This window comes from Schistosoma haematobium, chromosome ZW (genome assembly GCF_000699445.3).
Source record: "Schistosoma haematobium chromosome ZW, whole genome shotgun sequence".
NCBI classification, from domain to species: domain Eukaryota; kingdom Metazoa; phylum Platyhelminthes; class Trematoda; order Strigeidida; family Schistosomatidae; genus Schistosoma; species Schistosoma haematobium.
The window spans coordinates 88,112,537-88,256,715 of NC_067195.1; the positions used below are offsets into that span (position 1 = coordinate 88,112,537).

The window sequence follows — 144,179 nt, forward strand, 5'->3', positions numbered from 1 at the left end:
TAGGAAGCCCACTGCCGACATTGAGTATGACAGTCGTATGCTGGAAGGACTATTTAGCTTTACGCGTCTCGGTTTCACTCATATCCTGGTTCTAGGGGATTTCAATCACCCTAGAGTCAACTTCGCGGAACATACTTACATTGGAGATGAAAATTCAACTGAAGCTCGGTTCTTCAACCTCATTGAGGAGTTAGGATTATACGAAAATTTGAAGTCGGCAACTCGTTGGAGAAATAGTCAGACACCATCGCGCTTAGACCGGATATTTACAAACGAAGAGATTCTAGTTGACAACCTCTCAATCCTGGCTCCCCTGGGGAGTTTTGTCAGCGATACTGAGCTAAGATATCCCGCCAACAAAATGCGCTGGAATTGCAAACGGTTGAATGTGTCAGCTCTACAGGACTATCTACAACAGGTGGACTGGGATGTCCACCTTCAACTCGATGCGGATACTCATTACGACTTCTTACTGTACACGCTCTCATGTGCTACAACGCAGTCAGTTCCTCAAACGGTCCACAAAAGCTACAAGCAACTTACAATAATCAAGAACTGCACTCTACGAATGCTGCGTCGAAAAAGGCATTGTTGGGCAGAATACAATCGAGCTGACAACAATGGAGCGTACAAGCAATACAAACATATAAGGAACCCTTATATCTCAAAGGGCCGCAGATTACAGAACAGTGACTTATTGATCGGGTCAAGGGATTCAGAATCTCGATAGGCTGTTCTGATCCGTTGTCCCCGACTCAGCTAACGCGATCAAGAAGCCTGGGTAAGACGTAAAAAGTGTATTCTACAGGCAAACAGCAGATACCAGGTCAGGTCAGGTCAATCAGGCACACAAGTCAAGCGTATTTATAAAAATATTTAAAATCGATATTGTCATAGTAAAATGTTTTTGAACATTAATCATTAAGCTCATCAATCGACAGTCATTAAAATATTTAATCGATAAGTTCGTCAATTGACTTCTGTTTAATCATTTAATCGATATGATAAAATTACAAATATGAGTTTTGGGGATCTGTCGTCCCCAACAGGAACATATGCACGAAGGCTACAAGAGAAGATAGGCTTCATTACCAGACGAAGCTTATGGATAAACTTGTCTCCAACCCGAAAAGTTTACTCCGTTATGAAAGCTCTCTTCGTCAAGCCAAGGCTGGAGTTTCCCAACTGCTAGGTCCTAATCACCCGACCAGTAAAGACGGCGACGCCGCTAACCTTTTGGCTGAATAAGGCTCTCGGACATTTCAACCGACCCACATCAGCTATACTGATGACAGCTTCATTTACAACTGCACAGGACTTTCCGTAGTGAACCTGAGCGCTGACTTGGTGTTCCGGAAACTGCAACACCTAGGAAAAGACACTTCTTCTGGCCCAGATATAGTTCATTCTGCTTTACTTAGGGAAGCAGCTTCAATCCTGGCAACACCGTTTAGCTTGATGTCTTCACACTCGCTGAGCCGAGGCAAACTACCGGAAAATTGGAAGCTTGCTCACATCACACCAGTTTTCAAAGGAGGTCGACGCGGCGATCCTCCTTCTTTCTATACCTTCAAAAATCATAGAGTCTCTGATATGCGATGGTATACATGACTGTTCACTGTCCTTAACTTTCTTCTCACCTCAACAAAATGGTTTCTGGAAGGGTTACTCTTGTATAACCAACCTGCTGACTGCGGTGGACAGGTGGACAAGCATCCTCGATCGCAAGGGGAAGGTCGATATCATTAACCTTGATTTCTCAAAAGCTTTGGTATGATCAACAATATATGTCTTATCAATAAACTTAAACGATTGAGTATCAGACTACTTCTAATTGATTGGCTCATTTCATATCTGAAAAATCGACATTTTTAAGGTCAGAGTTAACTTCATTTTATCTCAGGCTACGGAATGTCCTAGTGGGGTCCCCTCTTGATTTATATAAATGATCTTCCTCAACAGGCAACGTCAGACGTCTCAAAGAAGAAGCACGGACAACTCTGGATAGACCGGAATATTCGACGATTACCAAGACAAAAGATTTGTTAAAACATAACCATCAGCCATGGCACAGCAAGTAAGGCGCTACAGATCGTCACGAAATACATGTATAATTACAATCGAGAAGCTCAAAGAAAATATGAGGTGTAGTTGGCTCAATCTGTAATCTAGCAGCCTAAAAGAATTTCCGTACATAAATTACGGAAAAAGGATGCAGTAGTGGATTCGCAACGTGATCATTGAAGGGAGAGGATCTAAAATGACTGTAAGGTGAACCATTTCAGGACAGTTTTAATAATAATGATAAGTCATTTTCAAATTACTGTATATTACATGAGTCATGTCAGTTTACAGGCCCGATCAAATTGTTACAGAAGATACACTCTTCAATGTAGTGGGTTACTCAGTTCGATGTTTTATAGGGTACACTGATCATAAAGTTATAAAGAATAACACCTCTCACATATGAATATAAATAATACCAGTAAGATTCGTGTTGTCAATATGACAGTTGGCTCGCTCTATGGAGGTTACGTTGCGACGTGCAACTGATAGTCGGGAATAAATTCACGTAAATCTGAGAGCCTCTAGAAACCACGACCTTATATCACACTAGAACATCTGAGCAAAAGCATTCCAATAGATTGACGAAAACAATTGTAAGTATGATATGAATGGACAAAGAACTTCATAAATGGAGATGGTTCAAAAAGAAGTTGAAAGTGTATGGAAATGTGTAGTTTTAAAATTTAGTACTGACAACAGTATTCTGATACACAAATGGCTGTCTTCATTTTTGGCGAACCTATTTCAGCTCATCTTTATTTTTATTGAATTTACGAGGTCATGAGCAGGCTTTGCTTTTAAAGAATTGTCTGATTTGCTTGTAATAGGATTACTCGGTAGGAAGTGAAACCAATTCAACATTACAATCACGATTTAAAGAAGGTGTTTTGCATTAACATTTGCATTAACATCAGTACCTCTGCTTCGTGACACATCACTTGTCCATAAGGAGGCGATTAGAGTTGTCTCCCCACCATCATATTTGTTTGTCAGTTTTCACTCAGGATATTCCTCGAGACGAACAACTAGACCCAAATACAAAGCTAACAAACCGTCTGCTTACTGTGGGCTTCGATCGAGACGACATACTTAAGACCCTAGCACTTAAGACACGGGAAAGTCAACAGGGTCGGATGAACTACATCCTAAAATCTTGAGACCAATCGCACAATATATTTCAGCCCCAACGACTACGATGTTCAATATGCCACTTGGTCAAGGTGGGTTACCGACAAGTTGGAAGCGTGCAGTTGTCACCCCAATGCATAAAATAGGACTAAGACAACTTTTATTAAACTACAGAGCTATCAGCCTCACCAGTGTTATTGTTAAAATACTGGAAAGAATAATCAAAGTGGCCATAACGACATTCGTGGGATCTAACAACTTGTTAGACAGCGAACAACGTGGTTTCGGAAGGGTTTATTCTGCAAAACAAATCTCCTTACAGCAATGGAGAAATAGACAGAGGCTCTAGATTATGGAAAATCAGCAGATGCTGCTTACATAGACTTCAGCAAAGCGCTTGACAACGTGCCAATAAATAGACTACTCTTTCTTCCTTCCCTCCTTATCGTTTTAGTTGTTAGAATTTACATCGGCAAAAACTTGCAAAGGAAGTTTCCGTGGTAAAATAAATGTCAAAAAGGAATTTTAAAATGAAAAGTGCCAATGTTGACAGCATTTTCCATGAGTCATCTGTTGATTGATGTTTTATTTTTCAGATTTTAAACATTTCCTTATGAGGGATGATATTGGTAGTTTAAATATAAGTGTGCTTGTTGAAGTGTAATATATAGCGCCTTAGGACCAAACAGTCAGTACAATCATTCAAAACCTTAAATTCCGCAAAATTAGGCTGACACTAGTCCACACTTACGAATTCAGTTATATTACCACCAAACCTTGTTAACAAAAGTCCCCCAGCAACCAGAATGCACATGTTTAATATGCACTCCCTATCTAGAAGAAATAAATAATACATATTTCTGATCGAGCAGGCACACAACAATTTCATTGATTTATAACATTTGTTTACGGATGAAATGCTTCTCAAGCTGGGTCGTTAAATAGAAAAAAATCAACGAAAATAAATAGCAGCATAGTCGTACAAATGTGTGAGTACTGTACTATGAGTGTAGTCTTTGTGATTTGTTTCAAAAACGGAATGGTATCCAAATCATGACTTTGAGAAACGTACAGAAGGTTCAAAATCGACACTTTTTGTTACAATTGTGGTGCGGCCAATGAAACTGTTTAAGAAGTTTAGATTTTTCTAGAGTGAATATTAAGGACGCTCGGTCAAGGCCGTAAGTTTTAAGGACGTGTACGTCTGGTTTACGTCAGGATTAAAACGTTCCACAACTGTGAGCTGAAAACGTGATGCTGTAAAAAGGGAAAGCAAAAGGAAAGAAGTATATTCAGATATAAACCCTTAACAATGCTCTACGGTTTGCAGTGGTGTTGTGGGATTGATTCTAACCATATGATTCACGAAGCTGAACATTAGATGAACGACAAATTTCATATTCCACATTCAACACGAAGAAAAGGTCAGGAATGGTGAACGCGACACGAATCAATCGGAATGACATGGCCCAGCCCCGCAGGCATGGTCACTACTCCTTCAAAATAAACTTAAACGTTCTAAATCGAGAGGGTGCATATATATTAAAGACAAACGAGTATACGAAGATCCCCAACTTGTTACGGAACTATTTGGTGAACGCTTTTGTTTCCCACTAAGTAACAAAAAACCACTAAATGATTCAGAACCAATCCCAGTACCTCCCTGTGAAATTACTAATGTAGACTTCAATGTACAAAATATCTCCAAGGCAGTTAGTACACTGAAACATTCCCGAACTGATGGGCCAGATGGTATTCCAGCTAGCATTCTAAAACGTGGAGGTGATGATATGCGCGTTTCGCTTCTCAAACTATTTGCGATATCACTCTCTACAGAGTGTTACCCTACTGCCTGGAAAACTATACATTTCATTCTCAGAGTTAAAACAGGACCTGAAGCAACTGTTGACAATTACCCGCCCATAAACATGACTTCAGTGGTATCTAGAGTGATGGAAAAAGTAGTTAAGGCGGCTGTAATCCAACATCTACTAGCTAGTGATCTTATCTCGACCTCCCAGCATGGATTTCCTAGGTCCAGATCATGCGATACATGCCTAGTAGACTACCTGGATGATATAACTCTGAAACGAGACGGCGGACTCCTTATATCAGTCCTATTCTTAGACTTTCAGAAAGCCTTTGATAAGGTCCCACACAAAAGGCTACTCGTCAAACTAAAGTCCTTCGGAATAAATAACACACTGTATTCATGGTTTGCTTCGTTCTTAACAGAACGTAAACAGATGGTAAAGTACAATGACTGTCTCTCGTCACCTAGACCAATCACCAGTGGAGTCATCCAGGGAAACGTATTAGGTCCACTTTTGTTTCTTATGTATATAAACGATATGTGACACCATAGAATTTGGGAAACCATACTTATATGCTGATGATCTCAAAATAGTATACAGCTATAAGCCTGAGACACTAAGCGAAAGTGTATCCCAGATCCAAAAGGATCTCAATAACTTAACCATATGGAGTGAAAAATGGCAACTACCATTTAACCTCAACAAGTGCGGGATCGTGCCTTTTGGAAAGCATCCCTATAAACCGCAACTTCACTTAAATAAAAGTAGAGTCCAAACACTCGAATCAGTACACGATCTAGGAATTAACTCCACAGGAAGCCTGACCTTTGAAGAACATCCCTTCTCTATTATTTCTAAATCTAGAGGGCTAATTGGTTTCATAATGAGTAATTTTTCTCAACAGAGGCTAAGCTTACTCTCTACAAAATATGTGTACAGCCCTCCCTCGAATACTGCTCTTTTGTCTTCTCTAATATGAATATCACAGAGTAGAAGATGTTCAAAGACGTTTCACACGTCAACTACTAGAATGTAACTCGAATCTCGATTACACAGATAGATGTAAGCACCTCTCTTTAGAACCTTTATAGCACCGTAGGCTAAAGAACAATTTAATATTTCTCTACAAAGCGATATATGGGCTCTCCTTTCCAACATCCTGCCCGACTATGACCCACGACTCAGCCTATAGACTTAGAAACAATGCACATACATTACTTGCCGAAAACACCAAAAACAAATGCGTTGTAAGTTTTTTATAGTACGGTATAGTTTATTGTGGAACAGGCTGCCAATGACTATCCGTAATGGTGACACTTTTACCAGATTCAAAAAGCTAATAACCCTGTTTCTAGACTCTAAAGAGCTTCAACCGTCCCTTGAACTCCCGCCCACCAACATAAGGTTGCGATTTCTAGAAACCCCCAACTTTAATGGATTTATTCTCAAACATCAGCTGCACGTCGCAACGCAACCTTCATAAAGCGCGTCAACTGTGATACTGACTAAAATAATCTAAATTCATATCTTATAAAATGTCAACCCAACTGAGTAATTTACTACAGTGAAAAATGTATCATTTTTAGCGATTTGATCTTGCCTGTAAACTGGCATCTCTCATGTAACAAACTGTTATTTGAGAATAAATTATTGTTATGATTATTGTAACCTAATACTATTCACATTAAATATATTACTCTGTCCACAGCCCAAATGTGTGCTGAGGATTATATTCTTGGTTGTCACAACACGATTGGTCACAATAGACAATGACGTGACTTCTACGTAAGATCTTATAGACTTGATAGTCAAATCATGACAAATCTACGATTCTAGGATTTGGTGCATTATTATGGTGATACTAATACCGATTTAGACCGAACTTATACAGTATAATGTCCAAAGTTATGGTGAAGTAGTAGATAAACATCATACTGACTGGTGTTACTGTAGTAAAATCTGGTTAAAAACTTCATGTAAGAGAAGACAGCGATAAAAAACGGCGATTTGTGATGTTGAACAAAGTAGTATAAGTTCAAATATTGGTTTGGTTGCTCGAGTTAAAAGCAGAAATGTCACTCATTAAAATCAAAAGTGCATCCAAAAAGAGTAAAGTTTTCCGAAACGCTAAACATTATATCATTTATTACTTTTCATTGTTGTATCTAATGACATTCATTAAGCCATGATGTAAACCTCGAGTCAAAATATTTTAAGTTATTTTAGGAGAATGGCAAATCCGGCAAAAAACGGAAATACGAGTCTGAGTAGAGAGAGTAGGGGAACAGTTTCGGCATCACTGACTGATTGAAGTGATGTCTCTCATCATCAGTGCTTGCTGGTCAGTGACTCCACCTTCCCTTCTTTCGTGATGTTAGGCTCTTTTAAGGTTACCGTTAGACAAAGTACCATTTCCTACCTGATACCCTATGTTTCACATACTTTTAGAGAACACTGTTTCTATAAGTAGTATTTCACAGTATTGTAGGGCGGTTACAACTTATGTACTGTGGGAGAGCCGTCGATGCAACACTGTAGAATACTATAGTCTAAATTACAGTCTTCCAAACGGAGTCTAATAATAACATATAAATGTCTGCCGAAGCAGGCGGAAAAGAGTGTAAACGTAATAATAATAAATAATAGGCATAGAGATTACACTAATCGTAAGTCAAAAAGTGCTCTTGGAAGTAGTAAACTGGTGAAAAAATATACAATAAGGGACCCACGTTAACTTGGTTTAGACAGTTTCCTGCCATTCTAACCGGGTGATATTTTACAAGCCCTGTGGATGCAAGACCGCTGATCGTAGGCGAGGAATGGTGTGATTCATTTTACAGCTCAGTAGAATAGTAATGAGCGTCAGTTGTGGCCGACTATGGTCGAGCATTACTGATAGGTCCAGTGAATTGTCTGCTTACTTCAAGTAAAAATTAAAGAAAGATACATGACAACGGGGACATGTCTAACGTAACTGCAAGGAAGAAGAAAAAGAGAAATGAAACTTGAAGTTTGGTAGATTTAGAGATGTTGAGGGTCCGTGGTATCCGAGTATAGCGCAAATGTGTTTGTGCGTGATAGCAGGCCAGTTCACTAAAGAACCTCGGCAAATGAAATTCGCTGAATTTCTCTTACCTTTATTATATCGGATAGGTGTGAGTTGAAAACTAAGAAATAACAGTATTCAACGAAAAATTATTAAGTTGAGATTTGTTTAGAGAAGTTAAGACTGTGTGAGTAACGCAACCCAAAGTTATTTACTGATATGAGTTTGCACAGAACGTTCTCGTTCAGTGTTAGTTTTATTTTAAATGATGTGTCTCTAATAAATGGTTTGAATTATCTTTCCTCGTTAGCATTTTTTAGCGAGTTAGTTTTCTACGGGATGGGGTCGCTAGCCTAGTGCTCAACCCTCCTTCTTTACCCGTGCTTGGAACCGGCAGTAACTCTGGAAGAGCTACAGACGGAGTTGGATAGGACATAAATTACGCAAACCATCAAATTGCATCACAATGCAAGCCCTAACTTTGAATTCTCAAGGGAAGCGGTTGAGAGGAAGGTCAAAGAATATATTACGTCGGGAAATAGTAGCAGATATGAATAGGATAAATAACCACCAATAAGAGCTGGAAAGGATTGTCTAGGACGGGGTTGGATAGCTAGTGTTGTTGGGCAGCCTATGCTCCTTCACGAGGAGTAACAGGCGTAAGTAAGTAAGTAAGTCTCTAATACATGCCCAGACTCATTTCTTTATGTTGAGTTCTAATCTCTAGCACCCACACCAGTTATCCACCTTGTTGAATTCATGATGGATTGTCTGCATAGTACTACGTACATCACAAATGTTGGTTTTATAGATGGCTTTTAAGTTATCAGCGTAAAGGTAGGTCTTACCCATGTTGAAGAACCTGCATATATTCTTAATGCAGGCTGTAACATGCAATGGATACAAGACATTACTCTACATAATACCACTGGTTATTGGCTGAGATATAGATGTTGTTGAGTTATTTTTGTTTGCTTGGTATCTATTTGAAAGAAAAGTTTCAGTCCATCGCGATAGAGGGCTAGCAATTCCAAAATTGTTGATTAGGAGTTTATGAGGTGCCTTATCAGGAGCTTTCGTGATGTCGAAAAGTAGTATAACCACTAGTTCTTTGATCAGGTACGTGAGTGACCGCTTTAAAGAAGTCGGCCAGGCATGTGCTACAGAACCTTGTTTTAATGAAGCCGTTCTGCGACGGGATGACTAGACCCTCCTTGGATAGATGGTCAGGTAATTAATTCTGTATCACTTTCTCCATTATGCCTGATGTAATTGGGGTGATATTTATAGTTCTGTAGTTCTTGATCAGGTCTTTCTGTCCTGATTTGTGTTTGGGGAATACTTACGTTACCTTTCAGGTTTCAGGATATGTACCTGCCTCCAAGGATGATATGACTATTTTGAGTTATGGTGTTTGCATGTCAGACCCTGCCATTTTGTCATCTGCACAGAACATGTGATCGACTTCAGTACTTAGATGGCAGCGTGTATACTACGTTGATAGTACTAAGATTATCTGTGCTGATACGCTTGATGTCAATATCTAGGGCGTAAAATTTAGCCCCATTGTGGAAAACTATTCACTTGACAGTTCGCATATGACAGTTTAGCAATAACGTGTCTCGCCAGCGTATAGTATGGGGTGAATGTTGTGATCTACACTCTTTCTTATGTGCGTTTCAAGGAGACGACATAAGTTTTCGGATTTGGATGCGGTAGTGAGCGCATTAGGATACTCTTCTTGTTTGTTTTTTGTGCTGAATTTGCACTCACTAATATACAGAGTATATTTGGCGCAGGACAACTAATTCTTGTGACATAATATACGTCAATTTTAATTCTCGTAGCTTAGTCTTATCTTTTGGTTGACATAAGGAGTTGTTTTTTAAAAGCTATTTTCAGGGAGGATACTAGTGTAAAGTGTGGATTTCGTGAGGATATTGAATATTTCTAGTGTTTCTGAGAGCTTAACTCAATGGAAATCTGCTAAAGTCAGTATATCTTTTTAAAACTTTAAAGTTAACACAGTCAATGTGTGCATAGTTCGTGCGTTGAAAACGGATGGGTACCGTCTTGGATTTGTCGCATGTTGCAAGAAACAGTAGAGAAGCCTAGTACGCCAGATACCTGGATACTTCCGATGAGAAATAACAAGTGATATGTTTAAAGAAGAATTTTCAGCTGAACAAACCGTGCATTTACAGTACTGTTCTCACATACAGACACCTTTTCACCTAACTTGGATTCCTTCTCAACAACTAGCGTCCTTCTAAATGAAACTGCGGTAAGGTGTCATAACCTTTACAATTTAGTACCTAATCTGTCAAACTTTACGTGGAAGTTAATTCATCATAAATATTATTCACACATAGCTTGTTAATACGCAAGCGTTTTGAATAAATCACCACGGGTTTTATCGTACAACTATGCATGAGTTTCAATAATGTTCGCATAATATTCGCCATAGTCAAACAAGTTCTGCAGAATTCAGAAGGACAGTGAATTGGTTTTAAAGGAAAAAAGAAGAAAAGAAAAAGGAATGTGTGAATAATTTAATAAGTATGTTTGTGAAAAAGAAAAAGGATCAACAATAATATATGTATCAAATCACGCACTAAAAAAATTACTTATTAATGTATTAATATTTGATGGTACATCAAGAGTTTATACAGTATGTTGTAGATTCCAGTAAAAGTGGTCATAATCTCTTCCTTGTACTCATCCTCGCTAATGTGTTTGGGTAATAACGTTTTTTGTGTTATATGGTCTTTAGATAAGCCATAGTACCTTGATACGACGAAATAGTGATCCATGCTAGGTGCTAACTGCTAGGTGTGACTTCAAAGTTAGCTGGTTCGTCACACCATTTCTGTCTAATTCAAGTAGGCTGTCGATCATTCGACATAGAATATCTAAGTTGGTTATCCACAGATCTAAAAGATGACAACACTATTACAATCTTCAGTCTCAGGCCGTCGGAATTGGAGTAGAAGAACAGACGACAACATATCGTTAATTTGAATAACAATGGTTGTGTGAGTATTATTCAGCTAATCAATTGTGTCCGTTTTACAAATGATACCGTAGCGGTAAATAAATCCCCAAAATAAATAGCTCTGTAATTTTTTGACATTGGATGCTGACCACATTAGTTTTGATGGACCCACCTAGCTGAAGGCTCTCGGTCATACATCCTCACCAGCTCACGATGGGGAACGCTGTGCTCAACATTCCCTGCAATCGCTAGCCAGATTAGAACAGTCGATCCTCGATATATTGATAGCCTGTCAAACATATCTTCGAGCCTCCTTGCTCCTGACTTTTGATTTCACTTGGTGGATACGATTCATAGTGGAAGGTGTTACTGCTTGAAACGTCGTCAAACTCCAAATACCAATGGCATCTTCAATACAGAGAAACAATAAGTTTGAATACAAACACGATTACATTTTTTCGTAGCAAAACTCATTAAAAACATATGTCAATACAGGTGATAGTTTAGAATTTTGAGTTGAACGTTTTAATTAATTCCAGCCAATGATAGTCATATATCAATTCTCATAGGTCATAAACAAGTAGTGAACTACTTCATCCGATTTTGGTTTTCGTAGCAGACAGAAGGATTATATGTATCTTTTTCTAAACATCATTCTCTCAGTTTCCATTTGTGTCCATTTTTTGAATCATATCCAGTTCTCACTTTTGCCATAAATCCTCAACAAACCCAGTCACAATTTTCTGGTTTGTGAAACCTTGCCCCTGAGTTATCCGTTGTTCGAATTACACGTTCATTTGGACTATGCTTCGTTTAGTCAGTTATGCTCGTGATTACAAGTGGCCTCAGATGAATAACCACTATCTTTGTGCATGCTAGAGAAGACACTTTCGATGTTTTTATAAAGGGGGATCAAAACTTGTTTTATTCCTGAAGACACTGGGCTGTAATGCCTAATACGATATCAAGCCCATATGGGTTATTCTGGCTTCCGGACATACCAATATATCCATTCTTCTTGAGTCATATTTTAACCCTCTTAATTATTCGCCAGTCAACCTTGCCGTTTTCATGTGAGCATATGTGTATGTACCTCTTATCCTACTCATGATGTCTCTGTAATTTGTTTGACTATAAATAATGAATCGCGCTTGATCAAATCGAGTTGGCTCATATGCCTTCCTTGATTCATTTCGCTGTGCTCTGTCCTTTTTGCTCATTTTGCTGCGTTTCCCTGATTGTCTGTTTAGATCACCGCGCTCGTTTCAAAAAGGGCAGTGATTTTTGTACTTGTTGTGATTAAACTTGCTTTGAGTACTTATTGCACTAAAAAGCATTCTTGGTCTACTTTAACTAAAAGTACTTTGGTTAAAGTTTGAAATTTTTTGCTAAATTCTGTCCTGAGTACCTTTTTTTACTCCTTGACTAACACTTGTGTTCACATTGTGATCATTTTGTGTTTTTAAACCTTTTAAATAGAATTACAATGGTTGGTAAGACTCACAAATGTGGGCAACCAAATTGTTTGTTCCCCGTTGAGGAGGGAATGCAATGTGACGATTATAAAAAGTGGTACCACAAAATGTGTACACGCTTAAGTCCGACGGCTTACAAAAGATGCTCGAAGCCTAACTCGCATTGGCTTTGTATGTTCTGCTGTACGGATAAAAAGGTACTAATTCAGGAGGCTATGAGCCTATTGGCTTTGGCCTGCAAGAAAAACGATGGCGGAAGCACTGATAACAAGAGCACTGACGGTGAAGAATGTGTCAGTGTAGTAAGTGCTGCTACTGGACTCGTTAAACACCTGACTGTGGTTGATGGGAACGTGAAGTCTCCGTTAACATTAACGAGGAATGAAGTGTCGCTTGATATTGACATCGGCAGTCATACACCTCTAGTCGAAATAGAAGATTCGGATAAAACTGTCACCGTTCCACATAGTCCAGGTGTGGCTGTTCTGAGTGGTGACAAATGGAATTCAGTAAGGAGAAAAAGAAATGGGAAGAAAAAGGCTGTGGGCAAAACGCAGCTGGTCAGCAAGGCATTGGAAGGGATTTTATCAGAAGAAGAATCCTCACTGCGTGACAAGACAGATCTCTTTGAGAGATCAGTCATTTTTCATAAGATAAGATAATTTTCAGATACAGAACCAAAGGCAAGAGTTGAACACGATCTCAATCATATTAAGACATCATTAAGTAAACTACTCCCATATACAGTTTCGGGAGTTAGTATTTGTAAGTTTTATAGAATACGAAAAAAGGTGGATTCCGGAAGTCCTCAGAAAAACCGCCTCCTAAAGGTTACATTCAACACGGTGGAAGAAAGGAACCTGATTCTAAGTAATTCACGTAAACTGATTGGATTCAGAATATACGTCCATGAGGATCTCAGCCAAGCTGATCGTATTAAGAGACGAGCTTCAGAAGTGTAAATAAATGAGCGTCGCCGAAACGGCGAAAGAAACCTCGTTCTTAAGGGTTTTCAAATTGTAAAAGTTCGGAGCAAAACGATCCCCAAGCCACTCTGGGTGGCAAGGGAAAGTTCTCCACAGACTTAAAGGTATGCTACACAAATGCTCGCAGCCTTCTAAATAAAATGGTGGAGCTCAAGTCAGTGGTCGATAAAGAAAAACCGGATGTTATTGCTGTCTCAGGAACTTGGTTAACGTCAGAAGTATTAGATAGTGAAATGCAGTTGAGTGGTTTTTTAACCAGTAGGGCTGATAGATTAAGCCGAAGAGGAGGCGGGGTTATTCTGAACACGAAAAGTACCCTAACCATAAGATTAGCTGAAACAGTAGCACATGCTTCAGGGACATGTGAACTAGTGAGATGTAAGTTGAAATGCCGACGGCAAGATATTGAAGTAGTTGTAGTTTATCGCAGTCCAGAATGTGTAGCAGATGATTTTCGCCTAAGTAAACTTAAGTCCTGGTGTAACAACGCTAAAAGTCTTGTAGTAGGCGACTTTAATGCACCATATATAGACTGGGTTAACTTAGAAGTAGGGTCAACGATATCGTCGTTCGACTGCAGACTGTTAAAAACCTCGGTTGGACTAGCATTATTCCAACACATTAGAGATCTCACAAGATACGATTTAAGAAACTCTTCTTCTGTTCTAGATTTAGTCTTCACACACGGTGATGACGTTGGTCAAATGGCTTTTCTCCCACCACTTGGGAGAAGTGACCATGCAGTCATTTTATTCAAATTCATGGCTGAGATTACCTGTCAAGCAGTTGCGCCGGCCCGTCCTAATATATGGAAGGCAGATATGCAGGCAATTAACTCCGCAGCATCGGCTGAGAACTGGGAAATTGACTCAAAGGCATCAGTACAAGAGGCATGGACTCTATTCAGGCAGTTATACAATCGGGTAACTCAACCATACATACCCTGGACTGTCCCAAAGAAAAAGAAGCACGGACATCCCTGGATAGGGCGGGATATTAGACGCTTACTAAGACAAGAGAAGAAATGCTGGGATGTTGCCATCCGCCTTGGCACAGCAGGTACGATGGAACGCTACAGATCGATAAGAAACGAGTGTACAACTAAAATTCGGGAAGCTCAAAGAAAATATGAAATGCAGCTGGCACAATCTGCACTCAAGCAGCCCAAGAGAATATTCTCGTACATAAACTACAGAACAAGGATGCATCATTGGATTCCCAGCCTAATTAAAGTAGGAAGTGAATCTGAAATGATAGAGGAAGATCAGGAGAAAGCAGAGGCTTTGGCTGACTATTTTGGGGCAAAGAACCAGACCTAATTACAGAGTCAACAAACCAGCTGCTCACCGTGGACTTCGACCATAACCATGCGCTTAAGGCTCTTAGCACCTTAAACATGGAAAAGTCAACAGGACCAGATGAACTACACCCCAAAATCTTGAGACATATTGCCCAATATATCGCAGCCCCACTGACTGTGATATTCAAAATGTCACTTGACCAAGGTGTGTTACCTATGGACTGGAAGGACGCAATCGTCACTCCCATACATAAAACAGGTCCACGACAAGTTCCATCGAATTACAGACCCGTAAGCCTCACCAGTGTTGTAATTAAAATACTGGAAAGAATAATCAAACGGACCATAACAGCATTTATGGAAACCAATAACTTATTGAACATGGCACAACATGGTTTTAGAAAGGGTCTATCCTGTACAACGAACCTCCTTATAGCTAGGGAGCTCTGGATTAATGCGCTAGACAACGGAAACTCAGTGGATGTTGTCTACATAGACTTCAGTAAGGCTTTTGACAAGGTGCCAACTAATAGACTGCTATTGAGGTTGGAAAACCTTGGTATTTCCGGACCTCTTTTAAAATGGATTAAAGATTTCCTAGTAGGTCGTAGACAAAAAGTAAGAATAAATTCCAAATGCTCCATCTGGAGACCAGTACTTAGTGGAGTACCCCAAGGTTCCGTCCTAGGTCCTTTACTTTTTATAATGTACGTTAATGATCTTACAAGTATAGTACAGTCTCCAATGTTATTATACGCTGACGATGTAAAAATCTGGCGTGTAATAACTGGAGCCACAGATGCATGTGCCCTTCAGGTAGACTTAAATAATATGATAAACTGGTCTAAAGAGTGGCTGATGCCTGTCAACGCGGGAAGGTGTGTCTATATGCACTCTGGGGATTCAAAGATTAATAGGTACAACACAGGGGAAGTGCCATTTCTCGTAGTCCGGTCTCATAAGGATCTAGGGGTGACAGTGAGTAATGATCTTAAGACGACGGCCCATTGCCGGGAGGTCGCAGCTAAGGGGTTTCGAACCCCCTGAGCTTAAAAACGGACATTCACCAAGTTAGATACTACCATATTCACCACAGTATACACATCCCTGGTGAGAAATAAGCTTGAGAACTGCGTCCAGGCTGCAAGCTCCTGGTTAAAAGGTGACTCGGATATCCTAGAGGGAAGCTACCTGTGCAATCCCAGGACTCCGGGGTTTACCATACAAAGAGCGGTTTGAAAAGCTGGACCTCTTTACTCTGTCCTATCGCAGATTAAGGGGGATCTAGTTTTGATGTACAGAATACTGAGAAATGATTTCCGACCTAGCTTACTTTCTCTTTTTCTTCCCGCTAGATCGGGACATCTCAGAGGACATAGCAGGCGATTAGAAAAGCCAAGAACGAACAAAATACCCGTGGCATACAGGATTTTACACCTCTTCATCAATACTTGGAACCTGCTGCCCGAAGCAGTGGTGTCCGCGCCTTCAATTGACTCTTTCAAGAGAAGACTGGACACTCACAGAAGCATACTAGAAAAGAAATAACATAGGCCGTAGGCCTTCTGTCCTTACTACATAAATCTGAAATCTGAATCTGATGTATATATATATATATATTCGAAATCCATTCTCGTAGTTGAGTCATTGGATCCCGTTATTCACTAACACGATTTAAGTTAGTGATTATTTACGAGGAAAGCCTGGATGTATATTTCGTCAACAATCAGCATGCAATGTAGATGGAGTCAGATACAGGGTCACTAAAAGACATAATTTTTTGATCATCTTTTCTCTCAAAAGGTATTTTACTGTCTGAGTAACAGGTTTTTCTTTTAGGTTTCGAGTGGCTGTATTAAAAGTTACTCCTTTCAGTAGTTAAACAATTTATCTTCGTTTGTTTTAGTTGATTTTAAATGTGGTGAAAGGTTCGAATCTTCCAAAATGGGTTCTGAGGATAATGTCAAGAACTTTGAGAAGATTGCAGTGGACCCAGTATGTTTTGCAAATATCCATCATAATAACTATATTCGAAATATGGTCTGCTTTGTGTTTAAAAACTATTATTAGTGGTCCAGTACTTTAATTTTTTAATTTCGGTATCTACACAGAGGCCCGTCCCTTATTTATCTTCGTCAACTTAAAGAGAATCGTTCATAATAAAGACTGACGCTTCATCTAAGTTATCCCAAGTTTTGGAAGATGACAAACCTGCTGTCTTTGCACTTAAGAAAAATTACTTGTAATATAACTTGTTTTCTTATCGGTTGACTTCCATCACGTGTATTACTTAAATTTTCATGTCCTGAATCATTTCTCACAAGCGACCCGATTGTAACGAAAAGTGTGGCCTGACGCATTGTGTTAAGCTTTCTACCTAGAGTGTTTGGTTGCTCTCTGGTCGTCGATATTAGTCTACTTAAATAGGACCTGTCGGAAAAGGTGTTGTTAGCAACCCGTGCTTTCCTATTTCTACATATTAAGAAGCTTCTCTTATTTGAGACTAAGGAAGTCCTGTGTTCTGCAAACCAGGATTAACATACAATATCAGTTCCTGAGTGCTGAAGATAAGCAATACAAAATATGTAGGGTAAACTCAGAAAAGAACTGAGTTAGTTCCGTTCACAGATTCTGGTCTTCATGTACGGTTCAGGCATGGTTCTTCCTGACAAAGTACCCGCCTCCCAACCAAGAGGCGAGTTTACCGCACAGCTGTTTGCTCCCTTCTACTTTATGGGTATGAGACCTGGCTATTAAGAAGAGGATATTCCTAGGCTACTAGTATATAAGAAGTACTGTTCTTGTATTTTGAGACCACAGAATAAACAATGCCTCTATAAGGAATGAAGTGCTAAGTAAAGATGGTGAATTTGTTAATACAGGACATGTTACGTATACCCGTCGACCGCTCACCTTCACTGACGATGTTTTCAGGTGTAGGCTGGAAGAAATATAAAAGCGGCTAAACCAAAACACGGCATCACTCCGTGAAGTCAGTGACAATTGGACTTATCCATGTTAATTGGTATAGACTACCTGGTTGGGTCCGCGTGATTGTCGTCACCAGTGATTAGGTACTTGGAATGGCATGGCTTAAAGTCACTTGTTAACGTCGTAGGTCCATCCTTTCTTTGTCTTCTTCCGAATTCTGAGATTCTAAGTCCCTCATGACATTTTTAGTTTTTATTTCACTAGATTATTTTCTAACTATGTGTTCTATGCTTAGACTATCCCATTACCACATACTGTTACTACCTCTACTATTCTGGGAATTGACCCAACAACCGTTTCTGTGCTAATGGGGTATGGCAACTTTGACCGACGTAAATACTAATCAGGTTCTATGTTGTGACTGACCGTCAAATTTAGTATATTAATATTAGGTCATCAATCAACTGCAGTCGGGATGATTACGTATGACTAAATTAACAGAGTTTAGATTTACCCTAAACTTCATAAGAAATATTAAACTGAGGAAATATAGTGACAGCGTTAGATAAATTTCATTAACAGGGCAATATGCATGAGCTGTATATAGTAGTATAAGTACTGATGTTTAATTCTCCATTTTTCGGACGTTAGCTTTCAATTATTTGTCTTTAATTTTCTTGTCTAGTTCGTTTCATAATGCTGATGCTATTATTTGCTTACTTATTTGAATACAACATTTGTACGAGGTGGCACCAAATACATATGCGCCACACAATTACAGTGAGGCCAGTAGCGGTTGTCATTGATTTGTGTGAGGTCTGTGATACTGTCCGGGTGCAAAAACCAAAGCAGGTGGTTTTCTTAGGGGGACATACCCCATTGCACCGATTGTCATGTGTAATGTCCTTGAATTGTCGACTTTGTCTAGTGTTAGAACCATTCCCAGAATTAATAGACATACGTACTTTCCAAATATTTCATATTGCGTAATTAAACTTGTGGACAAGCACTTCGCGAATACAAAACAATGGATGTTTTACACCAAAGAGTCGTTCTTGGATTTACTCTGCTTCTGGGACAAAGTTGTAAATAGTGATTACACAGTTATCACCATCCGATTTTTCGTTGAACTTTCTTCAAAAGGTTCTTTGATATGTTTATGGTTTTTATCAGTAATAGCACCCTTGATTTTTCTTGAATTTAGCTGGAACCTCTTGTTCTTCGTCCACCTGTTGGGTCGGAAGTTTATGGATCACCTCCATCAAGACGTACTAGTCGTAGCCGTCCTTTCATATTGGGTTCATTATTCGTCTTGTTCACATTGTTAATGATTGCTAGTGTATTTCTGCTGCTATACATCCTTGGTTATAGACCGTTAACTTCACTTAATCATAAAGCAAATGCACACAGATCAATTTGTCGCATTCGTATTCCATTTTTAAAAATAGATCCTGTAGAATCTATTACGACAGATGATAATTTCCTCAATGTTACACTATCTGAAGTACCTTACTACAATGTGATTCGTATTTTGCATCTGTTCTCTGAGGGCTTGACAGTGATTAGAACAAATAAGCATTGCTACATTAGACCGTTGAGAGCTGAATTAAGAGGATCTGGAATTGAAGATTATCTGCGTCGACTAAATGTAAGTTTCTTCTAATTTTTGTGAAGTTGAAACCATTTTGTTTGTACCTTTTCTATCGACCCAACTACTGTTTAACATTGCTACTCATCCGCTTAGACTACGGTAGACGAATTACATTTCAGGCCCTGACGAGCCAATACTTATGCTACTTACCCATCCAACTTCCTATCTGTTTATGTAAGAGTATAAGTTCAACATTCGCCAAAATATAACAACAAGACTTCGAAACAATCATAATATACTGGGACTAATAAATTTCCTCGGTATGACCTATAATACATTACAGACTACGGTGGAATATAGCGATTAAAAACTTCAAATGTTTATTTTTACGTTACGAAATTCTGAAATTCAACTTAGGTAAAGGCTGACGTCCAGTTTGATACGTTAGTGCGCTAAGCTAGTAATTCGCTACTCCGACCAGTACTATGGACAAAACTATTTCGATTCTCTTCTTTTGCCTGCTCCCATTAACTCGAGTACAAACACCAGTTTGGTAGATCAAGCTTATTGGTGTTTGTCACCCTAATTAATCTAAGTACATTAAGCTTATCGACTGTATATCAATAAAAATGATTGAGGGAGATTGATTATGAATACAGTGGTCTTGATGGCGGTTACCACTTCACGGCTACCCACACCGTGGAAGGGTTCTTCTAAAGGTACTTGAAAAGGAAATAGGATTAAAGGTGGTCTTAGTGACCGCAGTGCCCAAGAGACATCTGCTTGAGGTCGGTCACACACAACCTTTTTATGAGTAGTTTTTGTGTTAGCTCCGTCCTTGTTGAGACCTTACTGCCGGAGACGGATATCCGTGGGATAAGGCGAGTTGTGCATTTTAGGGTCGACATATTCTAACCCCACCCCTCCTTGTGGGAAGGCAGCATCGCTGTCATGCTGGTTGTCTGAAGGAAACACCTTACTGCTGTCGCACCTCTGTACAGTCAGCAGTACGACTTCGGACCTTGGGTTTGTTGCTTTTAGTCTTACGGCTCTTCAACCGACCTGTCTGACATGGTAGGACCTTGAGGAACAGTTGTTCCAGCCAGTATATCCCTATTGGTTTATCGCAATAGGCAAGCCCGACCACTAAGTCAAGGTAGCAACACGGGATAAAAAATGGTTTGAATATTTAGACTGAGTATTTGTCATCAACAAAAGTCATCGTAAAAATAAATTGGGATTTCATGAAGTGTTCGCACTGAATTGTTTACTGTAACAGAATTTCGACCTATTCCATTTAGATTTCTTGTCAGTTGTCATTTGAGGTTGCTCATCCCTAATTCAGTTATTAGAGAAAAAAACATTCAAACCTATACGACTACGGTTCTATGTAAATACTAGAATTGTTTATTTATGAAAAATAAGTCAATGATCGTACATTCTCTAAAACAGTTCCACAGATCTCCAATAAATTATTAGAAACATGGAGAATAATTTACTGTCTCATTACACAGTAGGGACGGAATGTAGGCCTAAACTCGAAACAGACTACTACAACAATCAATCGGTTATTCGTTACGACATATCTTCCGTTACTTCAAAGTATAGTTATCAAGACAGAAAAATCACCCCTGTCTTTGAAGGTTTTTGAAGCTTGCAGATCGTCGGGTATTATTTGTTATCGAGTATTATCATTGTCATTATTATTATTATTATTATTATTATTATTATTATTATCGTTATCATTTTTTATCATTATTATCATCTAGTCTCTAACCGGAATGGTTACTCTTGTCTAAGTTACTGTTTTACGCAAGATGATAATGTAGCAAGAGGAAGTAACCAATTGTTTAACTTATTGTTGTTGTTGCTTTGTTGATCATGATCCCAGTAGAATCGAAAATTCACTTACATTAATCTGTTACATATTGGTTACATTGATTCGGATTTACAAACTGATTAGTTGTCACTTGACATATCTTAGTAAAAATAAATTGATAGTTCACAAAGTATTGCAACGAGATGCGTTGAAAGTTGACCTCATATCTATCTTAATTCGATATTGATTTCATTTCTCGTAAGTTGTATTTGAGGATTTCACACCCCCAACAATTGCAGAGAATCTTAAACACTACTGGTAGGTGTAGACCACCTGGTTGGGACCCGCGAGACGATAGCAACCGATGGTTAGAGACCTTGAATGACATGGTTCAAAATCGTTTGCAATAGCGCAGGTGCATCCACTCATTGTGTTCTCCCAAATTCTTCTGAATTCTTCACGTCCTTTATTTTCTTTCTAAATTTATTTCACTGGATTATACTCCTCGAATAACACCTTCAAACCCTAATGTTTCCGATTACTTATACTTTGACTACCTCTACCACAATGGGATTTGAATCGACAATTGTATCTGTGTGCTAATGTGGTATGGCAACTGGAACTGATGTACGTACGTACGAAGTTCCACGTTGTTACTGACTGACTGACTGGGTAACTCATCGAGATTGATAACACCAAATGATGTTCGTTAGGGCTATCCACTTTACTTATTTTTATTTAGCTTTGTCATGGACATTGTCCACCGAGTTAGTAGTCCTGAGGTTAGTTAGACGCAAGGATGACAAATCAGTTGATAATGTTGCAAATCATTATCCACCAAGGTGGTTGGAATGTGTGTTAAGTTATGCCCAACAGCCGTATACCTCGATGTGGGATATAGGATGGTGTAGAAGTAGATTAGAAAAAGGCTAGAGTTGTCCAAGATATACACGGTGTAAGCCCGTGAGACCATCGAAGTTGAATTGAGCTATGTAGATAGGTATAGCCTACACAGTTGGTGTACACACGATTATCTTCAATTGCTAGAAAATTTGGATGACGTGGCTCAGAGTTTGTCACAATGCATTCATTCACTCCTTACCTTTTCTTAGGTCCTAAGTTTCGGAGTTTTTTCGTGCTCTTTTATTTCGTGAATTCATATCTCTCTTGAATGATATGGTCTACATTTAATATTTTTCACCACTGATATTATTACTACTTCTATTCTAGCACCTCACTGTACCGATGTGGTATAGCAAATTGAACAGATGCTAAAATATGCCAGGTCCAACGCCGGACGTGACTTAATAAATCAACATACATACAGGTATAAATTTAATGTGCAGATTAATAATAAAAGCTCCAAACAACTTCGAAATTATAAATGGGAAGATTAGAGCAACGATTTACAATGTATATGCATCCAATAGTAGGACAGCTGCTAATAAAAGGTTGATAATCGTTAAAACTAATTTCTCTTAAAAGTTTGTAAATATAATGCCTGGAACTGATTTATATCAAGCTACCATATAGTATAATTATTACACAATGAAGAGTTCTGCCTACTTTATTGGTCATTTGTTTTCAAAGAAAAAACCACCACCCAGTGTTAACAGACGATATAACACAACAGTGTTTTTCCTGAGTTACACATGGTTGGTAATTACGATATTCTTTACTAATTTGAGAAAGGATGACAAATATTATTCGTCATAAGTTACTCTCTCTGTTTTTAATGTGTCTCATCTCGCTTAGCTAACAGCAGTTTGATTGAATATCGGTAATAAAACGTGTGATTTTAATCCAGTTTATCATTATACATAACACCTATCTTCTCTCAACTTCAAATTTGTGAAATTAGGATGGAAATGACTTAAAAGATTCGGTGGAGGGTTATCCTGTTACAGAGCCTTGGTATATAGATAGAGATCCATATAATACTATTCATAATTCATTGATTATGTCATGGTGTGCTGGTGTACCAGCCTTTCGTCTAGTCTCAACAAGACCTCCAATAAGTGAATATAAAGGAGATATAATGCCTGCTGTAAGTTTTTTTCTAAATTAAAAATGTTCGTTGTATGTAGATTATTATTATTATTATTATTATTATTATTATTATTATTATTATTATTATTATCATTATTATCTGAGACCATTCTATGCAAATGCGAAGTTTTGAGTTAGCTAGGAAAGAAAGAAAACAAAGAATTATGTGTCGTACATATTTTTGAATCCACCTACTGTTCATATGAAACACGGAAAGCTTGGATATGGTAATGACTTTTGCATTCTGATTTTTAGTAATATAGAGGAATGTTTTAGATCATTTACGCGTTTACAGCTCTTAATCCCACCTAGAAATTTGTAACTCAAAAACGAATTCATATACAAAAAGTATACACATAAACAGCAACCAGACTAAAGTAATCTTTAAAACGATGTCTCCATTGGATGCGATCATAAAAAAATTCATGACCAAACGTCACAACAGGCACCATATCAAACTTACCGAGAATTATGGATTTAGAGTATGTTCCCTTCAAAACCAAGGGGTTGGACAACCCCAATCTTTGTAAACCAAATGTAAGTGCTGTTATGTAACGTGGATTGCACTATTTGGTAGGTTGCGTTGTGAATTCCAATTTATGCAACTTGGTCGGTCCCACGCAACTTCCACCAATGCTCGAGCGTATGTCTAGACACTCAGCCATGCTGTACCTCCAAAAAATTATTAGTACAGATATGTATTTCAGTTACAGTTCCTTCTCAGGTTCTCAAAAAGTTCCATGCATGCTTATAATACTTCTGAACACATCGGTGGCATACTATGTGCTATTTTAGCAACCTATATATTATAATACAAAAACATGTTAATCTCTTTAGAGTCACAGCGTCTCTTCGAGGTCATTTCTATGATATCATCTACGGTAAGTAGAAAAAGTGGTTGACGATTACCCATGTACTTAGCTATTTTATTCGATAAGTTGCTCACTTGATGGGAAAATGTAGACCAAATGTCACCAATCACAGAAGGTCGACAGAGGTATATCGCTTCTTCTAAAGCTTACATTTTAGCTGTGATCATGCTTCAGTGTGCGGATTAGTGTATGTTAGCGCCTCGGTAAAAGCAAGGAAATCGCAGCAGGAAAATCTCTCCAAACATAGCTGGAAAAATCGTCAGGTGCTTGAAGTATATTCAAAAGTAACTTATTGTGATGTCTAGTCTGCTTCAAAAGCAACAATGATAAAACTCCAAAAGATGGTTAATAAAGGACAAGAGAAAAACTATGCCTGCATTTTGTAATTGTTGAAATCTCGTAAACCGACAACTTACAAGTCCTTATATAACTCCCAAGACATCAACGCTCAACTACTTACTCCTGTATAGTCAGACTAGGCACTGACATACATCAGTTCGAAAACAACATTTTACGTTTATATATGGATAATCCAGCCAACTACCAGAAGAAAGAGAAAGGGTGAGAGTAAACAAATTTATCTGACACCGGTTCCTACTTGGAATGTATCTGTCAGATATCCTCCATCCATAACTTTGCAGCGTAGTCGACCGTATGAATTCCGAATTGTGTTACTGATCTTCTCAGCTACTCACTTTATGGTTTTGAAAAAGGTTCAATAAGGTTCACCCGTCCACATAGTGAAACGCCTCATAATCACGGAAGTGGATGTATAGTGTCGAGTTCTATTCAATTGATTGTTCAACGATGATCCGTAGTGTGGCGACCGATCCTTACGACATCCGACCTGTTGATTTGAGGCGGGACGTCTACTAAATGTTTCATCCGGTTCAGCAACACTGTTGAAAATCTTTCCTGGTACCGATAGTAATGTGGTGCCTCTGTAGTTGTTCCATATTTCCACTTGCAAGTTTTTCCACTGTCGTTGCTAGGTCTTCCACACTTTTCTGCTTGTCAGCTCTAATGCTCCTCTTCACTTGTTTGTTTGCTTTTGTGTATTCAGTTTGTGCCTTGACATTCTCTATTCTTGTTCGACTGCTGTTGACTGCTGTCTTCTTGTTCTGCCTTTCTTGAACCATGATAAGGGTTTTCATAGAGATCCACTCCTTATAATTATACTTGTTGCGGTCCAGAACCTCCTGACACGTTGAATTTAATGCTTCTTTGGTCCCTTTCAAGTTGTCCTCCATAGCAGTTTCTTCTTTCAGTAGATCTTCTAAAACTTGGAATCTGTTGTTGAGAGTTATCTTTGATTGTTTGAGTTTGTCACTGTGTCGAAGGAAGGGTGTATTGAACTTTTGTAATGCTGTTTGTCTAGTTGTCTAATGCTTCTTCAGCTTCAGTTTCATCTTGACAACCACCAGTTGATGGTGACCTGCAGCTATATACGATCCCCTCCTGGTTCTCACGTCCTCCATTGACCTTCTTTATCGTCTTCATTGCTATCATTGGTGGGTTTATAACATTGGATAACATTCATTGTGATTCCCTCATTTTTTGTTTTGAAAGATGCTTTGATGATTCTGGGTCTATGAGATTCCCATCCAATGAGTACTTTTCGTGCTTCTTCGGACAGCATCAGAGCAACTCACAGAGTGTGTGGAGCACTTTCTTCGTGACCAGACAGCATCAGTACAGCAGCATCTCTCCCTAATCTATCTTTTTCTGTCCAGCTTGGTCCAATGTGTTTAACTTATTCTGGGAACCACCGGGTAGTTTTTTCATTTCGGCAGCTATTTGTTTGGTCCTCCCGGTCCCCTACATTGTCTAAACATTCTATGTACCCATATTAATTGTTGCTCTGGTTGTTAGGAGACATCGGCCTTGTGGCTTCCGAGGAATATCAGCTTTCAAAATGAGGCGTCATAATTCTTCCTTCAACTTGTAGGGCAGAGTTTAATTGTTTTAATTTGTTTATTTTGGTTAGCGTGTTTTAGCAAGGTTATTTTCTATGGGGTGGGGATGCTGACTCCACACCCAACCCTCCTCCTTTACCCGGTCTTAAGCCTGGGTAACAGGAGTAATTAATGAGTGAGAAGCCGTTATCAGTTGAGCTAATCTGTCTCGGGTGTGAGGCAGTTACCCACTGAAGACTATTTAAGATAGTCGCTCAATGTCGTAGACTGACAGATGTTAAACATTAACATCGTTGGAAGCTAGCTCAGTGGTCTAGAGGTCAAGCGTTCGCTCGCTAAACCGAATATCCCGAGCTCGATTTATGCGGGCGGGGCTGTGGTTGCACACTGCTAAGGAGCTTCTAAAACTCAATGCCGTCCAGTGTTTTCAGGTTTTCGATGGTTGTTAAACTTAGGGTTGTTCACGATTTCAATGAAATTGAATAATTTCCACAATCTCATCCTAAAATTCCTATTAGTGTTGTTATAATATCTCTGCCTCGATAGTTGGAGCATTTTCGTTCCATCAACCTTCCGTACGGTGAAACATTTTCCGACATTGCGGTCATATGTAAAAACCAGAAAAGTGATCAATCTATGACAGTGGTGTGGAATATCAAACGGCCCGATCTGGGCATCCGGGCAGTATCACAGCCCTCACACAAATCGAATGATTTATGTGGCGCATATCTATTTGGTAGTCCATCATGACCCTTTTTGCAGGGTGTTAAAGATTGTGCAATTTGCCAGTCATGGTTCAAAATTAAATTTGCCGGTAATCCCTGGATTAGGTTTTTGTTATATCTCGTGAATGAGAACACGGACGGTCTTTATCAAACAAAATCTACCTCTATTGTTTTCTTTTGCATTTTTCCTCAATTTTATTATATTTTACTATTTAGATGCCAGATGAATCAATGAAACCGGGCAATCCAGATCCATTCGTAGGTGATTATGATAACAGTGATCAGGCAGATATTCTGCGTATCCTTCTACCTGGTTAGTCTTTGAATATAAAGTCTTCATTATTTTTTCCTGAATTAGTATTTCTTGATTCTTATATTAATCCTTCATTTCTGTAAACTAGATTAAATTGACAAATGTCCACTTTCATCTCTCCTTTTTCGTAAACACCACCACATAAAAGCAGTGGGTAGAACTTCTCTAGAAGAGGCTATAAACCCTCAGCCATACGATAACTTTGGGAGAAAGAGAGAAAATTGGATTTGTATCGAATATCGTACCAGGGTACTTGGGGTCAAGAACCAGATAAAGAATCTATAAATGCAGTGCTTGTTTTATTCAACTTTTGTAACTCATTTCCATGCACAGATTCTTGTACTTTGTCTCTAAGACACTTTTACTACGACACTCAGTAATACCACCCATCTAAAACCTGATATATCAACAGTTGAAACCCTAAGTATCTTAATCACTTAGTTACTGTGCTAACCGAAAAAGAACAATAATAATAACAACAATTTACCAATACTCCACAATAGAAACAAATAACAATTCTATCTATCCATTTCCCGATTGTCTAATTGATGTTAGGCATTGTCAAATCATTTTGTATAATTAATTTATAAAATAGTGTACAAACATTAGAGATTATTAAAATCCAACATGATGTATGATAAATATTGATATTTTATGTTTATACCCTATTTCTATTTAGTTACTATGTTTTGTAACGTGTCGACTGCAGATTAGATGCGCAGCGTATTTATCGACCGGATCAATGACACGTAAAACACGCACGAACGACCTAAAGTCCCGATTGGCCCTGTTTCGCTGTCTAGCCCAACCAGTTGAGCCCAGAACACAAGTCACAGCCTCTGAGTTATGAATCACTATATTTCAGACATACTCTGTTTATATACCAAGCAAACAGACCATATCGTACCATAAAAATAGAAAACAACATTTGTACAATATTTAACAAGTGAAATAAATATTGACCAATAGGGAATGTCCATTTAAAGTCCAAGGGGGCACTATTAGACTTAACATGATAATGATTGGTGTATTTTTCCGAGTATCCCAACACTATGTAATCTATTGACTATTTAATGTCATTACATATTAATTTGTGTAAATATTTTCAAATTATACATTATTGTTCATTATTCAATATTAATAATCATCATGAATTAATGATTTGATTATAATATAAGGAGTATAAAAATTTAATTAATTTTATATATAACATAGAGACAATTTATAATGATGAATCATTCTAAATCAGCATAATGGGCAAAATACTGAATTTTCCAATTTGATTTCTATTTAATATTGAATATGTACCATGATGCACAATACTGACTAGTTTTGGAGATGGTTGGAAGAAAGTTAGGGGCGGCCAAACCAAAATGTGGAATCAGTGTTTGAAGTCACTCACTTCTAGTCTAAGCCATGTTGGTAGATACAGATTATTTGGTTGGGGTCCGCGTGACTATCGTAATCAATGGTTTGAGACTATGGGTGACATGGTTCGGAATCGATCACAATGACGTAGATGTATACACTCTGTCTTCCTTTAAACTATGAGATTAAAATCGATTCATATCTTTCTTTCTAGGAACTAATTCTTTTTTCCTGTACTATATCCTTATACACAATCTTTCTTTTATATATTACACCATTGAGTTAACTACTTCTATGAATTCGGTGTTCATTTTGTTGTGCTAATGCGGTATGGCAACTTGGACCGATGCATATATGTGCCTGGTCTTACGTTGTAGCTGACTGACCTGACACATCTCTTTCAGTATTGAAAAAAGGATATATAATAGCTACAATTAATAGTGTTAGAAACAACTTATGGAAGAATGAAACTACGTTAGCACAACTTTTGTATTGGTTTAACATTTAACTACTTATTTTCTAACTTATGTTTCATACTCTTCAATAGTGAAGTCATGACATGAAGTAGGCCTAAGACAGCGATATTATTTCATGACTGAAGTGTGATTTATGCACCGTTTTGGTTGATGAGATTTTATACGATCTCATTTTACGAATTAAGTTAGTTTTCCTACTTCATTGTAATTTGTGTCTTCTTTCTATAACGCTAGATCGTGAAAATATTCGTCGAGTACGTAGTGTGGACTTGACCCCGGAGATGTCAGATAAATCAAGAAAACTAACGAAATCAGGTAAGCGATCTCTTTATTCTTACAATTTTTTAAGATTAGATATTAATTCATGCTGGTTTTTACTAATGTAGGCATTTGGTCCCATTTGAGAGCATTGTTTTTTTTTTCCAAGGTATTCCAAAGTAATAATGACGTGATAACAATACTCTAAGCTCAACCAAAAATGGTTATTTTTTTGTTTTGTTAAATATACGCTAGGTAGACTGTTTTTTTGGTGTTTCAGCACTCGGGATTCTTTTCATGCACATGGAATCCAATGAGAACTCGATAGATCGAGTGACTAATACAACACTTCGGTAATAATCTTCAATATGATGGAAGACAGGAGAAAGTGATAAGGTCAGGAAAACTTAAAGGAACAAGCTTGAACTAGAATAACTCTCGATATTTATTTGCAAGACGTGACCTTATGACAAGTAAAACTAATAAACTAGAAATAAGTAACCAATCAAATGACAACGAAGGTCAATGGGAAATCATATAGTTTATTTCGGTTGTGTCATATAATTTCATGGATTCTGTATCTGTTTTTCATTTTGTTTATTACCATTTTAGACAGTTCCAAATGTGAAATTGTAGATGTTCTTCTAGAAGATGCCACAATCACATCAACACGTGATAATCATCCTGTGTCAGTACTACGTGATGTAATCATGTCTTGTTCTTAAATTCTAATCAAGACAAAGAAGTCATGCTCTAAGTTTTGGAAATCAATCTGCTTATTACATTTTTCTTGTTCTCTCTTCGTATAACATGAATTGCTTATCTTTTTGATTTGGAAACTTACTCATTTGATGACATTGACATGAACACAGTTGATTTTGATTACTGAACTATTGTAATCAATCATGAATTGCATTTCTACTGGCGATAATAATAATAATGATGATTGATTTCTTGAATACATTATTGGATTGATCATTTATTGTTTGTCGTTTATATTCGTATAATAATAATAATCATATATTCATTAGTAACATTATTATTGTTGTTTTTTTCGATTATACTACTTATAATGTTATAATAGTAGACATACATACCTACGTATGAACATTTGCATTTCTAATCATTATTATTATTATCATTTCTTTAATGGTATTTCTTAATAATCATTCATATATACACCTAATCATGGTAGTAAACAACGACGATGATTATATGATTTATTAATAAAGTACAATAAGAATTCAATCCATAATTGTGTAATAATTAACATTCAATATAACATTATTCATAGTATAATTATGTAGAATTTTCATTTCGTAGTTATTCGAATTTCTATCATTAACATTCATTGGTGAAAGTTGTATCGATATATATATATATATATATATATATATATATATATATATATATATATATATATATATATATATATAATATACAACCACATATTTACGTAATTCATCGCATAGAAACATTTACTTCAATGGTATGGTATGAAGTTGTCTTCATTTTACATTCCTATATTATGACAATTTGCTCAACAACAGTAACTTCGCCTGTAGCTCTTCCAGAGTTACTGCCGGTCCCAAGCCCAAGTAAAGGAGGAGGGTTGGGCAAGGGCTTAGCCACCCCATCCCGTAGAAAACTAGCTCGTTAAAAAAACGCTTACCAGGAGAAATAATTCAAACCACTTAACCTCTACCCTGGGAGTTAGAAGGTCTTCATTTAGAAGAACTATGACGCCTCATGGTGAAAGCCGAATTCCTTCGGAAGCCACGAGGCCGATGCCCCTCCTAACAACCAGGGCAACAATTTTTATAGGTACATGGAACGTACGAACAATCTGGGAGACCGGAAAGACCAGTCAAATAGCAACGGAAATGAGGAGATACAACTTGGCAGTACTGGGAATCAGCGAAACCCATCGGACCTATGCTGGACAACAAAGGCTAAATACGGGAGAGATGCTACTATACTCCGGTCATGAAGAGGAAAATGCTCCACACACTCAGGGAGTTGCTCTAATGCTGTCCAAAGTAGCAAGAAATGCACTTGTAGGATGGAAATCTCACGGATCCAGAATCATCAAAGCATCATTCAAGACAAAGAAGGAGGGGATCACAATGAATATTATCCAATGTTATGTACCCACCAATAATAGCAACGACGACATTAAAGATCGATTCTATGAGAGGCTGCAATCAATCATCGAGAAGTGCCCAACAAAGGACCTCACCATTCTGATGGGAGATCTAAATGCCAAGGTCGGAATAGACAACACCGGATATGAAGATATCAAAAGACGACATGGACTGGGTGAGAGAAACGAAAATGGAAAAAGATTTGCAAATCTATGTGCATTCAACTAATTGGTCATAGGAGGCACAATATTTCCACACAAGCGTATACACAAGGCTACATGGATCTCACCGGACCACACTACAGAGAACCAGATAGATCATAATTGCATCAATAAAAAATTCCGAAGGACAATGGAAGGTGTGAGAAGCAGGAGAGGAGCTGACATAGCTTCAGATCACCACCTTGTGGCCAATTTAAAACTAAAGCTAAAGAAGAACTGTACAAACAGCACTACAAAGGTTCAATACAGCCTTCCTTCGAGATACTGACAAACTCAATGAATTCAAGATAGCTCTCAACAACAGGTTCCAAGCCTTACAAGATCTGAAAGAAGAAGAAACTAGTATGGAGGACAACTGGAAAGGCATCAAGGAAGCATTAACTTCAACGTGTCAAGAGGTTCTGGGTCTAAAGAAATACCATCATAAGGAAACACTGGACAAGATCAAAGAAAGGAAGAACAAGAAGATAGCAATAAACAACAGCCGAACACGAGCAGAGAAGGTCCAAGCACAAGCTGAATACACAGAAGCAAACAGGCAAGTGAAGAGGAGCATTAGAACCGACAAGAAGAAATACGTGGAAGAACTGGCAACGACAGCGGAAAAAACTGCAAGAGTAGGAAATATGAAACAGCTTTACGATACAACGAAGAAACTAGCAGGGAAATATAGTAAACCAGAGAGACTTATCAAGGACAAAGAAGGCAGGTCAATCACTGAAATTCAAGAACAGAGGAACAGATAGGTAGAGTACTTCGAGGAACTCCTGAATAGGCCGGCTCCAATGAATCACCGGACATCGGAGCAGCACACACAGATCTCCCTATAGATGTCAATGCACCAACGACGGAAGAAATCAAAATGGCCATCAGACAAATCAAGAGCGGTAAAGCAGCAAGACCCGACAACATACCAGCTGAAGCACTGTGGTCAGGCATCGAAGTAACTACAAACATGCTTTGCCTTCTGATTTGGGAAGAGGAACAAGTGCCGATGGACTGGAAAGAAGGACACTTCATCAGGATTCCAAAGAAAGGAGATCTGAGCAAATGTGAAAACTATGGAGGCTTTACACTACTTTCAATACCAGGGAAAGTCTTTTACAGAATGAAAGTGCACTTTTGTCTGTTAGTTCGCAGGTAAATTTATCAATGTAATCAGTAATTGCAAATAATCGAAATTTTAGCTATTAGATAACTTGGGCGAGACTAATTTATGGGAAAACCAATCAGGTATAAGATACCAGGTCTTTTGGGATTATAGATGATGTCAGTTTTTGATGAGAACCCTAAATCCAATCCCTAACCTTAACCATCAACTGCAAGCCGTAATTCTGATTCCTCACACTGGTTTATAAACCTCATTTGGTCCTAGTTACTAGGCAGGTACTCAAGTGTCGCTCAGAGGTCGTCCATAAATTATTGACTCATTGAAGATTCTTCGTCAACGAGATAAGCGTATAGAATACAGTAAGTCTCACCGTAACTTGTACTTATTCTTCGAGTAATGACTTTCCGAGTCTCTACGTTTTGTTAGTTGATATAGACAGTGAATAAGTCAAAATCACGATTTCCACGTTTCGAAATCTTACGAAGATATCCTTACTCGTATCATAAAACTAAATTATCGGTCCAACTGTGGTTCGCACGTTACTCATTATCCATTCATGAGTCGAACTTTGGGAATTATCATTAAACAAATTACGTATAACGAAAATAGGATACATGGTGCGGCTAAGAATCATCAATCGATTGAAATAACCGACCATAGATCAGTTCACTACAAAAGATTGTTAAATACACTAAGATACAATCCATACTTATGATTTAGTAGTTCAAATACACAAAAGGAAAAACAAAATTCTACGATACAACACAGCATTTCACAATCGAATCACACTTGATGGAGCAGATTTGGAAGATGTAAAAACCTTTACACATCTGAGCAGCATCACTGATGGACACGGAGGGTCTGATGCAGACGTGAAGGCGCGGATCGGCAAAGCAAGAGCAGCATATTTACAAATGAAGAACATCTGGAACTCAAAACAGCTGTCAACTAACACAAAGGCCAGGATTTTCAATACAAATGTCAACACAGTTCTACTGTATGTGGCGGAAACCTGGAGAACTACGAAAGCCATCATCCAGAAGATACAGGTGTTTATTAACAACTGTCTACATAAAATACTTTGGATCCGTTGGTCAGACACTATTAGCAACAACCTACTAGAAGTTAGTGACTTCAAGCACTGATGCCATGTTTTGGTTTGGCCGCCCCTTTCTTCCAACCATCCCGAACACCGGTTAGCATTGTACGTCGTGGTAATCGGTGTTCAGGCATACGAAGCACGTGGCCCAACCATCTCAGTCGATGAAGATTCACAACCTCATCAACTGATTTACCACGCCAGCAATATTTCTAAGACATCTGTGATCAAATACTAATAGCTTACAAGTATCTTCAACTCTTAATGACCATGTTTCGCTGCCGTAGATTAAAACAGAACGGACTGCCGCGCAGTATACTCGTCCTTTTATTGGTAGACAGATATGTCACCTTCACCATAGGTGACGTAAGTGAGCAAAAGCCAAGCGAGCTTTTCGAATCCGTAATGAGATTTCGTGAGACGCCAATCCATTGGGGCTGATCAGACTTCCAAGATAAGTGAAGTTGTCAACGCGTTCGATTACTTCACTCCCTATCGTTAGTTCAGGTATTGAAGCAGATAAGTCCTAAAACTACAACTAAAATCTATAATAATACAAACAATACAATGATCAATTTACATAGTGGTTATTTACTCTTTTCAATTTATTCATTCACAACACATAAATGCACAACGAAATAAAGCGGTGGAATTTTGAAAATAAAATATACAAATTAAAATAATATAAACAAAAGAAAAACAAAGAGAAAACATAAACAAAAAAGTAAAATAAAACTGTTTTTATATATGGAAAGTAAATCGATTCGAATACATTGGATTCATTTGCATTGTTGAACAAAGTGTTACTCTTTACACACACACACACATGAACAAACAAACAAACTAATTGAATCTAATAATGATAAGCAATAATATCTTGTTGTAATGGATTTGGTGCAGGTAATGCTACTAATGGTTCTTGATTTTCTATAATATTGTCATCATCGTCATCATCATCAACAACTTCATCAATAATCATTTCAGGGAATTGATTACCTAATATTTCTGCATTCATATCTGGTATTGAATCAATGATTGTACAATATGGAAATAAATATCTTAATTTAATTAAATGAATTGAATGAATTTCTGAACAAAATGATACATCTAATAATTTCAATTTTTCACATTGATTAAGCATAGAAACAATAGCAGAAGTTGTAATATTTGTTGAACCATGTATATCTAATTGTTCTAAAGTTTCATTTAAATATTGACTAATTAACAGAAGTTCTTCCGAATTGAGAAGGCTAAAAGAGGATAAGAATAAGATGAGAAGAAGAAATTATAAAATAATATAAGGCTAGATTGAACAGATTCTAACAAACTAGAACCATAGACTGGAAATGCTATTTTGAATGATTGGGGATCGATATTGTAGCTTCCCAAACGACTTGATTGATTACTGATAACTTTGATAGTGTGACAGCGTTACGTAATTCCTATCTACTTTTTATTGATTGTTTTGTTTTGAACGATATACCATATAATGCTGACAACATATCTAATTGTCTTGCCTTAGGAACCATAAACGTTTAGTTTAATGTCACCAATTACTCCCTATCGCTCTTCTTATTTATTACGAGCAATTGTTATTGTTAAAGTGTTGATCAGACAATTCAGTAGTATTGATTCACTTTGTATTATTACAGGGTATTTCCGATTCTGATTACTTCGGTTTCAATAAACAATATTTACTACCTAATAATAATTTTTGTCGTCGTTTTGATTGAACGATGTTGTCAAAAGGGCTCTCCACTTTAGTGGCCCGTGGATCTGACACCAAAAAGATTGTATGAATGTTTGTTATCGCGTTAGTCAATAACGGATTTAGATAAGTCAAATAGCGAGAATGAACTTGTGAATACATATATTATTTTGTATATAAGGCGAATGGAATAGAGAGAAGAGAAACGACGCAGAGTGGATACGGCTGGTAAGCCAAGCGTTAATCAATCAATATTTATAGTTACACAAAAGTAAGTTACAGACATGTGATGAGTAATGGGATAAGAAATGTACACACACCTACGCGCTCATATGAAAACAGTCAAGATTGATGAGCGAATAAATAACAAGGTCAGAACGTGACTCAAGTAGAATGAACAGAATGGGCTGTCCGAAAGCTGGAATAAGGTATATGGGCTTAACATAATAACCGACACCACAAATTTAATAGATGACCACTACAACAAGATAATACTTTGTATTTGAGATGTGATATACAGTATAATCGAACAGGGACACGATACTCAATTTAAGACTAAAATAAGCGATAAGTCTTGCTACTTGAACGCTGGATTAGTTTCTAACCTCCTAGTAAATGCCAGGCTAAAATTAAACAGCAACTTAAACACGAGAGAAAAGGTGCGAAATACATAAGAAACACTTCTCCGAAAATTCGTTTTTGTACAGGAAATATAGAGTTTCTATAATGTTTTAGATGACCTTGGATTTCATGAAAATTCTGGAGTGCTACTAAACATAGTAGCCGTATGAGCAATCATCCAGTTAGAAAACCGACATGTGACATTCTGGCAAATCTGTGTTTGCGCAACATTAGTTGGCTTTTTTTCGAGGAGTTTTCTGAATCTCTCCAACAAAGTCATACGATACACATATATACAATATCCGACTGACAACTGAACATCAGACAATAGATCATAACTACAGTTTATTAACACAAAATATATACAGTGTGAGGTCTGAAGAGTTACATTGAAATTATTGTTTAAGATATAACACTAAACAGTACAGTGAGCTTAGATACAGAGGCTCGTTTACCTTTGCTTAGTAGTTGAACATACCATACTCTCATACAACACATCAAAATCATAAAAACAATGTCATACAATATTACCGATACATGAACAGAGATTTATAATTACAATAGTCAATTAAAGCTAGACCACCATGGAAAACCTGGAAGCACTGGACGGCCGTCTCGTCATATCATGGGACTCCTCAGCAGTGCACATCCACAACATGACCCGCGAGATTTGAACCCAGTACCTATCAGTCTCGCGCGCCAGCGCTTAACCACTATACCACTGAGTCGGCATCCACCATTGTTTTTACTATCTCACAACTGACCCAGTTGAACTCCACTGGTCATTGCTTCTCACTAGAACTCCAGGATATACATCTTGAAGCCAGTCACTAGTGAACATATGTTTGAAAGTACGAAAAAAAAATCAAACTCACTTTGTTCCGGTTAAGAATAATTTTTTTAAATGTCGAACACGACTAGTTAATTGTACAATACAATTTGATTCTTGTGTTAGAACTACATTACGACACCAACCGATGTCTAATTCTTCTAATTGTAAACAATGTTCTGATATAGATGATAGTCCTGTAGCAGTCAAACTGTTGGATCGCCATAAGTTTAATGAACGTAAATTTCTAGAAAACAATATAATTAAAAAGAGAATACAACAAACTATGTGAACAACATGAAGCAAGATATCTTACAGAAAACTCAAATCTAGTAATCCAAAGTTTCTCATAAATTAAACAAAAGCTCAGTTGGCTTTGGAAACTTGCATCACTTGTGACATAGACGAGATGTTTGTCTACCAACAACAAGATGAGTTTATTGAGCGGTAATCCCTTTTGTTTTACTGTGTGGTTGTAAAACATGGCCATTATGACAGGACATTCATAGGTTACCAGTATTCTATTATAGGTGTCTTGTTCGTGTACTTTCATTCCATCAAGTGAACAATGCTGAGGTTAGGGATAGGGTAACTGATAAAGATGATAAATCGGCTGATGAAGTAATTAATCTCTATCAACTGAAGCGGTTGTGATATGCACTGCGTATGCAACAGAACCGCCTAATTTGATGAGTGATGTTGGTTGATATAAAAGTTGTAAGAAAGCCAGGATAGATCAAATCAAGACGTGATGATATTCCATGTTGCGAGTGTTAGACTGAGCTGTGTAGATAAAGGAATACCTAGTAGGGATCGAGGCGATTATTATAGCCAATGGCTAAAGATTTTAGGTGGTCTCAGAACCAAACGCAGTGACGCAGATGTATTCACCCTTAAGACCCGACATGTTCTTATGCTGTTCTACTTTTTCTACAAAATCTTTTCTACTACTGTCGTTACTAATACTACTGGGATTTCGTATATGCATATAAATACATTACTGTATATTAGAGTAAATCCTGATGAGGATCTAATTGAAAACAATATTGTTCGCTTATATATATAAATATATGATCTGAAAACAGTATTCTTCGTTAAAATGTCTTATGTTAAATTTAAGTAACATGCAAATATTGACAATTACTACTTACTAGTTGAAATCATGAGTCAATTGAAGCTAGATCACCATGGAAAACGTGAAAGCACTGGATGGCCGTTTCGTCCTAGTATGGGACTCCTCAACAGTGTGCACCCACGATCCCGCCCCCCGTGAGATCTGAACACAGGACCTATCAGTCTCGCGCTTAACCATTAGACCACTGAGCCGATATCCAACGGTGTTAATTTCTAACTTCAACCAATTGACTCATGATTTCAACTAGTGAAATTTTCAAAATCCCCACAAAACCTCTTCTGATAATTATTATTTACTTACGGATTATTTCTTGTCAGATCATGCAATATATGATCCATGTCATTAACATATATGCATGAACCAAGATTCACATGCTTTAAATATTGACATAATTCAGCTAATATCGCTAAACCATTATCAGTAATATGTGTTCGATATAGTGATATCCATTGTAAGTGAATTAATCGACCCAATGTTAAGAAACCATATGATGTAATACCAAGACATGATGATAAATCAAGTTCTACACACACACACACACACACATACCAAACAAACAAAAGAAAGAAAGAAAAAGTAAACAAAGTAATTACAGAATTCTATAAACAGCTTTATTTAGTCATTTTGTAAATGCATCTACTGAGTATTAGTTTAGGGGATTCTAAAATAAATATTTGTTATTTGAACTTGGATTATTCTGTTGATGATATTTTTGACTGAAATCCGATTAGGTTTGGTTAGGCATTTGGGCACTTTATAAGGATTCCCTTGATATAACCAATATGATATAAGTCAATATAGAATAGATGAAATGTGGTTAGTAGTGGAATCCATAAAGCGTGTTTTTGTTCTGTTTAGGAATCAATCATCAACTGAGAAGTATTATCATCAGTATCATTAAAGATTAACACACACGATATAGGAACTTAGTCACAAACATGACTATAAGTGACAGGCAAATAGTTATAACACTCAACCCTTCTCTAATTACTTCAGATCGATATAATACCCTTCACATTAAAACATATGATTGAAAGTTGAGTGCAATAATCAGTGTTTAGTTGCTAAGCTTGAACATTATGATAGAACAAGTATGAATTATAATTTTACTACTCACCTTTTATATATGGACAAGTATTGACAATATGTAACAAGCAGTCATCGTTAAGAAATTTACAACTAGACAAACGTAATGTAGTTAAATAACGACAAGCATCAGTGAGGAAATGACCAAATGCTGTTGGTGATATCTATTAACAAAAAAAAAGCCGAAAAAATCGATTAATTTTTTTTCAAAATTAATATAATCACGACTGAACTAACTACTACAACCATCATCAAGAAGGTAAAAGTATTTGTAAAGAGTTGTCTACACAAGATACTCCACATCCATTGGCCAGATATCATCAGTAACAACCTTTTCTGGGAGAGAACAAACCAGCTTCCAGTTGAAGAGGAAATTAGGAAAAGACGTTGGAAGTGGATAGGACATACATTACGGAAATCATCAAACTGCATCATGAGGCAAACTCTAACTTAGAATCCTGAAGGGAAGCGGAAAAGAGGAAGGTCAAAGACCATATTACGTCGGGAAATAAAAGCAGATATGAAAAGGATGGATAACAACTGGAAAGAGCTGAAAAGGATTGCCTAGGACAGGGTTAGATGGAGAGTGCTGGTGGACGGCCTATGTTCCTACACGAGGAGTAACAGTAAGTAATACTGTTAGGAGGATCAAATTGAATTTGAATCAAATCAATTTCTTAGGTCTATTAATCACTACGTTTTCTAGAAAAAAATCAATACTTGTGAACTTTTTCATACAATGAAAAACCATCTTATTAAATAGAACATCCCTATTTATGATGTGTATGCACTTTTACCTATGTACTATTATTTTGACAAACATTATTTTGTAATCTATAATGTTCCGATTATTTCCTGTTTTCAGTTGTTTCAAACAAATTAAAGTAGAGATTGTTTGAAGATGTATCTATAGAGAAGGATATGATATATAATCCTTATAATTACGTCATTGAATAGTGTATTACAGGTTAATTGAAGAATCATCCGATTCGTTGAAACATACACATCGATTGTTTATAGTGTGTTTTAATTTAATTCTGATTAACTAATCTTAACGATAACTCCGCCTGGAGTCCCTCTGGGGGCTACTGCCGGTCCCAAGCCTGGATAAAGGAGGAGGGTTGGGCATGGGGTTAGTGACCGCATCCCGTAGAAAAGTAACTCGCTAAAAAAACGCTAACCAGAAAAAATATTATTCGAACTTAATCTTAAGGTTAATTTTTCTCTTTAGTGATGCATAAATGAAACACGAACACTTTATAATTTGAAGTTCGTAAATCTATAGTGAATATGTGGTTTTCTATATTAGTATTACATTTTTAGACAAAGCTAATGTTTGGTTTCGGAATTTTACGCTAAACTTGACCATTATGTAGGAATATGTTGTTGATACGCGGTGTTATAAAGCTGATATTGATACGTACTGTTGTCAAATACATGCCTGATTACTTGAAAGAAAGAGTGAAGAGTGAAGAAGGAAATTGATTTGAATAACGTATATAGATATCTTTTGAGAAATGAAGCCTGTCAGTATCTCGCCCTTTACAAAATAAACTCATTCATTAGGCAATTATATGCATGTATAATTTTAACGATATCCGGTTAGAGGTAACTTTATTAGAATACTTGGATAGATGTTATAATGATAATAGATGATAAAATCCCTAATCATTCATGGCTCCAAATGCCCTGGTACGGCCGAGAGTTAGGAGAGTCCGCTCTCCCTCTCCAAATGCTCTCATATGGCCACGCGTATATAGCCTCTGCCAGGGAAGTTCTACTCATTGCTTTCTCGTGGCATTACTGTTGGTTACGAAATTGAGAGGACGAAAAGCATATGTCCGGCGCTTTAACCAGGTTGGTGGATATGGAGAGTCTACCTAAGGGAGTTGGAAAACCCTGATTTCAAACCAATGGTGCACATGGGCTCGAGTATCCTGCGCGAAGAAATGGCGTATGAACCAATCGTTGGTCACCGGCTACCATGGAACTACATCTCCTTACGATGCTCCAGTGCCTTGTGGGTCAGACCTTTAGGTCAAAAGCTCCGGGTGTGGCCTCGTAAGAAAACCACGTGCTTCGGTTTGGGCACCCAGGCAGTATCACAGCCCTCACACATAACAAATGAGATTTGTGTGGTGCATATGTAATTGGTGCTCCTTGTACCAGTATTTATGTGTTCAAATAAATAATAAATGCAAGTTGAAATAGCATTAAAAATCAAGACTAATTTCATATTGATAGATACGGCTTAATTGAATTGGATGAACTATTTTCCATAAAACGTGTCTAGTTTCAAAATGATTACATAACCCCCTTTTGGATAAATAAGTTTGTATCCATGATAGTTTATTCAATTAAAATGTTAATTGATATAAGTCAACAAAAGTTATTCTCTTTGACATTCAATAAGGTAATTATAATATTTAGTTCAATTATATATGAATAGTATTTTTAAAGCCTATACCAATAACATAAACTAGTTCGTTAATATGATGTTTGAATTTCATTGTAAGCACATACACACCCAAAAAATAGGGCAAATACTATTGACATTTTATTATTTAATAGTTGAATTCATGAGTCGATTAAAGCTAGACCATCACGGAAAGCCTGGAAGTACTGGAGTCGAGTTCAACCGTGTCTGTTGTGAGGCAATGACTCACTAAAGACACTGGTGGGCGGTGGCACAATTTTGTGGATTGGTTGAAGTTAGACATTAACACCGTTGGATGCCGGCCTGTTCAGTGGTCTATAGGTTAAGCATGCGCGTGCGAAACCGATAGTTCTTGGTTTGAGTCCGGCTAGAGAGATCGTGGTTGCGCACTACTGAGGAGTCCCATACTAGAACGAGACGGCTGTCTAGTGCTTCCATCAGGTTTTCTGATAACATTTTAAGAGTTTTAAAACAGGAATAAACATGTATACACACGAATACATATCTACTTAACAAGCATTTAAACTCACCATAGAATAGTTTCCACACCACGACATATCTAAACGTCGTAAATGAGAATTTGGCAATTCAAAATAATCACCTTGATTTAATTCATCTGTTTGTACTTGTAATGCTTCTACTGAACTATCGGATATTTTAACATTCAAATTTTGATTTACAGTATCATTTTCATTTTCAGAAAAATCTTTATTATTATACACTAATATATTTTGTATATTGGAAGAAATGGAATCCAATAACCTAGTATGATTACGTAAACGTGCAGCAGCATTCGAACTATAACTACGTACTCGTGCAGCAAATGGTGTATGTACATATGTTTTAGTACGGTAATTGAAACGTGTACTTAAATTGTGCTGTTGATTAGCTACATATTGATTTTCAATCTCATCATTATTCACTTCTTCTTGTTCTTCTTCTCTACATTGACGACGTAATAAAGTAATTGGTGCAACTAACGATTGACCCGTTGTATAATATTCAACAACTGCTCTTGCAGTCAAATTAACTTGACCAAGACGTTTACCTAAACTAATTAATGTTGAATCATTTAATATTGGCCAAAATGATTGAAGATCTATACTAGTCATATTGGCCAGTGTATCTTTAACTAGACAACGGAATTGACTGTATGTAATAAAACAAGAAAAAGAATGAAATAAAAGAAGAAAAAAATGTTTGTATTTTATTTTATGAAGAAATTCATCAACTAATAAACGAACATAAGAATACAATTCCATGTTCAAAGGTGTTGATTGTTACACCGATATAAATTTGAATTCATTAATTTCAACTAGAATAGTTGGTAAGATGAGAATTCTATGGACGACCTTTGAGTGACGCTAAAGTGACCTTGAGGATGTCCACCTAACGACTAGGGCTAAATGAAGGTCTTAAACCTGTGTGAAGGATAAGGATAGTGATTTACAGTTGATGGATAGGGATAGCAATTAGATTTAGGGATTTTTTTATCACGAACTGATATCAGTTAGAATGTTAAGACGCTATTTAACCAAATGGATGAGTGAATTTTGCGCCGAAATCCAAGAACTGTTATCGTAAATCTGATTGGTTCGTCAATACATTATAATCTCGCCGAAAAGTTGATTATATGTGCTTAAACTTTAAAGCTAAGTTCATACTCATTTGGTGTTGTTTTATTCATATCTTTCCATTGTTATTTAGGATTGCAATTGGTCAGTCTTTTGTTGGTATATATGCATCGTGTGCGGATTGCCTCGATATAGCCATAAGTCATAAGCTTTTTAAGCAGAGATGGACAGTGGCTAGCAGTGGAATCCAGGACGCACGTTTCTCCCTATTTGAGACTCGTCCACATGAGACTGATCAATTGCAGTCTTAAATAACAATGGGAAGATTCAAACAAACAATACCAACTGAATTTAAACTCCAACCCATTGCAAAAGCAAGTGGCTATCAGGACTTAGTAGCTAAGTGGATAACTCGATAACGTTTAAAGCGAACGGTACTGCGTTCGAGTTCCAGAGTGAACATCAACTCTAAGATACAGGTACATCTAGCTGACAAGTCCCAAATAGGACGAAACGCGCGTCAGACTGGATTCCACTGCTATCCAATATTAGTGCATTATACTTAAACGTTAATACTATCAATCTATAATTCTTCATAAGGTTAATTCCCTTTTTTTCAAATGAATTTCAATGGAACAATGACAACAATTGATTTAGAATAATATTCATTCATTCTTACTTTATAATCTTATTTATATTCAATTGTATAATAAGTTTAAATAAACAACAATGGTCAGTGCATAATTGAAGTGATGAAGATTATCAGTACGATGTAGTAAGGTCATTGAAAAAGGTATAATCAAGGTGAAACAGTAATTATTCAGAAATTGATTAAAATGAATGATGTAATTATAATAAAAAATAAATTAAATAAGGTCCTAGGTTCGAATTCTGCGGGGCAGGATTGTGGATGCCCACTGCTGAAGAGTCCCATATTAGGATGGGATAGTTGTCTAGTGCTTCCAGGTTTTCCATAGTAGTCTAGCTTTAATTGATTCATGAAATCAACTATTAAAATACTATAATATTCACGAAAACCCTTTTCTGTGAAATTAAATAAGTATCTATACACAACTGAAGTAAATGATTTCTTTGAAAAAGAAAATTCTCTTCAGTGAATTCTCTTTGTTTTTTATTGAATGAGCCAATAGGTTATTAAAATAGACAACTGATTTATTTTAAGTGTATACATTTGATTGAAGATTATTATTTGAATGTTAAATACTTTATTCAAGTGTAATACAGTTCTATTCTTTTGTCTATGAATCAATTCATTGTTGAACTTCGTCCAACATTAAAGTTCAAGCCCAGGCGGAAGCAGGTGGTGGCCACACTCGGAGCCTTCGACATAAAAATCTGACCTACAAGACAGTGGAATAACGTAAAGGAGATGCAGTCCCATGGTAGCCAGTGGTCAACAATTGGTTCATATGCCATTTGCTCCCTCAGAATCATGCAGTTTATGTGTACTATTGGTTTGGATTCAGGGTTTACCAATCCCTTAGGTGAATCCTCTGTATCCACAAACATAGTTAAAGCACCAGACATTCACTTTTCGTTCACTCAATTTTGTAAACAACATCCCCGCCCCGAGTAAGACTTCTCTGGCAGTGGTTGTATACACGTGGCCATGTGAGAGCATTTCGAGAAGGTGATCAAACTCTCCCCACTCACCCCACACAGAATAACTTGTATATTTACTTATATTTTCATGTTGATTAGAATGAAAACTCTTAAAAGATATGATATAACTCATATATATACAAGACAAAGGTCCCCAAATGCCCTGGTACGGCCGAGAGTTAGGAGAGTCCGCTCTCCCTCTCCAAATGCTCTCATATGGCCACGCGTATATAGCTTCTGCCAGGGAAGTCCTACTCACTGCCTTCTCGTGGCATGGGTGTTGTTTACGAAAATGAGAGGACGAAAAGCGAATGTCCGGAGCTTTAACAGGATTCCAAACCAATGGTGCACATGGGCTCCAGTATCCTACGGGAACAAATGGCGTATGAACCATAAGACTGCATCTCCTTACGATGCCCCACTGCCTTATGGATCAGACCTTCATGTCGAAGGCTCCGGGTGTGACCCCCTAAGAAAACCACCTGCTTCGGTTTGGGCACCCGGGCAATATCACAGCCCTCACACATATCGAATGAGATTTGTGTGGCGCATATGTATTTGGTGCCTCCTTGTACCAATATCTATGTGTTAAAATAATAATAATAATAATACAAGACAAAAATACAAAAAAATTGTATAAATCACACAACTACTATAACATTCACTTACCGAGATACACATGCACAACGAAGTAAACTTCTTAAACCCAAATAAGAGAAAATATGAAGTAGAATTTCATACTTGATGTTATTGTAGATGTTGTTGTCAAGAGAAAAATTCATAAAATAAAATTTTTAATAATTTATAATTATGTAACCAAAAAAAAACCCCACGATTATAGAAGATTGTCACAGCCTCGGAGGTATGAATCCCTATATTTCAAACATACTTTGTTTATATACCAGTCAAGCAGACCACAACGTACCACAAAATAGAAAATAACATTGTACAATAATGGCCAACAGGAAAATAACACGTTAAATAAATATTGACCAATAAGATGATACCATTTCATGTCCAAGGATACCATTAGGCTTAACAGGATAATTTTCGGGATATTTTCCTGAATATCCCAACAAAGATAATAATAATAATAACAACTTTTAACTAATACAACATCTTACAATGGAATGAATAGTTTGTACTTAGATAGAATAATACTTTCCAGTATGTTTTTTGCAAGATATTAAATGTTTACGCATAATGATGTAAAAGTATTTAGTGCTTACTTTTTAGACTGAATTGAATTCAAATACTCTATGGAATACAAGTTATTTTTTTCATATAAGTCCAAACGAAATAACAGAGAAAGAGAATGGTACAGGAATCTACAATCCATAAAGAGTAAGGTTGCCAAGTCATGTCAAAATATAATGTAATCTCATTTATATAATAAATTGAATGAAAATCTTTTCATTGATCTTAATAAAATGTGGAAAGATTAATAGAGATCAGAAGTAAACCTAATACTATGATAAATGATATTTGAAATAGTACAAAAGTCATGCGACCTCCTCCCCATGTGGATATTCAGGTACTATCTCATATCTTAGGTGAAAGTTAACAACATGACATTCAAAGGGATTGAGTGGTTATCCAGCTCCCTGTGTTTACACATTAGCAAACTTTCTTAATATCAGATATTTTAGAATGGAACAAGAGGTGAAAGTATAATCTAGAAGACTGCGTGTGACACACCTCACTATATCATGATGCAAGACAACATTACTATCAAAAGTAATCTTTCAGAGCAAACTGATGTAAGACAAAATATTCTTTTAATGAATCCTAAAGTGTGATCAGTTGTTTGTTTATCATTTCAAGGAAAGATGTTTCATAATAATTCGATGAATGTCGATACTTCGTTGGCATTTAGCCATATTCTGTTAGAGCTCAATATCTAAGTTCCAACAAGCTTGATAACAAGATGTCCAGTGGTTTGAAACCTGTTTGTGAATAAAAGCATAGCAGGATTTATCTAAGTACCTTATTTGTTTCATTAGTGGTCAACATCATTTGTATGTGAATGCTGTGATACTTTTCTGTCTCCCAAACCAAAGAAAATAGTTTTCTTATGAAGGTTAAAGCCAAAACCTTTTACTTAAAGGTATTAACCACAAGGTAACAAAGTTACATCAGAAGATGAAATCCCAAGATATCCAATGACTAAATTGGGCTTGTACACATTGACTTACCTAAGATCTCAGCGTCGATAAGCATTATTGATTAAGAGTTACGGTTTTACTACTCCCCTAGGTGAACTCTCTGTGTACATTAGCCGAAAGATCTGAAGATTCTGGGTGAAACTTATGTCTAGATTGTGAATGTGAGCTGTTGAGCATTAAATACTGTGTTGAATAGTCAAACAAATCAATTTCAAACAATTAGTTCCTTTGTTAAATTCCGATAGTGTAATAAGAAGATGAAGATTATCAGAACCATGTTATATATCAACGCAATACATTTCGAACAATCCATAGTGATGGGGTTTCGAATTGTCTTTACATTAGTTTCTTTATTATCCTTACCTGCTCTTACCCTCCATTTCCAGTCTAGTTGACCGTTTATATCTTTATATATAAATGTTCTCAACAAGTAGATGTGTGTGATCAGATAGTTCGAAATGTATTGCGCTAATCTATCATCAGATAGTTCTGATCATCTTCGTTTTTTTATTACACTATCGAAACAAACCGATTCTTGATTTATCTTAAAAGTTATATTAATCTAAGTAAAATTAAGTGCTTAATCAGTCGTGTTTAATGTAAACAGTATGACAAATGACTTTTACAAACAGCTGCTATGCAACTCATGTATACGTATACCACTTACCGGTAAACGAGTTAATGGTCCATGACGCCATAATGCATCCTCATTTAAATAAGTCAAACCAAATAATGAAGACTGACAAATTGTACCTGGTGGCAATGCAACTAAATTTCTACTTTGTAATAATAATAAATTCATTCCAACTGGTGGTATCTGAATCAAACCAGAAGATTTACGACGAATACAGATTGGTAATAATGCTGATGAAGAAGATTTATCCTCATCAATATTCTTATCATCTAATCGATCTGGTGATAATCCAGGTAACGTAGCATCTGACAACGACATATCCATCGATTCATCAGTTAGCTAAAAAAAAATCAAAGAGTAAATCACACAGATTGATGGAGATTTATAGTTAGGTAACAATAGATATGAACTGAGAAACAGTTGAAAGATGATAATGAATTTGTAAACCGGTAGGGTTAGATGAAAATCAAGTGCATGTAATCGATATATATATGTTAGGTGGTTACTATGTTGATTATGACATTAAATGAATGAAGCATACTGGGAAAATACATTTGCCAGCTGTAATATGTATGTGCACATTTACATAAAAGACAAATTTATAATAGCATTTTTGATGGGACTATAATTCATGAACGACCTTGAGAGTGTCCACTTAATAACCAGAACCAAATGAAGGTTATAAACCTGTGTGAGGAATTAGAATTAGAATTTACAGTTGATGATTAAGGTTAGGAATTAAATTTCGGGTTTTCATCACGAACTGATATCAGTTATAATGCCCAAACTTTATTTACCCAAATAGAGACCTGTTATCTTATATCTGATTGGTTTCGTTCATAAATTATAGTCTCGCCGCATTTCTATTTAAAAGATTAAGAAACAAAACTTTCATATAATCATTATTACATTTTTTAGAATTTAAATGAAAAAAGAAAGATTATTTTAAAGGTACAACTGAATACTATGAAATCTTCAATGGGGTATTATTTTTAACAGCTAACACTTAAAATGCCATGTGTTATGGGTGAGAGATTTGTCTAATAATCAAAGGATAAATTTACGATACAGTAGTCTACTTTGTTTTATCTTATAGCTGTGAAATGTAAACACTAAATATAGTGTCTTAGAAACATTACCCGTGTGTGTGTGTGTGCGTGAGAACCACCTACTGATCAAGGTTAGGGTTGGATCTAGGGTATTAGAAAAAGATGGCACATTAGAAAAGACTATGGATTGCAATTTTCTGACTGGGGTTCGAAAGTGTACTAAACATCAGCTACCTCAAAGGATAATATCAGTCAGTCACCAACAACAACGTAGAAGTTCATACGTACGTATATCAATTCGAGTTGCCATACCACATTAACATAGAGATGCAGTTGTCGATTCAAATCCCATTGTGGTAGAGGTAGTCAAAGTATATCAGTAATCGGAAACATAGTTTGAAGACGCTATACACGGGACATAATCCAGTGAAATAAATTTGGAAAGAGAGAAAAGAAAGGGATATGAAGAGTCCAGAAGATTAGAATTTGGGAGAACACAAAGAGTGGATGCACCTGCGCCATTGCAAACGATTTTGACCCATGTCATTCAGGGTCTCTAACCATCGGTTGCTTTCATCTCTCGGATCCCAACCACGTAGTCTACACCTACCAACATGACTCAGTCCACTTATCAGTGACTCTATGGATTTGTGCCATGTTTTAGTCTGGTCGCTTCTAGCTCTCTTCCAACCTACTCCTACACCATAAAACATCGCACGTCGGGGCAGTCGGTGGTTGGGCATACGTAACACGTATCCCAGCCATCTCATCTGATGAAGTTTGATTAATTCATTAATCGATTTGCCATCGTTACCTAGTACCCATTTCCTAACAACTGCATGACTTACTCGATGGTCCCAGGATAAACGAGAATGCTTCGAAGACACCTATGACCGAATACTAGTAACCTACGAATATCCTTTACTCTTATCAGCCATGTTTCACTGCCATAAAGTAGGGTGGAATGAACTGCCGCACAGTAAACCCGTCCTTTTGTTACTAGACGGATATCTCGCCTACGCCATAAATGACGCAAGTTGGCAAAAGCTAGTCGAGCCTTCTGTATCCGTGCTGAGATTCCGTCACACACTGGACCACAAGGGCTGATGGGACCCCCAAAGCATAATATTCACTGTAGTAGGTTAGAAAAAAAGTTAAACGAGGTCAAGCCAAGATATGGCTTGACAATTTAAACAGAACCACATATGCCCTAGGTTCTATACTGTTTACGGCTGACTGATTTTGATCAAGAGCATTTAAGTGAATGACACTACATTATTAAGTATAACATAACCTGGTTTCGAATTTCAAATTTGTGTACGTCCCGATATATCGTAACAGTGTCACTAGAAATTTGAAGACAATAGAATAGAATTTCTATTATTCAACACCTGATGAACAAGTGAATATATCACCAGAAACACAAATGACTTATTGAATGTTAATCCATCTATCTAAGTCTATACACACATATATAGGAAACAATCAATAAACAGGTCACACACAACATTGTTACATTTACATGTACAAAAACGAATTGGCTTTACAGTAAAAGCCACTTTCAAAGTAATAATTTATGTAAAATTACATAGTATATCTAAAATGTTTAAAAATTACCATAGAATAAGTAATGAACCACTTGGAAACAACAACTTCCCTATGAACTTGTAACAATTCCTGCAACTTAATTAAACTGATACTTTAAAATCTTTGATAAAATATTTTAGATAAATTGATTAATAAAATAAAGAGACTGATGTAAATTACACTTAAATATAAAGCTAGAACGTCTAACATAGTTTGAGATTCAAGGAAAGAAACACCACTTTGCCCCCAAATGCCCTGGTACGGCCGTGAGTGGGGAGAGTCAGCTCTCTCTCTCTCTCTCTCTAAATCCTCCGAGTGTGACCCCCTAAGAAAACCACGTGCTTCGGCTTGGGAACCCGAGAAGTATCTCAATCCTCACACAAATCGAATGATTTATGTGGCGCATATCTATTTGGTGCCTCCTTGTACCAATGTTTATGTGTTTAGATAAAAATAATAAAACCGATCAGTACTTTGATAGTAAAACTGAATTCTTTTCTAATTTGGTTTTATGCTAACATAAAAGTAATTGATTTCTATTTGATAGAAAAATACACAATGATTGTAACCGAAAATACCAACAGAATTACACTTACATCATATGATGATGCTCTTAAGCGTGGTGTACATGGTCTTAATAAATCAGAAAAGAATGATAAAGTATTTTGTGAACGATTATTTGATTGTTCTGCACTATCTGAATTGACACCAATTAACAATGATGATGATGATGATGGGGCTTCAAGTTGTCCAGACCATCGTGATATAGTAGTATCCGTTAATTCAGCCCAACCAGATAAACGTACAGCATCAATTTGTGTATAATATCTACATCGTCTACTATCAAATTCAATTCGTAATAAATCTGTTGGATATGGTCGAATATTGGACTAAAAGTAAAATAAAAAAATATGCAAGCACTTTTTCAGAATATATAAATTTATTTGAGTTGATTACTTGGATCTCCCCACTGATGTCAAGGACTCGAATTGACAAGTCTCAGGCATATGTGGATCGTATGCTGATTGCCTTGATATTGCCATTAAGTTACACGCATTATAAGCAGAGATGGTTGGTGGCTAGTATTGAAATCTATGATGAGTGTTTTGTCCTATTTGGGAATTGTCATTTAGATCTACCTGCATCCCAGAGTTGTTCACCCCGGGACTCGGACCCAGTACCATTCTCTTCAAACGCCATCGCGTTATCCACTTAACTACTGAGTTCAGATAAACAAAACCAATAAAAATGAATTTAACCTCATCCTACTGCACAATCCAGTGGCTATCTAGACTCAGTGAATAAGGCGATGGTGTTTGAGGAGAATAGTAATGGGTCCGAGTCCCGAAGTGAGTAACTCTTGGAGATAGGTACGTGGAGTTGACGAGTCCCAAATGGGAAGAACATCTCACTGCTAGCCACCATCCATCTCCGCTTAGAACACATAAATTTAATTATTCCTTTATCAGATGAAGAGTCAGTGGAAAAAAACTCATTGAAAAGCCAGAATGACCTTCGTACCTATTAGAATATTAAGGTAAGGGCATGTGATTAATAATAACCAGATGAGATAAATTAGTTATCCAATTACCTGAAGATTTACGTTTACTAAAGCCAATAAGAAAAACATTACTTATAAGTAAGTTATGTATGAAATTTGAGAATTATCATATAAGGATAGATCTTATAAAGTTAATTCATCCTTTCAGTGAAACTTAGGTAGTAAGTTATGTAAAATACACATTATTAATTATTACCCTTAAAGCTGGTTACTCCACTTTTTTAGTTGGATGGAGATTATATTTGAAAATGTATAATTCAACTGACCGACACATGATTCAAATAGGAAAAAGTGAAGAACACATCATAAATGAGAAAATATAAACAAGGTATGAACAGGGTCAATGTTAAATAAGTGGGATATCTACAATGTTAGATTCAGACTGTAATTCTCATTACATGTTTAAATCAGTTTCAGAGATATGGAATAACAAGAGATAGTGACTTGGTAGTTTAAAGTCGGGAGCTCTGACCTAGCTCATTAACAAGTACATATTTATGCACTAGGGTTTAATACTAACTAGTTACCCAAACTACCGTAGATGGAGTGGGGTTCGAACATGCAATCTGATGCTTCAGGGTTATATGTTTTAGTAAAAACTACTTCTCCATAACTTCCTAAATATAATGTGAGTGAGAGCTGTACCCATGGCAATATTATATGATAGTGTAAACTGGAGCGGGTGAAGTACGTCCCGAACACTCTAGCGCGCCTAATTCTTTTTTAGTCAGAAGTTAATCAATTCACATCAATAAATCATGAAAAACGAGAAAATGTAGATAGGAAAAAATCATACCAATTTTGGTTGAAAAATACGTGATTGAGGGAGATATTCTGAATATTGAACTGTAAATGCATTTTCATCATCATATGGTAATGCAGGTAGACATCTGTCAGGATACATATTAGATATTGATCGTGTCCTACAATTAACAACATCTGGACAAGCTAAAGTAGTGCATACATTATTAGAATGATAAGTTAACTGAAGTGGTGGTTGTTGTTGTTGCCGTGTACGGTAATGATCGTCGTCATCGGTGTGCTGAAGTTGAACTAATTGATTTTTGTCTTGATTAGAATAATTTATTTTCCATAAAGTAGTCCATTGAAGTTTACGCATATTAACTGGACTATTTTCTGGTTGACGTCTATAACAAGCTGAAATGCGTACAATAGCACCTGGATTATAAGTTTCATAAATTTGTAAACACACTGGTATTACTGGTACATCAAAGTATAAATCAACATAATCTTCACTAGTATAATTATCATTATCATCAGGCGTTAAATTGATCGGTTTTAAACTACTTGGACTATTACGCCACCATTTACCGTAAGTTCGCTATAAATATAGAAAATACGTATATAAAATAACGAATTTTCAATATATACCTTTAACTCATGAAATAATAGGATCAAATAATTGGATATATGCATTAATAGAGAAACTCATTTACCGGGTATATATTTAGTGTACTCGTCATCAAGCAAAACAATTTGACGGCTATAATACCACCTAGTGGCTCAAACTAAAAAGGTAGGAGATATTTTGGACTTGCAACCAATTATTTAGAAATCAAAATGCGTTAACTATTGATCCCTAAAATGGATATGCACCAAAAAACTCAGTTTAGCTTACTATGACTATAGTAGATAAGATCAGAAAAAGATTTTTCTCAATCAGTTAGTTAGCTGTAATCAATTTAAGCAATGGTTAAGTATGAGTAATATATTTTTAACTATCTTGATAGATGAATGTTCATGGTCATATCAATCGACTTTCATATCGGTTTAAAACCCTATACCTAACCATAGAGTTACTCACTTGGAGGTCACACCATTTGCCAAGAATGTTTTGCAGGTACCGGGGATCGAGTAATTGAGACCTAGATATGTCTTTTATTTTCACAAGTAGCGCTTTACAGCTGTGGGGCGATACACAGCATACTGTTGTAAAGTACACTTGCCTTTTGATTCGCGTACGGACTTCTCACCAATGCCACAAGTAGAGCAAGTTTTCAAAAGTCAGGTGAGCATTTTATATCCGTGTTGAGATTTTGTATTCCACCAATCCACCAGGGTTGATGAGACTTCTGAAATAATTAAAGTTGCCAACAAATTTGAATATCACATTTCTTAATGTTAGACTAGGCACCAATGCTGATCGGTCCTGAGGCAGCTTCTTGCATTTATAAGGAGAGAAACAGATTATAAGCATTCTTAAGTTATTGTACCTGAAAAAATCTCAGTTATTGAAATTAAAACAAATCCAACGTTCTGTTTAAGTGTATGGTTCAAGCCTCTCAAGGGAAGTGATCAAAAATCACTATTTTAAAAGTGTTTCCTTTGACTTCTATAGATTGTGACTATTTTTTTCAGTAGAATTGCTATGAGAATGAAATGACCCCGAAGAACTACATTAGCACAGGCCACTAAAATTGTTAACTTCTGGCAATAGAAACGTATTTACAATAATAAAATATATGGTATCAAATAATGAGCAAATTACTAGGTCATAACTGTAGTGCTAAAATATACGAGTACGATTTGACAGTACACCCCCCATATATACTTTTCTGATGATAAACTCCAGAAAATCTAAAACTTTTATTTGGATTTATTATCCAAAAACAAAGACAATGTGCCGCATTTAATTACATTTATAATTTTTTTTTCAAGATCAAATAATTATTAAAACACGTCTAATCAATTTGGTACTAGCTTACTATTTGATACATAAATAGAGTCAGCATAAAGAACTCCTAGGCAAAATGGAATACAGTTATAAACCATTTGAACTAGCATTATGACTAGATTTGTAATAAAAAGTAAAGGCTAGTAAATTACATTAGATTTTTTCTATTATCTAACCTTAGTAAGGGAAAAAAATACGAAATAACACGTTCACATACAATTTCTTAGTTTTTTTGTAGTCACTAGTATTACAATTATTGGTTCGTAGAAGAATACAAGAAACTACTCCTCATGAAAAATGACTGACATGAACTGGTACAAGCATCAACTTTTTGAGATCACTAGGTAACTATCTTAAACCACATCACATAGTAAATCCTTATCAACTAAGGTAACCAGGGTGCTTTACGTATCTCCAACCACCGGTCAGGAGAAACATGGTGGACACCAAAAAATATGGTATGACACCATCAGCTAGTCAACTGCTGATCTGAACCACCGCCAGTAAATGAAGATGTTAGTTATGTCCATAACTAACCAATCAAATAGTTGTTTAGGCGTCCACCACGTCAATCTGGTCTGATGTGTCCGTAGACTATCCCTGTTGCATGTAACCTGCCAATTGAAGAGCATTATTATCTTGTTATATTAGTGTAACTCATAATTTTTATTTATTTTGATAAGACACGCAATAGCGGTCAGTATGTTTGTGCGTTCCACTTATTGACTATAATTCCTTTAATTAATGTAGTAATCAGATTCCTATTTTTATATTTAGAAACAGATGAAGTTTGAAGCCAAGTTGTTCTTGTTCTGACTACAGCTTTCACATAGACTCTGAGATCGCCAGTATGGCGTTTACAGTTCTAGTAGAATGTCTGTAGGACAAATTAAGTACTACAGAACCCGTTGGGTAACATGGCTCACAGTTAGTCGAAATGGTTCAAATATACTTACTCTTTACTTTCCCGTATATCCTAAGTTTCAAAATTATTTTGTGTATTTCTATCCACTTGTTTGTTCATCCTTTAATCATACTCAGTATTTATAATCTGTTCTAATACCTCTAGTACTATTACATTGGTACTTGAAACAGATAGTCTGTTTGGCTAGTTTAGATAATTCAACAAGAATTCTCATCTCGCATCAGTTTGTTTTTATTTCCCAAAAAGTGTTAAGGTTATATTAACTGAAAATACTTTTGGTATTTAAGTTAATTTAGATTTGTACAACCTAGAAATTAAGGCTAATAGCTTTTATTAACTGAACAATATCTAAGAAACCTTACACTACATTTGTGTCAAACATCTACAACTTTAAGGACAAGCATTACATTTAGTCACCCTCAAGATTTTTAAGCCTATTCTCTAATCACGTAGCACTGTAAGACTACATAGTTACTTCATTTATTGACAAGTTTATGCACTCGCATTTCGATTATGGAAAATAATAGGGTTATCACATTTTGAAAGACGCAAAACTGCTGATTAAAGAAATAATCTGCTGAAAATTGATGTTTTATAGTGTGAAAAATGTGTTTACATTTAACAAGTGATGAGAACCTGCTTATCTAGAACTAAATGCAGAACAAAATGTAACAGAATTAAGACCAAATTCCGTTTAGAAAGAGCATAACTAATACTCTAAGGGAAAACATACACAGAATACTAAACAGTAGAAGTGATTTGAAACATGCTTTATTTTTCTTCCGACTAGGAAATAGCGCTATTTAATAAAAAAACGAAGATATTTTTCCTCGCTGATTTAATTTTGTTGTTTCGACCGTTTATTACACATCAAAACTACTGTTTTCGCTTTCATTGAACTTAAAGTAATTAGTCCCTTTTATAAATTTCGATAGAACAATGAGAAGACGGGGTCGACCTGAAAAATGTGATGTATTCGCGCTATACATTTCGAACAATCTGACCACACATATACTTGTCAGGGAATTTTATATGTAAATTAATAAAGGTACATAAGCTTTCAAAAAAGAAAACCGGATCGCCTGAGTGACCACCATTGCCTAGAATAACACAAGGCATTTATAATCTTTTCCATACTGAAACTGAAACAGTTCGGACACTATTAATCAACCTTAAATTGGTAAGTTGTCTCAACTCAGATACTCAAAGCCTCGTACCCAAAATCCTGGTGAGTGGTTTATACACCATTAAGTAAGTTACTGCAAGCTACTGTCTTCGTAATTTATGCCATATTCGCTTAGTAAGGAGGCTCTAATTGACAAATCAAATATATATCGTAAGGCAAATGTATGGACCTTATGCCAGATAGCCACGAAATGAAAACAGAGATTCAAAATGATATAACATTATGAATTAACTTACAAAAGCCGCTGTTGCGTTGGAATCACAATAATTTGGATACACTTGACACGGACCAACAATATTTGCCGCTGTAAATCCAGTTCCACTTTCTGATCCATACTGAGAACTGAAGTCAACGACTTCATGAACAAATTGATGAACTAGTTCCCACTTTGTTCGTTTTCGAGCCATCAGTCAGCTGGTAAATATTTTTGGTACAGGGACACTGGTATTTGAACTCAACCGCGCTTTCCGTTGTGGCCTTGAACGACCTTCAAATGGTTCAAATGATTGTGGACGGAATAGAAGATTTCGCTTAACGAGCTTCCGTATCTAGTAGCAGTGGACCACCAATACCTTCAGGCAGGAAACTAGGTATATTGACAATAATAGAGGAAAAAGAAATTGGTAAACATTTAGTCTACAGTCCGTTCTGTTGTGTTGTGTCTGCAGGTTCTGGCTGTTATCCCTGAGGTTTGTGTTGAAACTAAACTTAAGTAAGTGTCTAGGGGGATGTACAGAAGTATCAAGGATAACGGAAGCCATTAGAAGGCCACCTGTAAGACGCCTGTACTCCGATGGGTAAAGGTTCAGTAATTGGAGGCTCTCTTCATAGAGCTTGAACTTGAGTCCCGGAAATGATTTCGTGGCTCACCGTTGGATTCGTTCCAGAGTTTCCTTATCCTTTGAAGTTATGAAGGTAATGCTATGTTCCCGTGCTCTAAAGGGGGACGAATGAAACTGTCGAAGGTTATGTGGAAAGTTCTTCCATCAAACTGGCCAGGAATGCGCTCCAATGTTACCAGTGCAAGGTTTGCTCGAAAGGCATTTTTGTCACAGTTAGCGTAAGACTTCAAATCATAGGTTGCAAGCAATCCCAAATCTTTTTCAACCTGGGATATTTCTATAGAGTAGTTTTCTAACTTGTAACTGTAGACCACAGCATGTCGCAGATGGACTACTTTACACTTTGAGGTGTCATAGTTGAGTCCGTTGTCATCTGCCCATTTTCGAAGTCGAGTCAGATCCTCCTGAAGTGCCTGTATATCGTCTTGGTTGCGTATCTCTCAACAAAGTTTCACATCGCCAGCAAAAAGTAATAAGTCCGACGATACCTGTTGCGGAAGATCCTTTATATAAGTCAAGAAGAATAGTTCCTGGTACTGAACCCTGGGGAACCCCGTTGCGACATTCCATAGCCCGAGATAATTTGAAGTTAACCCTGACCTTAAAATGAAGCAAGCTAGTCGATTGGAAGTGACTTGATACCTAACCGTCTGAGCTTATTGATAAGATATATATGGTCGACCCTATCAGAGACATTTGAGGAGTCAAGGTTAATGATGTCAGCCTTCCCCTTGCGATCAAAGATAGCTGTCCATCTATCCGCAGCAGTCAGCAGGTTGGTTATACAAGAATAACCCTTCCTGAAACCATGCTGTTGGGGTGAAAAGTAGTTTAGGGATAATATATACTTATGTATACCGTTGCATATCAAGGACACTAATTTTTGGGGTAAAGAGGGAAGTGACACCGGTTGGTGGCTTGAAGGTTCGCTGTGTCGACATCCTTTGAAAATTGGTGTGGTGTGAGCTAGCTTCCAAATTTCCAATAATGTGCCTCGGCTTAGCGAGTGTGAGAACATAACGCTAAATGGTGTTGCCAGGATTGAATTTGCTTCCCTCACTATGGCAGAATGAACTATATCTGGGCCAGGTGAAGTGTCTTTTCTTAGGTGCTGCAGTTTCCAGTGCACTAAGTCAGCCCTCAGGTCCACTTCGGAAAGTCCCGTGCATTTGCAAATGAAGCTGTCATCAGTATATTTGATGTATCGGTGAAATGTCCGAGGGTGTTGTTCAGCTAAAAGGTTAGCGGCATCGCCGCCGTTACTGGTCGGACCATTAGGACCTAGCTTGACGAAGAGAGGCTGCATAACGGAAGAAGCTTTTCGGATTGGAGACAAACTCATCGATAAGCTTTATCTGATACTGAAGTCTGTTTTCTATTATCGCCTTTGTGCATATGTCCCTTGCTCGTTTGAATTACCTGTATCCGTCGTTGTTACCGGTTCGTTTGTATTTCGCCCAGTAGTGCCTTTTGCGGCATAGCAAACGAAGAGTGCGGTTCTTGATGACTACAGGTTACTTGTAGATTTTAAAAACTGTTTGAGGAACGGAGTGCCATATAGCATATAAGATCGTGTGCAGAAAGAAATCCGAATGAGCATCTACATCAATTTGAAGGTGAACATCCCTATCCACCTGCTGTAGATTGTCCTGTGAAGCTGACACATCCAACACCTGCTTTTGGTAGGATGTCTTAGCTCAGTTCTGCTGACAAAACTGAAGGCTATGACGACGTGATCACTTTTTCCTAGGGGAACAATGATTGAGTGCTTATCAATTATGGGTTCGTCGTTTGTAAATATGCAGCATAAGCGCGATGGCGTCTGACTCTTTCTCCAACGAGTTGCCGACTTCACATTTTCGAATAATCACAGATCTTCAATGAGGTTTCAGAACCGAGTGTCAGTAGAATTTTCAACTTCATTTACGTATGTTCAGCGTGCTTGACTTTAAGAAGATTGAAATCCCCGAGAATCAGGATATGAGTGAATCCGAGACGAGTAGAGCGGGATAGTCCTCCCAACATATGATTGTCAAATTCGATGTCAGCGGTGCGCTTCCTGAAGATGACTCCAACTGGGCATCTTAAGGTGGTAGACAATCTTACTGAACACCATACAGATTCATCAAGCTTGATAAACTCTTGGTTGTGCACTCGATGTGCCTCCAGGCAATTCCTGTTTTTCTGTCATTGCGGAACAGAAACATCCCGGATATTGATAGCTCTTGGTCTGTAAACTGAGAAGATATCCGAATTTCAGATATTCTTATCAGATGAGCGTTGTTTGCATTATTGAGTTTACGCAGCTCATTCATTTTAGTCGGTAAACTCGCGTCGTTCATGTATAAGCAGTTTATACTTTCAATTTCCTGTTTATCTGTATGAGCTTTATGTGAATGGACAGGCGAACTACCTACACATGGTCTTCCGAGTTGGTAGCCCTTGTCCTTTCCACTTGTTTTTTATGGTCTAGACAGTTCACAAGTGGAGTGATCAGCTCTAAGTTGCGTTTGTGTATATTGTGGCCTATGCGAATGCATATGGATTCTATATGAAAAACGGTGTCTGATGGCACGAAATAATTCTAGAGTTTCAGCCGCCACATGGGAGGAGAGTAAGCTTAACTTCACTAGCCAGTGTCTTGGATCCCCTTCCTTATTGGCTAATCTCACCACTTGTTGAGTAACTGTGCTTTTGAGCTTCAAGGACTGGTTGATGAATTTCCACTCCCAAGCATCAGGGTCTGTGTTGTCAGGGTCCGTGTTTTCCTGTACACCTTCTACAATGATATCTCTTTGGCGGAAAGACTTCTCACGAGATCCCTTAGGGATGTTTCTGATGAGATTGCGCTCAGAATACGGCATATCAGGCAGTATTCTTACATTCCTATCTGGTTTCAGTGAGTGACTAGTCAGTAGGATACCTTCTACGTCGAAAGCGTTAGCGACTGTTACACGAAGTAGTTTTGGGTGATTTTGATGCTTAACGTTCTATCCCTGAGTGAGCTGTGTGACCGTCAAAGGCTCTATTTTGGGAAGTTCGAGCTTCTCGTTTAACTTTCACCAGAGCATTCTGTCGTTTCTACGCTGAAAACTGAGAGGAAGGTCAGAGCTGTTATTAAGATTCAAGATTATGAGAGAATCATCATGAACCGTGATTGCTTTCCAGGGTTTTCCGGTACGTTTCGATTGAGGCCCTTGTTGTTTGGTGGTTGAAGCGCGTTCCAGATTACCGTGCTCTACGCTGACCGGTTGGATATTTTGTGGGTAGACTGTCGTCCGAATCATCAGTTGATCTGACCACAATACTTGGGATGTTCAGCTTTTAATACGGTGACACTCAATCCATGTTAGCTTTGTTGACTAGTGTCCAACTATCTACACAGTTTTTGGGAACCACCATTGCGTTCAGGGATTGAGTGCTAGTAAACCACAGTTTGCTGAGGGAGTCTAGTACCTTAAATTTTATGACGGCGCTGTGCTTCAGCATGTCCACACTAGTGTCGTTACATGCTCCGTCAATAACAGCGTTGTCGAGATCCCTCTTCTTGTATTCACTGTTCGTCTTTGTTTGTTTACCCGTCTTAGTACTACCTTTTTTCAAGTCTGCTAACAGGTTTTTCCGTGGATCCGTCAAAAATGATGATGTTGCTCAGCAAAACCTCAGCATTCATGTTGCACGTGCCACATACACATCTACAATCCGACTAACTATGTCTGTTTTGATTACTGTAAAATATGTGCACGCTTCGTTGAAACAACTTTTGCAATTGTCCCACTGTATGCCAGAGGTAATAGCAAAATTGCGTCCGGGTGGCCTGTATGGATTCTTCATGACTATGGTGTCGAAAATTGTTTTATAGATCTCAGCAAATGTCTACAACCGTAAAATAAAGAACGGTGCACTAAAAACGGATAGTAATGGGTAAAAATGGGTGGCACAGAAGGTTAAGCCTTGATGTCAGAAACTGAAAAAGCCGAATATTAAGCTGATTTCGTAAGTAAGACATGTTTCCACTCAAATCGCTATTAAAAATAAGAAATGCTAATAAAAGGTCATCTCTCGTTTTGCGATGCGATCAGAGGAAAAGGTTCATGCATTTTAAGTGCTCATCGAAAGGGATTTTGGGAGACTCTTCATCGACTTTGTTCTCACAAACTGAACACGATCGAGTTTGTTAGTATCCTTAAAAAGATATAGACCGGCTGTTTGAATACAGTACTCTATGTGTGGTCTTATGTATGTAGTGCATAAAATTTGAAACGTCTCATCAAACCATTTTAATACTCGGGGAAGTGACCACAACGCTCGAAAACCTTTGGTGGCTTCTGCGTTGTAATCCGTAATCCCAATTCGTGACTCATCATTATCCCTCAGTCTTTGTGTTCCTACACTCATGGAAGCGATCTACTGTTGACAGTATACTGGTAACTATTACAATACCCGGTGTTCATGAGCACAATCTAGAATTAACTTCAATGCCTGAACTCTAGGACCATCTAACCAATTCGTCTAAGGCAGCTTGGAGATCAAACGATCAACCGCAATTCTTATTGTTCTTCAGATTCTGACATCATCTGTAGACAATAATGTCGACGATTCAAGCAGTCGTGTTAACATGGGCGTAGAGAAATGAAAGGTAGGGGACCCTAGTTAGTGCCTTCGAGTACACGGCTTTCGACCGGTTTCCATTCAGATATTGTTCCATTTACGCTCACTCTCTGTCTTTCGCCACGGAGGGAGTTTATTATTCATTCCTGTACAACTGTTGTCCCGAAACTCGAGATCTCCTACATGAGACCTAATTAGTAAGCCTTATCAAATACTTTACTTAAATCTATGGATACCACACCGACAGAGAGACCGTTATGTTGGGCTGTTATCCAATCCTCTCGCAATGAGTTGGTCAAGCATGAACGCTTATTTTGAAATCCGTGTTGCTCGGGAGTTAACAGGTGGTAGGATTCTGTGTGACTTTGTAACTTTGCCCGAATTATTTTTTCAGGTAACTTAACTACTGTGCCGGGTACAACGACGGGTCTGTAATAAGACACGATCTGTCTCTTTTTGTATTTAAAAATCGAGATAACTTTAGCATTTTCACATTCCTTAAGGAGTTGGGTTCGGGAAACAGAAATGTTCAATAGCACCGTGAGGGGTCCTGAAATAATGTTCTCGGGAGATGATTGCAACCTTGGGTATAAACCACCAGGAGCCGGTATCTTAACAGGTCTGGTGTTAATGATCAATTGGAGAACAGTTTCCTCAGCCAGATGTACAGGTCATATAGCTGGTATCTCCGTGGTGTACTTTTGAGAAGTATTGTTAACAAAACCAGTAGAGTGGATGTTTCCGAAATGCTTTGAGAGAGTCTGACTTTTGCTCAAATATGATCCAGCTAGTGTATCTGAGTTTTCATGCAACAGTAATGAAGAAATCCCATCTTCGTTTAATGTCGGTCTTAGGCAAGTACGGATATCATATGCCAACTGTCTTTCGTAAATGGTGTGGAATCAACTATTGTCTTTTTACATATAGTCCGGATTTTTGGGTATTCTAACTCAAGTAATTCGTGGCCTGCTGACAAGAGCAAGTCCTAGAAGTATTTCCTGCGCCTCGGAAGCTTTAGAATTCTCTTATAAATCCATGGAGAACGATGTGATAGCCTGCATGTTAACCATGGGATGAACGGTAATGTTACGGACTCGAATGTGGCTTTAAACCCATTCCGTTCGTCTTCGGCCGACCCATCACCATTGGCTGACTAAGCTTTAGAGATATCACAAACTCTGACTGCCGGAATGTTAGTCTACAGATATTGAAACAAGGTGGAACAGATACATACCGAAGTCTTACAGGACCACTTATTTTGGTGTCTTATTTACCCCTACAACTCAACCTTAGTCAAATCAAAAGACGATACAACAAAGAAAAACATGATTAACATCATCTACGAAATAAAGTGACCCGACTCTAGGAAATATTATATCTGTCAATGAGATATCAAATATTTATCTCCGTCCAAATGCACATTAGCTGTCAAATATCAGTCCATATTCAACTATATCAATACATGTAGATAACTGCATATATACATTCGACTGAAAAAAAATTTGTGTAGAAACAACATAAAAAAGACTATAGAATTTATAGAATCTAGTCACTCAAGTCAGTCAAAAACGAGTGAATTTTTTGCTTGTTTGGATAGCATCAGTGCAACTCCTTGTGTATGTGGAGTATTTTCATCTTCATGGCCGGAGTAATATCAGCAGCTCCACTGAAGCTAATCTTTGTTGTCCAACCAGCGTCCAATGTGTTTCACAGATTCCAAGCACCTCCAGGTTTCATCTTTTCATTTCTACAGCAATTTGGATGACTATCCCAGTCTTTCACATTGTACAAACATCCCATGTACCTAAATGCATGGTTGCTCTAGTTGTCAGAAGGGGCATCATCCTTGTGGCTTCCGAAGGAACTCGACTTTCACCATGAGGCGTGATAACTCTTCTAAATGGAGACTTTTTAACTCTTAGGGCAGAGTTTAAATGGTTTGAATAATTTTTTCTGGTTAGAGTTTTTTAGCGATTTAGTTTTCTACGGGATAGGGTCTCTAACCCCATGGCCAATCCTACTCTTTTATTCAGGTTTGGGACCGGTAGTAGTCTTTGAGGGGCTTCAGGCGGTGTTCAACAACGACTAAACATATAGAAATAGACCCAGTTTATGAAACATTTGAGAAAGTTGAACATATATAAAACCAAAATTTATTTCAAGCGGAATGACAGCTAAAATGAACATGAAAAAGATAATAGGACAGGTATCACTAGCAACCAACCATTTCTGAAGGTAATCATTTTGTAATTTATTATTGAGAACAGCTTTTTTTAATTTCTTAATAAAATCTAAGTGTTTTCACCTGGAAGTTGATCAATCATCAGTTATTCTTTTTTTATTTTCATAGTTTCTTATCAAAAAACATGCATAAACGCATTATACACAAATTGAAGGGATATATAGATCAATTTGACGTTAGTGTTCCATAACTATCTTTGACCATAAAACAGTAAAACGATTTCAATAGTTGAGATCATGAGTCAGTTGAAGCTAGACCACCATGAAAAACCTGGAAGCACTGGATGGCCATTTCGTCCTTTTGTGGGATTCCTCATTAGTGGGCATCCATGATCTCGCCTGGCAGGTTTTAAACCCTGGAGCTATCAGTTTCGCGCGAACACTTAACCTCTAGGCGATTGAGTCAGCCTGCATTCATGAAATTCCATGAAACTGAGCAATGAAACGGCCTTCCAGTGCTTCCAGGTTTTTCATGGTGGTCTAGCTTCAGTTGATTCATGATCACAACTTTTGAAATTACCCATAATAATTAAGAATTAAATAACTAAACAGATACTCACTTTATTCAATAATAATAGCATCAGAAGAATGAATAGATAGAAGAGAGTGAAATGTTAAGCGGGAAAAAAACCCAACAAATTAATAGAATCCTATCAAACTAACTCATCTAATAACCCTATCGTTGTTTGTTTGTTTTTTTATAATAAAAAAAGGGAATGATTATATCATTCTGTGAAGAAAGCGATTGAGAATATAGAGAGAAGGTCAAAATAGGATTTAAGTAAAAACGGAGCTATAGATAAAGAGAAAGAGAGGGAGAGAGGGAGTTAGGGAGGGAAGGAGGTGGGAGTAAAGCACCCAAAGACAAGTGTATCGGAAAACATTTTTTGTTCAGTTGTTTGCTTGTTTGTTTGTTTTTTGCCTTTTCATTTATTTTTGAATAAAAGGACTATACATACAACAACATACAACAACAACAAAAGTAAGTGTCATGACTGATATTCTAATGATGATGATTATTTCTTTTCAATAATTATTATTCTATTCTTCTCTAATGGTCTCTTAATTAATATTGGTGATGTTAGTAATCTATTCACTAATTGTAGTAATGGTATTACGACTACTACTACTACTACTACTACTACTACTACTACTACTACTACTACTATTAATAGTACTACTGAAATAGGATGACAAAAGCTTTTATTATCAATTATATTGAATGAAATACTGGAATATAATGCGATATTATGAATGAATAACAATGTAATATGAAGGAATCTTGATTCACTTTTATTCTCTACTGCTTTCATTACCATTACCAGTACCATTACCATTATTGTTACCATTATTATTATTATTATTATTATTATTATTATTATTATCATTATTATTATTATTATTATTATTATTATTATTATTATTATTATTATTATTCAGTATGCTTTTTCATATGATAATTCAATATAACAATAAAACTATTAATACTACTACTACTACTACTACTACTATATAGTAACAATAACTAGTCACACTTTATGAATAACATAAATATCCTTAATAAAATAGGGAATTATTATGTTTGTTTGTTTGTTTGTTTTTAATTCTGTCGAGGCAGTGAATGGATGGAGAAGGAGGGGTGGGGGGTGTGGAAGCATGAGATATAATGTAATGAATAGGTTAAAATACTCTACCCTATTTAGTGGAATAATGAAAACTATTAACTATGAATGTCATTATGCTCATTAGGAACTATTATTATTATTATTACCAATACAATAGACAAAGATAAATGTAAACTTGAAGGAATACATACACTCGCACATACATTCACACACACACATACATGCACACATACATGCACACATAAACACACACACAGTAATAAACAGTTAAAATCTATTCATGATCTATATCACTTTTATTTTACATTCCATTGAAAATACCAATTTAATAATAATAATCATAATCATAATGATTATATGGTCATTAATGTTCCATAAAAAGTGACTTTATTCAAACAAATCAAATGGATCTTATAAATATTGGGAACAACACAACCACCACCACCAACAACAACAACAACAGCGACAGCAACAACGATAACAGCAATCAAAATGCAAAAAGAAAAAAAAAACAAGACTAATATAAACAAATGATGAGGATAATAATAAGTAAAAAAAAAGAAGTGAAATGTCCTTAATCAGAGATTGTTGTTTTCCCTTTTCTTTTTTTTTTGTATAGAATTTGTAAAATAAATGGATAAGCAATTGATTTAGTTTAATGGAATAAATGTACAAGTGTCTGATTAATAAGAATGATCATCAGAAACGAGAAGAAACGAGAAGAAAAGAAAAGAGAATAGGAAAATTCAATTCATTTGAATGGAAGATTTAGAGAAATGCTACGTTTACTTTTTGTTTTGAGAAGAGTTTACAGTGAGATTATAATTTGTAGATGAACCATTTAGATATAAAATAACAGATTTTTGAATTTTGGCACGAAATTCACTTGTTCATTTGGATAAATAGAGTGTTGACATTATTGCTGATGTTACAGTTCTTGATTGAAAAAAAAACCCTAAATCGAATTCATTAACCGTAAATGATAATTGTAATTCCTCACATAGATTTATAACCCCTTATTTAGTCCTGGGTATTAAGTGGACACTTTCAAGGTTAGTTCTGGGTCACTCAAAGATTGTCCACTAATTATAGTCTCACCGAGTTTACAATACAGAGATTGATCATTGAAACAGGATTTCCAATTTTATATGTGATGACATAGAAGTGTATTCACGTGAGTTCTCTCAGTAATTAAATCTAGAACATTCAAAATGTATGCAGATTGAGTTAACTATGAATTACTGCATTGGGATAAAATGATCTATACCATAGCTTTAATTATTTCTTAATCAGACTCTGCTCACAGTATACATATATATTGGATTTAAAAACTAGTTTCATTTTGAGTTAACATTTATATGAACTGCTATATTCTTAGGCCTTATTAATTATCATATGACTAAGTCACCAATTACAACACCGACTTATACGACTATGGCAATGTGTCAAACCGATAATGCGTTAATCGGTACGAGCAGCCTAGAATTAACTTTGAGTTCTTATTGGTCTTTCTTGCCTAGCCTTATCTGTTTAATGTCAGAACATAATCTCAACTTACACTGTATGAGTTATGTATTTCAGACAAACTCAGTTTATATACAAGAAAACTCAGCGTCATCACAGCATAAAATAGAAAGTAATAATTATAGACAAGATCAGGCAAAAAGTGGCTGTGATTGTGAGATACTGTAACTACTTGATTGGGTATAACTTAAGGATGGTAGTTTGTATTACAGTAAACAATAGGTCAAATGAAAGCTTATGATAAAAGTAATAAGAATATATATATGTTCGGGAGCTCAAGTTTGTGATCATATCAAGGCTTACAAACTGTTCATCGGATCATCAATAGAAACTTGATGAATATGAACTGGTAATGAAAAATTTCTCATTCAGACACGTGGTTTTAGGAAGAAATAAATATTGAAATTCATGGTTTGTAGGAAATATGTCATATTTTAGAGACTCGCCTAATCACATGCTCCATAGAGCTCAATGGTTTTTGATTTTATTCAGTGACAAAGATATCATTAAGCTCAGTCAGTCAGCTACAACGTAGGACCAGGCACATATATGCTCAAGTATAACTAAACAATCAGATAACAAGTTAGACATTAACACTATTGGATGCCGACTCAGCGATCTTGAGGTCAAACATCAACGCGGTATACCGAAAGTCCTGTATTCGAATCCCGAGAGCGGGATCGTAGGTCCTTACTGCAGATGAGTCGCGTACTAGGACGAAACTGAATAAAATAGTTTTCTCATTGATTTATAATTTATATTGAAAAAGAAATTTAACAATTGTATTAAAGACTTCATAATTCAAGTTAGTGACATCTTAGTTAACCATCTTAATGTTCAACGAAACAAGATAAGGGTTAAAATAGTTGTGTTAATGCACTATATTTTACTCACACATTTATGTAGATATCGGTTAGTGACTGGAATTAATCCGATAACTATTTTACATCTTAATGTAATACTATTCACCAGTTGTGTACGCCGTTCACCACATAAAGGATAAAGTTTTCGAAATTCATATCTGATGGTCCAAGTAAAATCCATGGAATTATAATTCAATGATTCATCTGTTTTTATAGAGTCAAGTTAATTTCTGAGAAGGAATCTGAGTATTATTGATAAAATAACAATAATCTCATTGAAACTACGATACAATCGTAATTAGACAATGTTGAAAACGTGGCTGGTACTAAATATCCATTTCCCTTTAGCATGGGACTCCTCAACAGTGGACATCCACGACCCCACAACAGAGAATTGCTTTATTATTTCAATGACATTCAACAATCACCACAAGGCATACTGAAAGTAGCAATTATTTACTGAATGATGTTTTTGGAATTATCTGTTGCTCATAATACGCCTATAATTTATACGCTTTGCAATATATAGAATAATATGAATTATACAGTATTATATTTTATTGTTGATATAAGTAGTATGTATCATCAGTTGAAAGTGAAATGCGTATCATCAGAATGTCAAGACGATCGAAGTGAAGAGAATGAGAGAAAAACAGTGATTGGTGTAGAAACAAAAGAACAATCAAATCTGAGACATTTTTCAAATGAAGGATTTACGAGGTAAATCATATCGATACGGGCATCCCATGAGAAAACCTAAATCGTCAGACATTAGATCTAGTACCGACCTTTGATCAGGAACTTAGACGTTTCATATCAAACCTAGTTAACTGCTTCCATCAGTTTAAGAATAGTAGATATAACTATAGAAGTATTTTAACTAAAAAAATGAAGGGCTTACTGTATGATTCTCACATTTTACTAAGTGATTCTGTGTCCGAATACGTTTGTTTGTCCCTACTAATTTTCTCATTCACTACAATATACTATTAAAGCTAATTGAACATAAATATCAAGTGAATATTTTCACTACTCAATACAAGATTATGGTTAGGAGAAGTTCTAAACATAAATTCTTGTCAGACATATCAAGCAGGATAGCTATATCGTGAACTATCGTTATATACTACTTATATGGATATAAGTAGCCCACACCGCAACTATATCATTTAAGCAGTCTCATTTAGAAGAGAATATTGTATGGTGAAGATTTTCAACCATAGAAATCATTTTATCATCATTTATATTCTGTTTCTATGTCAACGACCAAAATTTATTTATTTTTTAAACACAAGTTGTTTATATTTCATTATTATATCAATCGAATAAGTAAATAAAACAATATTTCTACATATCACATGACTTTTGGGATTCGAATACTGAACTCATAATAATGAACCATAGAATATTGTATGTTGTTTCAATAGTCCATGTACATTTAAGAACAAGCGAGAATGATCAACTTTTCCATATTATTATTATTTGCAGAGGTCCCTCGTTTCGAGTATAAATGATAAGCGTTTCCGACACAACAATCAGCCACGAACAAATATAAAAAGAAGCACTAAACGACAAGACATGTCAGTGGCGATGGGGTGGAAAAAAGAGGCAAGACAATCAGTATACAGAATTCTCGTCGGTGTCCTTGAACGACATTGATTATTAATTAGTCATGCAGTATATTTCATTACCGTGCTGATTCAGAAAATGGCGATCTCTTCCGTTCAATTACAGCGACGACCAGATATAAGAAGAAGCATTAAACGACAAGACATATTATTGTTATTGCTACTATTGTTACTAACCATATTCAATAATAATAATAATAATAATAATAATAATAATATCTCTTGCATAAACAAATGGAAAGGATTTAACATATAAAGAGAATTTTGGCTTTCTTTTTATTCTTCCGTATATATCTGCATATACAATCATAACAATGTATTTATTGTATTTACAGTACCGTTAACTTTTACTCGTTACAACCATATACTACTAGATGATTGGAATTGTTCAGTTAGCATTATATTGTAAACAATATAAGTGATATAAGTAATATAATCAGAAATGATCATTTAAATGAATAATTTTTTTTCTTTAAAAAGGTTATTATAAAAAGGAAATATGATTGATTTCAGCAACAAATGAAATTGTAGATAATCTTTGCTTTACTGATGAAAATGTTAATCAAGATGATGATGGTGATGATGATGACGATGATGACGAGGATGACGAAGAAGAAGAAGAAGGAGGAGGAGGAGGAGGAGGAGGAGGACGAGGGGGAGGAGGTTTGAAAACATGAAATAGAAAACATACAACAGGAAACTAGAAATGATGTCTATAAGACTGCATCATAAAATTTCTATCCATTAGTAACTAACACTGTTTAATTGAACAATGAATTATTCATCCAATGTTTGTTTGTTTGTTTTCAATGAATTAAATCAATGTATTAATGGTATTATTCATAGTTGATGTGGATGTTGTCATCACTTCTCTAATTGAATCATTATTCTCTATATTATTACTTATTTTATCTAATAAACGTGAAAGCATAAATGTTGGTTTGTTTAATTCTAATGAATTTGTCTTATTTAATATTAATTGTTGTTGTTGTTGTTGGTGGTGGTGGTGTTGTCGGTGATGGTGGTGGTGTTGTTGTTGTTCACAATTGTAACTATAGTTACCATGATTTGTATCCATTACATTAGTAGGTTTTGAAATTGTCATACATGAATTACTTTTTATACTTTTAAATGTATTCAATCCATCAGCAGCATGTTCAATATAATGATCCGTGAATATACTACTTAAATTATTCAATAAATGAATTGTTTTTTGATCATCACATATTGGAAATGAAGGTAATAGAGATTGATTAATTAATGATCCATTTAATAAAGAATAATGTGATAATCCATGGGTTGTACCATAAAGTTGATAAGTCATGTCTAAATTTGTAAAGAGAGAGAGAGAGAGAGAAAAAAAGAGAAAGAAGTAGAAACATAATTGATATCAATATCAAGGTTTGACTAGATAATTTAAAATAAACTAATCAATAGGTATTCACTTGGTGTTGTTTACTTGTATCTTCCGATTGTTATTTAGGACTGCATCAGTACTGGGTTCGAGTCCCAGAGTGAACATCAAGTACGAGATGTAGGTACATCCAGTTAAGGAGTCCCAAATAGGATGAGACGCGCGTCCAGGATTCCACTGCTAGATATAATCCATCTTTGTTTATTAAGCTTGTGACTTAAAGCAATATCGAGGCAATCCGCATAGGATGCACATATGCCAACAACAGACTGATCAATCTTAGTTCTAAACATCAATAGAAAGATACAAGTAAACATCACAAAGTGCATATAACTTCATCCCATTGCACAAGCAGGTGGTTATTAGAACTCAGTAGTTAAGTGGATAACGTGATGGCATTTGAAGCGAATGATACTGGGTTCGAGTCCCAGAGTGAACATCAACTCTGAGATGCAGGTACATCCAGTTGACGAGTCCCAAATAGGATGAAACGTGCATCGTGAATTTCACTACTAACTACTATCCATCTTTACTTATTAATCACTAGGTAGATTGTTTATTTATTCTTTGAATAACTGGCTTATACAAATATAATAATTTTTTTTATTACTCAGAGTATTTTGTTGCCAAGCCTACAAACAACAATAATAATCAATATTGATAATTTTATGGAAAATTATAAACTATATTGAACGATTCAAATTAGTTCAAAGTTAGATCTTATCTTACTTAGTCAAGGAAAATTATTTAGCTGACCACACACACAAATATGATTTCTTTTCGCAATCCAAATAAGTAGTACATCTCCCAAACTGTTAAGTGTACATGCCTATACAACATACATACTAGAAATAATTGGGGAATTCTTCTTTGTCTGATTACTTCTGTAAGATCTAGTAATATTGATGTTGAATGAAAGTCAGAGTGTTGTAAGTCACTTTTGAGATTATCTATGGTTTATATGATTGTTAATTTAACTGTAAATGATTGAATATACAATGTGTTTATGAGAGTAATTCAATTTTACACTTGTGAAATCTGATGTCTTCCAATAGATGTTATAACCTGATACATAGTTGTATTTAAAAATTCATATATGAATCTATCCAGTTCAATAGCTTGGTTCATAATAAACTTTCAATGATATTCTCATCATCATGGTATTGAATGAAGTGACTAGTATAACCATTATTTATTATTATTATTATTAGTAGTAGTGGTATTGGGAATAAACTGTCAGATCTTAGGAAGACTACAATACCATTAGACAGTTGAGCTTCAACTCAATAGTTTATATGTTTAACTTCAGTTAATTTATTTTATTCCTCGACCATTGTCGATTATCGTCGTTGATAGATGTACCACTTAGGACATGGTTGTACTTTATTATTTATGGCTTCCCACTATAATTGTCTATTAGAGTCAGTCTGAGATGCAAAATATCCTCAAATTGAATAATCACTTCAAATCTCTCAACCGTTTGAAATACAAAATATTTTAATCAATCCAATGTGCATGGTTGTTAGGTTTACTTTGTAAAACAAAGTAATGAGGAGCAGTTATGTTGCTTAAGGGGTTGCACTCATAAAATTCGTTATTTTATAGCAGTTATATAACATACCCTTGTGGGCCAGGGTAATTTTACATTGGTTTTCAGGAGAACCAAACATCATCCAGACTTTCATGTGACAACCCAAACAGTACAGCTCAATCCCGTTTAACAAGAGAGCCAGACACCGTCCAGGCTTAAACTTCATAACCCGAGCAGCACAGCTCAATCCCGATTCATAGGAGAACCAGACACCGTATAGGCTTTTACGCTACAATCTGAATAGTACAGCTCAATCCTGTGGCGCAACCACATAGGTACCAAGCACCCTGGTGGACCATAGTTTATAGCACGTGAAATTATAAAGGTTAGTATGATCAATTCGGTCTTTTGAATGCTGAAGTACGGTAATGTGATGGCAATATATTTTTTTTAAAAACAGTGTCTGTTTCTCCAAGGTTACAAAGTAATTTTCAAGGCTGTACAAAACAGTATCAAGCTTACATCCTAAGGTTGCTATTGATTGCTTTCAAAAAACTCCATTGCCATGTCATCAATTCACTTAGATTTGTGACTAAATTGCAAACGTTATCGTTATAATTTTGCCACTACTTAAAAACTGATCGCTGATCGTTGACTTTTGATCCAGATCATGAACTGATCAACCACAACCCTATAGTGGCAATTATCATTTGCTCACTAGTAACTAGGTGTAAGAGATAATTCTAGTGAGAAGTTGTGAGAAGCGAAGCTAATCCGTGCCGGGTGTGAAGCAGTTACTAACTGAAGACAGTGAAACATGGTCGTGCGATGTCGTAGATTGACTGATGTTAAACATTAACACCGTTGGATGCTGACCCAGTGGTTTAGAGGTCAAGAGTTTGCGTGCCAAACTGAATGTCCTGGGTTCGAATCTCTCTTGACGGGCCGTGGATGGGTACTGCTGAGGAGCCTCTTGCGGAACGAAAAGGCAGTTCAGCGCTTCCAGGTTTTCAATGGTGGTTTGACTTATATCAGTTCACAATTTCAATGAAATTCAACAATCTCCACAACCCTATACAGACGTATGTTACTGTATTTGATAACTCCTAGTAGAACTAAAAATACCACGATTCTTAAAATTTTCAACTTCTCTTTGGATCTTTTTAGTTAGAGATATTGGGTTACCTGCAATTTAACCTTAGTTTTTAGATGTTTGTCGATATGGCAAAAAACTGTTCTATGTTGACATCATCTGGACAAATAATAAAGACAAAAGAGGATTAAACGACTACCTTATTCAAGTCTATAAGTTTGCTACTGTACAAAAACATTTACAGCTTGTTCATTACAACATGATATTATTAGATCTTACAGTTAACTACAGATTTTGATTAAAAATACTTTCAGATAACAGGAGATTGTATAATTTATATAATGAACTAGTTTTATTTAGATAACCATTGAAAACAAGGAAGCCATGGATAACTGTTTCATCATAGTATGAGATTCTTGAGCAATTCTCAAGCACTACTCAATGGAGCATTAAAGGTAGGATCTTCAGGTCTTACGATAAGCTGATCACCTTTAGACCAATGAGTTGGTATCCAATGGTTGACATGTTTAACTTCAATTAGTTCATTCAGGTGGGGTCATGGATACTCATTGATAAGGAGTTTCATACCCGGACAAAACAGATGCCTAATGCTTACTGATCTTCAATGGCTCTCTAACTAAGATTAATTCATCATGTAAATAATAACATCCATTAAATTAATATGAAATCTCATTCGAAGTTATCTAAATTAAAGATGAACATCAATGAACTTGAATCGTTTAGAAAGTTAACAATCATCTGAGGGGAAATCACTTGTTTTAATCCTAATATAAAGAATTCCAATAATCAAATTATACTAACCTAAATAAAATTCATTTAAGCAATGAAAGTATAATCGGTTTCGCGAGAGGTCTATCCTCCTCCGAAACGGATAACGGATGTAAGCAAGTAAATATGTAATTAATACAGAATCAGAGGAGTAATATTATAATTAATAATTAGGCGAGTTATTATATCAAATGATAAATACAAAATTCAACACTCTGAAACCAAACAACACTAAAAAACATCATGTCATTACTGTGGATTAATTCCGAAGGGCGATTCTCCGAGTCCTAATAATATGATGTGATTAGTGGAGATACTGCACATCAGTACTGAAGGAGTTGTTCACCAACAACATCGGATGACAGTTGAGAAGTATAGTGAGTTGACCAGAGTTAAATGCATCAACCTTTTCATGGAAACATACTTATCTCAAGACCATGGTGTCAAACTATATTTTGAGATCATGGGTTCGATACCTAATGATATTGTGGATGAACAATTCCAAGCACTTCTATGCCAAGACAAAATGACAGAGTGTTCTTCATCTGTATTCAATGTTAGTCTTGTTGTTATCAGTCCATGATACAATTTGCGAAATCCAATAAAATTTCCACAACATACAGTTTAATGAAAGTGAATTTCAACTACCCCTATAGAACCATTTCTATTAGCCAACGTTCTATTCATTCACATCCATTGTAGTAAACACTTTCTAGTATGGTTCAGTAATTGTGGAGTTAAGTCGATGGACAGATCAAGTTTAGATCATTTTATTCCAAAAACTCAACATTATTCAACCATTTCCAATGGTCATTATAGTCAGTAATTTTTCAACAGCATTCAAAATCAAAATAACAAAAGTCATGAAAATTCAGAAACCAAAGTTCTTCATTTCAAACGAAGTTGATTCCGAATATTTTTCTCTTAATCTTAACCAACTTCCTTCACAACATGAATTAAACGAATGAATGTTGTATATACGCTGCTCTGTATTCTCATGAAATTACCAAATTCAATTCGTTATTAGTTTACTAGTTTGTATTAAGTAAATGTTTTCCCAACTACATACATAATACACAAGATTGATGTTCAATTCGGGACTCGAACACACTATTGTTCACTTCAAACACCATCATGTTATCACTTACATATTAAGTTGTGATAGTCAACTGCTTGTGCATGCAGTTGTGGATGAAGTTGAAATTCATTTGATATCGTTTGCTTGTATCTTCTCATTGTTGTTTAGCAGTGTAATTGATCAGTCTCTTATTGGTTATATATGCATTCTATGTAGACTGTCTCGAAATCACTCTCATTCACAAGCATTATAAATAAAAAGATGGATGGTGGCTAGCAGTGGAATCCACGACACACATTTCATCTCAGAAAGCTTGTGACTTAAATTAATATTGAGGCAACACGCATAGTATGCAAATATGCCAATAACACACTGATCAATCGCAATCCCAAACATCAATACAATGATTCAAACAAACAATACGAAGTGAATGTGAGCAATAACACTTCAATAATTAAATCATTCAAATGAATACCATTGATCGATCGTCAATAGTGAGATCATCTACATAATTATTATCAGTAATGATCAATGGTAAAACTATATATCACATTAGTGAATCAGTTCGAATCAAGACGGAAGATTAGTTTTCTGTGGATAACTAAAACAATACGATCTGTAATGTTTTCAGTGTTCAATAAATCGGTTGTATCCAACATTACTGAATGTATTTTCTTCTTGTTCATTCAATGGTTGAGTACAACATCAAGTTGTCATTTCAATTTTATACTATGAATCCCACTCATATCTGTGATATTCATTCAGTATGTTAGATTATGTAACAGTAATTTAGTCATATCTGACAGGTGAAAATAACTACAGACACTTGAAATGTCACTCTTCAATATCCAATAAATACTCGCTAAATGAACAAAATCAATAGTCGATTATTCAAGATGTAAAACATTGATTGAATGTTGTAGATAATGTCACTCCACTACGTGTACACTTTGTGAAGAACTTCATGTAAGTGATCGTGATTCAGGATTTTGTTCTCTGAACTGAATGGTTTGTTCGTGGAGCTTTCGTTGTACATCATTAGCACATACTTCAGATAGGAGTCTACCACAACAACAATAACGATGAAAGCTCTATGAACAAACAAACCATCCAGTCCAGAGAACAAAACTCCATCAAAATCACCCACTTCAAGAAGCATAATTGTTATATCATGACTTCATTAAAATGACATCGGATGGTAATGAGATAGCACTCACTCATCACTCTCCTTGTTCAATCTTCTTTTAAATTATATCTTCAATAAAATGACATCAATATTGATACAGTGAAACGAGAAAAGCACATTCTATAACTTACATGTTCTTGAAATGATCACAATTGTGATGCACATAAAACATTTCTAGATGTTTAGATTATTGTTTTCTGTGATCACATAATCGACGCTTAATCTTTTCCTTTCTACTCCTTCTTTCCTAACATTTATGTAGAAAATTTCTTCAGACTATGGATACAATACAGTAAACTTGAACTGATTCATTTCTCTATGAATGTTCTACATTACCTTATAACTGACTACTTGATTAATATAATATCATTTCATTGATTCATGTTAGAAGGCGTTTTGTGGATATTATGGTGACTTTTCAATGGGTGAGATTGTGAGTTAATTAAAGCTAGATTACCGTGGAAAACCTGGAAGCACTAAACGGCACTGCTGTCCCACAGTATAACGAAACGTTCGTTCAATACTCCCAGGTTTGTCATGGTGATCTAGCTTCAATTGACACATGATCTCAACTATTAAAAAATCTCGTTGATTATTAAATGAATTTAATGAATTCACATAGAAATATTGTAAGGATCATAAAAGATCCAATTCAATTGGTATTGTTTTTCTGAATCTTCCCATTGATGATTAGGACTGTAATTGATCAGTCTGTTATTGGCATATGTGCATACTGTGCGTATTGCCTCGATATGGCATTAATTCACGAGCATTCACAAGGATTCCACTTATAACCACTATCCATCAATGCATATAACTTCACAAATACATTTACTTAACAACTGATAACAAGACCATTTCACTTTGTATTTTTTACTTGAATCCACCAAGTGAATTTAAACCTTACTCCATTTCACAAACAAGTAGCTATCAGTACTCAGTAGGTAAGTGTATAACGTGTTGGAATTTGGAGCGAACGTTATTGGGTTCGATTCCCAGAGTAAACATCAACTCTGAGATGCAGTTACATCTAACTGACGAGTCCTAACTAGAATGAAAATGTGCATCAAACTAGTTTCCACTTCTATCCACTATCAATCATTCCATATCTTAAAAGATCATTTGTATTACTTATTTATAACTTATATAACGCTGTTTGTACAAAAACTGACCTATTTTATAATTAATACGAGTTGATACACTGAATATACCCTTAATTTACTAGCCAAAAGATAAACAAGATGGATAGTGGCTAACAGTGGAATCAAAGATGCGTGTTTCGTCCTATTTTGGGACTCGTCAGCTGAATGTACCTGGAAAGATACAAGCAAACAACATCAAACAAAAAATAAATGATAAAACATTAAAAGTTTCTCTTTGACGTGAACATAACACCCATTCATCATGATTAATTAAAGTTTATGTTCATATTCTACAGTAAGAATGAACTAATTTTTTCGCGGTAATATTGAAAGTATTGTCATATGGATACAATTCAGATTTAATCTTTATCATCATCATCATCATCATCATCATCAATGGCTTATCTATTACAAATAGAATATCAAATAGGTTTGTAGATTCTGTTATTTCATTCACATACAAAATGTTTATTCCAAAAAGGTACTTACTTACATTTACTATACTCTATATAGATTTAATTAGATACTACTATAAAGGTATATGTACTATTAACCAAGCATTCATATTATGTATGTATACAGATATGAATAGATGAGTCCAGAGATTTGCTTATAGATGGCGCTTACTGATTATTCATAAAAACACATAATCTATGTACATATTACACAGAAATTACATAACAATAATGAATGAGTTAAAATAGAAAGCTTAATCATACAATTCATCTGATAAGGAGTAATAACAATGACATTCAACTATTCATCTATGCTTAATCAGACATTTCGATAATTATTTACTGATTATCTATTATGTAATATATTCCCCTTTTATAGTTTCAATTCAGTAGATCCCTTATTATAACAACAACAACAACAATAATAATAATGATAATAATCTTCATTTCATGAATATTTCAATGTTATATATTGGACAATATAATCAGTGTATCTTCGAAAAAGGCTTATTATCTAACAAGTTCTTAAATGATAAATCATTAAAACCTCATACTAATTTTGTCATAATATTCCCTGGTACTATGGTGTGTGTATGTGTCTATGTGTGTTACTGATGTCGACAAATATAAGTAGTATATACTATCAATTGAAAAATGAAATGTTTGGTGATAGAATATTAAGAAGATCGAAGAAAAGAAAACAAGGTCAGAGAATGATTGGTGTAGAAATGAAGGAATGATAAAGTCTGAGACAAGTGACTAACATTATGCAGATGAAGTATTCATTGTATGGTTCTCATTTAGTCAGTCAGTCAGCAACAACAACGTTGTACTTCGTACGTACGTACATCAGTTCAAGTTACCATATTACATTACCACACAGATACAACTGTCGATTCAAATCCCATTGTGGTAGAGGTAGTCAAAGTATAATCAGTAATCGGAAATATTAGGGTTTGAAGATGTTATTCAAGAACTACAATCCAGTGAAATAAATTTGGAAAGAGCAAAAAAAAAGAAAAAGGGACATGAAGAATTCAGAAGATTAGAATTTGGGAGAACACAAAGAGTGGATGCACCTAGGCCATTGCAAACGATTTTGACCCATGTCATTCAAGGTCTTTAACCATCGGTTGCTATCATCTCGCGATCCCCAATCAAGTAGTCTACACCTACCAGCATGACTCAGTCCACTTATCAGTGACTTTATGGATTTGTGCCATGTTTTATTCTGGTCACTTCTAGCTTTCTTTCAACCTACTCCTACACCATAAAACATCGCACGTCGGGGCAGTCGGTGGTTGGGCATACGTAACACGTATCCCAGCCGTCTCATTTGATGAAGTTTCATTAATTCATTAATCGATTTGCCATCCTCACCTATTACCTGTTTGCTAACAACTGCATGACTTACTCGATGATTCCAGGATATACGAGGAATGCTCCGAAGACACCTATGACCGAATACTAGTAACCTACGAATATCCTTTACTCTTATCAGCCATGTTTCACTGCCATTAAGTAGGATGGAACGAGCTGCTGCACACTGAACCCGTCCTTTTGTTGCTACACGGATATCTCGCCTACGCCATAAATGACGCAAGATGGCAAAAGCTAGTCGAGCCTTCTGTAACCGTGCTGTGATTTCGTCACACACCAGACCACTGTATTGCATCCATAGTCTGAAGAAATTTTCTACATAAATGTTAGGAAAGAAGGAGTAGAAAGGAAAAGATTAGGCGTCGATTATGTGATCACAGAAAACAATAATCTAAACATCTAGAAATGTTTTATGTGCATCACAATTGTGATCATTTCAAGAACATGTAAGTTATAGAATGTGCTTTTCTCGTTTCACTGTATCAATATTGATGTCATTTTATTGAAGATATAATTTAAAAGAAGATTGAACAAGGAGAGTGATGAGTGAGTGCTATCTCATTACCATCCGATGTCATTTTAATGAAGTCATGATATAACAATTATGCTTCTTGAAGTGGGTGATTTTGATGGAGTTTTGTTCTCTGGACTGGATGGTTTGTTTGTTCATAGAGCTTTCATCGTTATTGTTGTTGTGGTAGACTCCTATCTGAAGTATGTGCTAATGATGTACAACGAAAGCTCCACGAACAAACCATTCAGTTCAGAGAACAAAATCCTGAATCACGATCACTTACATGAAGTTCTTCACAAAGTGTACACGTAGTGGAGTGACATTATCTACAACATTCAATCAATGTTTTACATCTTGAATAATCGACTATTGATTTTGTTCATTTAGCGAGTATTTATTGGATATTGAAGAGTGACATTTCAAGTGTCTGTAGTTATTTTCACCTGTCAGATATGACTAAATTACTGTTACATAATCTAACATACTGAATGAATATCACAGATATGAGTGGGATTCATAGTATAAAATTGAAATGACAACTTGATGTTGTACTCAACCATTGAATGAACAAGAAGAAAATACATTCAGTAATGTTGGATACAACCGATTTATTGAACACTGAAAACATTACAGATCGTATTGTTTTAGTTATCCACAGAAAACTAATCTTCCGTCTTGATTCGAACTGATTCACTAATGTGATATATAGTTTTACCATTGATCATTACTGATAATAATTATGTAGATGATCTCACTATTGACGATCGATCAATGGTATTCATTTGAATGATTTAATTATTGAAGTGTTATTGCTCACATTCACTTCGTATTGTTTGTTTGAATCATTGTATTGATGTTTGGGATTGCGATTGATCAGTGTGTTATTGGCATATTTGCATACTATGCGTGTTGCCTCAATATTAATTTAAGTCACAAGCTTTCTGAGATGAAATGTGTGTCGTGGATTCCACTGCTAGCCACCATCCATCTTTTTATTTATAATGCTTGTGAATGAGAGTGATTTCGAGACAGTCTACATAGAATGCATATATAACCAATAAGAGACTGATCAATTACACTGCTAAACAACAATGAGAAGATACAAGCAAACGATATCAAATGAATTTCAACTTCATCCACAACTTTTTGTTCTGTAGATGTCTATCTTGTGAGAAAACAGTTTCTTTGAATAATAAGATGTCTATTAGTTTTTCTTGAATTCAATATACTACTTATGAAGTATGTATATAATATGTTAGGTCTTCAAGAGATATGAACAAATTAACATAAACTGAACATATTCAATTACGAATATTCTCAACATCAGAATACAATAGATCGAGGAATATGCTAAGATGAAATGATCATCTTATAATTTAAGATTTTTAATGATGGTTCAACTTTGTGCTCATTTCATGATCTTAATTAAAACTCGACCATCTTCATAATCCTATTCTTAACACTGATATCTCTGATAAATGAGAAAAGATCAAATACCAAGGTTGAACTTGATAATTTCATCTAAGTTGACCATTGGTTAGAAAGTTAATAATAAATACATTTTTAAAAATTATATCTCTATGAGTACAAAAATTGTATTTTTGACGATGTTTCGTCATTTAATTTAAGGTGCTTCTTCAGAGTAAATAGATAACCGGGAGAGAAATATATTTTTTACTGATTAGGATATTACAAAAGACATATCTACTATTTAAAAAAGGATCGTAGTTAACATAGAGATTCTTTATATTCTTACAGTAAGGATGATACCATTAGATTGATAATTTAGAAGTTAACCACTGATATTTTTAACAATATTCAATATATGATCTATTCTGACATTTACATAATTCCATCATTAAGTTATTGGCTAAATATAAACCAGAGGTAATCTCATTTTACAGATGAGCGATATTACCACTTTTCTATTTCTTTTACCCATAACATTCAACAATTCAAAAGTCATTTAACTCCACCAACACATAACATTAATATGGAAGACGAAATCAATTTTCGTAAATTATTTCATTATGGTGAATACTTGCTTACTTTTTGGTGGAGTTTTGTTCTCTTAGCTGGATGGTTTGGTCGTGGAGCTTTCATCGTTCTTCTAAACGACATCATCAGCACAAACTTCAGATAGAAGTGAAGTGTTTGAATTTCTCCATATGTGTCTCAAAGCTTGTTCTGTGCACCTCGACGTTGATTGGTTCTTATTGACCTTAAATTTGTCGTTGTTTACTTGCTTACTTTATTTTGCTTACTTACTTAATTTACTTTTCTTACTTAACAACTTTGCTTTACTTATGTACTTAATTATTTGCTAATTTTGCCTACTTACTTACTTACTTACTTTGCTTTACTTTACTTTACTTACGCCTGTTGCAGTGAGTACAGATATGAAATCAAAATGAAATTCAAACCCCAAGGAAATATACATATATGATAAAATGTACAATGGTTCACATTTATGTAAGAATTGACTCCGGAAAACGATGAATTTTATTGTGCAGTCGAAAAAAAAGAATGCTGTTTACATCACTACTAATCGATACTTTAAGAAAATGTCTAAATAATGCATTCCTAACGAATAATCAGAAAGAGGTCATTGATATATTCTGCTGAGGAGTCTCATACTAAGGGGAAATAGATATTTAGTACCATTCACGTATTCAACATTGTCTAATTACGATTGTATCGTAGTTTCAATGAGATTATTATTATTTTATCAATAATACTCAGATTCCTTCTCAGAAATTAACTTGACTCTATAAAAACAGATGAATCATTGAATTATAATTCCATGGATTTTACTTGGACCATCAGATATGAATTTCGAAAACTTTATCCTTTATGTGGTGAACGGCGTACACAACTGGTGAATAGTATTACATTAAGATGTAAAATAGTTATCGGATTAATTCCAGTCACTAACCGATATCTACATAAATGTGTGAGTAAAATATAGTGCATTAACACAACTATTTTAACCCTTATCTTGTTTCGTTGAACATTAAGATGGTTAACTAAGATGTCACTAACTTGAATTATGAAGTCTTTAAAACACAAGTCCAAAGATAACACTTTAGTTCATTTCAGTAGTATATCAAATTTGATAGTTTTATAATCTGTTTTAGGTCAACAATCAGTCTTTTTGAAAAACAATGTTATTCTTAAACAGATTTCATCAGTCGAAAGACTGCAGAATTCAAGACTTTCGTTAAAGTTCTATATAATGATTACATCACTAGATTTTAAACCGTCACAGAACAGCTTGGAATTCATTCTTGTTTTCTGAAGTTTTCATACATAAATGAGGACTTAGAGTTAATGATTTAACACACTGTGTCAAATTCAGTTTTCATGGCTTTTTTGTTTAAAACGTTTAAATCATCTAATTTTCTTGGAATGCTCAAATAACTTTTGACAAACGAGATAACTCACAATAGTTTAGCTTAATCGAACTACACAGATGTTATTTTCTTTTAATCATTTAGTTTATTGCTCACATCGGATTGTCATGTGCTCAATGACAATATTGACGTTAATTGATGACGAATTAAAAGAAGGAGGTTTTATAGAGATTTTAGTAATTTAATAGTTGAATTCATGAATCGATTGAAGCTAGACCACCATGAAAAATCTGGAAGCACTAGAGGGCCGATTCATCCTAGTATGAATTTTCACAAAACCCTATTATGATAATAATCATAATCTGATCACTCGTGACTGGTTTTAAGAGGTATTTCCTAGAGTTCTGGTGAGAAGGCATAATCAGTTATGTTCAACGAGGTCTTTTGTGAGATAGTAACCCACTAAAGGCAATGATGGACGGTGTCGCAATTTCGTGAGTTCGTTAAAGTTAAACATTAACACCATTGAATGCCGGGTCAATGGTCTAGAGGTTAAGTGTCCGCGCGCAAAGCCGACAGGTCTTGGGTTCGACTCCCACGTACAGAGTCGTGAATACACACTTCAGTATTGTCCCGTATTAGGACGAGACAGTCATTCAGTGCTTCTAGGTTTTTCCATGGTGGTCTAGCTCTAATTGACTCATAAATTCAACTATAAAACTGTAATGACTATGTTATTTTGATATGTAGACTGCTGAATGCTAAGTACCTTCATCAGAATGACGTGTGTTTGCTGTTGGGGAGAATTATACTGAGACATTACTCCTATTCAGTGCTCCATGGTTTTAAATGACTGTCATGCTAAAGTTAATGAGTGAAGTAAGCTATATATTACCTGAAATGTTCAATACTTACAGTCCAAAGAGTGAGTGAATAAAATGAATAAAGCCCTATGGATAGCGAATAGCTTTCAAGTGAACAATAAAAGTCAATGAATTTCATTTGGTTAATTTACTTAAATATATAACAGACTTCAGTGTTGATGTGGTCAATAAGAGCAAGACAAGTTTTTCAACTAGACTGTAATCAGACAAAGTAATAGGTTCGGAAACTGACATGTAATTCACATCTCTGATACACAATGGTAAATATATTTAGCTTAGGAAGTTTGTGAACGCTCTATGCTCATTTAATCATGAAGCTTTCATGGTCCATTTAAACGACTTTATTAACGAACTTCGGAAATAATTAAGCATAAGTGATTAGCAGCTTATTTTGCGGAGACTGAATTTGATTTGTAGTTCTCTCTGGTTGTATTGTTACTATTATTATGTTTAGCGCAGTAAATTATTAAAGTATTTTTCAAATAATAACCTAAAATCCTGCTCGCATGAATTGAATCCCTCGTGCAGGATCATGAATGAGCACTGCCGAAGAGTCCCACAATAGGATGAAACGGCCATTCAGTGTTTCCAGGTTTATAATGGTAGTCTCACATTAATCGGTTCATGATCTCAAACAAAAACTCAATAATCTTCACAGCCACATACTGATAAGTAACCAAAAACAACTTTCTAGTATTTCTTAATATTGAATGATTTCACTAACGGATATTATTCATTTGAGTATGGAGTTGATCAATATGATAGTTTCATTGATATTAGTAACCACTACTTTTGTAAACAACATTATCATTATCAATATCATTAGTATTATTGATTTACATTACTTACCTTGAATAGGTGGTGGTGGTGGTAGTAGTGATGGTTGTGATTGTGTAAATTTTTCTTGTTTTCTTGAATGTTTTAGTTTTCTTCTTGGTCTATATTTATAATCTGGATATGCTTTCATATGATTCACTCTTAAACGTTTAGCTTCATCAATAAATGGACGTTTTTCATTATCTGTTAATAATTTCCATTCAATACCTAAACGTTTACTTATTTCAGAATTATGCATTTTTGGATTAGCTTGAGCCATTTTACGTCGTTGACCACGTGACCATACCATAAATGCATTCATTGGACGTTTAACATGTAAATGATTATGATTATGATGATAACGATGTTGATGATGAAGTGATGGAAGAGGAGAAAGAGGTGAAGAAGATGAAGATGTTTGATGATAATACTGATGATGATGATAAACTGAAGTCGTTGGTGACAATGATGAAGATGTTGTATTCGTTGTGATTGGTGATGATGCAAGTGAAGTTAATAGTTGATTATTATTATTATTATTATTATTATTATTATTATTATTCACAGTATTTTGTTTTGTATTAGACATTGACATCATCAACTCTGAATTCATAATCATTGTCATCATAGTTGCAGTATTCATTTGTTCTTTATTATTTACATAATCATAATCAGTTGATGATAACGAATCTTTTGATATAATTCCTATTGAATTCATAGATGGATAATAAGAACGATTAAGTATATTTGTATCCACATGATCATTATTGATGGTTTGTTGTTGTTTATGATTTGTGATATAATGCATTAATTGATTCCATATAAATGGATTAGTAGTGGTAGTAGTAGTAGTAGTAGTAATAGTAGTAGTATTCATTCTGTTCATATGATAAATCAGTTTCTTTGCCTTGACGACTATTTACCTAGCATAGATACACGTATATATATATATATATTCAGTTCATTGTTATTCAATGACTTTGTTGTTACATCAGTATCAGGATTTTGTTATTGACTTACATTTTTTTTCTTTTATTTATTTACTTTTCAATTACTGAATAGACATGAGTAGACTTGTTGTTGTTGTTGTCATTGTTATTATTATCATCATTATTGTTAGTATTCACAATACTGAAAGTGATAATACTTTCATCACAGTTTCTTCAAATCTTCAATAATAAAGATAGTAGGATTGATGAATGTTTGTTCATTCTGACAGATTACCTTCTTCTGTTCCCTTTTCTTCTTCTTCTTTCTTTTTGTTGTTGGTTCTTTTCTGTTCTAGTGAATCCTCTCCACCCTAGTCTTTTTTCTCCTATTAGATAGAGAGTAGTAATAGTTGGAAACATATTTTTTTCTTTCTTTCTTTTATTATTATTATTCTTCTTTCATTCATTTTCTATTGGTTTAACATGATAAATTGCCTTTCTTTTTTTATTTATTCTCATCGCTTATTTTTCTTGTTGTTAATAGTCTTTCATCCCTGTGGTTATTTATCGTTGGACTAGATTTCCTCGGTAAATATGTATATATGAGTGTGTATGTGTGTGTGTGTGTGGTTTTACCTACTGTTAGTTTTATTCTGATTGTAACTGTGGTTTTTGGTAGGTAGTCAACTAGTAGTATTATCACTCTTGTAGATATTGTCTCCACATAATTTGTTATCTATCTGTTCCTCTAATTTATGAGAGGATAGAAATAACTTTAAGTATGTATGATTGTATATAAATTCCATTGTATTACAATATACAAGTGTAATGAGTTAGTGTCTAGTGTATGAATGTGAACGCACATTCATTATAGTGACCATTCAGAATAAAGAATTAAGTATAGAGATGTTTATCTAACTATTGTATTTCATATCAACTGCTACTTAACATTTGATAAAAAGAAAGATTGTAATCTACACTACTGCAAAGAATAATAATGATATTACCATTACTACTACTACTACTACTACTACTACTACTACTACTACTACTACTACTACTACTACTACTACTACTACTACTACTATTACTATTACTACTACTACTATTACTAATAATAATAATAATAATAATAATTCGTGGATTCGTTGGAGTAAGACATTAACATTATTGGACACCGCCTCAATGGTCTAGAGGTTAAGCATTCACGCTCGAGACTAATAGGTTCTGGGTTCGAATCCCTTGTGTAGGATCGTGGATGAGCACTGCTGAGGAGTCCCATACTAGGACGAAACGGCCGTCCAGTACTTCCAGGTCTTTCATCGTGGTCTAGCTTTGACTGACTCATGGATTCAACTATAAAATTCTTATAACATTAACAACAATCAGAATGATGACTATAAATTGACTATTGACTATTATGTGGTAACATTAAATAAAAGCAATGATTCTACTAGTGTCTCATTCCAAACTGTTTAAGTCATCCATTTCCCAATGATATGAATATATTGCAACAAATGTTCCAGTTGTAGATTTTGTTTACACTGAATAAATACGACTTTCAATGGTGTGCAGTTATACAGTTTTAATAGAATCTTATAACTTATCAAGATATTATATATTGAAAAACTCTTGTAGAGGCACTGCACTTATTAGGAAATTTTCCTGTTTTTATACTAAGTGATTCATTGAGAGGTGACTACACTTATTTATCCAATGTAAAATGAATTAGTCAGTCAGTCAGTCAGTCAGTTAGCTACAATGTAGGAGCAGGCACATATGTGCATCGGTCCAGGTTGCCATACCGCACTAACACAACAATATGAACACCGGATTCATAAAAGTAGTTAATTCAGAGGTGGTAATATATAAAAGAAAGATTGCATATAAGGATATAGTACAGAAAGAAAGAATTAGTTGGTAGAAAGAAAGATATGAAGCGATTTTAATCTCTTAGTTTAATGGAAGATAGAGAGTGTATACACCTACGCCATTGTGATTGATTCTGAGCCATGTCACCCAGAGTCTCCAAACATTGGTTACGATATTCACGCGGACCCCAACCAAGTAGTCTGCATCTACCAACATGGCTCAGACTAGAAGTTAGTGACTTCAAGCACTGATGCCACGTTTTGTTTTGACTGCCCCTAACTTTCTCCCAACCATCCCCAACACTAGTAGGCAATACGCTCCGTGATAGTCGGTGTGAAGAAAATAGTTGTAACATCTGAACTGGTTGGAAAGTTTAGCAGTTGAAGTTCAATGACCATTGGAAAATAACTAAAAGGGATGGATTTTTTTGGATTTTTTTTAACAGTCAAAGTATTTACAAAAAAGGGTTATTGTAGAATAGGATGGTTAGTGCCGAAAATTTCTAAGAATAAAAACGTTTCTAGTTTGAAATAAAGTGATTATTATTATTATTATTACTACTGATATCAATGTGAATTACAATTCCATTTGGGTACTGTCGTTCAGCAATGATCAATTTTGTTAACAGATTATAAATAAATTAATTCATGCACTAAATTCACTTGGTATTGTTTATTTAAATCTTCCCATTGATGTTTAAGACTGTGATTGATCAGTTTCTTATTGGCATATGTGCATACTGTACGGTTTGCCTCGAAATTCACAAGCATTTAAAGCATAGATCGATAGTGGCTAGAAGTGGAATCCAGTTTGACGCACGTTTCGTCCTCTTTGAGACTCGTCATACCGAGTGAATTTAAACTTCATCCGATTGCACAAGCAGGTAGCTATCAGCATTCAGTAGCTAAGTAGATAACGCGATGACATTTGAAGCGAAAGGTACTTGGTTCGGGTCACAGGGTGAATATCAACTCTATGATGCAGGTACATCCAGCTGACAAGTCCAAAATAGGACGAGACGTGCATCAAACTGAATTCCACCACTGCTATCCACTATCTATCTTTCCTTAGAGTACTTTATACACCGTTTCCTTATATATAATTTCATTTCTTTCAAGTTCAAAAGGGATGCTTTTTATTTCAATTATATAGATTGTTTGAAATGTATAACAGATCTGAGAAATCAAAATATGTATTAACAACTAATCTTGTTAGACAAATTGATCATTTCTTAAACTTGACTGTTGGTACATTACCCTTTGAACCACTACATTTGATCCAGATCATTAGCATTTTTGGTAATATTTTTGATAACTATATTAGATGTGTGGATTGTTACCAACATATGAAGATTTCTTGTGTGTATATGTATGGGGTTATAATTCAGAAGGTCGAATATTCGCTTAATTAGTTTGAAATTTGATTGCTTTACTAGTGATTTGCTAAGAAAACTATGGTTACTCTGTCATTACCATTGAATTGGAATCAATCAATCAAGTTGTAGTATGATCACTAGTTTACGTGCCTAGAGATCAGTTAAACTATTTTAATGTTTGATGGTTACAAATAATCATAAGAAAACTGTGATCATAGATTCCCTACTAGATACCATGCATCATTGATGAGTATCTCTTGATAAACTCTGTGATATTCCAATTATAGTCATTATTAGAGTTGAGGGTTAGATACCTGAGTAATAAAGTGTCAGCTTGTGAAGATAAGTGTCTCTCAGAAAGCATCAATTTCCTCAAGGTTGGAGGTAATTCATTCTGTCAAATGCCATATAACATGAAACCTAGTTCCACAATTTTCTCTTGACTACCTCCAACCATCTAACATCGATTATATTACTTATATTTTATTCAAAATAAAAGTCAGTTTTGATAGATGCCGTTGAAAATATAAATCTAGGCTGAAATATATATATTGAACAAATTCCAAATATAATAGATTTGTTGGCGGTAACATATAATTAACTAAGGTACTGAACATCCCATATTATCACTACATCCTTTTAAGAGGAAGTAAGGGTTGCTGAACCAGCGCTTGGACCACAGGTTTCCACGAATTTTAGTGAGAAGCAGGGACCACTGAAGTTCAGTCGGGCCCGTTGTGAGATAGTGACTCACTGATGACAATGGTGGACGGTGGTGCAACTTCGTGGATTGGTTGAAGTTAGATATTAACACCGTTGGATGCTGACTCAATGGTTTAGAGGTTAAACGCTGATAGGTACTGGGTTCGAACCTCGCGAGCCGGGATCGTGGATACGCATTTCTGAGGAGTCCTATACTAGAACGAAATGGCCGTTCAGTGCTTCCAAGTTTTCCATGGTGGTCTATCTTCAACTGACTCATGAAATCAACTACTAAAATAATAATGAATTATGGAATAACTCAACAGAAAGTAACGAGTTTCATTTAAAAAATTCATTGAATAGATGCAAAATGTGAGAATATATAGAAGACTGGTGTCTATAAATGATATTTAAATCAACAATAAGACCAGAATAATATTATGTATTTATCATTGAATTATGAAACTTTTCCGGCGTCTGTTACCTCCAGTGGATAATAGGCTGCCGACCATTATTCTCCAACCCACTCTGTCCTTAGCCTTCCTCTGTAGTTCGATCCATTCGTTGTTCATTCTTCTCATGTCTGTCCCCATTCCCCGGAGTAATGTGTTCTTTGGTGTTCCTCTTTTCTTTTATTTGGCCTTGAGGATTTCAAATGAGGACTTGTCTTGTGATGCAGTTGAGTGCTTTCCTCAATATATATCCTATCCACTTCTATCGTTTCTTCCTGATTTGTTCCTCCGCTGAAATCTGGTCTGTTCTCCCTCGCAGTAAGTTATTGCCCTGCTTGGAGCTCCTCTGGGGCTACTGCCGGTCTTTAAGCCCGGATAAAGGAGGAGAGTTGGGCATAGGGTTAACGACCTCATCCTGTAGAAAACTAACTCGCTAAAAGAAACGTTAACCAGAATTCATCAACTAATGTTAATTAATAATTAAAAAAGGTATGTTTAAACTTACGGTGATAAGAATAAGAATAAGAAGTATAAAACACAAATGTTTTTCTCTTCTACATCTTTTTTCCTTTATACAAATCAACCTCTAATTTGACTGAGTGACTACTGATATAGACAAATGTGAAAAGTAGCAACAATAAAAAAAGCACATAAACATTTCACATATCATCACCGCCCCCCTTTTTTCTCCACTTTCATGTACCACTTTAGACTCTCATCATTATAAAGTCGAGGTATATGTATGTAATAATAATACTAATCATAAAATGCATCATTCTCTCGTTACTTTATTTTCTCATTCAAGCGACTTAACAACAACAACAACAACGACAATGATAATAATAATAATAATAATACTGGTGGGGGGAACAAAGTTATCACTTCATATAATCATTACCTCTAATTGGATATACTTCTAAATTATGTTACCCATGAGAGTAATTCATTGGATATACATATCTATGTGAATTAATAAATGGTAGACGGAATGTTAGTACACAGATGTAGTTACGTTGCCAACGAAACGAATTACAGGATAAAGTACTTCTTTTTTTTTTCTCTAAATTCATGAATACATAATGAGTTCCCAATATGATGATGATGATGATGATGAGAATAGGTCATAAAATTTGATGAATATCAAAAATGTGTACTATTGAAATGTTCAACTAAGAAAATTTCTTTAGGGTTATTTTATTGTCAAGAATAAATTACAATTAAGGAATCATTGAAAACAATAAAGCAATATAGGTCTGTTTCATTTTAGTATATGAGTTCCAGAATTATTTTTTCTGATTAGTGTCTTGTTTTAGTGAGTTTGTTTTCTACGGAATGGAGTCGCTAGCCCCATGCGTAGTACTTCGTACGTACGTACATCAGTTCCAGTTGCCATATTTCATTACCACACAGATACAATTGTCGATTGAAATCCCATTGTGGTAGAGGTAGTCAAAGTATAATCAGTAATCGGAAACACTAGGGTTTGAAGATGTTATTCAAGAAGTACAATCCAGTGAAATAAATTTGGAAAGAGCAAAAAAAGAGAAAAAGGGACATGAAGAATTCAGAAGATTAGAATTTGGGAGAACACAAAGAGTGGATGCACCTAGGCCATTGCAAACGATTTTGACCCATGTCATTCAAGGTCTTTAACCATCGGTTGCTATCATCTCGCGATCCCCAATCAAGTAGTCTACACCTACCAGCATGACTCAGTCCACTTGTCAGTGACTTTATGGATTTGTGCCATGTTTTATTCTGGTCGCTCCTAGCTTTCTTCCAACCTACTCCTACACCATAAAACATCGCACGTCGGGGCAGTCGGTGGTTGGGCATACGTAACACGTGTCCCAGTCATCTCAACTGATGAAGTTTCATTAATTCATTATACGTTTTACCATCCTTATTTAGTACCCGTGTCCTCACAACTGCATTACTTACTCAGTGACCTCAGGATATACGAGAATGCTTCGGAGACACCTATTTGACAAAGAGCTTTAGATCTAGTTTTCATACAAGTTAATACTTATCAGCAAACATAACCATAATCTTGATTTACTAGTTCTCACCATGGAATTTTATTCTGTATCACATAGTATCATAATCAGAGATATTGTCCTTGAGCTATTCCGTTCCACTTTGACTCCACAGGATTTAAAGTACGTTTTAGATAAATTTGATAGGAAAACTGTCACTGGTTGCCAGTCTTAACTTATTGGAGATAAACTATTGTTAGATAAATTATTCAGTGAGGAATGTGCATACCTTTCACTTTTTTAGATGGAGTTTAGTTCTCTGAGTTGAATGGTTTGGTCGTGGAGCTTTCATCGTTCTTCTGAACAACATCAGCACAGTCTTCTACCTGAAGTTTGTACTGATGATGTCGTTCAGAGAAGTTCTAGATGAAAATCTCTACTTTAGTCTCTTCGTTCTTTAAATCTTAGATTACTGAATTGTGAAAGAAATCATATGATTGTTTAAGATAACTAAACGTATGTTGTTTAACAATCTAATCCGTTAAAACTGAGCTATCCGGCTCATGCACAGACTGGGGTGAGTTTTCATTTGATTAAGTACCATGGAAACCAAATTTAGATGAAATGATCATTTCTATAATAGGAATATGTAAATAAGCAAGAGATTATCATTCTGTTACATTTATAATGCAAATACAAAACGAATACTACACTTGTTTAAGAATAAAGAATAACATGAACTTTATTTTTGATTGAGATCATGAACCGATTAATGTTAGACCACCATTGAAAACCTGAAAGTACTGAACGGCTGTTTTGTCCTATCGTGGGACTCCTCAGCAGTGCTCATCCATGATTCCACTCTCGAGATTTGCGAAATTTCGTGGAATAGTTCAAGTTAGATATTAACACCGTTGGATACCGGCTAAGTCGTCTATAGGTTAAGCGTTCGCTCTCGAGACCGAAGGCCCTGAGTTCGAATCCGTCCTATGGAATCGTGGATGTGCACTGCTGAGGAGTCTCACAATAGGACGAAACGGTCGTCCAGTGCTTCAAGGTTTTCAATAGTGGTCTAACATCAATCGGTTTATGATCTTAATGAAAAAATTAATAATCTCCACAATCCCATAATGAAATTTATTCTTTAAAATTCAATTTTTATAATGAAATAAGGAAGATTTGTGATTTTGAAAATTGAAATCGGTTTTTGACGACGAATAAAGCAAAGAAAATCATGAAACTATGGACAGTTATTTTATGATGGTGGAGAAGATTTGTAGCTCAGGTGGATTATTTTGGTGGAGTTTTGTTCTCTGAGCTCCAGCTCTAGCTCAGAGAACAAAACTCCACCAACAGTTATTTTATCGTAGTTATTAGAATTCATAATGGTATCATGGTATCCTGTCTTGAGTAAGATAGAAGGTCTTCAGATTCTATTCATAATATAGTTGTTGAAGGATCTAGAATTATTGTGAAATAACTATTTCAATGTCTTTTAACTTTCATTGAGTTTATTAGATAATATAAACCAATCACATTTTATTATTTGTCTTAAAATTGCAAATTTAACCAATACATAATAACATTGTTTCGTTGAAATATTCAACGGATACCAACTTGATCTTTGTACAAGATAATTCATAATGAAATTTGATTTCAACCTTAACGTTGATCTTATTCATTTCTTTATTAACAATAATATAAACTTATATTTTGCTTAAGCAAAGATGAATAGTGGCTAGTAGTGGAATCCAGTTTGACATGTGTCTTATCCTACCTAGGACGGCTATTGATCAGTCTCTTGTTAATATGCGAATTGCTTCGATATAGCGTTAAGTCACAAACTTTTTGTAAGCAATGATGTTTAGTGTCTAGCACTGAAATCCAGGATGGGCGTTTCATCCTATTTGGTATTTTTCAACAGGATATACCTGCACCACATAGTTGATTTTCACTCTGGGATTCGAACGCAATCGCATTACAGTGCTAAATATCAATAAAAAGATTCAAGTAAACAACAATACCAAGTGAATGTATGTTCTATTTGATTATTGACTGATGACTTCTTTCATATCGATCTGAATCGAGCTTTGTTATAAATAAATAAAAAAAGAAGAAACATTATCCATTCACAATAGTTTTATTATCTTCTCAATGATCATATTACCCATATTGTTTATTGCATGAATTCACCTTCACTTCTTTTTCTTCATTTATTTTATTCTAATAAATTCAAGTTCAATTATACTTCATTGAAATAGTGTTTCATTTATGTTAAATGTGTCAATTTTTTTATTGTTTTCTAATTTTGTTTGTTTGTTTTTCTTTTCTTTTCTTTTGTTGTTGTTGTTGTTTTCTTTTCTTTCTTTTTTTGTTTGTTTTTGGCTTCATTATTATCATATTGGTACACTATATACACATAGTTATACAAACAATAAACACAAACAATATGAATTTAACAAAACTAATTTTTATCTCTCTTTTCTTCTTTTTTTTCTTTTCTTCTAGAAAAAACAGAAAAAGAAAAACAAGAAGAAAAAGAAGAAGAAGAGAAAAAGAGTAGCTATGATCTGTTGTTTTAACCTTATCATCAATTGTTTATAATACAAACATACAAAATAAACATACCATTTATTAACATTTAAATTTAATTTAAACTTTCATTATTTGTATCCATTTTTTTTTAAATAGGCCACCTACTGTGAAGGTCACAGTATAAATATAATATAATATAGTAAAAGAAAAAGAAAAAAGAAAGAAAATATTTAAATGAACAAAACACGAATGATTTAACTTGTATAGACTAAATTACTTAATGCCTTTAGGCTAAATCTTATTTAAATATACATTAATTATATATATATATATATATATATATATAATCACAATATATAAACAATATGTATTATAGATTTGAATATAGAAATGAAATAGACGATGAAAGAATCTTCAATGTGAAGATAGTTGAAGTAAATGTTGAATGAAATAGGCTTCTTTTCTTTTCTTTTCTCTTCTTTCTTTCCTTTCTTTCTTTCTCTCTCTATCTTTATCATAAACAATAGATTATTATAAGTGGAAATGCTTATAAAAGATACAATTAAATGAATATTCTCTATTTATATATTGTATGATGAATGAAAAACAAAACAAAAAGATGATTGCGTCATTGAAAATTAGAAACTACTAGTCTATTTAAGTAGTTTAATGAAATGAGATCACTTTAAACTGTTTCTTTATCTCTCTCTCTCTCTTTTTGAATGCAAGACTTACTATTCTCCTCAATGAATATAATACTTATTCAGTCATATTACATGACTAATAATTATCATGTTTAATTATATCTTAGCAGTATATCTAATTGATTGTTATAGTGTTCACTGTGACAGTTGTCTAGACAAAATACTTCGAATCCGTTGGCCAGGCACTATCAGCAACAATCTACTAAGGGAGAGAACAAACCAGATCCCAGTGGAGGAAGAAATTAGGAAGAAGCGATAGAAGTGGCACAGGATACACATTGAGAAAAACAATCAACTGCATCACAACGCAAGTCTTCACAATAAATCTATAGAGAAACTGTTTCAATCCCTTTATTTCATGTAAATTGAAAAGCTATTTTATAAGTTCTATTCATCAAAGATTAATCTTGTTTGGAGTACTATTAAAAACTAAGGTACTCTGTATAGTTGTTACATTCTAGTATAGGTCTTCTTAGTACTGTATACCCACAACCCCACTAAGGATCGAACTCACGACATTTTTTTAGAGAACACTTATCTATTCATGACTAACGTGACCAATGGTTGGAAACTCTTGGTGACATGTCTCAGAATCGATCACAATGGTGTTGGTGTATACACTCTCTGTCTTCCCTTAAACTAAGAGACTAAAATCGCTTCATATCTTTCTTTCTACCAACTAATTCTTTCTTCCTGTTCTATGTCCTTATATGCAATCTTTCTTTTATATATTACCACCTCTGAATTAACTACTTTTATGAATCCGGTGTTCATTTTGTTGTGCTAATGCGGTATGGCAACCTGGACCGATGCATATATGTGCCTTGTCCTACATTGTAGTTGATTGACTGATCTATTCAAACCACTAGGTCAGTCAGTATACACTGATACAATTCCAATTTAAGTCTGTATGAAGATAATTGAATGTTATTATTAGTGATAAATATTACACTTCTAACATGTTCGAACTTCGAGATGATGTAAAAGATTTGTAGCTCAAGTGAATGATTTTAATAGAGTTTTGATCTTTGAGCTAAATGGTTTGGTTGCGGAGCTTTCATCATCATTTAAAAGAACGATAAGTTGTTCAGTTCTATCTGAAGCTTATACTGATAATGTTGTTTAGAAGAATAATAAAAGCCAAATCATTGAACTCAGAAAAAGAATATATTTGAACTTCACAAAACGGCCGTCCAGTGCTTCCACGTTTTCCATGGTGATCTAGCTTCAATTGACTCATGATTTCAACCTGTGAAATTTCTAAAACTCTCCACAAAACCCATTCTGATAATAATCACCTGCTCACTAGTAACTAACTTCAGGAGATACTCCTGGAGTTCTAGTGAGAAGCCGTTACCAGTGGTGTTCAACCAGGTCTGTTGTGAGATATCAACTCAGTGAAGACAATTGTGTACGGTGGTGCAACTTCGTGGATTGGTTGAAGTTAGACATTAACACCGTCGGCTCAGTGGTCTAATTGTTTAAGCGCCTAACTTGAGACTGACAGGTCCTGGGTTCGAATCTCGCGGGGTGCGGGATCGTGGATACGCACTGCTGAGGAGTCCTATACTAGGACGAAACGGTCGTCCAATGCTTTGAGATTCTCCATAGTGATCTAGCTTCAATTGACTGATGATTTCAACCAGTGAAATTTCTATAAAAAAAATCTCCACAAAACCCAATCTGATAATAATAGTTTATACTTGAAATGAAATGAATTCTTATACATAAATGATATATGAATTTCTTATTTAATAATAAATATCAAAATAATTGAAATATGAGTGTTAGTAAATTAGATTTCAATAATATAAATTATATCCACTTATTATTTGCCTTCTTCTTTCTTCTTTCTTCTTTCTTCTTCTTCTACGTTCTGTACAAATAGTTTTATTTCTTTATTAACAAGAATACAACCTTCCCCCCTACCCCCCCCGCACACACAAAAAAGTGTTTTTATGAGATTTATAAAAGTCAAAAAAAAAAGAGAGAGAAGAGAAAATGTGTAGAAAATAAATTCATTTTAATATTATATAAAGAAATAAGTTAAGGTAGATACAGGGAGGGAGAGAAGGGGGAGGAGGAGGAAGGGAACACACAAAAATAAGCATGACAACAATACCAACAATAAATTGTATCTATTACAGTAATCTTACTTTGTAAATTCTTGTAATTAATTAGTATTTATCTCTTATATTCTGATTGATAAAAATTCAATTATTCAATTTGCTTTACTTTACATTACATAAACATAATACAGGTAAATATATATACCTCTTCTTTTTTTTAATGTAAATATACCCTTGTGAAATTTTAACGTAAAAAAACAGTAATTAGATTTCATTATATAAACCTTAAATGATATTATTTGGGAATCTTATGAATAAATCTCTGTAGATTATGGGGAGGAGTAGTAGTAGTAGTAGTAATGTGATGTGTGCTACTGATATCGACAGATATAAGTAGTATGTATCATCAGTCGAAAGTGAAATGTCTGGTAGCAGAAGGTTAAGAAGATCGAAGAAAAGAGAATGAGAACAGAGAATGATTGATGTGAAAACGGGAGAACAATGAATTCTGAGATAATTGACTGACATTTTGCAGAATGAAGTCTTTACTGTATGGTTCTCAGATTTTACTAAGCTGTTTTATAACTTTGTACTGAAATATATTCGATTGTGAGATGGTGGAGAAGGTTTATAGCTCAAGTGGATGATTTTGATGGAGTTTTGTTATCTGAGCTCCATAACTAAACCATCCAGCTTAGAGAACAAAACTCCATCAAAAACATTCGATTATCCCAACTTGTGTTCTCGTTCACTACAGTAGTAGGATCCAATTCCCTGCGTCTTTTCCTATTTAAGACTTATCAATTAGACTTACCCAGGTCATAGTGAGAATATTCATAATAAGACTTAAACTCAATGCCTACTGCTTAAAAACACCCATAGATTTATTTTAAAATATACTAAAAATTATAATTAAACAAGGTTATACTGCGACAATCCGCTGATGATCTACATATTGCCAACACAGATGGAATATAAACAATATGAAATTGGTAACTCTTACAAATAACCACGAATATTCAAACAGAAATTTATTAGAGTCAGGTTTTTGAAGATGAAAAACAAAAGTAAATTCACTTGTTGTTGTTCTACTTGTATCTTCCCATTGTTATTTAGGATTGCAATTGATCAGTCTCATTTTGGCATATATGCATCCTATGCAGATTGTCTCGATATAACCATCAGTCACAGGCTGTTTAAACAAAGATGGATGGTACCTAGTAATAGTATATCCAGTTGATGAGTCCAAAATAGGACGAAACGCACGTCGAACTGAATTGCACTACTAGTCACTATCCATCCTTGGTTTTTTTTAAAAAAAAAGTAACTTCTGGGAATACAGAATTATTTCAAAACGATCTATCAACTTCACTTAATGATAAACCCTTCATTACACAAATTGAGTACTATTATGAATAAACTTAGTGTATCTCAAAGATAACAATAAAAAAGATATTGATTTTTTCGTGTATATCAAGGAAAAAGTTTGTTACAATTGATTGATCACTGGGTGGGTATCAAGTCCTTATTTAGTGCAGATCGAATGCTATCGATCATGTTGCAATGTGGCCACGAGTCTAGGTGACTCAACATTGCGTGCACTATATATTGAGATTAGATGGTGGTCGGAGGTAGTCGACATGAAACCCTAGACCCGGGTTTCGTGGGTGACACGGGATCGAATCCGCCAGGGAGCACCAGTTCCCTCAGGTTTACAGGTACAGTTTCAGTTGTGTTAATTCCATTGAGTATACAGTTAGTTACTTGAATTTATCAGTAAGGGATTATGGATTTCGCTCATTTTTGTTGTTGTTGTTGTTGTGTTTTTTTTATTTGTTAAAACCATGAATCGATTGATGTTAGATTACCATAGAAACACTTGAATGCACTGAATGGATATTTCATCCTAATAGAGGATTACTCCACAGTTCACATTCACAATCTCATTGGTAGAATTTGAACCTTTCATACAAATACCTAACCTTTAAACCATTGAATCAGTATCGAATAGTCTCCATGTCTAACTTCTATCGATTCATAAATAGTTGTCAAATTATATTTTTATTTAAAGAATATAGAACAATTAAATATTGTTGTACAATAGAATTGAACATTATCTGATTTGTTTAAATGGTCTATTATTATTATTTTAATAGGATACACGTGTTTAAGGGATGGATACATCATTAACATGATGAATATAGTTACTCATACCTATTGAATTGTATATTCATTAGTTAAATAATAAGTCCATTATATACAAGTGATCATTTATATATCAATAAAATGTATATTAATCCCATGTATCATATAGTTTGAATGATGTATCTATTAGTGTATTGTTCAATTATATAGTTCATTATTATTTGGCATAGAATATTAATAAGAATAAATGAATATTATTCTTATTAGTATTCATACTCATATTCATTCTCATTCTCCTTTTTCTTCACCTTCACCACCGTCTCTTCATCCCTATCCTCCTTTCCGTCCTCCTTCCTCCTCCCTATCCTCCTTCCCCCCTCCCTCCTCCCTCCCTCCTCCTCCTCCTCCTCCTCCTCCTCCTACTACTACTACTACTACTACTAATAATAATAATAATAATAATAATAATAAGGTCAATCAAAACAATCATTCAATTATATTAATTAATATATAAATGAATAATAATAGTTAATTATTATTAAAAATGTCATTAGTCAATTAAATAAAATCCATTTCATCAATTAATTGACTTAATTGACTCATACTTTATGAATAATGATATGCACTAGTCAGTCAGTCAGCCAGCCAGCCAGCCAACCAACCAACCAAGATCATTCTGGGCATCGAATTGACGAATCTTCATTCCTTTTTTAAATGATGATTTCTAAGAGATAAAAGAATAATCAACTAGTTGTTATCATCTATATCAGTGAATTGAGTAGATGAATCACATAGAACTAATCATCTTCATTGTAAAAAAGAAAAGAGATCACTAGATTAAGGATAAAGTAAAGTAATTTTATAAATTTCATAGATGGAGAGAAGTTTGATGTAAAGAAGAAATAGAAAATAATAATAATAGATCCTGATTCTCAGTAATTGTCCAACTTGTCATTAATTTCAATGGTTAAGATTATGATTTAATTGAAGTAAAACCACCATGAAAAACTTGGAAGTACTGGACGGCCGTTTCGTTGTATTGTGGGACACCTCAGCAGTGCACATTCACGATCTCGCTTCACGAGATTCGAACACAGGACTTATCAGTCTCGCGCGTGAACACTTAAACTCTAGATCACTAAGTCGGCATCCAGTGGTGTTAACATCTAAATTTAGCCATTCCACGAAATTGATCAACACATTCATCATTATGATCAGTGAGTTATTATCTCACAACAGACCTGGTTGAACTCCACTGGTCACTAATTCTTCCTAGAACTCCAGGAATTATCTATCGAAGCCATTCACTAGTGAGCATATGCTAGGTAGTCTAGCTTCAGTTGACTCATGATCTCAACCATTAAAATTACTATAATTTCCACAAAAACCTCTTCTGATGTAAATTGTCATTCATTGAAAATTAGCTTTGAAAAACATTTATAGTGGTAAATGCTTAGATTAAAATCAATGTCTCACACGTCACTGTTTCTTCATTTCCATACCAATTGCTTTCTGTTCCCATATTTTCCTCGTTGATCTTCTCAACTTTCTGCTGCCAGACATTCTATTTCCTGACTGGCGTTATATACTACTTGTATCGATATAAGTAGCACATATCACAATGGCAGGTAAGCAATGACTTAACCCCTTCTCCTAGTTTGTTAATACATTGACTAATTCTATTAGATAATCTATTTTGTTGTTAAATAAATGTGATAGTTAACAGTATTTGAATTAGAGTACAGACTACGAATCATAGAAATAATGCAATGAATGTATTGTATATGGAATTTGCTCGTAATAATAATCATATATTTGGTTATATAATCTCTTACAGAATCCTGTAATCGTATCAAGAAGTTAATAATTCAGTAAATAAGGCACAAAATAGGTTAAGCGTTCGCACGCGAGACCAAAGGCTCTGAATTCGTATCCCGCCAGCGAGATTCCGGATGCACACTGCTGACGAGTCCCACAATAGAACGAAATAATCTTTTAGTGCTTCCAGGTTTTCAGCGGTGGTCTAACATACATTGTTTCATAATATTAATTAAAAACAAGTATTTTTTGTGGTCCTATATCTGATTCCAGTTAAATTGTATGATTGATTGTTACTGAGATATATATGTCACCAATCCTCGTATATAATCGTCAACTTGAATTACGTTAGTGAATAATGGAATTAAATAAGTCAAACATGAGAATGGATTTTCGTATACATAGATTTTGAACAATCATTGATACAAGCAGACGGTCAAATGAACGAAGCGAAATGATCTGTGAGTCAACTTGATTTCAGATTCAGATTCAGATTTGTATAGTAAGGAGAGAAGGCCTATGGACTATGTTATTCCTTTTCTAGTATGCTTCTGTGAGTGTTCAGTCTTATCTTGAAAGACTCAATTGAAGGTGCGGACACCACTACTTTGGGAAGCAGGTTCCAAGTTTTGATGACTCGGTGTAAAAACCTGTATGCCACGGGTATTTTGTTCGTTCTTGGCTTTTCTACTCGCCTGCTACGTCCACTGAGATGTTCCGATCTAGTGGGAAGAAAGAGAGAGAATAGGTTAGGTCCGAAATCATTTCTGAGTATTCTGTACATGAAAATTAGATCTCCCCTTAGTCTGCGATAGGACAGAGTAAAGAGGTCCAGCTTTTCAAGCCTCTCTTTGTATGGTAATAATGGATATCATGTTTACTATGACACAATAATAAATATTTATTAGCTATGATTAAGGATGAGTTATAGTTAAAAGGTTTCATGTTAGGACGAAAAAGTTGTTTATTCCTTCCAGGTTTTACATTTCCCCTGTTATGATACCAACCTGAATAATTCTTTCAACAGTTTTCAACTTTGAATACGATTCTGGGAAAATGATTTTTTGCATTAGAAACAACTTCTTAGTTTATTTACATAAACCTATGATTACTAGATTATTAAATTCATATGAATTCCATATTAAGCCGTGTATTTTTTTTTAGGTTCACATATTTTATATTAACCAACTTAACTACTTATAAGTAGTTAAAAATAACAAACAAACAAACAAACTTTTGTCGCTGACATGATATGTAACTATGATAATTGAATTGTTCGGTAAACTCTTAATGTTTATATCCATAAATGATTTCTAAATCTTTTTTTTTATTATGTTACAGTCAACTCAAGATTTAGTTTAAGAAATAGATTCTATTTAATAGACATGAATACATCATTAGTGTTAACATTTGAAAATGATACTTCTAAACAAAGGATATTAACCCTCCCCCTTAGTATTTTTGAAGCATAACAATACACTATAATGATAATACATAGTTATTGTGACTGTTGTAAAGATTCTTTACGTGTATGTTTGGCGGGTGGATTGGGGGTAGGTGGATTTGTTTATCTGTATGCCTTCACTTATTCCATTACCTAATTATTTAAAATTGGAGTGTGTCTATAAACATTATCCAATGAATTAGTTACATATGCATAATCTCATACAGAATCTTATTTATTAAAGCAAAAGCAAAAGCAATAGCAAGAACTGAATGTTGTAAGGATGAATAAGTTGGGGGAAAAAAAAAGGGGGAAGTATGTATAAACTTCTTTCAATGGTAACAATAAATACAAAAGAAAATAACTGAATAGTATCTAAAACTAAATCAACTAACATTGAAATTACCTGAAAATTTACGCTTGAATTATAAAAGAAGAGTAATAGATACATTATCTATAATAGTTATAATTCTAATGATTCTTATGTGAATATTGATGACAATATTCATATTAATGTGGTGGTGGTGGTGGTGTTGGTGTTGGTAATGGTGGGCGATAGCAACCTAACAAGAGTAGGGAATGAAGCATATAATGAATGAATCTTCCTTTCTTTATCATCTAAACAATGAATTAAATCTATCCATATATATATACAAAGAGTTAGGATAAAGGAATAAGGTAGTTTGCCACTTGATTATGTGTATATATATATATATATATATATATATATATATATATATGTGTGTGTTGAATGACACTAAGAGAAAAAGACATTGACAACAGAATCTACAGTCTATTTATCTATAATGGTTGATGAAATTTTCTAAAAGAAACACTACCATTGAAACATTGTTCATTGTAATGAATGATGGTAGATTTATTCATGTGTGTATGTATGTATGTATGTATGTATGTGTGTGTGTGTAAATGGTTCAATGTTCAAGTGTATACACACTTGAGATAAGGAATTTAAACATCTTTTATATAATACAATAAAGTGATTTCAAGTACTGAAATAATCATACTTTATTGTTATTATTATTACTATTGTTTGGCAATATTCACAAATTGATTTTTAGTTAAAATACGAAATTAATATTTCATATTGGATGTTGGCTTAATAGTAGTCTAGAGGTTAAGCGTTCGAGTGCGAGATTGATAGGTTTAGGGTTCGAGACTCGCGAGGCAAGATCGTGGATGTACACTGCTGAGGAATCTCATAATAGGACGAAATGGCTGTTAAACAGTGCTCCAAGGTTTTCCATGATGGTTTAGCTTCAATTGACTCATGATCTCAACTAGTGAAATTAATATTTAACGGGTCAATATTTTAACAAACTTCAAAATGACGATTTTTTTTAACAAATATAAGGTATTTAGTAGTAGATGAAGGAAACGTGATGAGTTTAATGGTTGAATTTATGAGTTGATCTAAGCTAGACCACTATTCAAAACCAAGAAGGACTGAAAGACTGTTTTGTCCTAGTATGGAACTCCACAGTAATATACATCCATCATCTCACAAGCAAGACTCGAACTCAGGGCACTCGGTATTGTGTAAGATTACTTAACCTCTAGACCACTTCAATAATAACTAAATTATTATGATTTCAAATTTGATTAGTTTAATCTAATTGATGAAATTTCAATTTTGTAAAAAATTAGTTTGATACAACATCATTACAGTCATATTGTTTTAAAAGCCTTAAATTGAACTTGAAATTATATTAAGGGAAAGTATCTAAATATTGAACTATTTAATCATTTCCTAGATCACAATAAGAAGGTTCAAAATCTGTGATCTAATAGAATCAACGTAAGGTTCTGTTTTCTCTTATCAAATGGTCAATGACTGAAACTCTTTACCCAAACATATGGTATCAACATCATTCGTGAACATTCTCAAGGAGAAGCTTGATCTTCATTAGAAAACAAACTGTAAGAATTAACACCGATCTACTAATCCTTATTACTAATAACTGACATTTTTGTTACAGTTTTATTTTATACCCATATATATATATATGAACTAGAATAATATTCACGGTTGTAAGCTTATATGAGTGCCTGATTTCTTTGATCCATTAAGTCGTTAATTAGCAATAGTTTCAACAATAGTTTCCAGATGTTGAAAAGTTGGATCATTCACAATCAATGATTTTAAATATTGCTTTCCATTTGAGATTTGAATGCTCCATATTGAACTCTTAATGAACTTGATGATATGTACTAGTAAGAAGCAATTGCTATCCACTTCTTACTATCACAATTGATTGATCACTGGGTGATGATCAATGTCATGCTTGTCTAGTCCTTATTAGTGCAGATCGAATGCTATCGATCATGTTGCAATGTGGCCACCAGTCTAGGTGACTCGACGCTGCGGGCACTATGTATTGAGATTAGATGGTGGTTGGAGGACTAAACAAGCATGACATTGATCACCACCCAGTGATCAATCAATTGTGATTACATCTCAGTCCTACAGGAGTTAGTCACGGCTCGGATAGCTCAGTGGTAACGTCTCTGACTGTGGAACTGGATGACACGAGATCGAATCCGCCAGGGGGCACCAGTTCTCTCAAGATTACAGGTACACCTTGCTGACGAGTGCCAAGTAGCACGAAACCCGGGTCCAGGGTTTCCTGTTGACTACCTCCAACCACCATCTTAACTTCTTACTATATTTATGTAACTAACATAAAAACAACAAAAAAATCCAAGAAAATTTAAGTTGATTCAACTCATAAATTAAAATGTATACATCCATTCATTACTTACAATTCAGAAAGATCGTTTGGCTTTTGTCAAGTTACGTCATCTATATAAAGAATGTAAGATATCCGTCTATCAATTAAGGGGTGAGTATACTGTGTAGCAGTTCATTTTGTTCTACTTTACGGCTGCAAAACAGAACCATTAATGGTAGAAGATATACGTAAGTTACTAGTATTTGATGATAGATGTCCTAGAAATATTACTCGCATGTGCTGGGATTACCGGGTAAGCAATAGTGAGGTTAGACGCAAGGTATTAGGGAATGATGATGGTAAATCAGTTGATGAGGTTGTTAATCTTCATCGACTGAGATGCTTGGGTCACATGTTACGTACGTCTGAACTCCGATTACCACGACAGTTAATGATAATTAGTTTTGGGGATGGTTAGAAAAAAGTTAAGGGCGGCCAAACCAAAACGTGGCATCAGTACTTGAAGTCATTAACTCCTTGTCTTAGCCATGTTGATAGATGCAGACTACTTGGTTGGGTTCCGCGTGACTATCGTAACCAATGGTTGAAGACTCTTGGTGACATGTCTCAGAATCGATCACAATGGCGTCGGTGTATACACTCTCTGTCTTCCCTTAAACTAAGAGATTAAAATCGCTTCATATCTTTCTTTCTACGAACTAATTCTTTCTTCCTGTACTATATCTTTATATGAAATCTTTCTTTTATATATTACTAGTTGTGTTCATCTTGTGTCATTGAGATATGGCAATTTGTAGCAATGTATATATGTGATTTGGTTCTACGGTATAGCTCACTGACTGACTGACTGACTTATGATATTTATGTTATATTGAAGAAAGTTATTAGTAGAAAGCCATTTTTCATTGTATATTACATGAATGAACAAAAAACAATTAAATCCTTCATTGTATATAAATATCTTTCATCAATCTAAAGTGTTGAATGAAAAATACTCACACTCACACTCACACCAACACCCACACACTCGCACACACACACATGCACATATACACAAAGTAGTTTTGATAATTGACTTGAAATAGCAAGTTATTGAAGTGTTTAATTTTAATTTTCCACCTTATTCCTTTTTTATGTATACAGTTTAACTCTTAATCCAACCGATTGGAATATGTACGCGTGTTTGTTTATAATGATGTGCATTTGTGTATGTGTGTGTGAATGTGTGTGTGTGTACATGTGTATAATTGTTGGGATTTCATTTAATCTACTCCATTGTAATTGAGTTTCCAAAATGGATATTTTAATGGTTACATAATAATAATCATCATCATTGGAAAGAGATAAATGGTATAGAAATATTAAAAGAAAAAAAAAACAAAAAAAACAGGATTATCTTTTATAAACAATCTTCAATGTCAATGGGAAGATACAAGTCAAACAATAACAAGTGAATGTTGAACATCAATGATTTCAGATCATTTCAGGTCATTGATTGATAGAATGTGATTAGATTATTAATTTAATCTATTAAACATGTGCTAATACTACTTAATACCTTCATATAAGTAGATTTAATATTATTTGTAATTATTTTATTACAGATAAATGATTCAATTGAACAGTAGGGGGGTTTTATATACATGTTAGAATGGGTTTTGTGATAGATATTATATAGTAAATTTAATAATTGAGATCATGATTTCATTGAAGGTAGACTATTATGGAAAACTTGGAAAGGTTGAACAACTGTTTCATCTTATTCTGGGACTCTTTAGCAATACGCATCTACGATGCCGCCTCGTTAAATTCAAACCCAGAACCTATCACCCTCGCCACTAGATCACTGAACTGACCGGCATCCAACGGTATTAATGTCTAACTTTAACTAATCCACGAAATTGAGCAACACATTCACCATATAGGTAATGTTAACAAGAATACTTTAATTACAGTATGATTTGATCTTCATTTGACAAAACTATACTATAGTTTTTCCTATTATCCTAATGATATATATATATATATATATATATATATATATATATATATATATACGTAGGAGTCACACCAAGGTCAGGATTTTCAATACAAATTTCAAGACAGTTCTACTATTGTATGGGGCGGAAACCTGAAGAACTACAAAAGCCATCATCCAGAAGATACAAGTATTTATTGACAGTTGTCTACGCAAAATACTTCGAATTCGTTGGCCGGACACTATTAGCAATAACGTACTGTGGGAGTGAACAAACCAGATCCCAGCGGAGGAAGAAATCAGGAAGAAACACTGTAAGTGCATAGGACACACATTGAACAAAGCACCCAACTGCATCACAAGACAAGTCCTCATACGGAATCCCCAAGGCCAAAGGAAAGGAGGAAGACGAAAGAACACATTACGCCGAAAAATGGAGATAGACATGAGAAAAATAAACAAGAATTCGATGGAACTAGAAAAGAAGGCCTAGGACAGAGTGAGTTGGAGTATACTGGTCGGCAGCCTATGCTCCATTAGGAGTAACAGGCGTAAGTATGTAAGTAAGTACGTAGGATCCCTAATTACAAAGAACAAAAGACAATTAACTTCCATGTTGATCAATAAATCAATCAATCAATAAATAATTAAGAATAAAAAAAACTTTCAAAAGTTTGTCATTATACCCAACTCAATTAGAAGAAAATATCAACCAACAACAAAGAATATTGCGTGAATAGAATGAACAAGAATAAAAAGAAGAATAAAAAGAAGAAGAATGACTGAAAATGAAGGTAACTATTTCTTTCCACTTTGTTTTTCTTTTTCTCAATATCCCTTAGGATTTATGAATTTATTCATAGAATCATACTGTTTTTTTTTTATTTATTAAGACTATGTTACTATTATTATTAATTACAAATAAAAGTTAATTCAATCATTTGCATGTGTATTTCACGTATAGTTCATTATTATCACCATCTTAATTAGTGTATACAGTTTTCAATCCTTCTTATTAATATATATATATATATATATATATATATATATATATATATATATATGATATACTTGTGTGTGTGTTTCGATGGGTAGGTGGGTTGATAGGTGGGTGGATGGGTGGTTCGATACATGAGTGGATGGATACATGTTTCAAATGGATATAAATTAGGAACTAATTGAGACAGTCCATAATTTCTTTTATTCATTATGATATAGATATAGATATATATTACATATATATATATCTTTCTCTTAGTGAATCTATTGAATAAAATAGTCGTGATTTTTTTCTCTTTTTTTCTTTCTCTTTCTCTCTCTTTTTCTTTTCTTTGTTTTTCTCTCTTTTTCTTTTTCTAATTCATTCATCATAAAATTCACTTCATTATAAATTTGCGTGTTTTTCTTTTCAACTATTGAAATGATAAAATTTAAAAACAAACAAACAAACAACAATAATAGTAGTAGTAGTAGTAGTAGTAGTATATGTCTCTGTTGAAATGATTCTTTCTTTCTTTCTTTCTTTCTTTCTCTCTGTTTCTCCGTATTCTCTAAATGAATTCGTTTATATTCATAAGTAAATATAAATGAACTGAAAAATGAAATAGAAATGAATCTCACACACTCACTCTTTCTCTATAGATATATGTATAGTCCATAACAGAAGGGTTTTTTTGTGGATACTATAGTAATTTCAATGGTTGACATCATAAGTCAATTGAAGCTAGAGCACCATGAAAAACCTGGAAGTATTGGATGAGACGGATAAGTTTCGTGGTTCGAATCTTTCGAATCAGGATCGTGGGTGCGCACTGCTAAGGAGTCCAATAATAGGATGATTTAGCCGTCTAGTGCTTTCAGATTTTCCATAATAGTCTAGCTTCAATTGACTCATGGTCTCAATCATTAAAATATATGTATTGTGTCAAATTAAAGTTTTGAGAGATATACACTGAACCGAAAAAATACAAACTCTCGCCAATCTAAAGATTATGTGCATGAATTGAATAGAATCTCCTGAGCTCAATGGTTAAATTCTCAGAATGGGATAACTATTTTTCTTATGTAATAGTCTTGTGGATGCTATTTGATCATTAACACTTGTCTAGATTCTTGTAAACCCCTTAGAATGTACAGGTTTAATAAACCTTACGAATTATTATATACCAGTTAAATATCGTAATTAATTAAGATGCATATAGAAATGTTATTTTAAATAAAACTGTAGTGAACATGAACACAAGTGTGTGTGCTGGGCAATCGAATGTATGTCTCAAACTTAACTGCTCCTTTCGAAAATATCAGTCAATCGTTTAAGACTTCACTGTTCCTTCATTTCCATACCGATTACTTTCTATTCCCATTCTTCCCTTCTTGATGTCCGCAATCTTCTACTGCCAGACGTTATATTCCTAACTCGCGTCGTATACTATATATGTCGATATAAGTAACATACACACACACACACACACACCACAAAACGACTTCAAAGCAGTTGCACAAATAACAGTAATTTTTAACCAAATTAAAGAGAAGTACAGGTTGCAATCCATTAATAAGAAGCTTTTAGCACTTAATTCTAGCTCAAAAGTACAAAACTTAATTCTCTTTTTTAATAAACGCGATAAAGCAACTCAAAATGTTGATATACTATACATCTTGCATAATATCACTTTTATATACGACTCTAAAACTATATTAGACCTGTTCAGTGGTATTTTTGCGGATGATAAAGAAGTCCTAAATGGTACTGTTTCAAGATTGATGTGCGTGACTAGTAACTTAATAAAATCTATCTCCTTTACATGCTTAAATATTAGTAAGGCTATAAATACCTTTAAGGTATTGAGTGACCACGGAGTAGACGGGATTTCATCCTTTCTCTACAAATGTGGTCGTTCATATATTCCAATTCTTCTTCTTCTTCTTCTTCTTCTTCTTCTAAAGGTGTTTACTCTCTCTATGGAATTAGGTACTAACACTTAATATTTGACAGTCTCGTATATCATACCACGTTACATATCTAGAGATAAGAGTGACATAGACAATTAGTAACCCATAAATATTAATCAAGTTATCTTCAAGATTATGGTAACGTTTGGTTTGTTTGTGGAGCTCTCATCGTTCTTCTGAACGATATCATCATCAGCACAAACTTCAGGTAGAAGTGAATTGTTCGAATTCCTCCACATATGGCTCACAACTTATCCTGTAGACCTCGATGTTGATTGACTCTTATTGACCTTAAACTTGTCATTGTTTACTTCTTTATTTTGGTTGTATCCCCACGACCAAACCATCCAGCTCAGAGAACAAAACTCCATCAAAATCATCCATCTGAGCTACAAATATTCTTCACCATCTCAAACTTTCTTAAAACATCTATCTTTTGTATAAAAAACTTGATTGTACAAACTCTATGGAAGGTTTCGTTGGCTTGATGACACCTGCTTAATCGTGTTAGGGTATTTTGGCATTTTCTGTTTTCATGATTATATATATCTTCTGATTTATACTACATTCCACATCAACGAATGCAAAGAATTCACGTAAATGACCTAAATCTTCAACAAAGACTCCTACATAAACTGTTAACCTATGTAATCAGAAATTATAGAGCGAGATAGCAGAAATGTAAGGAAATGATGATCAATTTCACTATGAAATGGCAACCATAACATCCATATCAACAAGTTCTACATATGGAACTTACTACTTTTGTTATAGATCTAACCTGCCAGTCGATTTCTCTATTAGACATTCTGTCACTCATATCAATACGTTTTGGTCGCTATTTTTGTATATTATGATCCCGGAGTACCTAACTAATCATAACATGATCCGTCTTCATTATGACACCTCAATTTTTAAATACGTTAAATATATTATATTACTTAAAATTTTGTAAGTAGGCTGAATATCCATAGAAATAATGCTTTAACCAAAAACAACGAAATTTCACAGGTTGAAATCATGAATCGGTTGAAGCTAGACTACCATGGAAAACCTGGAAGCACTGGACGATCGTCTCGTCTTAGTATGGGACTCCTCAGCAGTGCGCATCCACGATGTCTAACTTCAACCAATCCACGAAGTTGCGCCACCGTACACCATTGTCTTCACTGAGTTGTTATCTCACAACAGACCTGGTTGAACTCCACTGGTAACGGCTTCTCACTAGAACTTCAGGAGTATTTCCCTGAAGTTAGTTACTAGTGAGCAGTTGATTATTATCAGAATGGGGTTTGTGGAAATTTTAGAAATTTCACAGGTTGAAATCATGAGTCGATTGAAGCTAGATAACACAATTATTTTCATTTTGTGTTGCCAACGTTTTAGGCAATAGAACGGAAGCAAACTATTCAAAATTACCCTTTTGGATTAACTAAATAATGGAGTTAAGAATTCGTTTCTAACCACAAAAATGTGACAAACTTGAAAATATACAGGTTAATATGAACGAACAACTGCTTTGATACTAATTATTGATAGATCTTTTACATTTATTTACGTTGATACGGAGATGATTTGTGTATGGTATAAATGTATGTTCGGATTGAGGAAAATATCCTCATGCGATGTAGTACTCAACTAGGGAGATGTTGAAGAATCATATAAAGTGAAACAGGTAGCAACTAACATGTTGACAACAAAATAAAGCATCTATGTGATGTAATGCAAAATACATATAACTAGAAATCATTGTATCCATAATAAGTTGTCTTCTTTTTAAATGGAATCATGATCTCAACTATTAAAATTATCATAGTATCCACAAAAAATACCTTCTGATATTAATTAACATATGCTCACTAGTGACTGGCTTCAAGAGGTATTTCCTGGAGTTCTAGTGAGAAGCAATGACCAATGGAGGTCAACCGGGTCTGTTATGAAATATTAAATCACTAAGGACAATGGTGGATGTGTCGCTCAGTTTCGTGGGCTGGTAGAAATTATACATTAACACCATCGGATGCCGACTCAGTGATCTAGAGTTTAAGTGTTCACGCACGAGACTGATAGGTCCTGTGTTCGAATCTTGCGAGGCGGAGTCGTGGATGTGCACTGCTGAGGTATCCCACAATAGGACGAAACGGCCGTCCAGTGTTTCCAGGTTTTCAATAGTGGTCTAGCTTCAATTGACTCATGATTTCAACTACTAAAATTACTATAATGTTGGACTGGTAATTCGATTTTACTAAAGTATGAATGTTTTGTTCTTATTTGTATTAAATTATTAAAGTGAACAATGTCATCTATTTTCACTTTGTAATTCTTTTGTTTAAACTAATGTATTGCGTTCTAATTTAACTTAGATAACTCAAATTTCATGTTCGTTAGACTTGAGAACATTAAGATAATGTATTCAAGTAGTGTAGTGTACAAGAACACTAGTGGGGACAATCGAATGTATTTCAACATAAAATTACAGAATCACTTAGCTAAATCTGAGAACCATACTGTAGATAATTCATTTGTAAAATGTCAATCGATTGTCTTAAACTTGATTGTTCCTTTTGCAAATGTCAATCAATCGTCTCAGACTTCAATGTTCCTTCGTTTCCACACCAATCATCCACTGTTTTCGTTCTCTTTTCTTCTAGCTTCTTAACCTTCTGTCACCAGGTATTTCACTTTCTATTGATGTTGCATACTACTTATATCTGTCGACATCAATAGCACACACTACAGTAGCTCTACAACGTCAGTCAGCTACAACGTAGGACCAGGCACATATGTGCATCGGTCCAGGTTGCCATACCGCATCAGCACAACAAGATGAACACCGGATTCATAGCAGCGGTTAGGTCAAAGGTAGTAATATATAAGAGAAAGGTTGCATATAGAGATATAGTACAAGAAGAAAGAATTGGTTCGTAGAAAGAAAGATATGAAGCGACTTTAATCTCTTAGTTTAAGGGAAGACAGAGAGTGTATACACCGACGCCATTGTGATCGATTCTGAGACATGTCACCAAGAGTCTCCAACCATTGGTTACGATAGTCACGAGGACTCCAACCAAGTAGTCTGCATCTACCAACATGGCTCGGACTACAAGTTAGTGACTTCAAGCACTGATGCCACGTTTTGGTTTGGCCGCCCCTAACTTTCTTCCAACCATTTCCAATACCGGATAGCATTGCACGTCGTGGTAATCGGTGTTCAGGGATACGTAACACGTGGCCCAACCATCTCAGTCGATGAAGATTCATAACCTCATCAACTGATTTACCATCATTTCCTAATACAGTAGCTCTAGAAGGGTCAGGATCATACTTTCTTAACGAAAATATAAAGAATATTTAAAATACATTATACCTGATGCTTATTTAGAAATTTGATGATATACTACTTTATCGTTTGATTGCTATGACCGGTGATGTGACACACGTAACTTTATTGCAAACCTGTATTTTCTTCCAATGAAAAAAAAATGCTGTAGTTACACGCGGACAATATTCATATAACATGCCTGAAAATGCCTGAGGTGAAAGGTTAGTTTCCAGTACAAATGGAAAAATCAAGATTTTGTTTGCTAAATTTTGATTCAAACAGCCGAATTTTTCATTATAGATTTTCCTAAATGTTCAAATGCTGGTTATCCTATTAAAAAACGAGGCATTTTCACAATTGACCCATGTACTGCTCTCCACCAAAAGACAGCATACTCTTATCTGTTTATTGAGATAGGTAAACTGTTTCCCTTGACAACTGAAAATGGTATGTCTGAGGTTAAGATCGTCTTCATAGCAGCCCTATCAAACCCAGGAAACCTGTTACAATTATCTAAATCAACAACTCAATGTTCCAATTAGGCGTGATGAAAGGTTGCTTTTAGATGTCCACGTGCGTATGTGTGTATTTAAAAATCCCTCCATCCACACATTTGGTGTGACAGTGGTTTTTTGTCCCTCCCAACATATAACGTTATTTCATTAGCTCTTTTCATTCATGTGGATTATGTTAATTTTTTGGTTCAAGTGAGATTATGATAATTGTTCTGTGTGATGTTTTGGTCATGTAGTGACTTATTTTTATCACGAGAACACTACTGGTTTAATGAGAACAATTATTATTATAACCAATTGTACCAGTGCTTAATTTAATGTGCTCTTTGTTTAACTGTGCTAATGACAGCTGTATTGTGCTTCCATTTTTATTCGTACACTTCGATTGGGACCTCGCGCGAATCCGATTACGCTCGGTAACCAAGCTTGTATCCTGGCACGATCTCGGTATCCTTTCGATACCACGAGATCGCCAGCAAATATATCTCGACTTGGTCCATTAACTGCCTCCTGATATTTGGCTTCCGGGGGATTTAATGGATATCCTGGCACGCGTTCCTTTGTAGTGGTGTTCATAGTCAGTTTCGACTCGACTCCACGCTACAGTCTAACGACCATCTTTTTCGTTATGTGCTTTTGCTATCGATGAATCCTGTTTTACTTGACGTTTATCCTTGGCTGCTACTCATCTTAAATCCTCGTTTTTAATTGTTCACTCTCGGATTGACTGATTCGATCTGAACATCGTGGATTAAATTATGTCCTCGGTTTGTCAGCAACGTTCTGTTTTTATTTTAACAAACAGTCAGTATTGCGTTTCTTAACAAGTTGTCCACTTATTATTATTTTAGTTTGATGATACTAACATTTAAAGTACAGGAAAACGTTCTCTGCTTGTCAGAAAACGTATACTCCTCAACTATTCGATTGTGCTGAATCGTGTTACATAACTGTGACACGAATGTTGGGGCACATGCGTGACTTCATGCTCATCTCCACGTCAAAATAGTACAGCTGTTGTAGCCGAAGCTTTGAATTTTGATTTATTACCAGTAGTTTGGTGCGTCACCATGTAAGTGTAGATCTAGATCGGGATTTAAAAAATCAGGATCTTAAGCATGGTTATTTTCAGTTATGACTACAGATAAAATATTTGTAGCTAAATGAATATGATGTTAAGAATGGAAGTGAGTCATGTCTTTTTTACCTTTATTGCCAATCCGCTTTTTGCTAATTCTGCTGTCTAATTGGACGATAGTGATGCATGAGGATTTTAGTTTCACGACTATGTACTAACTCTAATGGTTTCTTAACCAATGTCAGGTAACGTTTTGATATAATCAATTCAACTATCTGTCCCATGGCCTGGTCAGGATTCATCTGTTTCTTTACACTGACTGTTTTACAAACATGACTGACTCGTTAAGTCTAAATTTAATTTGAATGAGCGTCATAGAATCCGGATTAATAGTCATTTAATCATCTTGTGAAGAAACTACCGGAATTATTCATACTTAAGTTTGTCTCTATGTGCAAGTCATTTAAGTTAATTTAGTGTTTGAACGTATTAGTTTTCAACCTAGAGTTAAATGCTAGGTTTGTAGACATAAATAAATCACCAAAATACATAGTTCTGTGTGTTTCTAAAATTGATGCTGACCCCACCCTATCTAAAAGCGCTCAGTCACCGATTGGCAAGTGATCACGAGCAGGTACACTGTGCTACACATCCCTCTCATCTGCTAGCCAGCTCAGACCAAACTATTTTTGACATATCGACAGTTTTCCAAAGATACTTTCTAACCACTGTGGTGTTTGAATGAACTAATGATTCCTTTGTACTTGTTGAATGCTTGATTTTGAATTCCAAATTCAGTACATTCGTTAGTGCTTATCTAGTAATTCTTGATCCAAGTGCGTTATTTCTGAGATTCTTAGTTTATATTATAATTCAAATACTTCTAATCATCATAACCACTTCATTTCTGACTTCTTATTTGACTTGTTTAATATGCTTTTTTTATAAAGATGTTACATGTGAAGTTGTTGTTGAACTCCGAATACCTGTGGAAACTTTAGTGATGGGCTCAGTGTGATCTGGTACACCAAACAATCAACTGTTTGTCTGTTCCCTGTCGTAACATTATATGTCACTCTTTGATTTTTATTTTTACACACGATGATACTGTTTTCGTATTTTCGAATACTTTTTCCGTATACTTGTTGATCTTATCTTTATTATAACGGAACAGACATCTAAGCTGTTTAGGATTAAGACTCATTAGCCTTCCACCTTTCAACTTGTGAAATTCTAACCCGATAATACCTAAGCATGGTTCTGCCACGCAGAATCTGACTCCCACGAGTACGACGTGATAGACATATGTACACAATTCCCCACAGTAGTCAAGACACAACGATGCGATTTCAACAGGCGATTCACACCATGTTTACTAGTGACGTTCCTAAACCTAATGATACTTTAAAGAAGGTTGTCCTTAGACGTGGAGATAGCTTTCCTCAAGAGGTGCAGGCGATCCTTGTCTCATCTCGAAATAACGCCGTGAACAAACTGGCTGCATCCGCTGACCAGATTCTGGAGACCACCAGAACCGTCAGTCCTAAGGTTGATTCTGTCAGAGAAAAGACTCAAACCTCACAAAATAACGTCACGGACATCTGTTACACCCTAACGAGTTATCTTAATATGTTATAACCGTAGACTCTCGAAAACTCGGAGTTCATCAAGAAAAAGAACTGTCCCTCGAACATAACAGGATGATGATCTCAATTAATGCTAGTGCCACAAAAACATGGCAAGTATTCTCGAGATCGCAGAAACCCCTGCAGGTTCTCATGCCTCAAGGGGTCCGACATGAAGGGCTCTTCGGAAGCGCTGAAGTGCATTACAAGACAAGTCCTCACATGGAATCCTGAAGGCCAAAGGAAAAGAGGAAGACGAAAGAACACATTACGCCGGGAAACGAAAATATAAATGAGAAAAATGAACAAGAATTGGATGGAACTAAAAAAGAAGGCCGAGGACAGAGTGGGTTGGAGAATGCTGGTCGGCGGCCTATTCTCCATTAGGTGTAACAGGAGTAAGTAAGTAAGTAATCTATCTAAAAATAGTTTATCTTCAATAGGTTAAAACTGGCGACCAGTGACAGTTTTCCTATCAACTTTATCCAAAACGTACTTTTAAATCCTATGGTTGGAAGCAAAGTGTGTTAGGTCCCGATAAACATAATGAATGGTAACTTTGGGATCTATTGATGGACTAATGATAAACGTATATTTTTTATCGTATAATTGTTTTATAACTAAACTATGCTCGCACATTGAAGCACCCTTTGGTATCCCAGTATACGCATTCGAATAGGCAACCGAAGGAGTCTTACAACAATGAATAAACAACACCTGAAAACCCTTGGGATTATTCTTCAGATTGTTGCAAGTCTATGAGTCATGGCACAGCACTTTCGACCATATAACTATCCTCTTCTTTCTAAGCCGTCTTTAGACAAGCACTTCTTTCGAGAGTCTCGACAACTAGACCACATTTCACAGTTTACTTCATCTGTACAACGTATTTTTGGAGTAAACAGTGTAGTTACCAACGCTTTGTTCCGTACAACGTCCTTGAACTGTTTCTAAGCAATTGGCACTCTTAAATTCGTCCAGCAACTAATAGAGGACACTGATCTTCAGCACGATATGAATATTTGACGGATTCTCAACCTGAAACCAATCGAAGTCAAAATCATGTTGATTGAGCAACGAAACAGGAATTTGTTAACTATAATCATATGTCTAGCAGATATTGATTTACATCACAATTGTAGGAACACATTCATTATAAATATTCACTAAGATTTCCCGAAGTCCGATGACGAACAATAACATCAAAACTTGGATTATACCAAAAGATTAAGTTCGAAATTGTAAAAAACTCAGATTCAGGGCTTGTGTAAAATAGATATTTAAAAAGGGACAATATTTACAATACTAGTTCTTATTTATTTAATTACCTCAACGTTCTCCTGTAAACTTGTGCATATTAGGTTTGCTTCTTTAGAGCAACAATAGATATCTATGTAGTCACTTTTTGTGGCTAGGTTATTTCACCCTAATCAGAATAACACAACTCGGGTCTGCCCCAAATTGTCGTAATAGTGAACTATGAAGAATGGACTTATGAACACTTCTTTTTTATTGACAACTTACCAAATGTCCCCCGCTTGGTCTCTGTGGCATACAGACAATCCAACGGTTTGCAAGGAAACATAAAGCTCCACGAGAGCCTCCAGATGACCTGAGTAGAACAAAGAAACAGGCCATTAAGAAGCTGCTCATTCTCATGATGAATAAAAGCTAAGAGTTCACGGCGAACGACGACAGTATACCTGGATGATCACCTCGTGATGGGTTTAATAGGTAGCCGCGTGAGGCAGGCGAAATTTTGCAACACTTAATAGCACTGGCAGTGACCGCTATACAACTAATCAATAAAAATATCGATCTCGTTTCATCCAATATTTTATCTCCTTACAGCAACACTTAAAATTCTATCACGAAATTAGAGTAGTGTTTTGGATCTTCACCCAAAATGCCATGGCAAGCAAAGGTATGAAAGTTCTATAATACCTTACCTAGCAAATATGTTCTGTGACGAACAGGTTGTCAGAGTTGTCTTGGCCACTAACCTGTATTCGTAAACATGTCTCTAAATGAAAAGTTGTACAGATTCAGATTTTTTAACCTTTCTCTTTTCCTTTCCATTGCTCGAGTTTGTTTCTTAGAAGAAACTTGTTGAAATACCTCATTCTTAGAACTCTATATTGTACGCAAAATATTATTGAAAAAAGCCATTAATAATAATGAGAAATAAGCGCTGACCCATTGCAATAAATTGTGGTGAACTTCTTAGTTCCTACATCACATTTATCAGACAACATATTGCAGACGATTGGTATTCCTGACGTTACCATTTTTCACCAAGCTAGCAGCCATACTTCTGCGTCCATTCTCAGTCACAGGTATAATCGGCTAAGAAAAACAGCCCAAATGAAAGTTTATTTCAAACAACAGAAATTTCGAGGGTGAAATTCCAGAAAGCAGAACTAAAGTAAAAAATTGTAGCTGAACTAGACCAGGAACTTTGATCAGACTAAAAATTGGATCCAGTATTAAAAAATAAAGATATATAAAGACTGTCGGAATGATTTACTAACGACAAATATTCAATGTTTCAAACAAGATTCAGTCTTCAGTATTAAGGATAGGAGGTCTATCGACCTACATTGTTTCTTGTAGTCCGTAACACTGTGAAGGTTCAATCTCGTTTTGAATATATCAACAGAAGGTGCTGATATTACGTGTTCTGGTAGAGAACCCCAATACTTCACTACACGGTGCGAAAAACGAAACTCTACACGTAAACGATTTGGTCTCGGCTTTTGAACTTTCTTCGAATGTCCTCTCGAATGATCAGTCCTGGACGGAAGCAAAAGATAAGACATGTTAATACCAAGGTCATCGTTCAGTATACGATAGGCCAATATCAGATCAACCCGTACTCTACAGTAAGATAACGGAAATAAGTTAAGGTGTCTCAGTCTGTCTTCATAAGATAGGCCAAACAGACCTTGTACCGACTTAGTACCTCGTCGTTGAACTCTTTCCAGCATATCTGCTTCATACTTGAAACAAGGACTCGCTGTTTGAATTCCACATTCTAAATGTGGTCGCACATAAATCGGGTAGATTCATACAATCCTTTTGTCCACTACGAAGACCAAAATCAAAGAAACCATTAAAAATACGAATTTTTTAAACATAAATGTAAACGTTGATCTTTTGAACAAATAAAAACTTTTTTGAGCAATTAGAGATTATACAAAACAGTCTGAAAATCAGTAATAACAATACGTTACAACAACATTTTTGTCCTTCTACCTACAGCCTTTGAATGACACTATAAACGACTACACCAGACAAAAGAACTTGGCACCACTAGATTCAAATAAAATGATTTTACGGGCGTCAGAAAACGAACTTTCCGTACAAACATGCGAGGCCAATGGAGTTTGATTTCTAAGAGGCGCTGATCTTTGTCACTTATGAACAATCACCAGCCTGGACTCTATCTTAAGTAATATGATTATCTAGCTTATTGTAAATGAAGCACAGTTCTCAATTATAGTTTTATCATGAAAAATAAGCTGTCTCAATTCTCTCTTTGAAACCTGTCAGTGGCTATGACCAAAACTATTTCCTATCAAATCTTCCGTTAGTTAATGAGGTGATTTTGTCAGATAGCGAAAGTTTATATCGAAGTTACAATAGTTTACTCCTGCCCACCATATCATGGAGCAGACGAGTTTCCTCAACTTTACGAACATGAGTCTCCATGTAGAAATACTAGTTAGTCGCTGCTACTGGCTGTGGAAGCATCATAATCGAGAGCTCCCTGTATTGGGTCCACAATAATGTGGAACTATTTATTTTCTAGAGTGATCTTGTTTACATGGTAACTACAAAACTTGAATAGGTTTACTCTTAACATCACCTCTGGAGGAAATACTTGCAAATTTGTGATCTGACGTGTGAAGTTTAGTTGTTGTGGTGTCTTATACTTTTGAAGAAAATGTACATTTTTTTATTCAATACTCTGAGTTACTATAGACAACTCTTCTCATAGCCATTCAAGTGACAACTCAATATTTTTGAAGAATTAGATGCATTAGTTAACACTGGCTAGCTAAAATACCTTCTTGACTTAACGTACATAGAATGTTATCACATGGCATCAAACATCAAACATGGAAGGACAATAAGGTTGACCATCTAGTTTTTGAAAGCTGGCTCCGGGCTGAACAAGTTGGCCCTCAAAAGTGTAAAAAACACTATCTTTGTATTAGACAAAACATTAGGCACCACTAAAATTGGTGATTTTCCATAAACGATCAAGGCGATTCCCATTAATACAGATAAGTCAAAACAAGTGTCAAATGGACGTTACAGGATTTTTAGGTTCTCATCACAATAATATTATTTACTTTTATAAGCGCATCCTGGTGTTTTATCAGATTTTTTCTTAGGTATAATTCAGTAGTGAGACGCACTGGTACTCTGTTATGGTGAAATACATTACGTGTTACATGACCCACAATGGCCATATCGCCCCTTATTCCTTCCTACTAGACAGGTATAAAGTTAAGCACCGCTGGCAGAACGAAGATTTAATTCCCCGTTCCAGTGTGTTTTCGGTCCACCTAATTTTGATTCGTTCCACAAGAGCAATGTTGTTGAAGCATGCAAACCTGACAGGAAATATTTATCTGAATTTTCAGTTGGGTCTCAAACACAACACCAAATAATCTAAAGTTCATAAAGCCAAGAGTTTTAAAAAGGAAACCACTCGTGTAACATATCTCGTAAGCTGCAAAATATCGGCTTAAGGAATAGCAGACCACCTGAAAAACACCTCCACCATTCTTCTACAGTAGAGAGTGGAATGTCAGATCCATGTATGACATGAGGTTTTCTACCGACCACCACTAACATATTTCAGTCACATGTGGTTGGAATAAGCTGGATTTTTGCAATCAAGTCAGTATTTGTATTCTTATTACTTTCCTCCCTCACTGCAAAGGGACAAGAATACACTGGAACGTATCCAAAGGCGAGTCTTGAAATCAGTTTGGGGAATTAAATCCAAACCTTATGAGTTAGTCAGTCAGTCAGTAACAACGTAGAACTTCGTACGTACGTACATCAGTTCGAGTTGCCATATCACATTAGCACAGAGATGCAGTTGTCGATTCAAATCCCGTAGTGGTAGAGGTAGTAAGAGTATAAGCAGTAATTGGGGAGACGAATTCAATCCACCCATGTCTGTAGGGCAGAACAATTTGTTTAATTACGGCTCCCTATGGTTTAGTGGGATTTCACGAACTTATGGTATTGATGCTGATTTATCACGCAAAATACCTCTTTAAATCGTGTTACGAACGTTGAATTGGTTTCACTTCCTACCCAGAAATCTTATTACAAGCAAACTAGACAATTCGCTAATATACGAAACCTACTCAAGACCCTATAATACCTGAAAAAATAATACAAAAAAAAACGAAAGGCGCTGCAATAGCTTCGATAATAAAAGGAAGATAGCTATCTGTATATCACAATACTGTTTCTAGCACTATATTTTATTTTATAACCACACATAATCCCATACTCTCAGCTCCTTTCCGAATCACCCCCATTTGTCAGTTGTATGTCCACTCACACCTTGTTAACACTTATTTTCTTTAACCTATTAAAGTGCTCTTTCTTAACAAATACCTTAATAAAAGAAAATTAAACTGAGTAATCATACCTTAAACATTCCTTCATGAATATTGGCTACTCTGCCTCTCGTCATTTCTTTTACTTGCTCCCTCTTTCGGCCCCCTTGTGATAAGGAACGAAAGATTTCATCCTGCACCATCCTCAAAGCCTTAGACATTCCAAAAGGGACATAAGGTTGCGATATTTAGAAGCTTCCACCTTCAATGGACCTATCCTTCACCATCAGTTGCACATTTGCAACGCAACTTTCATGAAGCGCGTTGAACTTGATGATGTCACAGGTATTCAGTGTTTGACAACGCTTCTACCAGTAACACCTTCTAATATATTTCGTTCCCACCAAGAGAAATCAAAAGACAGAGTCGAGGAGACCGGAAGAGTATATTTGGCGATGACCAATATATCGGAATTCTCTGATCTAATCTGGCTAGCGATTGCGGTTGATGTTGAGCACGGCGTTACCACACGTGATCTGGTGCGGATGCCTGACCGAGCGCCTTCAGCTAGATGAGTAAACTAAAACATATGGTCAGCATCCAATGTCGAAAACTTAGTGCCATTTATTTTGGGGATTTATTTACCGCTACAGATCACTCCCCCTCTAGTGGGGCAGTGACGACCCTAAGGCGTGGCCAGCCAGAAGTTTAAACCCAACGAGTTTGTCGTTGGTAAACACTCTTCTGATAGCTTACTAAATTTAGCAGCGTCTGGTCGTCTTTCCTTACTATATGGGACGGAGGTTCAACATAGTAAAAAAAGAAAATGTACAATGAAAATTTCGGATCCTCATAAACGTCATCGTTCTTTTCCAGCCGTCCTGGAAAAGAAAAAAGAAAGTGTAAGTGCATGTCGAAATACACTCGTATGTGCGTAAAAACACAATGTCGGCGGAAAAAAATGGAAAATAAACTCATGAACACGTAATAGCATTAAAAAAATTGTTTTTTTTGTTTTGTTTTTTTTAAATAGAAATAAAAATATATAAGCATATTAAAATTGTTTTTTTTTTTAAAAATAATATAAAATGTTGAGAAGTGCCTTACGTGCAATAGTCGTTTAAATGTTCTGGAAATCTCACCCTTCTTCCAGAACGCGTCGTTTTAAGTTTATTTTCGGATACTGTCGAAGTATCATCGTGTGTGTTGGTTGTCGGATGAGGTATTGTAAGTGTCGGAGTCGTGTCGTTCGATTGTACCGAAGGAAAATCGACGTGGATAGGATTTCCTTCTAAATACGCTGCTTTTAAGCGATCGATGCTGATGCTATCGTTTGTTCCGTTCTTATCGACTATATAGTACTTAGATTCACGTTGAAGAACTTTGAAGGGTCCTTCGTATGCTGATTCGAATGGTCGTCGATGCGAGTCTCGACGAATGAAAACGTGTGTACTATATCGTAAGCCAGGTTGAACGAAAACATCAGTTGATCGAGGTCGAGTGAAAGCAGGTTTAACTGAACGCATTGCGTTTGTAAGCCTGTTCGTGTAGGAGGTTAGATCCATGTTCATTGAAGAGGATGAAGGATCCACGAATTCTCCTGGAAGTCGAAGTGTCGTTCCATAAACGAGTTGAGACGCAGTGTATCCAATGTCAGCTTTCACTGCATTGCGGATACCTAGTAAGACGAGTGGAAGAGCGTCGGTCCACTGTGAAACGTTTGCTGCTGATAGCGAAACTTTCAGTTGTCGGTGAAAACGTTCTACCAACCCGTTTGCTTGTGGATGGTAGGCGGTCGTTCGGAAGCGAGTGATTCCTAAAAGTGTGGTCAGACGACGGAAAAGATCAGATTCAAACTGACGTCCGCGGTCTGTAGTGATGGTTGAAGGGCAACCGAAGTTTGCTACCCATCGTTCGACGAAGGTGCGGGCCACTGTTTCAGCAGTGATGTCCTTGATAGGTACTGCTTCTGGCCATCGAGTGAAACGGTCAACGCAGGTTAAGAGATAAGAGTATCCATTTGAATCTGGTAAAGGTCCTACCAAATCCAGATGAACATGGTCGAAACGGGCATCGGGAGTTTTAAACGAGCCTAAGGGACATTTATTGTGTCTGATAACCTTAGATTTTTGGCAGCTTACACAGGAGCGTGCCCACTCCCTCACGTCTTTATTCATTCCAGGCCAGCAAAACCTTTCTGCTATAAGCTTGATGGTTGCACGAACACCTGGATGCGAAAGTTTGTGCAATGTGTTGAAGACTTTGCATCGATAATGTTTCGGCACGATTGGGCGATCCCTACCTGTAGATGTGTCACAAAGTAAGGTTTCCTTACCTGTTCCCATCTGTTTGATGCGTAGTTTAAGTGTTGTGGACGATAACTCGTGCTGAAGATCACTGTCTTCTTTTTGAAGCTGGGCGAGTTTAAGAAGGTCGATTCCTTGGAAACTGTTCAAGGAAGTTATACGAGATAAAGCGTCTGCAACTACATTGTTTGCTCCAGAGATGTGTTGAATATCTGAAGTAAACTGCGAAATGTAGTCCAGTTGTCGAGACTCACGGGGAGAGTACTTGTCAGAAGGAGAGCTTAACGAGAAAGTGAGCGGTTTATGGTCCGTGAAAAGAGTGAATTCACGGCCTTCGATATAGTGTTGGAAATGCCGTACAGCACAATACATAGCTAGGAGTTCCCTACCGAATGTGCTGTACCTCGATTCGGTGTCTAGCAACCTTCTAGAGAAAAATGCCAAGGGTTGCCAGGAGTTGTTAACCCATTGTTGTAAGACTCCTCCGATTGCTGAGTCGGATGCGTCTACTGCGATGCTAATGGGTGCTCGGGTGTCCTGATGTGCGAGCATTGTTGCTTTAGCAATCAGTTCCTTAACTGTGGAGAATGCTTTTCGTGCGGTGTCGTCCAAATTAATGGATTTCGCATTTCCACGAAGTTGGTCGGTCAGAGGTTTCATAAGTAATGCGCATTTGGGTATGAAACGTCTATAGAAACTTACCAGGGCGTTGAACGTGCGTAATTGCTTGACGGTGGTCGGTTCTGGGTAATCCAGAATGGCCGCCACTTTGGTCCTAAGAGGTCGAATGCCTTGAGCATCGATAGTGTGTCCCAGAAAGTCTAACGAGTCGGTTCCGAATTGGCATTTCTGAACGTTTACAGTAATGCCATGTTTTTGAAGTCGTTCGAAAACAAGATCCAGATGCTTGAGATGTGTTTCTCTGTCCGGACTTGCGATTAGACAGTCATCAACATACGCGTGTACGAAGTTGAGACCTCGAAAAACGTCGTCTATGAATCTTTGGAATGTTTGAGCAGCATTTCTTAGACCGAAAGGCATTCGCAAAAATTCATAGAGTCCGAAGGGAGTTATGATAGCTGTTTTCGGTATGTCGTCAGTAGCCATAGGGATTTGGTTATACGCTTTAACCAAGTCGATTTTCGAAAAACAGTTGTACCTTTCAAGGTAGCTGTCAAATCGTGAATGTGAGGCAACGGGTAACGATCGGGAATGGTTTTCGCGTTCAATCGCCGATAGTCACCAGTTGGACGCCAATCGTTGCTGTCCTTTTTAGGGACCATGTGCAACGGAGATGCATATGGGCTACTTGACGGTCGTATGATTCCTAAGTCCATCATGTGATCGAATTCGTTTTTCGCTAACCTTAGCTTTTCAGGAGCTAGTCGTCGTGCTTTAGAGAATACAGGTGGTCCTGTAGTCGTGATGTGATGTGTAACATTGCTGGTTACACACGGTAGTTTCGGTTGAGTTTGTTGTATCCCAGGATACTTATCGAGTAGTGGTTGATAGAGTGGGTCTATCATATGCTTAATTGTGACTGGGGATAATCTGCAACCAGAAAAGGAAGTTACGCAAACGGACAAATTAGTGTTTCCGTCTACTAGCCTCCGTTTGCGCGTGTCGATGATCAGATTATGGTGTTGTAGAAGGTCCATACCAATGATTGGCATAGAAACATCTGCAACAACGAAAATCCAGTGAATGGGTTTGCGTAAACCCACGTTAAGGTAAACGTACCTTTTGCCATACGTAGCGATCGGTTTTCCGTTTGCCGCCTGTAAGTTTAGGGTCGATTCGTGAAGCCGGTCGTTAGGATTTGCTGGGAGAACGCTAACTTCTGCGCCAGTGTCGACGAGGTAGCGAACTCTCGTTGTCACATCTGTGACGAATAACAGACGGCTTTGTTCGCCGGCTACGGTTGCCGTTAACGCGTGCCGGCTTGGAAGTTTCCCGAATTGTTTTTCGAATCAGTCGGTTTCGTGTTGGGAAAATTGCAGGGTTTTCTGCAATTTCTGGAAAGCTTTCCATACTGGTTATGATACCAGCACCAGTCGGGGTTATCTGTCTCTCGTGGTCTAGAGACAGATCGCTTACGAGAAATGCTTCTACGTGGTGTGCGCGATCTCTTACGGTCGGTACGAAGACTAAGATAACGCGTGAGTGTGTGACATAAGTCGGTTATATCATTCTGAGTCGTGTGAGGCTTTTCTTTGACTGAAAATACCTCGGTAGTAGGTTTCGTAATTTCTAGAATGCGGTCGGCAGATGCAGCTAGCTCGTCTAAGGCGTTGTTCTGGAACGAGACCAGAACTGCTTGCACCTGTTGGGGAAGTTTTGACAAGAAGAGTTGTTTGAATAGACCTTCGTCGAAAGTTCTTAGGCCTATTACCTCTCTCATCCGTTGCAACATGTCCGTCGCAGAACCGTGTTGCAGGTCGATGTTATTGAAGAGTTGATCTAACCTTTGTCGATCGGTTAGGTCTCCTCGTTTGAGAATCGAGCGTTTTAAGATTTCGTAAGGATCGGAAACATCACTAGTAAACATACTAGGTGTTACGTACCTGTTGAATTCGCGCGGTAGTGCCTTGACTACTGCGAGGAATTGTGCACGTGTGTCGATCACGCCGTGCTCGGAGAAGTCGGCTTCTGCGTAGCAAAACCAGGCTTCGATGTTGTCGGGCCAGAAAGGCATCAGTTGAAACGAAGGTGGGGACAAAGTCTTAAGCTTGAGTACTTTAGGTGTCTGTTCAGTCATGATGAAGTATGAAGTACGATAATGAACGAGGGGAAAAGATATATATATATATATATCCAAGAAAAAACACGAAAAAAATCACAATGTTTGAAAAAAAAATAAAAACTAAGGCAATGATATATAAAAATCCCAAAAAGGAACAGACTCACAGTTGCAATTAGGTGTACCAGATCACGTTGGGTTCACCAATGATGATGTCACAGGTATTCAGTGTTTCACAACGCTTCTACCAGTAACACCTTCTAATATGTTTCGTTCCCACCAAGAGAAATCAAAAGACAGAGTCGAGGAGATCGGAAGAGTATATTTGGCGATGACCAATATATCGGAATTCTCTGATCTAATCTGGCTAGCGATTGCGGTTGATGTTGAGCACGGCGTTAACACACGTGATCTGGTGCGGATGCCTGACCGAGTGCCTTCAGCTAGATGAGTCCACTAAAACATATGGTCAGCATCCAATGTCGAAAACTTAATGCTATTTATTTTGGGGATTTATTTACCGCTACAAACTGATCCCTGGAGTGTTCTGCCCGTCGATCCAATCTCCTGGATTGAGAATGTATACTATGTCCATCTTTCTCTGAGAGTGTTTCGCTAACAATCGGGTTCCTTATACCGGTTTCCTTAACAAGTCTGAACAAATGTCTGCTATTACCTATTGCCGCTGCCTTTTCCATCTCTCTTGCTTTCGCTACCCACCACTGTTCGCGATCATTGCGTAGACTTCTTGTCAGCTTGCGCTTAAGCTGACTCCGCTCTTCATTATGTTCAAAGCCAGGTGGAATGAGTTTCCGAGCATCTATCAGTGCGATAGATGCTGCTGAGATCCAGTGTTTCTCCCTAACCTTACGGGTTACCGTACTAGCAGATATCACAGCTGTTTCCACAGCTTTTCGGATATCATTCCATGCTGCCTCGGGGTGGGCATCACATACATGGCTGACCAACTGTTTTCCTAGTTATTCCTGAAATATACTCTTAGCTTGACTATCATTGAGTTGGGCCATAAGAGGTTTCCTTGAAGCGTCTTTCCTACGTCCAGTAAGACGCAGGCAAATACGCGCTCGCACTAGAACATGATCTGAATCTAAGCATGTGCTCCAGAATGAGCGACAGTCTTTATCGAGCCCCACCATCGGTGGATGATAGCGATGTGATCTATTTGGGTCCAACGTTGGGACGAATTAGGGGGTCGTTTATGTTAAAGTGGATAGGACACACATTGAGGAAAGCACCCAGCTGTGTCACAAGACAAGCCTTCACATGGAATCATAAAGGCTAAAGGAAAAGAGGAAGACCAAAGAACACATTACGCCGGGAAACGAAAATATAGATGAGAAAAATGAACAAGAATTGGATGGAACTAGAAAAGGAGGCCCAGGACAGAGTGGGTTGGAGAATGCTGGTCGGAGGCCTATGCTCCATTGGGAGTAACAGGCGTAAGTAAGTAAGTAATTAGTGTTAAAAGATGTTTTTCCTTATGCTTGAAGTTAGTATTTGCAAGGAACAGGCGGTTATCTGAACATAGCTGCAACAGACGGTCGCCATTATCTGTTCTTTGAGCCACGACACCATAAGATCCACCTAGGTGTCTTTCCCTTTCGCTTAGTTTACCTACTTGAGCATTGAAGTCACCGGCCATTATTACTACATCAGAGCGCCTAGCTTTTCGGAGAAGGTCGGAAAGCTTTCTGTAAAACTCATCTTTTACATCATCTGAGCTGCAGTCAGTGGGAGAATAGGCAGAGACGACGAAGAGGCAACGACGAGTGTCCCTATGTTTCCGAGTCCTTATTGTTCCGTTTGGTCGGACAGCGCACAAACGACTGTCCACTGGGATCCACTCTAAAAGAGCTAGTTCTGCCCTAGGACTCAATGCTATACCTACGCCGGCGAGGCCACGAGAAGCACCATCTGGGCTTCTAGACCCACGAAGTGTGAATCGAGTTGGTCCTTTGTTTTGGCATGGTGATGTCAAACGAATGACGCTACTCGGATCCTGTATACGCGTTTCGGAGACGCAGCACACATCGATGGCGTGAGATTCTAAAGTCCTAGCTGAGGAAGCCTGTTGTCTTGTTTGGCATAATGTTCGTACGTTAAAAGCTCCTACATGTAGTTTAGAGAGTGGTTTCAGGAGACCAGGAATAACGTCTCGCGTGCCCGAATCGTTTGCCCTAGCGGTGCGAGGTGAAAAAATGACGTGAGAAGGGTTAGTCGGAGAGATAAGAGTGGTATTAAGGGGTGTAGAAAGGATTTGAATGTGATCAACTTGGTCTCGTGTGCCGTTACGGGCATGAGCGCTGATATCACTTCCCAGCCGCCCATACCGTGGAAGGGTATTTCTTGAGGAACCTGAAAAGGAAGATGGATTAATGTCGGCCTTAACGGCCTGGGAGCGTGACCGCAGAACCCAAGGGACAACTGCTTGAGGCCGGTCGCGCACGACCTTATGAACCGAGCCTCAAATCTGTAGTGCGGTGTCGAGTTCCAGCTGACTATGAACACCACTACGAAGAAACACGTGCCAAATAAATCAGAAGGCGAATGCGGATTAGAACTAAGTCTATTTCGTTGGCGATCTCGTGGTATCGAACAAATACCGTGGCCGTGCCAAGAAAAGGTACAAGCGGCATTAGCTTCTTAGAGATGGGATAATGACTTATAACAATCTAAACAATCATGGGTACCCTCTTATACACATAATTGGACTCAGATTCAACAAAACTTTGGGGGTAACACCCAGAAATTAGAGACACGACGTATCAGGATCTATCCTGTAGACATAACTTTGATGATGTCACAGGTATTCAGTGTTTGACAACGCTTCTACCAGTAACACCTTCTAATATGTTTCGTTCCCACCAAGAGAAATCAAAAGACAGAGTCGAGGAGATCGGAAGAGTATATTTGGCGATGACCAATATATCGGAATTCTCTGATCTAATCTGGCTAGCGATTGCGGTTGATGTTGAGCACGGCGTTACCACACGTGATCTGGTGCGGATGCCTGACCGAGCGCCTTCAGCTAGATGAGTCCACTAAAACATATGGTCAGCATCCAATGTCGAAAACTTAGTGCTATTTATTTTGGGGATTTATTTACCGCTACAGATCACTCCCCTAGTGGGGCAGTGACGACCCTAAGACGTGGCCAGCCAGAAGTTTAAACCCAACGAGTTTGTCGTTGGTAAACACTCTTCTGATAGCTTACTAAATTTAGCAGCGTCTGGTCGTCTTTCCTTACTATATGGGACGGAGGTTCAACATAGTAAAAAAGAAAATGTACAATGAAAATTTCGGATCCTCATAAACGTCATCGTTCTTTTCCAGCCGTCCTGGAAAAGAAAAAAGAAAGTGTAAGTGCATGTCGAAATACACTCGTATGTGCGTAAAAACACAATGTCGGCGGAAAAAAATGGAAAATAAACTCATGAACACGTAATAGCGTTAAAAAATTGTTTTTTTGTTTTGTTTTTTTTAAATAGAAATAAAAATATATAAGCATATTAAAATTGTTTTTTTTTAAAAAAATAATATAAAATTTCGAGAAGTGCCTTACGTGCAATAGTCGTTTAAATGTTCTGGAAATCTCACCCTTCTTCCAGAACGCGTCGTTTTAAGTTTATTTTCGGATACTGTCGAAGTATCATCGTGTGTGTTGGTTGTCGGATGAGGTATTATAAGTGTCGGAGTCGTGTCGTTCGATTGTACCGAAGGAAAATCCACGTAGATAGGATTTCCTTCTAAATACGCTGCTTTTAAGCGATCGATGCTGATGCTATCGTTTGTTCCGTTCTTGTCGACTATACAGTACTTAGATTCACGTTGAAGAACTTTGAAGGGTCCTTCGTATGCTGATTCGAATGGTCGTCGATGCGAGTCTCGACGAACGAAAACGTGTGTGCTATATCGTAAGCCAGGTTGAACGAAAACATCAGTTGATTGAGGTCGAGTGGAAGCAGGTTTAACTGAACGCATTGCGTTTGTAAGCCTGTTCGTGTAGGAGGTTAGATCCATGTTCATTGAGGAGGATGAAAGATCCACGAATTCTCCTGGAAGTCGAAGTGTCGTTCCATAAACGAGTTGAGACGCAGTGTATCCAATGTCAGCTTTCACTGCATTGCGGATACCTAATAAGACGAGTGGAAGAGCGTCGGTCCACTGTGAAACGTTTGCAGCTGATAGTGAAGCTTTTAGTTGTCGGTGAAAACGTTCTACCAACCCGTTTGCTTGTGGATGGTAGGCAGTCGTTCGGAAGCGAGTGATTCCTAAAAGTGTGGTCAGACGACGGAAAAGATCGGATTCAAACTGACGTCCGCGATCTGTAGTGATGGTTGAAGGGCAGCCAAAGTTTGCTACCCATCGTTCGACGAAGGTGCGAGCCACTGTTTCAGCAGTGATGTCCTTGATAGGTACTGCTTCTGGCCATCGAGTGAAACGGTCAACGCAGGTTAAGAGATAAGAGTATCCATTTGAATCTGGTAAAGGTCCTACCAAATCCAGATGGACATGGTCGAAACGAGCATCGGGAGTTTTAAACGAGCCTAAGGGACATTTATTGTGTCTGATAACCTTAGATTTTTGGCAGCTTACACAGGAGCGTGCCCACTCCCTCACGTCTTTATTCATTCCAGGCCAGCAAAACCTTTCTGCTATAAGCTTGATGGTTGCACGAACACCTGGATGCGAAAGTTTGTGCAATGTATTGAAGACTTTGCATCGATAATGTTTCGGCACGATTGGGCGATCCCTACCTGTAGATGTGTCACAAAGTAAGGTTTCCTTACCTGTTCCCATCTGTTTGATGCGTAGTTTAAGTGTTGTGGACGATAACTCGTGCTGAAGATCACTGTCTTCTTTTTGAAGCTGGGCGAGTTTAAGAAGGTCGATTCCTTGGAAACTGTTCAAGGAAGTTATACGAGATAAGGCGTCTGCAACTACATTGTTTGCTCCAGAGATGTGTTGAATGTCTGAAGTAAACTGCGAAATGTAGTCCAGTTGTCGAGACTCACGGGGAGAGTACTTGTCAGAAGGAGAGCTTAACGAGAAAGTGAGCGGTTTATGGTCCGTGAAAAGAGTGAATTCACGACCTTCGATGTAGTGTTGGAAATGCCGTACAGCACAATACATAGCTAGGAGTTCCCTACCGAATGTGCTGTACCTCGATTCGGTGTCTAGCAACCTTTTAGAGAAAAATGCCAAGGGTTGCCAGGAGTTGTTAACCTATTGTTGTAAGACTCCTCCGATTGCTGAGTCGGATGCGTCTACTGCGATGCTAATGGGTGCTCGGGTGTCCTGATGTGCGAGCATTGTTGCTTTAGCAATCAGTTCCTTAACTGTGGAGAATGCTTTTCGTGCGGTGTCGTCCAAATTAATGGATTTCGCATTTCCACGAAGTTGGTCGGTCAGAGGTTTCATAAGTAATGCGCATTTGGGTATGAAACGTCTATAGAAACTTACGAGGCCGTTGAACGTGCGTAATTGCTTGACGGTGGTCGGTTCTGGGTAATCCAGAATGGCCGCCACTTTGGTCCTAAGAGGTCGAATGCCTTGAGCATCGATAGTGTGTCCCAGAAAGTCTAACGAGTCGGTTCCGAATTGGCATTTCTGAACGTTTACAGTAATGCCATGTTTTTGAAGTCGTTCGAAAACAAGATCCAGATGCTTGAGATGTGTTTCTCTGTCCGGACTTGCGATTAGACAGTCATCAACATACGCGTGTACGAAGTTGAGACCTCGAAAAACGTCGTCTATGAATCTTTGGAATGTTTGAGCAGCATTTCTTAGACCGAAAGGCATTCGCAAAAATTCATAGAGTCCGAAGGAGTTATGATAGCTGTTTTCGGTATGTCGTCAGTAGCCATAGGGATTTGGTTATACGCTTTAACCAAGTCGATTTTCGAAAAACAGTTGTACCTTTCAAGGTAGCTGTCAAATCGTGAATGTGAGGCAACGGGTAACGATCGGGAATGGTTTTCGCGTTCAATCGCCGATAGTCACCAGTTGGACGCCAATCGTTGCTGTCCTTTTTAGGGACCATGTGCAACGGAGATGCATATGGGCTACTTGACGGTCGTATGATTCCTAAGTCCATCATGTGATCGAATTCGTTTTTCGCTAACCTTAGCTTTTCAGGAGCTAGTCGTCGTGCTTTAGAGAATACAGGTGGTCCTGTAGTCGTGATGTGATGTGTAACATTGCTGATTACACACGGTAGTTTCGGTTGAGTTTGTTGTATCCCAGGATACTTATCGAGTAGTGGTTGATAGAGTGGGTCTATCATATGCTTAATTGTGACTGGGGATAATCTGCAACCAGAAAAGGAAGTTACGCAAACGGACAAATTAGTGTTTCCGTCTACTAGCCTCCGTTTGCGCGTGTCGATGATCAGATTATGGTGTTGTAGAAGGTCCATACCAATGATTGGCATAGAAACATCTGCAACAACGAAAATCCAGTGAATGGGTTTGCGTAAACACACGTTAAGGTAAACGTACCTTTTGCCATACGTAGCGATCGGTTTTCCGTTTGCCGCCTGTAAGTTTAGGGTCGATTCGTGAAGCCGGTCGTTAGGATTTGCTGGGAGAACGCTAACTTCTGCGCCAGTGTCGACGAGGTAGCGAACTCTCGTTGTCACATCTGTGATGAATAACAGACGGCTTTGTTCGCCGGCTACGGTTGCCGTTAACGCGTGCCGGCTTGGAAGTTTCCCGAATTGCTTTTCGACTCACTCGGTTTCGTGTTGGGAAAATTGCAGGGTTTTCTGCAATTTCTGGAAAACTTTCCATACTGGTTATGATACCAGCACCAGTCGGGGTTATCTGTCTCTCGTTGTCTAGAGACAGATCGCTTACGAGAAATGCTTCTACGTGGTGTGCGCGATCTCTTACGGTCGGTACGAAGACTAAGATAACGCGTGAGTGTGTGACATAAGTCGGTTATATCATTCTGAGTCGTGTGAGGCTTTTCTTTGACTGAAAATACCTCGGTAGTAGGTTTCGTAATTTCTAGAATGCGGTCGGCAGATGCAGCTAGCTCGTCTAAGGCGTTGTTCTGGAACGAGACCAGAACTGCTTGTACCTGTTGGGGAAGTTTTGACAAGAAGAGTTGTTTGAATAGACCTTCGTCGAAAGTTCTTAGGCCTATTACCTCTCTCATCCGTTGCAACATGTCCGTCGCAGAACCGTGTTGCAGGTCGATGTTATTGAAGAGTTGATCTAACCTTTGTTGATCGGTTAGGTCTCCTCGTTTGAGAATCGAGCGTTTTAAGATTTCGTAAGGATCGGAAACATCACTAGTAAACATACTAGGTGTTACGTACCTGTTGAATTCGCGCGGTAGTGCCTTGACTACTGAGAGGAATTGTGCACGTGTGTCGATCGCGCCGTGCTCGGAGAAGTCGGCTTCTGCGTAGCAAAACCAGGCTTCGATGTTGTCGGGCCAGAAAGGCATCAGTTGAAACGAAGGTGGGGACAAAGTCTTAAGCTTGAGTACTTTAGGTGTCTGTTCAGTCATGATGAAGTATGAAGTACGATAATGAACGAGGGGAAAAGATATATATATATATATCCAAGAAAAAACACGAAAAAAATCACAATGTTTGAAAAAAAAATAAAAACTAAGGCAATGATATATAAAAATCCCAAAAAGGAACAGACTCACAGTTGCAATTAGGTGTACCAGATCACGTCGGTCTCACCAATGATGATGTCACAGGTATTCAGTGTTTGACAACGCTTCTACCAGTAACACCTTCTAATATGTTTCGTTCCCACCAAGAGAAATCAAAAGACAGAGTCGAGGAGATCGGAAGAGTATATTTGGCGATGACCAATATATCGGAATTCTCTGATCTAATCTGGCTAGCGATTGCGGTTGATGTTGAGCACGGCGTTACCACACGTGATCTGGTGCGGATGCCTGACCGAGCGCCTTCAGCTAGGTGAGTCCACTAAAACATATGGTCAGCATCCAATGTCGAAAACTTAGTGCTATTTATTTTGGGGATTTATTTACTGCTACAACTTTTACTCTTTGCGAATAGTCCAGCGCTGGAACTCGCTGCAGGCTAAAGTAGTCCGTGCAACTTTCCAGGATTCTTTCAACAGAAAATTTGACATATTCTCATGGACTATGTACAGTACTTCACAATAATTTACTAATATTTCTCTGTGATTCCAGTGTTTCATCGCTGTTAGAAACGTAGGCTTGCTCGTTGAGAGCTACCCTTATTCTACTCAAACCTATTTGAAACTAGTTTTCGTGAGGAAATCATACGTAATTCTTCGTTTCTTTATATGTCCTTGCTAAAGGTCCAACTGACTGTGACGCATTTGAAATCTGATTATACAACGCTGTCAACTGATAGTTTTGATCGTCCGTTTTGATCTCAAGCTTGTGTTGTTCCTAACTGTTGTTAACCGCCCTCATTATTAAATGTAAGTGCATTTTACACGGTTACAGAGTCATAGACTAACTTTTACTCTTGTTCCTCCCGATTCTATAGAATTGAATTGAGTTATTCTATAGCACACACTGCCCCTTATACTCCTTAAATACCAAGTTATTTCCAGTCCAGACACATAAGTGCCGAAGGCTAAAAGGTACGACTATATTTGGGATAGTCATTTTCAGTGTGTGCTATTTAAAAAGAACAGCGGTATTTTTCCTCGCTGAGTAAATTTCTTTGTTTTGATCGTTTATTACGTATCAAGACTACTGTTTTCACTTTAATTGAATTTATTTCAGTTATAGTATTCGACCAAAGTATCGTTTTTACTGTTCTCTCAATTAGTTTTGTCGTTGGTACTCTTGAGTACCTCTTTTTCAACTGTATCTGTTAGTACTTTTGGTCCTAGCAATCTACAGCGCTTTACTTTTTTGGTCATCAATTTTTTTTCTTAGTATCATCGCATCTTGATAAAGAACCCCTTCTATTTCAGTTTCAGTTTGGGAAGGACAGGAGGCTCGATGGCCTATGTTAGTCCTGGCAATGGTGGTCTCTCAGTTGATCCAACTTTCTTTTGAAAGAGTCGACGGATGGAGCCTCAACCACGTGCTGAGGTAATGAGTTCCACTCGATGATGATTCGATGGGAAAGTCGATAGTCAGCTGACAAGTAATTTGTTCTCGGCTTATGAACTTTTTTGGAGTGTCCTCGTAAATTCTCTGTTTTGGAAGACAAGAAAAATGAGGGCATATTAGATGCAAATTTATCACTAAGCAATTTGTAGACTGTAATCAAGTCGCCTCTAGTTCTGCGATATGACAACGGGAAAAGGTTCAGCTTGGCCAGTCGGACTTCATACGTAAGCTTCGCTATTCCGGGAATCAGCTTAGTCGCCGTTCTCTGAACCTTTTCCAGAAGCTCACTGTCTTTTTTAAGCAGAGGCTAGCCGCTTGTATGCAGTACTCAAGTTTAGGACGAACGAACACTGTATACAAAGTCAAAAACGTTTCAGCGTCGACATGACTAAAAGCTCTACGTATTGACCATAAGGTTCTAAAACCTTTGGCGGCTATTGCACGGCAGTGTGCAGTAGTCTTTAAGTCTTGACTAACGATAACTCCTAAGTCATTATATGTCTGGACGACAGGTAGCTCAGTGTTATTCATCGTATATGTATCTGTGCCTTGATGACCGATATGCATCACAACACACTTGGAAGTATTTATCGGCAACTGCCATGTTTGAGACCATTCAGATAACTTCTTCAGGTCATTTTGAAGTTCTAAGCTATCACTCTTACATCGTATCGTTCTCCATATCTTGACATCGTCAGCATATAGCAAGACCGATGATGATAGAAGACAAGGAAGGTCATTTACATACAAGAGGAATAGCACTGGCCCCAAAACTGTACCCTGGGGCACTCCACTAAGCACAGTTTCCCAGCTAGATAACTTTGAGTTCACCCGAACTCTTTGTTGACGCCCGACTAAGAAGTCTTTTATCCACATCAATAAATTGCCTCCAATCCCGACTTTTCTTAACTTATATAACAGCCGGCTGTGCGGAACTTTGTCAAAAGCTTTACTGAAATCAATGAAGGCGACGTCTACAGGTATGTTTTGGTCCTTAAGAGCGCGCCAGCTTTCACGAGCCACTAATAAGTTAGTGAGACAAGAATAACCTATTCTGAAACCGTGCTGCTTCTCCGGGAGGATCCGGTTTTTATCGAGATACTTAAACAGCTCCTTCCGAATAATCTTTTCTAAGATTTTAACAACCACACTAGTTAGGCTAACGGGGCGGTAGTTCTCAGGTTTGTGTTTCGTACCTGTTTTGAAGACAGGACTTACTATGGCGTTTTTCCAGTCTTTTGGTAAACGACCCTGCGTAACGGATAGGTTAAAGCATGTACTTAAAGGGCTTGCAACGAAGTTAGATAATTCCTTCAGTAGCCTAGGATGTAATTCATCGGACCCCGTGGATTTACCTATGTCAAGCAGACCAAAGACATCGAGTTCTTTAATGTTCACGCTATCCAGTGTATGTATGAGGGGATCTGCATACGCTGACGGGAAGGGCGCTTCTATGGTATATACGTTGTTAAAGTAGTTCGAGAACACTTGAGCCTTACCAAAGTCGTCCTCCACTAATGATGAAGCAGTACTGTCTCCCCATAGAGCAGAAATATTTCCTTTTCTCCTTGTCCTTTGGTATATATAGGAATACAAGCGTCTAGGACATTCTATGGATTCCTTAACAAGTTTTCCTTAGTACAATTTTCTAGACTTACGGAGGGTCGAGGCACAAGTATTCCGAGCCTTTCGATACTGAGATTTTGACTCATCAGTCCCCAGTAACCTAAATCTATCCCACATTTTCCTTTTCTTGCGGAGAAGGATACGGACCTCCCTACTGAACCATGGTCGTGAGTTTTCGGCCCCTTTGCTATAGTCCAAGGGATGTGAGGTGTGGTAACTTTTAAGTATGAATTTCGAAATGCGTCCCAGGCCGTTTCAATGGAGGACTCTGGGTCTATTGTCCAATCTATTAACGATGCTGAGTGCATGATGTCTGGTATGTTTGCTTTCCAGACGTTGGGTCTGGACTGGACTGGCCCATGCTCGTGACTGGCAGTTATATGGAAGTCGAAAGTTAAAACTGCGTGATCACTTTTACCTAGGGTGGCATATGATGGAAGTTCGCAACATCATCCTCATAGTGAGTCAGTATAAGATCTAATTAGGATGATTCAGTGTCCGGATCGTACCTTGTCGCTTCTTTCACATGTTGCACTAGAGCACATGTGATAACCCCATCAACTAGTTCCTGCTCGAAAGAATTCTCCGACGATTTAGTTCGCAGATTTTCCCAGTCTACCATAGGTGTATTGAAGTCCCCTAGGATTAGACATCGACCACTTTGGGACCAAGTATTGAGACTGCTTAACAGGATCTCATTTGCCTCACAGCTTGGACTGCGATAGACCAAGCCAATCAGCAGCTCTTGTCCCTTGCATTTCAAGCGGCAACTAACTAATTCACACGTCCCACTCTCATGGGATACACTATCGATAATGGCAAATGGGATAGCATTCCTAATGAATAGAGCTACCCCCTCCTTTGCGCTTTTGTGTTCTGTCGGCCCTTACTAACGTAAAACCCTCGAAATCAAGCTCCATACTATCTATAGCCTGTGTCAGCCAGGTTTCTGTTACTGCAATTATGTCTGGCTTTGTAGAGTCAATCTGTACATCTAGTTCCGATCGCTTATTAAATAAGCTTCGTGCATTGGTGTAACAGATCCGAAGCCTGTTTAAGTGCCTTCGTGCTTCACCCAGAGTGGCTTCGGCATCATTCTCTGTCGAAGTCTTACAACCCGAAAATTCACAATTTTCAGGTCCTTTTCGCCAGCGTCTAACCTATGTTGTAGTTCTTTCTCGGCTTCCCGTCTTTTAACACGGTCTGCCAACGGTAGGTCCTTTCGGATAAAGACTCCTGAACCCTTTAATTTGTGCCCATTCTGTAAAATTAGGTCACGTTCGTTCGAAGAGCTGAATACTACTTTGAGCAGTCTGGAATGATTTGGTTTCGAGTCCGGTACACTCCCTAGTCTGTACACCTTTAGCAAGGTGACCCCGGTCATATTTTGAGGCATGAGTTGATTAAGCAGCTGCCTAATCAGTACAATGTCATGCTCAAAACGAGCTTTAGGTTCAGAGCTCTCGCTCTCCTTGATTCTATGAAAAATAGCTGATCTGTCGCTATGATCAGCTTTCGATTTTCAACTACTTTTACGGGGGTAGGGTTCCCTTTTATATCCTTACTTTTCTTCCTTACAACCTGTACCCATTCGTCGACGGTGCTGGTAGAAGCAATAACAGTTGCGCCAAACCTAGTGTTGGATCTTGGGGGTGTTGTCGACGACCTGAGAGGTCGGGTTATGTTTACCGCTTGAAACCGATCGAGCCTTGCGATTGCGGCTTCTAGGTGTTTCCTGTTGGATCCCATCTGGGAGACGGGGAACAGAAGACCCTACTTTTCTTGAGCTTTTGTTTAAGGTAGGCCTCTTTGGAGACTGCTTTTCCTTCTTTGACGGGCGTGAGTCAGCTATCATCGAACTAACCTTAGTTTCCTTCACGTTGATTTGCGTGTCGACAGATCGAGTGCTGTTTGACGCGTTCCGACTATGCTTGCTAAAACACTTCTTTGCAGCATCAACCAGTGAGATGGCCTCGGTTAACAAGCTGTTTGCATCCGAGCAGCACTGTTGACAAAGCCATACACAACCCTTCTTACTGAACAGCAGCAGGCGGACCGTACAGTGTAAAAAAGCAGTTGCCAACGTCCGGGTCGTCGTTATCCTGTTGAAAGCGGCATGCACTGCGACGAGTGCAAAGGCTGGTACCACAAAGTTTGCGCGAACTTAACCCCAGCTGCTTTCAAACGGTTCAGTAAGAAGGGTTGTGTATGGCTTTGTCAACAGTGCTGCTCGGATGCAAACAGCTTGTTAACCGAGGCCATCTCACTGGTTGATGCTGCAAAGAAGTGTTTTAGCAAGCATAGTCGGAACGCGTCAAACAGCACTCGATCTGTCGACACGCAAATCAACGTGAAGGAAACTAAGGTTAGTTCGATGATAGCTGACTCACGCCCGTCAAAGAAGGAAAAGCAGTCTCCAAAGAGGCCTACCTTAAACAAAAGCTCAAGAAAAGTAGGGTCTTCTGTTCCCCGTCTCCCAGATGGGATCCAACAGGAAACACCTAGAAGCCGCAATCGCAAGGCTCGATCGGTTTCAAGCGGTAAACATAACCCGACCTCTCAGGTCGTCGACAACACCCCCAAGATCCAACACTAGGTTTGGCGCAACTGTTATTGCTTCTACCAGCACCGTCGACGAATGGGTACAGGTTGTAAGGAAGAAAAGTAAGGATATAAAGGGAACCCTACCCCGTAAAAGTAGTTGAAAAATCGAAAGCTGATCATAGCGACAGATCAGCTATTTTTCATAGAATCAAGGAGAGCGAGAGCTCTGAACCTAAAGCTCGTTTTGAGCATGACATTGTACTGATTAGTCAGCCGTTTAATCAACTCGTGCCTCAAAATATGACCGGGGTCACCTTGCTAAAGGTGTACAGACTAGGGAGTGTACCGGACTCGAAACCAAATCATTCCAGACTGCTCAAAGTAGTATTCAGCTCTTCGAACGAACGTGACCTAATTTTACAGAATGGGCACAAATTAAAGGGTTCAGGAGTCTTTATCCGAAAGGACCTACCGTTGGCAGACCGTGTTAAAAGACGGGAAGCCGAGAAAGAACTACAACATAGGTTAGACGCTGGCGAAAAGGACCTGAAAATTGTGAATTTTCGGGTTGTAAGACTTCGACAGAGAATGATGCCGAAGCCACTCTGGGTGAAGCACGAAGGCACTTAAACAGGCTTCGGATCTGTTACACCAATGCACGAAGCTTATTTAATAAGCGATCGGAACTAGATGTACAGATTGACTCTACAAAGCCAGACATAATTGCAGTAACAGAAACCTGGCTGACACAGGCTATAGATAGTATGGAGCTTGATTTCGAGGGTTTTACGTTAGTAAGGGCCGACAGAACACAAAAGCGCAAAGGAGGGGGTAGCTCTATTCATTAGGAATGCTATCCCATTTGCCATTATCGATAGTGTATCCCATGAGAGTGGGACGTGTGAATTAGTTAGTTGCCGCTTGAAATGCAAGGGACAAGAGCTGCTGATTGGCTTGGTCTATCGCAGTCCAAGCTGTGAGGCAAATGAGATCCTGTTAAGCAGTCTCAATACTTGGTCCCAAAGTGGTCGATGTCTAATCCTAGGGGACTTCAATACACCTATGGTAGACTGGGAAAATCTGCGAACTAAATCGTCGGAGAATTCTTTCGAGCAGGAACTAGTTGATGGGGTTATCACATGTGCTCTAGTGCAACATGTGAAAGAAGCGACAAGGTACGATCCGGACACTGAATCATCCTAATTAGATCTTATACTGACTCACTATGAGGATGATGTTGCGAACTTCCATCATATGCCACCCCTAGGTAAAAGTGATCACGCAGTTTTAACTTTCGACTTCCATATAACTGCCAGTCACGAGCATGGGCCAGTCCAGTCCAGACCCAACGTCTGGAAAGCAAACATACCAGACATCATGCACTCAGCATCGTTAATAGATTGGACAATAGACCCAGAGTCCTCCATTGAAACGGCCTGGGACGCATTTCGAAATTCATACTTAAAAGTTACCACACCTCACATCCCTTGGACTATAGCAAAGGGGCCGAAAACTCACGACCATGGTTCAGTAGGGAGGTCCGTATCCTTCTCCGCAAGAAAAGGAAAATGTGGGATAGATTTAGGTTACTGGGGACTGATGAGTCAAAATCTCAGTATCGAAAGGCTCGGAATACTTGTGCCTCGACCCTCCGTAAGTCTAGAAAATTGTACTAAGGAAAACTTGTTAAGGAATCCATAGAATGTCCTAGACGCTTGTATTCCTATATATACCAAAGGACAAGGAGAAAAGGAAATATTTCTGCTCTATGGGGAGACAGTACTGCTTCATCATTAGTGGAGGACGACTTTGGTAAGGCTCAAGTGTTCTCGAACTACTTTAACAACGTATATACCATAGAAGCGCCCTTCCCGTCAGCGTATGCAGATCCCTCATACATACACTGGATAGCGTGAACATTAAAGAACTCGATGTCTTTGGTCTGCTTGACATAGGTAAATCCACGGGGTCCGATGAATTACATCCTAGGCTACTGAAGGAATTATCTAACTTCGTTGCAAGCCCTTTAAGTACATGCTTTAACCTATCCGTTACGCAGGGTCGTTTACCAAAAGACTGGAAAAACGCCATAGTAAGTCCTGTCTTCAAAACAGGTACGAAACACAAACCTGAGAACTACCGCCCCGTTAGCCTAACTAGTGTGGTTGTTAAAATCTTAGAAAAGATTATTCGGAAGGAGCTGTTTAAGTATCTCGATAAAAACCGGATCCTCCCGGAGAAGCAGCACGGTTTCAGAATAGGTTATTCTTGTCTCACTAACTTATTAGTGGCTCGTGAAAGCTGGCGCGCTCTTAAGGACCAAAACATACCTGTAGACGTCGCCTTCATTGATTTCAGTAAAGCTTTTGACAAAGTTCCGCACAGCCGGCTGTTATATAAGTTAAGAAAAGTCGGGATTGGAGGCAATTTATTGATGTGGATAAAAGACTTCTTAGTCGGGCGTCAACAAAGAGTTCGGGTGAACTCAAAGTTATCTAGCTGGGAAACTGTGCTTAGTGGAGTGCCCCAGGGTACAGTTTTGGGGCCAGTGCTATTCCTCTTGTATGTAAATGACCT

At 36.6% G+C, this 144,179-nt stretch overlaps 3 protein-coding genes across 5 annotated transcripts; 1 reads left to right on the top strand and 2 right to left on the bottom strand.

The window, feature by feature from the left end:
- The first annotated feature begins 16,513 nt into the window (after positions 1-16,513).
- Positions 16,514-30,494, top strand: MS3_00004681 (uncharacterized protein). The gene is made up of 7 exons (XM_051212641.1): positions 16,514-16,614; positions 16,651-16,806; positions 18,947-19,390; positions 23,014-23,199; positions 26,931-27,027; positions 29,106-29,186; positions 29,742-30,494. Exons 2-7 carry the CDS (start codon positions 16,756-16,758, stop codon positions 29,852-29,854), a joined length of 972 nt encoding a protein of 323 aa, XP_051072831.1. The 5' UTR covers positions 16,514-16,614; positions 16,651-16,755; the 3' UTR covers positions 29,855-30,494.
- A 1,302-nt stretch (positions 30,495-31,796) lies between these two features.
- On the bottom strand, positions 31,797-57,027 carry FBXL4_1 (F-box and leucine-rich repeat protein 4). 2 transcript variants are annotated; one of them, XM_051212643.1, is made up of 10 exons: positions 56,756-57,027; positions 52,510-53,055; positions 50,749-51,042; positions 47,550-47,855; positions 45,387-45,457; positions 42,051-42,669; positions 39,115-39,247; positions 38,298-38,520; positions 36,909-37,109; positions 34,284-34,954 (listed from the first exon to the last, which is right to left on the bottom strand). In XM_051212643.1, the coding sequence occupies exons 1-10, from the start codon at positions 56,924-56,926 to the stop codon at positions 34,558-34,560; spliced, it is 2,961 nt and encodes a 986-aa protein (XP_051072833.1). In that variant the 5' UTR covers positions 56,927-57,027; the 3' UTR covers positions 34,284-34,557. The 2 variants fall into 2 exon arrangements, with proteins under 2 accessions (XP_051072832.1, XP_051072833.1); XM_051212642.1 differs by having other exon boundaries at positions 31,797-34,954; positions 42,051-47,855.
- Positions 57,028-70,072: 13,045 nt separating this feature from the next.
- On the bottom strand, positions 70,073-86,699 carry MS3_00004683 (uncharacterized protein). Of its 2 annotated transcripts, none has more exons than XM_051212645.1 (2): positions 85,522-86,699; positions 70,073-71,179 (listed from the first exon to the last, which is right to left on the bottom strand). In XM_051212645.1, the coding sequence occupies exons 1-2, from the start codon at positions 86,372-86,374 to the stop codon at positions 70,668-70,670; spliced, it is 1,365 nt and encodes a 454-aa protein (XP_051072835.1). In that variant the 5' UTR covers positions 86,375-86,699; the 3' UTR covers positions 70,073-70,667. The 2 variants fall into 2 exon arrangements, with proteins under 2 accessions (XP_051072835.1, XP_051072834.1); XM_051212644.1 differs by lacking the exon at positions 85,522-86,699 and adding an exon at positions 79,956-79,986.
- Between the last annotated feature and the right edge of the window lie 57,480 nt (positions 86,700-144,179).

Coding starts and splice junctions, on each gene's coding strand:
- FBXL4_1 (XM_051212643.1), bottom strand. CDS start 56,926: ATGGCTCGAAAACGAACAAAGTGGGAACTAGTTCATCAATTTGTTCAT. Junction 39,248..42,050: donor GGTGTGGAAACTATTCTATG/GTGAGTTTAAAT, acceptor TTTTGTTAATAG/ATATCACCAACAGCATTTGG. Junction 37,110..38,297: donor GATCTGACAAGAAATAATCC/GTAAGTAAATAA, acceptor ATTGTTTTCTAG/AAATTTACGTTCATTAAACT.
- MS3_00004683 (XM_051212645.1), bottom strand. CDS start 86,374: ATGAACAGAATGAATACTACTACTATTACTACTACTACTACTACTACC. Junction 71,180..85,521: donor ACCACCACCACCTATTCAAG/GTAAGTAATGTA, acceptor TTACAAATTTAG/ACATGACTTATCAACTTTAT.
- MS3_00004681 (XM_051212641.1), top strand. CDS start 16,756: ATGGGTTCTGAGGATAATGTCAAGAACTTTGAGAAGATTGCAGTGGAC. Junction 27,028..29,105: donor TCTGCGTATCCTTCTACCTG/GTTAGTCTTTGA, acceptor CTATAACGCTAG/ATCGTGAAAATATTCGTCGA. Junction 29,187..29,741: donor AAGAAAACTAACGAAATCAG/GTAAGCGATCTC, acceptor TTACCATTTTAG/ACAGTTCCAAATGTGAAATT.